Genomic DNA, 144,179 nt, shown 5'->3' with positions numbered 1-144,179 from the left:
CCTTTGAGGACAATCTTTTTTCCAGTGTGCTAGTTGATGACAAAATAAACATGGATCTTTAGACCATCATTTTGATGGTCATCCATTAGAAGTGTGAAATATGGTAGGTAGGCCCAGGTGTTATTTTAGGTGTCTAGCCTTGAAGCTCTTATAGCTGTAGAATGGTTTGACAGATTTTTTCATTTTATGACTTTGTTCCAAGGTTCTTTCAAAAAGCTCAGCACCAGCCATGAGTTCAGTCAGGCCTGTGGCCTCCTATCTTTATTATTATTATTATTATTATTATTATTATTATTGTTATTGTTATTGCTATTGTTAACCCACTAATCTCAAGGGAAAATGCATTTACAAACAGAGCAGCTAGTGTAAATTTGATGACCTTACTTATTTGTATGGTCTGGAACACCAAAGCAAGAGTACTTCCCAATGGGCTTTAAATAGTCTCTCATGGATTCATCTTTCTTTTGTTTGCAGGTTTGAATAATAAACCAATCAGTAGAGGCAGGGAAGACTCTAGGGGTGGCTTTTGAAAGACTAGTTTCTATTCTCTGAGCTCTTTCTGGTCCATAAGATTGACTATATTGGAGAATGGTGATCTCAAATATCAACCTTGGCCGTATGCCATTCTGCTTCCCACATCCATTTCTGGGCATCACAAGATCCTATTAAAACGTGGAGAAGCTGATAAAGATCTGGGAGCCTAGAGTCATAGGTCCTGATAATGATTTTAAATTATTAGGAAAGCTTGTGAGGCTCCTCCCTTGGTTTTGGAGATTCTTTAGTTATGGCCCTTAATTGAGTGTTTGTCCAAGGACTGAAAGACACCTGAGGATTGCCTATAGGGTAGTTTATTTTAAAAAGTAACTATCATCTCTAAAGAGCAGAAAGGGAATACAGACAGAAAATTACTAGACTAGGGATACTCAGGTAAAGGAAAGAGGGAGGCAGGAATCAATATTTTGGACCAATGGTTTGTAGTGTATCATGTTGATTAATGTGCAGAATTTGAACCATCCTTGCATCCCTGAAATAAGTCACACTTAATTGTAGTAATTGATTATGTAAAAGCATTGTTGAATTTGGCTTGTAATTTTTTTGTTGAGGATTTTTGCATCTATATTCATCAGGGATGTTGGTATATAATTATTTTTTTTTTTTTGCAGTGTCTTTGGTTTTGGCCTAGTGGAATGAATCTGTAGGCACTCCTTCACCTTTTTATTTCATGGATTACTTTCATTGAGAAGGATAAATGTTAACTCTTTAAATGTTTGGTAAAATTCACTGGTGAAACAGTCTGTGGACCTATTGGGTAATCTTTGATTACTGATTTAATATCATGGTTACCAATCATTTTGCTCTGATTTTCTATTTCTTCCTGACTCAGTCTTGAAAGACTGTAGGTTTCTAATTTTTCATAGTAGTCTCTCATAAGCTTTGCATTTTTGAGATATGGGTTGTAGCTTTCCTTTCCTGTCTAATTTTGAGTGTTCTTCCTGTTATTCTTGAAGTCTACCTAAACTTTGATCAGTATTCTTGATCTTTTCAAAGAATCAGCTCCTAGTTGCATGAGGTGTTCTTTTATTTCATAAGTATCCACCTCATTTATTTTAGGCTCTTTATTATTTCCTTCCTTCTACCAATTGTGGGCTTGTTCTTTCTGTACTTGATTTAGGTGTACGATTAGATTGCTTATTTGAGAGGTTTCTTGTTCTCTGACTTAGGGTAGTACTGCTATAAACTTGACTCCTAGAATAAGTTATCCTTCATCCCAAATATTTTGAACTGTTGTGTTTCCATTTGTCTCCAGGAATTTTTCATTTCCTCTGTTGCTTTGTTGGCCCCTGGGTTGTTTTATATTATTTATTTTCCATGTGGTTGTATGTTTTCTAGGTTTTTTTCCCTTATAATTGATTTCCAGCTTAATATTGTTGATATCAGAAAAGATACTTGGTATGATTTCAATTCTCATAAACGTATTGAGACTTGTTTCGTGGCCCATTGCATGACTGATCCTGGAGAATGTTCCATTCTTGAAAAGAATGGGTGCATTGACAGAATGTTTTACATATCTGTTAAGTCCATTTGGTCGTACGTGTCATTCAAAGCCACTGTTTCCTCAGTGATAGTCTGTCTCAATGATCTATACATAGAAATAAATGTGGTGCTCAATCCCCTATTGTACTATGGTTAGTTTGTTCCTTTATATCAGTTAATATTTGCTTTATATATATTAGGTGCTACACTGTTAAGTGTATCAATATTTACAATTGTAGGTCCACTTTTTGGATTGGTCCCTTTATGTAGTACCCCTCCTTGTTTCTTGTTACTGTTATGATTTTATCTAAGAGTTGTTGCCTTATTTTGTTTCCATTTGCATGGAATACCTTGTTCCATCTCTTCAATTTCCTTAGACCTGAAGTGTGTCTCTTGCAGGTAGCATACTTACGGGTCTGGTGGGTTTTTGTTTGTTTTTATCCATTCCATCACCCTGTGTCTCTTGATGAGAGCATTTTAACCATTCATATTTAAAGTAATTATTGATAGGTACATACCTACTGCCATTTCGTTTTCTGGTGGTTTTCAGTAGTTCTCTGTTTTTCCTCTTCGTGTGTTCTCTTATGATTGGTGACTTTCTTTAGTATTATGATTACTTTTAATAAAAAAATAAAGTTGTGGTTATTATGAAGTTTATAACAACATCGTCTGCATATATTAAGTTAGAACAAATTATAGTAGCACATTTGTACTGTACATTTTATGTATAGGATATTTTATATCTTCATTTTATGTTTCCCTCAACTAATTTTTGTAGCTATGAGTTATTTTGCTACTTTGGCTTTTTAACATTCCTACTACCTTTATAAGTGATTGATCCACTAGTATGACTATAGGTTCCCTTTTACCGAGAACATTCTTTCATAAGGTTCTTCTCATTAAGGCCTTGTCTTCTCTGCTCCAAGAAATCCCTCTTAACATTTCTTGTAAGGCTGACTCAGTTTCCCAACCAAATTTTAAAGGATTTTGTAATCACTCTTTCCATCAATTTTCAGTGATATCTTTGTCAGGTAGAGTGTTCTGTTATTTTTTCCCAGCACTTTGAATATACATGTCATTCTCTTCTGCTGAAAAATTAGCTGATAGCTTTATGAGGTTTCCCTTGTATGTGATTTTTTTGTTGTTGTCTCTTGCTGCTTTTAAACTTCTCTTTGTAGCTTCAACTTCTATTTTAAGGATGTGTCTTCTTTGGGACTCTCTATCAGAGGTTGTTATAATGTGAAAGTTAGTTGCTTCATGTTGTCCCAGATGCCCTACAACCTATGCTCATTTCTCTTTATTTTTTGATGTTCAGCTTGGATTATTTTCACTATCCTAACTTCATGATCACTGATAGATTTTTTTCTGCCTCTAAACTGCTGTTGATTCTCTCTGGTGTATTTTTCATTTCACTTATTGTATTCCTAAGCTATGCTTTTTTAAAGTTTTCATTGAGTTCATTTACACTTCTCTCCAGTCTGATGAGTATATTTATAATCATTAAAGTGTGTAGTAGGGAGATTGCTTACCTACTTTTTATTTCTGGGGTTTTGTCTTATATTCCTAGGAAAAAAATATTTCTCTCTCTCCTTATTTTGTTTGAACGAGAGAGTGTGTGACGGATCTACCTAACACAAAGTAGTGGCCGTATGCAGAAAGCATCTGGTGGAACACCATTTTTCCAGGTCACCAGAACCAGGCACTCTAGGGGTGTCTCTTGGTTTTACTGCATGCATTCTCCTGGGAAGACTGGGCTCCAAAGACTGTAGATATGCTGGTGGCTGGTTAAGAGGCCTGGCTCTAATAGCTGCAGGTGCACTGGTGGGCAGGTGTCAGCCCTTACCTACCACAGTCAGAAGTTGCCCTGGATGTTTGCTCACCCTCGCTGGAGCTGCTCACTAGGTGTAGTGATATAATAATTGTTTTGAGGGAATGCTGATTCCTCCTGAGGATTCCAGCAGGTGTGGTGAGGCAGGAGCTACTTTCAAGGGGCACCTGCCAGCAGGGGCATGCTGATGAGCTGGTCTGCAGGGGAAGGTAAGTGGTGCTACCACATCAGTCAAAAAGTTTCAGTTCTGAACTCAGAAGTGTCTGGCCAGCTCTGCTGAAGGAGGCAAGAAAAATGGTGCTTGGCACAATATATGGTCTTGGAGAAAGGTATTGCAGATCCCAGCACCTCTGGCACACAGGCTAAAATTAGTGAACAAATCTCCTTCACATATAACTCAGTGCTTTAAAACCCCTGCTTCTGTTCTGGGCCTCCGGCTGTGTGATATACTAGCTGGCACTTGAGGATCAGTGTCTAAGTTTTCAATAGCTCTCCTGCTCAATTTCAAAGCCACATGTTATGAAGGTTGTCTTTCCCCTGAAGGTCTGTAGGGCTTGGAGGTGCCTTCTTTTTGGGGGAAGAGCTATGAATTTGTGATATTCCTCCTGACTGTAAGGCACCATGCTGGGGGGTTTGGTTCCTGACAACATAGCTGTACCTGCTGCTCTTCTTGATGTGGTTGCTTCTTTTTCTGGGGAAGATGTGTTACGTTAATCTTCAGGTTGCTTTCTGGGGGAATTGCATTATATGCAGCCATTGCCTTGGTGTGTCCATAGTAAGAAGGTGAGTTCAAGATCTTCCAACATTGCCATCTTTCCCTGATGTCTTATCTTTTCGTTTACAGTCCATAATTCCTGAGTAAAATTTAAGGAATTTTTGCCCACCTCAAGGTCATTAACTTCTTTATTTTCAAATATTTTCTTTGTACTTTTTGCTCTTGTATTTATTTCGATCTTCTGTCTCTTTTGAGTTAGTGTGCGTTTATGATGTGAAGTCTCCAGTTCACCATTAGATAACCTTTGCACTGTTTTAGAATCAAGCTATCTTGATCTTCATTTATTGTTTTCACATTTGTTTGGCCTCTCCTTGGCTCTAGAGGTGTATATTTTTAATCAAATTTTTAAAAATATTCACCATTATTCCTTAACTACCCCTCTCTATTTGCAAATTCCAATTACAAGATCATTAATATCCTTTCAATTTTCCGAAAGCGCACAGTTTCAGGGTTCTTTTTCTTCAGGCATTTTGTGCCTTTTATTTGGGAAATTTTTTGTTATAACATCTTCAATTTCAGTAGTGTTTTCTTCCTCAGTGTGCTTTTAATCCTATCCACTGTAAATGGATAAGAGACAGCTTAATTTGCATATCTAAAAGTTGAATTGGGGACTTTGTACATCTTTGACCATCTATAAAATAAGCTGTCATTCCTCTACCTTTTTGAGAAAATAGATGTGATTCTCGTTTTTATGCTAATTATTATCTGTGTCATTTAAGTTTGTTTCTTGAGTGGTTTTTCTCTTCACTATTAGTGGAAGTGTCCTGCATCTTCCTATACCTGGTAATTATTTCATGCCAGACATTGTGAATTTTATTACTGTTAAATTTATTTGCATTTCTATAGATACTATTGACTTCTATCTGAGCCATTGTTACCTTGGAAACTATTGTCCTAAAATGTTTATTAACTATTATTTTAATACCTCTGAGGTGACTATTGGGACCCTTTTATAATTTGTGAATTTTGTTTATGTCTTGGCCAGCTGTTCCAAGGAATTTAATAATTAACCTTTTCAAATAAGTAATGTGTTTGCTAACTACTTCCAATGTTTACAGTCATTTTGCTGTTATTTTTTTTAATATTTTACTGATGGAAGTTTAATGTATCATATGTAAAAATGTTAAAAACTCATCTTCCTGGAAATTTAATACCTTCTTTTTGCTTTAAGATGAAATAATCAATCTATGGTTTCCAAGAAATAGCAAATCTGAATGTGGTCATCTTAAAACAACCTATAAAAGATAAGATGCTAAAACCTTTTTTGTTGTTGTTGTTATTTGCTTCTATAGTTAAATGCCTCAGAAGACTATTCTAAAACTATACTGGAGACATTTGTTTGAGATAAATTTTCACATCTATCCACTGATTATATATAGCTGTGTCATAACTACAGATAAATATAAAGCAATGCATAATTAAGTATTCTATGTGCTATACATTATTCCCTTTTTTTCTTCTTTTGAAACATTTCAAGAAATCACATTAAAGAAAATAAATTAACGTATTAATTATTGAGTGTTGGTTCTAGAAATAGGGTAAAATATAATTATATTAATAATAAAGCTAAATCCTTGATGGGTCAATTTCACTGTAAAAATAACTTTGGCTACCAAAATATCATCTTAAATTTTTATGCCTAGAATCACCTAAAATGAGCGACTCTAGGACTATGAAGCGTTTATTAAGCTAAATTTCATGCTATGACTAAAGAATTTTGAGTGGCTATTTTACCTCAGGTGGAACATTGGATTTAAATTGAAAAAAAATGAGGCCATAGTATTTTAAGATATATATACTTGAAAGCATAAGTATTTAATGAAATACATATAAACATTAAATGTTTTCTAAATAATAGGGAGAAAGGCCCTTAAAAACAAGGGAAAATTAAGCAGCACTATTTTAGAAATAGCTTATTTTCATTATTATTTGATCATGAACCCTAGGGTACAGTGTATAAAAATGAATAAACACATGCATTAAAATTAAATACAAGTGTGATCACAAATGTCACTTTAAAAGATGAGGTGAAGTAGATGTTAAAACTTACTTTCTCATGTTATTTTATCTTTGTTGCTTTGGTGTATAAACTTCAATCTGTAGAATGACTTTTGACTCATTTCATACTAAAAATACCAATGGACATCAGTATTTAAAAATATTACTGGAAAAAGATGGTGGCCTAAGGCTGTCAACTAAATTCCCACAAACTCACTGACTCTATGTCTCCAAAAAGAGTAATTCCTTTTAAAGAACTGAGGGCTGGTGGAACATTTTCTGCAAAGCCAAGGATGGGGGGACCACATCAAGGAAAGATGGACACAAAATAATAATGAGGACTCCACCACCAACACAGTGACCTACTGCCCAGAGGGATATCAGTGGTGGGGACGGGGTCGTCTGTGGTGGACTCAACGATCCTGGGACCCAGGAAAAAATAAGTGGTAGTTTAAAGGGTAGCTAGACTATAACTGAAGGAGATCCATTTAGTAATTCACAGCATCAGACAAAAAGGCAGGGAGCTGCTGAGGTGCCAGTATGACTGATGTTTTGCTGTCCTCCAGTTTCCTAGTGTGCATGGAAGCAGGGTCCTTAGGCTCTGGCCTGCCTGAAAATGCCACCCAGGTGCAGCACACCTGGGCTTGCCCATGTTCCCTCCAACTATCCTGCCAGAAGGACCATGTTCTGTACGTCTAGCACAGTACCCAGACCAGCTCCAGATGACCCAGTACCACATACTTTGGGGGCCCGTGGGCATGTACTTAGACACCCACCCCTCCAAGCCCTGCTTGTATTTCCACCATGGGGACCTTGGCAAAAGCTGCCCAAGGGCCTCTGCATTATTGTTCCAGTCATCATGCCAAAACAGCCACTAAAACAAAGTCTGCACAGGGAATACTCCTCTGTGGGTCCGTTACTTCAAGAATGGGAAAGGTAGCTGTTCTGCCTAATTCATAAAAGCAAACAAAATCATGAAAAACAGAGAAATACATTTTAAACTAAAGAACACGATAAAACCCCAGGAAAAAAAAATCCTAACAAAAGAGAGGTAAGTAATTTACCTGAGGTAATTGGAAGTAATACTCATAAAGATACTTTTCATCCATAATTTTCCCGAGTTTGTTTCATAACAACTTCAACAAAGAGATTAAAAATACCCTTGAGGGACTTGACAGCAGAATAGATGATATAGAAGACCCGAGCAGCAGCCTGAAAGAGCAGTAAAAACCAAGCTATCAGAATATATATATTAAAAAAAAAAATGTGACTAGGCTAATGCATCACTGGGATAATATTAACATAAAGCAGAGTAAAATTCACGTTACAGGGGTCCCAGAAGGAACAGGGAACACAACTGTCCTAATGAGGGGAAGAAAACAGACATCCAGACCAGGAGGCACAGAGAGCTGCAACCAAAATGAAGACAGGGAGATTCACCCTGACCCATATTATAATTAAAATGTCAAAAGTTGAAGACTAATAATCTTAAAAACAGCAACAAAAGAAAAAATGGTCAACTACATTGGAAAGATTGAAAACTATAAGCTGATTTCTCAACAGAAACCTTGTGGTCTAGATGGAGCAGAGGATAACTGTAAAATACTGAAAGGGAAAAACTTACAAGAATTCTTGAACAGCACGATTATTGTTCAGAATTGGAGGATAAATGGAGTTAATAATAAACTATGCACCAGGATGTTTAAAGCAGCATTATCGATAATAGCCAAATTATGGAAAGAGCCCAAATGCCCAGTGACTGATGAATGAAGAATATGTGGGGTATACATACATACATACCGTGGAATGTCACCCAGTAATCAAAAAGAACTAAATCTTGCTGTCTGCAATGATGTGGATGGAGCTAGAATGTATTATGCTAAGTGAGGTAAGTTAATCAGAGAAAGACAAATACCCTATGTTTTCACTCATATGTGGAGTTTAAGAAACAAACAAGCAAAGGGTGGGTAAAAAAGAGAGAGAAACCAGGAAACAAACTCTTAACTACAGAGAAGTAACTGATGGTTACCCGAGCGGAGATGGGGAAGGGGATGGGAATTAAGGAGTGCACTTGTTGTGATGAGCACTGGGTATGGCACAGAAGTGTGGAATAACTATAACATTTATATACCTGAAACTAATAGTACACTGTACGTTAACTAACTGGAACTTAAACCTTAAAAACCAGAGGAGGACCCCAGAAGAAAATTACAGATCAATATCACCAATGAACAGAGATGCAAAAATCCCCAACATTAGCAACAATGAAATTGGTACGTTAAAAAGATCATATACCACATGCAAATGGGATTTATTCCAGGGATGCACAGATGGTTAAACATGTGCAACAAAATGAGGGATAAAAATCATCGATCATCTCAATAGATGCAGGAAAACATTTGACAAAATCCATGCGTCAATGATAAACTTAACCAAGTGTATAAAAGGAATGGACCTCAACATGTAAAGTCCATATAATATGAACTCACAAGTACCAACAGACTCAACAGTGAAACGGTGAAAGCTTTCCCTCTAAGATCACAAGACTGGCTCCTCTCACTTCTTATATTCAAGTTGATATTGGAAGTCCGAGTCAAAGCAGTCAGGCAAGAAAAAAAAACATCATGCCATATACAGAAAACCCTGATAGCTATGATAAAGAATACTGAATTCATTTATTCTAAGAAGTAACAGGCTACAAAATGAACACAGGCATAGGTTGCATTTTTCTACACTAATAACCTATCAGAAAGAGAGAGATTAAATAAAATGCATAAGAGAAAATTTATCTGAGAAAGTAAAAGATGGGTACAATACTTTGAAAATATCAAGACATTGATGAAGAAATTGAAGATGTTATGATCATGGATTAGAAGAATTTCTGTATTCAAACATCCATCCTACCCAAAGCAATCTACCGATTCAATGCACTCTCTATTAAAACATCAATGATATTTTTCATAGAACTGAAATAATCCAGAAAATATGTACATAACCACAAAAGATTCTGAATAGCCAAAGCAATCTTGAGGAAGAAGAACAAATCTGGAGGTATCACACTTCCAGATTTCAAGCTATATTACAAAACCTAGTAAAGCAGTATCGAACTGTCGTGAAAACAGATACATAAATCAAGGAAAATAAAGAGTCCAGAAATAAACCCATCCGTATATAGTCAATTAACATGACAAAGTAGGCAAGATATTATGGGGAAAAAGTGTCTTCAAAAAATATTGGAAAATTTGGATCACTATCTTATACCATACACAAAGTAGGTTCAAAATTGAAGACTCAAATGTAACCATAAAACTCCTAGAAGAACATGTAGGCATTTAGCTCTTTGCCATGGGCCTTAGCAAACTAAGAAGCTTTAAACACAAAAAGGAAAGCATCAAAATATACAAAAAGCCACCTACTGAATGGGAGAAGATGTTTACAAATCATGCAATCAAAAGTGGATGATATTCATGTGAAAAAAATTACACAAGAGCAGAGGACTAGAAGTGACATTTTTCCATAGAAAACATACAGATGCTCAGCATGACAAATCATCAGGGAAGTGCAAATCAAAACCCACATACTGGTTAAAATGGCTAAAATCAAGAAGACTATCAGGGTTGGGGAGGATGTAAAGAAAAGGGAACACTCATATACTGATGGTGGGAATGCAAATTACTATACTCACTTGAAAAATGGTATGAAGGTTCCTCAAAAAACACAACAGAATGACCGTATAATCAGCATTGGCACTCCTGTATATTTATCTAGAGAGCAAAGAAAACAGATATATGCACCTTATGGTCACTACAGTATTATTTATAATAGCCAAGATAGGGAAGCAATGTAAATGTCCATCAATAGATGGATAAACAAATGCAGTATACACACACACACACACACACCAAGACACATACACAATGGAATATTACTCAACTTTTAAAAAGGATGAAATCGGGACACCTGGGTGGCTGAGTTGTTTAAACGTCCAACTTCAGCTCAGGTCATGATCTCAGGGTTTGTGGGTTCAAGTCCCACATCAGGCACTGAGACAACATCTCAGAGCCTAGAGCCTACTTCAGATTCTGTGTCTCCCTCTCTGCCCTTCCCCCACTTATGTGCGCACACGCACACACACTCAAAAATAAAAAAAAACTTTAAAAACGGATGAAATCTTGCCATTTCAAACAACAGTGATAGACCTACAGGGTATTATCTTAAGTGCAAAAGAATGACAGATACCCTATGATTTCGTTTCTTTGAAATCTAAAAAAATAAACATAAATACAAAAAATAAACTATTGTTTAAGGAGACGAAAGGCTTAGAGTGGAATGAAATAGGTGAAGGGGATTAGAAAGTACAAAGTTTCAGTTACACAATAAGTAAGTTATGCAGATATTATACTATTGGCATATAGTCAATAATGTAACTTTATGATGACAGTGTCTAAACTTACTATAAAGACTGCTTTTGCAATGTATAAAAATGTCAGATCGCTATAATGTTCACCTGAAACCCATAGCATATTGCGTAGCAATAATACTTTTTTAAAAAGTAATTCAGTTAATGCTTTAAAGGTCCCTAATGAAACATATCTGGGAAAAGAGAGAATGTTCAATACCGAAGCACAGCAAACAGTGAAGTCTGAGAGGCTGGCGGGGCAGTGGTTGGGCTTTCCTTATACAACAGAAAGATCAAGGACAAATGGTTTCCTTCAAATGCATTTGGTGCTCTGACCGTATAAGGCTAGATGCTTTATTTCCACATTTACCCAGAGAGTTAATCTTTGGATTTCCAGGTAACTTGTTACAGATGACTACAGACTTTTATAACTGTGAGGCACTGAAAAGGAAGATCTGGGGCACTGGATACGGAAGGACACGATACTTCATGAATCAGGCCGTAGATAATCCGTTTCCACGGTGACCCTCTGGGTTACATTAGACATTTCTTCCATGTAGTTAATTTGTCACAGTAATAAGATGAAGTTTCTGGGTATATACAACTAACATATCATCATAAGGGAAATATTACCCATTAAGCCAGTGAAGGGCCAGCCAGAAGGTTTACTTGTGGTGACAGGGCTCCTTTATAAGTTCAGAAAAGGGAATTCCTAATGCTCAGCAGTTGAGATGTTTACTGGCCCTCCATTTCCTGAAAACTTGTTGTGCTCAAATTATCATCATTAAAGTTTTTACACAGAGGGGTCACATGTCGGTTTCATTCACATTTCACCCAAAGTAAGTCCCATGATCTCACCTGATGTCAAGGATGCATGAAATGATAATCCTTGATAGGAAGGGCAGCAAATAGGAATACGACCTTCTACATGGGCCTTATTTACTTAGTTGTCTAATTTAAGAATCTAGTCCTAGCGACAATCAAAGATCCTAAGTTGTCCACTTCAATAAATTCTCTATTAGTATGTAGTTTAATAACTCGTATTGAGTGCTTCAATATAACAATTCTAACTGACTTCTGTATGTAATCAGCTTTGTTATAGTAACAACTCCAAAACAACCTAAAACATTACTGGAAAGTAAAACAGTAACTTTGAAAAAGCAATAAACCCAATGAAAACAGTTTTGTTTGGGTTTTCATACATTTTTTCTAAAACATTTTAATATATTATTAATAAAGTACCCTTGCTATAGTGATTTAAAAAAACAACAACTAATCTTTGATTAGATACATAGCTGCAGTCACCATACAAATTTTTTTGTATCCCATTACTAAATATAAAAATACATTAGGATATTCAAACAATTTCATTAGGCTTAATTGAATGTTAGATTGAGGCAACATTAGAATAATAGAGAGTCATTCAGATCATGGACTTTGATGTTGTGTTAGCTTTTCTTTGAGTTCTTGCTCTAACAATGCCCAATTTGAATAGGTTAAATATTTCAACATTCTTATTGGTAAAATAAGGATAAGAAAAACTTCTTCATTGAGTCATTGTAAGAATTAAGTATTTGCCACAATGTTTGCCACGTGATAGATGCTTAATATCATAATATATTGTTGTACATTATTAATAGAAAATAAACTAATCCCAAAGCCACTCAATGGTAAATTAGGTTAATTTGTAATGGCTACGAGAGAATCATCTGCGGTTTTTAATCTAACTGCCCATCCCTCCACAATCAAGAGTCTGATACACACCCTCTCTGGAGGGACAGACTCCCTCTTCCTTCTGAATGGTTCTAAAAGTCATGAAAGGATAGCACGTTCTATCCTTCAAGTGTGTTGGTGAAGCACAAAGTTTGACAAGCCCTGCCTAGTGAATTCTAGTGTCAGCAGTAGACCTTTCATAAAGTAGTTTCAATTGCTTTAAATCCGGATCTCCATTCACTGGTAAGAGTGTTTACTGCTCTAGCTCTTACTGTAAGCTCATAATTGGGCCAGTGCCATACGCAAATGTTATCAAAATTAAACTAGAATGGCCCGTGCATGTGGTAAAATATGTGCATAAAATACAGTATTAACTGTATTAGCCAAAAAGTCTTTAGAGATTGTCAAGATTGAATCAAGTATTTCTGAATTAAATTCTTTATCAGGTGGAGAAATTCTATGTATAATAGTGTTATGTAAGGTATTTCAATTAAAATTAAAATCTTCACCGCATGCTTTTGCGATTACATGAAAAAAGATACTATTTATACAACAAAGTAAATGCTTCCTATGGATGATATGCATCGTAACTCAAAAGCCTATATTTAAACTCACTTTTGCATAGCTTTTATCAATGTTTCATTTTACTTCTTTTGTGAAAAAACATTTTGTACTTCAATGTCCTTCCCTGCCCCCGCAAAAAAAATTTTCTGAATAAAGATTTTGAGAAATATCAGTGCCTTCCCATACAGGTTTCAGACTCTAGACAGAAATTTTAGTTTCGAATATATTGTCCCATAAGGAGGCTTGTCATGTAAACCAATGGATGCATCAAACAATGATTCTTTGCACTAATTAACTTGAGTTGACTAAAAATATTCCACAGCATATGCCATAAAAAAGTTGAGAGCTACTTGTCTTATTCACTATCAGTGCCAAGTTATACTTATCGAGGGGCTTTCTGTCTACTAAAATAACATTTTTGCTATGCCTAGAGACACTTTCTATCAGTTTTATGAGAGCACACAAACAAGAGACATCAGACGCTTAGGCAGTGGGTATTTATTCTTCACACGACACAGTTGTAGCCATCTTAATCAGCTATATCAATGTGAGAACATTCCTATAGAACATATTACTGATTATTTTGAAACATGTCTACTCAGCTCAGAAGCACTTTCTTTTTTGATGTGTTCATTTTATTACTTCCTTAAACTATTGGAATCCACTTCAATCTTTATCTCACTGTAAAATAGGAAACATCATCGCTTTGGCACTTGGTGGATACTACCAAAAAACAAAGTTTATAAATGATAGAATGTTAGAAACTTCAATAAAAGCTTTTGAAAGTTAGGTCTTAAAAACAGTATTTCAAATTACTTTGAAGGACGTTTCTTAAACAGAGGAGAATTTTCTCCCTCTAGACCTTAGGTAGGTGAAGAATCACCTGCATCAGAATTAGAGTAGAGAATGTCAACTCAGTGATAAGTACTTACTCTAGCTCCACAGTGAGAAAAATCTCTCCTGATTCAGTGATGGGGAATTAGAACAGGAAAACATAAACATTTGGAACCTACAGCAGAAACATCTACATAGGAAGCAGTTGGATTTGAAATGAAAAACAATTTATGTTTTTAAACATAGCTGACTTTTAAGGAGTATGGATACTTTTAAACTTAAGCATCTTGATGAATTTGACTATGCAAGCACAAAGTAAAATGAGTACTGAAAAAGTCATGAATTGGTCTACATAATAATAAGGAAATTAGAGTTTCAAGGGCAATCAGACATGGATGAAGGTGAGAGAAGGGAATGGAATTAGTGAAGTGGAAAAAGGCCCAGCAGTACATGAAGTCAAGGAATAGGGGGATGTTTCAGAAAGTGAGGTGGTTAAGATCATTTTTGTGAAATGCAAGCTGTTCAAGTCCCATTTTTTTCCAGTCGATTATATTGCAATAATGACTACTGTCCTAAATGATTTATTTCTATTTCTAAAAAAACATTTGGGACTTCAAAATATGAAACAAATTCAGTAATTGTAGAAAGTAGAACTAAATTCTAGTGAGGACCATGATAGAATAGGTCTCAAAGTGCTTATTAGGTATTTATCTAAGGCTTCCTGTGTCTACATGTATGGAAAAGGCTTGAACCAAACACGTCTAGATTTCAAGGGACCAACACATGGCGTTCATGATGAGTTTCATAACATGAAATGGTTTCCTTTGGTTGTTATTTTGAAAAATAGTATTCAGAGATCAAGAAACTGTGTAATAATAAGGTATCAAATTTGGAGGCATCTATATGAAACCACAAATATTAGAAAATGGGGAATTTACAGAAAGTTTATTAATGTGAGAAATGGCATAAATTCCAAATGATGATCTGATATAATTAGATCAGTTTATCAATTAAGGAAAATAGGATAGGGGGACACACAGTTGGAGCAAAAGAGAAGATCTGGGAAGATTTTTAATACAGATTTTATAGCATCTCTGAACTTCTGTAGTATTTAAGTAACATGTCTAACTGGCATTTGAATACAGGTATTTAGTCTCTTGAGGTATTTTCATGGGGTTACTAATCCTACTCCTTATTTCCTCTTGAAATGTAACAGAGCTTATGTGTTTTTTTTGGCCAAAAATAATGTGATTTTTATCTAAAAGGTGTTGCTAAAGACATTACATTTAATGAGAGCTTGTGACATTTTGCTAAATATAAGAAAAATATATTTTGTACTGTTTTATTTTCTTAATTGCCAATAATTTCCCCTGTATTGTTTGAAATGCTGTGCTCTCTTGCAGTGTGATTCATGGTGACAACATTTTTATGTTAATTAAACCTAGAAGAGGAGGAGTCCAAGCTGGTGGTATAGAAAGATCCTGAACTCACCTCCTCCCATGGACACACCTAATCTACAGCCACATATGGATCATTTCCCTCTGAAAATTAGATGATCTGTTTGCCACAACAAAGGATAAAAGAACTACACACCAAGACGGGAAGCAGAGGAAGACACAAATTAAAAAAACAACAACCCATCCCTGCTACGGTGACAAGTAATAGGGAGGACTCTCACTGGACAGATCCTTCTTTCTAGAAGAGTGAGGGATTGATGCCCTACGTCAGGCACCTTAGGCCCCTGGACCTGCACCAGAAAGATGAGCCTATGGAACAACTGGCTTACAAAGCCAATGGAGCTGTTGTAAGGAAGTCCCAAAGTGCTATAGGAAACTGGGATTCCCATTTTACAGAGGGCTCATGTGTAGTCTTACTGTTCCCAAGACCCAGTGGAAAACAAAACAGAAACAGTTTGAAGAGTACTTAGACTAAATGTGAGGGGGATTTATTTGCTGATCTAGGGGGCATCAGCTAGAAAGGCAGCAAACAGTTGAGATGATCCCCAGAGAGGAAGGTGCTGGAAGAAGCCATTGTTGCACTCTCCACATTACCTGCTAGCACAGGTGTGTAAGCTTGAACAGAGAACCCTTCCACTACCTTGATTGGAGGGGCTGGGGTGGGCTATCACTGCACTTGCTGGGGCAGGCAATTGTGAGCTATTGCAGAGTTCTCCCTAGGTAAAATCTGCTGGCATGGGGAGTTGTGACACTCCTCCTACCCCGATTCGAGATGATAAGCATCAGAATTCATGGCATTCTCCCTCTCCCAGACAAGCCAGCATCCACACACTCAAGACATTTGGTTGCTGCCTTCAAGAAACTGACAAGCATCCCCCACCCACTGCACTCCACAGTTGCCTTGCTAAAGCCAGCAGAAATGTGCAGTCCACACCAGGGACACCCCTTCATTACCAGGCCCTAGTGTCCAGTAGGCCTGGCATTTGAGAACTCCATGGGACTTTAACAATTGTAAAGAGTACTTGGCAAGCCACTGCCCATAGGACAATGCACAGACAGTAGACTGAACAAAACTCATTCTTTTATGAAAAAGGCCTATTTACTTAGCCTGATACTGAAGGCTAAAGGAAAGGCATTGTGTTTTCTACACACCTAGAAGCAAAACAGGTGCTCCCAGGGAACATCAACAGGAAAACACCTCCTTGCACACTCCCTTGGCCTAGCTACAGATCAATGAGTCTTCCCAGGAAAGTGCTTATACACTTCTGTGGAGCAATGAGTCTTACTAATGTCACATAAGGCCCATTTCCAGATCTCCTGGTCTGGAGATCAACAGATAGTATAATCATGATCTCAAAGGACTGTATATGTTTGTGTGCTTTAAAAGTTTCTGCCAGAATGTCTGGCTTCCACTTAGCCTCAACATAAGTGCTACATAAGATTCCTCTTCTTGGATTACTGACAGGTCTTGGCACATCCTTAACAATGGGAGCTTGTCCAGAATAAACCAGGTGGTTTAGATAATCACAAAGGCTGGAGAGACAACCAAGAGCTAGGGCAAGGTTGAATGAAAAGCATGAGCTACACAAGGCCACAGCTTCAAGACAAAGAGATACATGTTGCACCTAATACACTGAAACAGAGTCCTGCAAAATGAGGAAACAGATAAATATACACAAAACAAAGAACAAGATGAAACCTCAGAAAAAGACCTTAATGATGTAAAGGTAAGTAATCTACGTGATACACATATTAAGTAATGGTCCTAAAGGTAGTCACAGAAGTAGAAGAATGAAGAACACAGAGAAGTTCAAAGAGAGAGAAAACAAAGTATTTAACAGAAGTGACAGAGCTGAAGGATAAAACAGCTGAACTGAATAAACTAGATGAGTTCAATAAATTGGTGACAAGGAAGAAAAAGCAATGGAACTCACTCAAAGAGCAAAACAAGAAAAAAAAATTAAGGAACTACTCGGACTACAACAAGTGGAACAACATCTACAGTATAGGGGTCCCAGAAAAAGAAGATAGAGAAAAGGGCAAAAAGCTTATTTGAATTCACAATGGCTATAAGCTTCCCTAACAGGGAAGGCAACAAATTGAGGAATGTCAGAATCCAGGAATGTCAGAGAGGTCTAAGTAAGATGAAGCCTAAGAAAGCCACACCATGATACATCATAATTAAAATGTCACAGTTAGAGAATCTTAAAGGCAACAAGAGAAAAACAACCTTTTACATATAAGAGAAACCCAATAAGGCTATCGGATTTCTCACTAGAAATTTTGCAAACAAGAAGGGAGTGGCTTGATGTATTCAAAGTGTGGATAGGAAAAAAAAACAAAAACAAAAAACTTCTAATGAAAACCACCACCATAAAATGTAGGGGAGATTAAAATTTAGAGTTTTGAAATGTGTTCAAATTTAAAGTACACTTATCTTTATGTAGGATAATATATGAAACCTCATATAAACTATAAAGCAAAAACTTATAAATACGCAAAGAAAATGAAAAAGGAATCTAAACACTAAAGAAAGTCATCAAAGGGGAAGAGAGAAAAAAAGAAACCAAAAAGAACCACAAAAAACAAAAAAACAATTAACAAAATGGCAATAAGTATATACCTATCAAAATTACTTTAAATGTAAGAGGACTACATGTCCCAGTCAAAAGATATAGAGTTGCTGAATGGATTTTTTGAAATAAGGACACACACACTAAAAAAGATATTCCTTGCAAATGGAAGTGAAAAGAAAGCTGATGTAGCTATACTCCTATCAAACAAAATAAACTTTAAAACGAAGATTGGAATGCAATACAAAATAGGCAACTACATACTCATAAATGTTGTATCTTCTGACCAAATTGAGCCTTTTATCAATATATGCACCCAACATAGAAAGACCAAAATACATAGAGCAAATATTAACAGGCATAGAGAAAATGACAGCAATACAATAGAACTAGGGAATTTTCACACCCCATTTAATCAATGGATAAATCAACCTCATATGATACATTAGACCAGATGGGCATAACAAATATGCACAGAATATTCCATCCAAAGCAGCAGAATACAAATTCTTTTCAAAGAGCACACACAAATTCTTCAGGTAAGTTACATGTTCAGGCACAAGTCTCCATTTTCTAGACTATTAACTCCTATCAAGTATCTTTTCTCCCATGAGGGTATGAAGCTAGAAATCAATTATAAAAGGAAAACTGAAGAAGAAGAAATTATAAGAAGAAACATTAACAACTACTGAATCATAAAAAAAATTAGATAATTTTTAAAAACACCTAGAAACAAAACAGAAATAGGCCATACCAAAACCTATGGGATTTAGCAAAAGCAGTTATAACTAGGAAGTTTATAGTGATACAAGCCTACCCCCAAAAAAAGAACAGAAATCACACATAAACAAATTAAACTTTACATGTAAAGGACCTATAAAATAAGTAATGAATTCCAATGTAGTAGAAGGAAGGGGATAATAAAGATTAGGATAGAAATACATGATAAACACACTTAAAAGATAGTAAAAAAAAGATCAATGAAACTAAGAGATAACTTTTTGAAAAGAAAAATAAAATTTACAAATCTTTAGCTACATTCACCTAAATAAACTTCAAAATCAGAAATGAAAGAGAAGTTGAAACTGATACCAAAGAAATAAAAAGTTTAAGAGACTAGTATGAACAATAATATAAAATAGAAACCTTAAAAATTTACAATTTTCCAAGACTGAATAATGAAGAAATAGAAAATCTGAATAGACCCTCCCAGTAAGCCTAACTCCAGGATCACATGATTCCACTGGTAAATTCTACCAAATGTTCAAAGGAAATTTAATATCAATCCTTCTCAAACTCTTCCAAAAAAGGTGAAAACAAGTCAAAGCTTACAAACTCTTTTTAATAGTTTTTTTTTAATAGTTTTTTTTATACCAACCTGATGTTGGTTGGTATAATACCAAAACCTGATGACATTCCAAAGTAACAAGGCCAAAAAAAGCAAAAATCCCTGATGAACACAGTTGCAAAAATCCCTATTAAAGTATTAGGGAAGTGAGTTCAACAGTAAATTAAAAGAATCATAAGCCAAGATCAAGTTTAATTTTGCCAGGGATGCAAGGAAGTTTCAACATCCACAAATCAATGTGCTATACTACGTTAACAAAATTAAGGCTAAAAATCATGATCATCTCAATAGATTCAGAAAAGCATTTGACAAAACTGAACATTCTCTTATGATAAAAAGCTCAACAAAGAACTTTAGTTCAACATATTAAAGACCATATATGATAAATGCAGATAATAAACTCAACAGTGAAAATCTGAGCTTTTCATGAGATCAGGAAAAGAAAGAGATGCTTACAATTGTCACCATCATTTGAGATACTATTTGAAGTCCTAGCTGTACCAATTAGGGGAAAAAAATAGAACCCATCTAAGCTGGAAAGCAAGAGAACTGTCACTATTTCCAGAGAACATGACGCTATGTATAGAAAACCCTAAAGACTCAACAAAACTGTTCAGAATAAATGAATTCAGTAAAGTTGCAAGAAACAAAATTAGTATTTTTTCAACTTTTTATTTATTTTGAGAGAGAGCTCACACATGAGCCAGGGAGGTGCAGAGAGAGAGAGAATCCAAAGCAGGCTCTGTCATGTCAGCATGAACCGTGAGATCATGACCTAGGCCAAAATCAAGAATCAGACACCTAACTGATGAGCCAGCCAGGTGCCCCCAGAATTGATATTTTTTTATTTTTTATCTTATTTAAATCCAAGTTAGTTAACATATAATGTAATAATGGTTTCAGGAGTAGAATTTAGTGATTCATCACTGACTTATAACACCCAGTGCTGGTCCCAATAAGTGCTAGCCTTACTGTCCATCACCAATTTAACCCATCCCCCCACCCAACACCCCGCCAGCAACCCTCAGTTTGTTCTCTGTATTTAAGAGTCTCTTATGGTTTGCCTCCCTCTGTTTTTATCTTATTTTTCCTTCCCTCCCCCTATGTTCATCCGTTTGGTTTCTTAAATTCTACATTGGAGTGAAATCATATGGTATTTGTCTTTGTCTGACTAATTTTGCTTAGCATAATGCTAGGTCTGTCTACGTTGTTGCAAATGGTAGCATTTCATTCATTGTTTAAATATTTACTTATTTTGGGGACAGCACAAGTGGGGGTGGGGCGGAGAGAGAGAAGATGACAGAGGATCCAAAGTGGGCTCTGCACTGACAGCAGAGAGACAGATGTGGGACTCAAACTCATGAACCGTGAGATCATGACCTGCGCTGAAGTTGGACGCCCAACTGACTGAGCTTCCCAGGTGCCCCAGGATTTCATTCTTTTTGATCACTGAGTAATATTCCATTGTGTGTGTGTGTATATACACACACACATACCCCATCTTCTTTGTCAGTTACACATTTGGACTCTTTCCATAACTTGGCTATTGTTGATAGTGCTGCTATAAATATTGGGCTGCATGTGCCCCATTGAATCAGCAACCCCAAAATTACTATTTAAAAAAAATTTTAAATTAAAAACAAATATCTGTTATATTTCTGTATACTAACAGAAGAAATTAAGAAAACAATCCTATTTATAATTGCAGTAAAAATTACATGGCACCCAGGAATAAATTCAAGGAGGTGAAATATCTGTACACTGAAAACTATAAGACATAAATAACAGAAGTCAAGGAATACACATAAATGGAAAGATATACAGTGCTCATGGATTAGAAAGATGAATATTGTTAAAATGTCATATTATAATCTAAAGATTCAATTCAATCCCCATCCAAGTGTTTAGGACATTTTTCACAAAACTAGAACAAATAATTCAAAAATGTCTATAGAACCACAAAGGACCCTGAATAAACAAAACAATCTTGAAAAAGAATAAATCTGTAAGGTATCATGCAGTTGGGAAAAGATAGTCTTTTCAATAAATGGTATTGAGGAAACTGGACCAGTATCTTACACTATATACAAAAAACTAACTCAAAATGGATGAAACACATGAATGTAACATCTGAAACCACAAAACTCCTATGAGAAAACATAGATGGTAAGCTCCTTCACATTCAGCTTAGTGATGTTTATTTGGATATGACTCCAAAGGCCAGGGCAACAAAAACTAACAAATATAACTACATCAAAACAAAAATCTTGTGCACAGGAAACAAACCATTAACAACAAAAGTCAACTTATATTTAAAAATCTTATATTCAATAGGGGGTTAATGCCTAAAATGTATTCTAAAAGATACCTAAAACAAAAAATTAAAAAAGAATCAATTATTAGAGAGTCTGAATTGACATTTTTTCCAAAGAAGATATAGAGTTGACCAATAGACACATAAAAAAATGCTCAACATCATAAATTATCAGGGAACTAAAAACCCAAACCCCAAGGAGATAGCCTGTTATACACATCAGAATGCCTATTAAAAAATACAAGAAACAGCAAGTATTGGTGAGGATGTGGAGAAAAAGGAACCCTTATGCACTCTTAGTGGGAATGTAAGTTCGTGCAATTACTATGGAAATCAGGATGAAGTTTTCTTAAATAATTAAAATCACAGCTACCATACTATCTAACAGTTCTAGTACTGGGTATCTATCCAAAGAAAACCCAGACTAACATGAGAAGTGACATGTACCCTAGAGTCACTGCAGCATAGTTCACAATAGACAAGATATGGAAACAACCTAGGTGTCCATCAGTGGAGGAATGACCAAAGTTTTAGTATATACATACACGATGGAATCCTACTCAGCCCTAAAATGGAAGGAAATTTTGACATTTCAACAACGTGGATGGCCCTTGGGTATATCGTGCTAAGCAAAATAAGTCAGAGAAATACAAATACCACATAATTTCATTTACATGAAATCAAACAGTACCCAGACTCATGGACACAGAACAGATTCGTAGTTGCCAGAGGGTTAGATGGGGAGATGAAATGACTGAAAGGGGGTAAGATGTACAAACTTTCAGTTAGACAATAAATAAGTCATGGTAACATGTACACCATGGAGAATATGGTCAATAATATTGTATTACCTCAATTAATAAACAAGTTACATTATTGTTAAAGCAAGTTATATAAACAAGGACTCCCCTATTTTAAAAAGCACATCAGCAAATGAAATAACTGTAAATACAATTACATATAATATTAGAAGTTCCATAATAAATAAGTTTTGATTATTTTAAAAATATTTGAGGATTTGCCTGTTTAATTTTTACCTATCTTCACTTTTTGAGCTGGTTCATCTATTCTGTATGTCAGTCTATCCTCAAAATATTGTATTTTTTTTCATTTCTAGCCAATATTTTTTACTCTAGATACTTATCATTTTCTCTCATTACACAAATCGTTCCTTCTGGTTTGGGTATATTGTGATCCGCATTTGAATCTCCTTTGTTCTAAGTATCTCTATAGCTGTACTATAAGAAACCACACAACTGGAAGGGAACAAAGTTCTCAAATGATATTTGTTTTCCAACTGAGAAATGTGTAATTCACTATAATTTAATGTCTATCAAAGATTAAACTTCAAGATTTTGCCCCATTTTTGGATTCCATGTTCCCTCCTATTAGTTATAAGCTCTTCTCAATCAAAACATAAGCTTAACTACTCCAAAAAAAAAAGTAAATAACTAAATATATGGACATAAGCCTAATACTATGTAAAAGAAGTATTTATAATGAATATAACTTATATTCATACATAATGACATGTTATCAATAAAGTGATATCCATCTGAATTTTCCCAAATCCCACTTTCTTCTGGTAACTTTTTCAGGGACTATTGAAAATACCAAAAAATGGGCCTTTCAAAATAGGTAATATACTTCAAGTTCCAAAAATCCCAGCCTTCAATTTGATCACAAGCACTTACAAAACCAGTGCCTTATGCCCACCTTTGAAGGTGTGTTTCCTGTCAGTGTGTTACACTGAGTTGTAATATTATTCTGGCTCAGTCAAAACATCAAAAGCCACAGCAGTTCGAACAGGAATGCAAGGATTCATGGCGCTTGCCATCAAACAGGGGAAAATGAGATTCCGAGGGATAAGATAATGAATAGATTAGTGTCTACAGGAAACTGCTCACCACTTGGGTCTTTGGAGCAGGAGAGAATAGGTGGGATTAATGACAAGTAGAAGTGAGAAGGGCCTGTGAAGCTGGTGCTTGTTTCCTGGAGGATAAGGTTCACTGTGCAGATGCCGGAAATGAAAAAGCAAGCTGGGAACAGGAGTTAACTACCCATTTGTTGCTACTGAACTGACTCTTACATGAACAGCAATAAAAAAGAAAACAGGAAAGGAGTTCTATTCCCCGTCTTTCAACTTTCCGTTCCCCTTCAGTACCTTTGTCAAGTTGGCCATAGTAGGATATCGTGAGAAAATCCTGATGACAAGAGAGTCAGTCTTAGCCCAGGTATCAGGAAGGGAGGAGGAAGAGTGGAAGGGAACGGAGAGATCATGCAACAACTGCAGACCAGGAGACTAAAGTAGAAGTCTCAGAATAGCAGCCAGTAGTGGTAGAGGCAGAAACTCGATTTGTGAATATATCAGAAAGAATGAGAGGAGAGATCATAGACGCAGGGAGTTTAGATAACTATTTGAAATGTTTAGCTAGCATCATGAATTACCAAGATGGAGGGGTAACTGGAAGGTTATCTTTTTGTTTTAAATCATCTTTGCTAAAGTATAATTTACTAGGATCCAACGTACCACAATCAAGATATATAACATTTTCCACCTCATAAAATTTCCTCATGCTCCTTTTCAGTCAGCCCCACCCTCAGCCCAGGCACAGCTCCACAGCTGGTCCCCATTAACCAAGTGAACTTAATTGATATTTATAGAATGCTACGCCTCATGACGACAGAAAACACATTCTGTTCAAATGCTCATGGACATTCACATAGCTCATCTTCTGTGCCATGGTACAAAGAGGAGTCAATGTAAAAGGAATGAAATCGTACACAGTGTGTTCAATGACTGCAAAGGAAGTGAATTAGAAATCAAGTATAGAAAGTATTCTGGGAAATGCCCAAATATGGAGACAATTAAACCAGACACTTCATGTGGAACGTGAGTCAAAGAATAAACCACAAAGAAATTTAAAAATATCCCAACTAAACAAATAACTATATTCTCTGGGATGTATCTGAAGTAGTGTTTAAAAGAAAATTTGGTAACTTTACATACACACATGCGCACACACAGAGGAAATGGCTTAATTGAATGCTTTAGCTCCCACCTTGAGGAGTTGGTAAAAATTTGGAAAATGCAAAATAAAGGTTTTAAAAACACCACTATCAATAAATTCAATACCTGTAAGTTCTTGGTATGAGCATAATTTTTATCAGAATATTTTTTTTAAATAAACATTCTCAAAGAAAGGGGTATCCAGATGGTAGAGTAGAAAGATGCTGAGCCCACTTCCTTCCACCAACACGACAAAACCACACCTACCTGTACCAAGACTCTCTTCTGCGGATGAGCTGAAGACCAGAAGAAGAGCTCAACCAGAATTGAAGATGGAAAGTAAAAGCCACCTCGGGATGGGTAGGAGGGTTAGAGATACGGTCTAGTCAGGATCCACACCCCTGCACAGACTCACAAATGGGAGTGATGACACAAATGCAGAGGTCCTCCTTGAGGAACTAGGGTTTAAGCTCCACAGTCATCACCTTGGGGACCTGCAGTGGAAAGATGAGTCCCCACAAGGTCTGGCTTCGAACCAGTATGGCTTAAATCCGGGAGAGCCACAGGCAATAGGAAACTGAGACTTTGCCCTGAAAGAGCCCACACCCAAATTCACTTGCTCTGAGTCCCAGTCCAGAGGCAGCAGTTTGAGAAGTGCCTCAGCCCTATGTGAAGAGGACTTACTGATTGATTTGGGGTTGTATTCTTGAGGAGCAATGATCTGTAGGAACTTCTTCAGGGAATCGAAGTACTGACAGATGCCATTTATTTATTTCTTTTTATTCTCCTCCTACTTAGCTCCCCCAGCAGTGGCAAGTGCCTTTTTTGACTTTCTGCATCTGCCCTGCAGGCCAGCAATGTATGCATTTCACTTCAGCATTCCTCTGTAGACCTGACCTGCCTAACCTGCCCACCTCAGCATGTGTTCTTCCAAAGTGGCTCCTGCTTTGACATACCAGGACTTGACCTGGACTAGTGCTGCTTCAAAGCAGCTCCTGCCCCAGGGCAGGCCAGCCCCACCCACCAGCATGCTAGTAGCAGGTGCACCCTGGCCTCTTAACCAGCTATTCTAAGGGGTCAGCCCTGACCCATGAGCAACTGGGTACTGCACCTATTTGGGCTAGGGGACAGCCACACCCACCAATGCACCTCCAGCAATTGCAGCCCAGCCCCAACAGGAGGGCACAAGCAGACCTCCTAGGGGATCCCCAAGCCTGCTCGGTTCTGGTGACCAAGAGGGATTAACTTCTGGGCCTTCTACATAAGGTCAGTCTCTCAAGACCAAGACCTATAGTTGATCTACTTAATACATGGAAGGAAACGAGAGAGTCGTTCAAAATGAAGAAACAGAGAAATACATTCCAAATGAACGAGTCAGAAAAAAAAAAGAAAAAAACAACTAAACAAAATGGATAATAAGTTTAACTGATAAAGAGATCACATAATAGAAAAATATAAAAGAACCAATTGGAGCTGAAGTATTTAATGGCTAAAATGAAAACTACACTAGAGTGATTCAACAACAGATTGCATGACGCAGAACAATGGATCAGTGATCTGGACTACAGGAAAATACTCAAGCAAAACAGCAAATGAACAGATAATTTTAAAAATAAGGATAGTATAAGCAACCTCTGAGACAACATGAAGCATACCGACATTTGCATTATAGCAGTCAAAGAAGGACAAGAGGCAGAGTAAGGGGCTGAAAACATTTTGAAGGAATAAATCCAAAAAATTCCCTAATCTGGGGAAGGAAATAGACTTCTAGTTCTAGGAATCACAGAGAGACCCAAACCAGATGAATCCAAAGAAGGTCACAGCAAGACACATTACAATTAAAATGTCAAAAGTTAAAAAATTTCAAAAGCAGCAAAAGAAAACTAGTCATGTACAAAGGCATGCCCATAAGACTGTCAGCTGATTGTCCAGCCAAAACTCTGCACACCAGAAGGGAGTGAAATGATGTATTCAAAGTGCTAAAAGGAAAAAAAAAAAAAAAAAAACTACAACCAAAACTATTCTACCTGGTTATCATTCAGAAGTAAAGGAAAGCCAAAAAGTTTCCCAGAAGAAAGAAAAATTAAAGCACTTATTCACCATGAAACCAGCCTTACAAGAAATCTTAAGGAGACTTCTTTAAGTGAGGTGGGGGTGGGGGGAGTGGAAGACACAACCACAAGTAAAACAGTTATGAAAGAAATAATCTCACTGGTAAAAGCAAAATATACTAAAGTCTATGAATCAACCAGTTAGCAAGCTAGAATGAAGGCTAAAAGAAAAAAAATAACAAAAATCAATCATATAAACAATAATTATTTTAAGGAATACACAGAATAAATAAATGTAAATTATGACATCAAAAAACATAAAACCTAGAGGAGATAGTAAGAATGTAGTGCTTTTAGAATGTGTTAAAAAGTATATAACCATCATTTAAACTGCTACTTTTATGGGTTGTTATATAAGAACCTCACAACAAGCACAAATCAAAATCTATAATAGATACAAAAAAGAAAGAAAAAAAAATCCAAACATAATACTAAAAACGTGATGAAATCTCAAGGCAAGAAAGAAAAACCAAAAAAGTGAACAAATGATCTTAAGTACATACCTATTAGTAACTGCTATTGATTTGAATGAATTAAATGCTCCAATCAAAAGACATCAAGAGGCTGAATGGATAAAAATTTTTAAAAAAATCTATATCTTGCCTGCAAGAGATTCACTTCATACCTAAGGATACACACACACTGAAAGTAAAGGGATGTACGAGATACTCTATGAAAATGTAAACAAAAAGAAAGTATCAAAACGTACATCAGATGAAATGAACTTTAAAACAAAGACTGGTAACAAAAGACAATGGAAAGAATTACATAATGATAAATAAATCCAACAAGAGGATATATGAATATTAAATATCAATTCACCAATCATAGGAGTATCTAAATATATAACAGATATAAGGGGGGAAACTGACAGTAATACAGAAATAATAGGAGACTTTAAATCCCACCTACATCAATGGATAGATCATTCAGATAGAAAATCAGTAACAAAATAGTGGCCTTTAATGACATATTAGACCCAATGGACTTAAAAGATGTATATGGAACATTGTATCTACCAGCAGTAGACTACTCATTCTTTTCAAGTGCATATGGAACATTCTCTCCCAGATAGATGATATATATATATATATATATATATATATATATATGTCAATAAATTTAAAAGATTGAAATCATATCAAGCATCCTTCCGAACACAACATTATGATACTAGAAACTTAAAACAAAAGCAAACTAGCAGAAACAAATTAAAATAAGGGTCCCATTTGGGGCACCTGAGTGGCTCAGTCAGTTGACTGTCCAACTCTTGATTGTGGCTCAGATCATGATCTCACAGTTCGTGGGTTCAAGCCCTGTGTTAGTCTCTGCACTGAGAGTGAAGCCTGATTGGGATTCTCTGTTTCCTTCTCTTTGTGCCCCTCCCCTGCTCTCTCTCTCTCTCTCAAAAATAAAGAAACATTGAAAAAAATCCCATTTACACTTACAACAAAAAGAGTAAATTACTTAGAAATGAATTTAACCAAGAAGGTCTGAAAACTATGACACATTGATGAAAGAAGTTGAAGAGGAATGGTTCTTTCTGTACTCGTGGATTGTAAGAATTAATACTGGTAAAATGCTTATACTACCCAGAGAAATCTATAGATTCAGTGCAATCTCTATCAAAATACCAATTGTAATTTCACAGACTAGAATCAATAATCGTAAAACTTGTATGGAACCACAAATGACCACATATGGCCAAAGCAAACTTGAGAAAGAACAAAGCTGGTAGTGTCACGTTGCATGATTTCAAACTCGACTACAAGGGCAAAGTAACCAAAACAATACAGAAGGGACACAAACACAGACACATAGATCAAAGGAACAGAGATCCCAGGAAGGGATAGAGATCCCAGAAAGAAACACATGCTTATAGGGTCAATTAATCCATGACATATACAATAGGGGAAATATAGTCTCTTAAATACTTAAATACTTAATACTTAAATACTTAAATACTGTTGGGACAGCTGACATCCACACACAAAAGGAAGAGACTGAACTCCTTTCATACACCATATACAAAAATACACTCAAAATGGATAAAAGTCCTATAAGTAAAATCTGAAATCTTACAACTCCTAGAAGAAAACATGATTTAAGCTCTTTGACATCACTCTAGATATTATTTTGGATCTATCTCCTTAGGCAAGGACAACAAAAGCAAAAATAGATCAATGGGACTACTTCAAACTAAAGGCTTTTGAAAATCAAGGGAAACCATTAACAAAATAAAAAGATGATCTACTGAATGGGAAAAGATACTTGCAAATGATATATCCAATAAGGTGATGATATCTTAATACATAAGGAACACACACAACAAAAAGAAAAAACTCAAAACATGGGTAGAAAATTTGATTGGACATTTTTCAAAAAAAGACCTGCAGATGGTAAATAGGCATATGAAATGCTCAGCATCACTAATCATCAGGGAATTCCAAATCAATACCACAATGAGATATTACTTTACACTTATGAGAATGGCTATTATCAAAAAGATACAAAGTAGCAAGTGTTGGTGAGGATGTGGAGAAAAGAGAACCCTCATGCAATTTTTGATGGGAAAGTAAATTGGTGCAACCACTATGGAAAACAATCTGGAATATCCTCAAAATATTAAAAATACAGCCACCATACCATCCGGCAATTCCACTTCTGGGTATTTATCCAAACAAAATGAAAAATACTACTTGAAATAGATATATGCACTCCTACATTCATGCAGCAATATTTACAATAGCCCAGGTGTGCATGCAACCAAAATGTTTACTGCTAGATACATGAAGTGATAATATATATATGTATACATATGCCCTGAAAATGTTAGCTATATAAAAGGATGAAATCTTATTATTTGCAACAACACGGGTGGGCCTAGAGGGTGTTAAGCTAAGTAAAATTAGAGAAAAAAATAAGTGCTTTATGATTTAACTTAGATGTGGAATAAAAAACAAATGAATGAGCCAAACAGAAGCAGACTCCTACACAGAACTGGTGGTTGCCAGAGGAAAGGAGTTGAGGGAATGAGTCAAGGGAATGAACACATACAAACTTCCAGTTATAAGTCACTTGCATGTAAAGTACAGCATAGGGAATATAATAAATAGTATTGCAGTAACTTTGTTTGCTGATAGTAACAATTTGTCATAACGATCATTTCATAATTTATATAAACATGGAATCATTATATTGTACACCTGAAAGTAATATTGCATATCAACTACACTTCAATGAAAAATAAAAACATTTAAAAATGCATTCGTTTATAAATATAATAAATATCTGTAAATTGCACACACCTATGCATATTGTAGTCACATTGTCCTTCAATTGTTTTTGATATAATATATTCTGGATACTGATTCCTTGTAGCACATATGGATCTACACGTTAATTAAGGGCTACATGGTATGGATGTGCTACAACTGACTTAGTCACTCTCTGTTAGATTTAAATTAACTTTCAATCATTTGCTAATGCAAACAATACATTGAAAGTTATAATTCTTTTAGTAAATAAAATACACAAAATAATATAAAAACGCTAATAATATTTTTTAATTTTTTTTAATGTTTATTTATTTTTGACAGAGAGACAGAGAGAGAGTGTGAGCAGAAAAGGGACAGAGAGAGAGAGACACACAGAATCTGATGCAGGCTCCAGGATCAGACGTGTCAGCACAGAGCCTGACACAGGGCTTGAACTCACGAACTGGGAGATCATGACCTGAGTGGAAGCCGGACGCTTAACAGACTGAACCACCCAGGTGTCCCAATAATTTTTAAGCTGAAAAGATAAAGGGGTATACCTGCCTTGATGAGCAGTGTGAAATGTGTGGAATTGTTGAATCATTATGTTTTATGCCTGAGAAGGCCATAACACTGTATATTAATTATACTTCATAAAAATTAATATATTTTTTTTTATGAAAGGTAAAAGCAGGCAATAGGCAGTTGGCAAAAATCAGCCTGTCTGTGTAACTTTCTATGTTTGTAAGAAAAATATGATGAAAACTGTGTTTTGGAATATTCGGGCATACAATATCCAGATATATCTGAAATATCAAAAAGGAATTATTGACTATTAATATGAAATTAGTTATTTATGCATGGTATATATATAGTTATTTCATCATTTCATTACCCCATTCCCAAATAATGCAAAGTAATGAAATTGACTGTTGGTGATAATTTTGTCCACCTGATAGTTCTGAATTCACCCCAGAAATGTTTTAAGCATTCCTGGCCAATAGTGACAGATAGCACAGTGAAATTATTATGCACTTTTCTTAGATCTTTAATTTCTAGAGGTGAATCTATGACAATTAGTTCCATGAAAACATTTTTTAAAAATGAGTCCAAATAAAGCAATCCTTGTTTTTTTTTCTTTTTAAAAGATATACTACCAGATGAGAAACTACAAAGTTTTTCTCAAGGAGTAATAGATACACTGGTCACTAGCAAAAATCATTACATGACATGAATGCATGGGAAAATACTTTCAGAAAAAATATTTTAAATAAAAGACAATAGACAATGCATTATTTGGAGAAACTAGAAATTGTGAAGAGGTCATACAAGTTATTTACCTTTGTCAACTGAGGTTGCCCATGATTCAGCATTTGAATGAAAATAATTTTTCTGATGACTAATTTTGGGACTGAACACTCTGGTTAACATTCCAGGTGTTTAAATGTTTTAATGATCAATTTGGAAACTTCCAGTTTTGTCTCACTTTGGTGTTAAATTAGACATTGGAAATTGGCTTGGCCCTTACCTATATATTCTCCCATAATTATTAGAGTGCATACGTCAAATTTTAATGTTTCTGCCTTTGTTATTGATGGGGAATATTTTACTATCTACTGGGGGATAACATTAGTATGATGGTTTTGTGGGGGGTTGCTGTTATATGTTAGCAATGGATAGCACCTGTAATCTCCCAGCCCTTTAAAATAAACATCACACTGATTTACACCCTTCTTCTACATCCTTTGGAATATCTGATACTATCCTCATTAATATGTGGCATATTACTAAGGAAGCAGTTATATTTCTGACATTCTTTTTCCACAAGTGCTGCCTCTATTTTATGCTTTTTTAAAACATGTTATTTTATGTATGGATGTAGGTATTTATGTACTTTTATACTTAAATACTTTTCGAGTGGGACTTGAACTCATGACAGTGAGATCAAGACCTGAGTGGAGATGAAGAGTTGGACACTTAACCAACTGAGCAAGCCAGGTACTCCCCCGCCCCCCCCCCCATTTTATACTTTCTTAATTAATACATGCTCCTTGGATATAGTCTCTGATTCAGTACACACATAAATGCATATCTGTAAATACACACACATACAAGGAAGCCTATGTATATATTTGTAGTTCACCAATTAGGAAAAGTGTACATTTGAACCTATTGGTCTTGAGTCAAATTAGTACTGACAATCAGCATGTAATATAAAAAAACAAACTCATGGTCCTTAGTTTTCTTTCCCTCAGTCTTACATAAAGACAACTTAAACACATCCCCATACAATCCAACATCAAGGAGGTCTCAATTCCTTCAGAAAAGAAATAATTTTGTTTGGTCTGTTATTTCCACATTTATCCCAAGACTACTTTCCAAGTAGGGATTCACTATTTTCCTCTTGATATAATTTAATTTTCAATTATTTATTGGAAGTTTAAGAACCTGTAATCTTAATTTTCAAATAACTCACTTAAATCACTTTCATGTTAGTAAGACTGATTTCAAAACCTTTCTGAGTATTCCCATCACTCTCCTCAATTGAAATAACAATCATGAAGTATTTGGTGGTCTGACATCTTTTGGTTCTCTCAAAGTTTGAAATGTTCAGTTTGAGGCTTCAACAATAAAAATAAATATGTAAATATATACGATAACTAGGGTATCAAACCCTTTCTCCATTTTTTTTCTTGTTTCCTCATTTGAGAGAAAAAAAATGCAGTCTATCCACAATCAATAGACAGCACTTCTGTGGTTATTTGTGGATGTGTGTGGAGTGGAGAAACAAAAGGGTCACCCAATGAACGTGTTCCCAATGTATTTTTTAATACATTTAAGGTCATGATTTTTAAATCTTTGCTGTTGATTTTGTTTAAAATGGCCTCCAAGTTTAGTGCTAAAGGGCTACCTAGTATTCTAAAATGTAAAATGGCTGTGATGTGCCCTATGATAAAAATACAGTTGACCCTTGAACAACGTGGTGGTTACACTGACCCCCTGTACAGTCAAAAATCCATGTGTAAGTTTTGACTCCCCAGATTTTACCTACTACTAGCCTACTGTTGCCTGGAAGCCTTACTGATAACATAAACAGTTGATTAACACATATTTTGTATGTGATATACATTTGTGTTCTTACAATAAAGTAAGCTGAAGAAAAGAAAATCTTAAGAAAACCGTAGAGAAAATACATTTACACTACTATACTGTATTCACTGAACAAATAATCTGCATATAAACACGCCCACCTAGTTCAAAACCATATTGTTCAAGAGTCATCTGTACATGGGTCAGATAGGCTTTGTTCAGGAATTAATTTACAAATAATATGTATTATACAGGCCCTGTAAATAGAAAAAGACATAAAACAAGGTCCTGGATTGATAGGCTGATGAAAATGTGACCAGAGACTCACAGGAACCTAACTGTGTACTTGCCCTAAGAGCAATGGCTCAGTATTCATGACTTTAGTGTTCACCTAAACTTTATAGAACAACTTCAAATAATGAGCATTGACTTTGTGTATATATATCATTTATCTATCTATATTAAAGACATTTTAGGGGCGCCTGGGTGGCTCAGTCAATTAAGCGTCCGACTTCAGCTCAGGTCATGATCTCGCAGTCCGTGAGTTCGAGCCCCGCGTCGGGCTCTGTGCTGACCGCTCAGAGCCTGGAGCCTGTTTCGGATTCTGTGTCTCCCTCTCTCTCTGACCCTCCCCCATTCATGCTCTGTCTCTCTCTGTCTCAAAAATAAACAAACATAAAAAAAAAATAAAGACATTTTAAAAGTTTTGTAAAGTACATAGTATGTAAGAAAGCTGTGCACAAAGCATAAAACAAACACAAATTCATTTGATCTTCACCACAGAATTATGTCAACAAATGGTAAGATATGTCAATTAACTTTCAAAGACCATGTAGCTTCTAGATGACACAGCAGACTGGGCATCTCTTTGTCTTCAGAGTTTATATATTTTTTATTAAAGCATGCTAACAGACCGATTTGTAAATTCAGACACTTCTACGTTCCTAAGTATGAATCACATTTTTGCATATGAAATTCAAACTCAATATTCCTCCTACCTCTCTTCTAAATGGCTCTGTATGTTTTCCCCCCCCATAATAGCAACAACAAAAATCTCTAGCTATGTTTCACCTCATTATCTTTGGATTGAAATCCTGATTAAATAATCTTCTCATTTCATATTCTGATCTCTAACTTTTCAATTCTTAATACCAGTTTTTAAGTTAGTTTTCCTATTTTCTTGTTCAAAAATCAAATTCTGCAGCTGCTTATAATTCCTCTGCAGGTGCCACCGATAATTATTCCCTATGGGTTTCTAGGACAATTCCACCAGGCTCATTTATCACATGCAATTACATCTATTCTACTTTTTAAATGTTTTTTGTTTTGTTTTGTTTCTGGTAGACTTACAAGAAACACCATTATATCAATTTTCAACTAACATCTGTGGATAAAAAGCATTATAATACAAAAGACATGTCTTCAGGGTGCAGCTCAACATTGTGTTTCTTTCTTCACTACTTAAATAGCACTACATTCATTTTATTGTCTTGAAATTTTGGAGGAAAAGGAAAGAAACAAAGCTTATTTTACCATGATAAAACTCGATAGAGTATGGTTTGCGATTAAGGACTTAAGGTTGGCAAGAGAGGGAATAAAGAATAGTCATTTCTTGTACAAAGTTCTCACAATAAAAAGCAGCTGGAGTTAGCTCTTTTTTTTTTAAGTATAAAAATAAGCAACAGAAGAAATCCCCTTTTAAACTCACTTCCAGTAACTCTAGGGCTTGTTCTTTGTATACTCTTCTTGAGAATGATGGATAATGACAAATAGGAAGAGATCTTGCTTTTCTGAGTATTTATGTCAGGCCTAATGTTAAGTCTTTAAAGACAAAGTGGTAACTATTTCAGTTCCGTGTGCTTACATGAAAATCTTTCTTTATAAATTGGTTTATAAGCCTTGGTTTTGGTTTTGTTTTTGGTTTTTTTTGTATAACAAGCTAGCATATACTACTTTAATTTAATCAGAGAGGAATGTTGCTTGAAATGTAATTAATTGTAAGAATCTGTTCTGGTAACAGATTCACAATGCAGTTTTATGAGATGGTTAGCTGAATCAGCAGGACAAATTTTGCATCAAGATATCTTGAGAATCAGGATTAGAAACAGAACTCGTTTTGTTCTTAGCAGAATGGTAAAAATTGGGAGAGTTGTTAGCATAAGAGCCTAATAAAGTTGGTCTGTATGTGTAAATTCAGAATCAAAGAGATAAAATATTTTTAGAGAAATTCCAAGAATCCGAAAGGAAAGCTGGGTTTGGGACTTTGAAAATTAAGGCAGGTGTATAATATGTGAGGTTCTTCGAGAGAGAATTTTTGTTGATGAAAGTGTTTCCAACTAACTGGGGGAGATGGAGAACTTGAAGAATCAGTTTGTATAAGTTAGTTTATAAGAGACTGTTGGAGTATCTGCTGGAAGAAAATATAGGATGTATTTGTGAAGTTTCTTGAGGTACATGGGTGAGAGTCAGAGATATAAATGACTAGAAAACAACCCACCCCCAACACTGTGACATACAGTTTGAGACCAACAGAGAGTTGCTACAGGAAGAAGCTGAAGAAATCCTTACAATCAGTTCCTCCAGGAAGGCACCACAAAGGGGCAGAAACACACTCTGAATCTGAGGTGCCAGAGTATGACAATATGGAACACAAGTATTTTACTACTTGTGAACAATTTAGAGGATGGATTTATTACCTGAAATTCTGACAGAACTTGGAGACAGCAACCTTTTGAAATAACTGATATTCTGGTGGTCATCATATTATCAGTAAGAGTGATGGCACACCCTTGAGCAGATGTGAAGGAGCATCTCTGAGGGTGGCAATCTGTTTCAACAACTCATAGTACATCTTCTGTGGACAGTTCAAAGTTGGGTGCTGAGGCCTGGAGTGAGAGAACTGACACTTAAGTGGCTTTCTGCTCTAGGGGGTTGCCAGATATTTGAGGAATTATTGAAGCTTCTCTTAGATAGGACTCTAATTAATGAGAAGAAATGATCAAACACCAGTTATCTGGAACTTAATGAAAGATTAAGCAAAAGAACATGTTGCTTGAAAAGACAATTTTAAAATCCTGGTATCACAGGCAACATCTAAAGCTCTAGGAATTAAAATAATCTCCCTACTATGATCTAATCTACATTTGTAAATTTGTAAATTTACATTTGTAAATTCCACCACTCTAATTACCAGTAAAACCCATGCCAACACAGGTGAAAACCTGGACAGCTCAGAGTTCAACTTGTTTCTCATGTTGCAACAGACTATAACAACTCCTTTTTTATTGTTTGTGATATAACTTTGTGTCTAATTTAATTTTCTCTGAATTCCCAGTTATTTTTATCAAAATCATCCACATGTAGTTTTGTCTTCTTAAATACTTTTATAATGCAGAATAATGTATAAACATATTTTAATTCTTCTTATGTATTTTCAGGTTCACATTCCTCTAACAGAATGCAATATACTAATGATGCTGGGTTATATTTTAATAGGGCATATATAGTCTTGGAGTCTTAACGATTTTCTACACTATGACATTGAAATGTTATAATTAGGTACTATAAGTAATTACAACTTTGCTTTGTCACCTGGTAGCAACTTCCATGAATGTTAGTCTATGCCCACAAGGGGATTTATACACTCAATAAGGTGTGCAAAGGGCACACCCATTATTTAGCACATTGTAGCTGTTTTGATACATAAACGGTTGCCACAAAGAAAAATAGGCTAACCATTGATAAAGGTGACATTAAATTTACCAAAATTAACACTATACAGAGTCATTTTGAAAAGAAAAGCACTGACCCATTACTGTATTTTCAGCTTCTAATATACACAGAATGAAACATTTTCTATGGAGTATAATTAAGACTGTTTTCAATTTTAATAGCAGTAACATTTTTCAACATTGCTCTGATAATTCATCAAAGATAAAACAAAAATTTTTACCAAAGGGTACTTTTGCTTCCAGTTAAAATGTAGATACTTCCAACATAACATCACTCCCAAAGTAATGAGAATACCATGGGATAAGCTATGAAATCATAATGTTTAAAACTATTAAAGATTTTACATGTAAAAAGAGATAGACAAATTTAAATCCAGAAATAAACAAGATGCATGGCTGGCCTAAATCACTGAGGAATAGTGGGAGAAAGAGCAAATCTGCCATTGACTGGGATAAGGAGAAGCCAGGCACACTTTTAATGAACTTTCAATGGCTGCATGTGGATTGTCTAATGAATTAGAACCCAAGTGGAAAGACAGAAACCCTCCTCCTACCCACCAATTCTGTCCCACAGGGTCTTCACTGTATATGTGGGATAAAGTGAGGTAGAGAAGAAATGAAAGTAATCACTGAAGCCCCCTACCCAAAGGCACAAAGAATCTTCCTGAAAGCACATCAACAGCCTACTAACTACAAGGGGAGAGGGCACCTAAGTGAAGCCCAATCACTTGCATGTGTGCTAGGCCTCCACCCCCAGTGGGAGTGGAAAAAGAGCTTTCACCAAGGGCACTGCAATTCATGAAGGTGGGGCCACTCATGTTAGAGAGCGAAGAGAAATATCTAGTGATCCAGAAAGTTGGAAACAGTGCTATAAAGTACAGAGAAATCAGCTGTGGTTTGGAAAACTGATCAATGGACTCTAAAACACGAAGAGATCTCCAGTCTTGCCAATACTTAGATCCCAAGACTTGCTATAAAAAAAGTTCAAATCCTGCCTGAAAAATAGTCATAGTCAAATCTAGTTGTGAAATGAGTCTAACTAAAGCAAACAAAGTTCAATAGCACCTCACCTACTCACTGGATTCACTTAGATCCTACAGTAGCAATCTGACATTTTCTTTTCTTGTATGACTATCATTTACTTCTGTTCCTACCATTCTATCACATATACCATGGCAGGAAGGCAGTCAACAATCATTACCCATGAAGAAACAGGGAATGTGATTCATATTCAAAAGGGAAAAACAGACAATGGGAGCAAATTCTTAGATGACCTGGAAGCATGAACTAGAAGATTTAGAAGCTGGAAACTGGTAGAGTTGGAGGAACCTGAGCCTACCTCATCACACGAATACAACTGGTTAACACTGACATCAGCATAAATAACCTGAAAAATGACCTGAAAACTGGCAGAACAAACTCCACAACTGAAGGTAGACAAGAGGCCACAGAGAAGAAGGTAGAAACACAGAGATGCAGTTTGGGAGCAAAAGAGTTGTGGCCATCCACGCCGGGAGGAAGCTAGGGTCACAGAGAAAGACAAGAGCCAGATTATCACACCAGGGTGCCTACATGGGGAAGACAAATCCCCCTAACATTTGTCTTTGAAAGAAAGAGGGGCTGAATTTCTTGAGTTCTTACAACCAGTGGGACATAAAAAGCCTAGAATTAAAAAACAAACAAAACAAAAATGGTGGGCCTCCATCTAGAGCTCAGAGGGCACTAGAAAGCTGGGCCCTGCCCTTAAATAGACAGCATGATAAACAGCCAGGTTCAGTATGGAAGCAGCAGTTTGAAAACTGACTGGGCCACAAGGGAAGGAAAGTGATTTTCTCATCTCAGAGCCTGTCCTGGAAGACAGGCATCACAGGGAGACACCTCCAGGAAGAAAGGTGCTGGCACACTGCATTTTCCTCACCCATCCTTCATAAACAGTATAAACACAGCCACCTGCAGAAACCAGCACAGTGCCCACATTCACTACCTATCTTAGACCAAGCCCTGCCCCCACATGCTTCTGAGGATCTGCCCTTTCAAGTCATGCATGCCTGCCTCATGTTGGCATTGTGGGTCCCCTCCTCCAAAAAACAGTCTCAAACTTTGCCAGTACCAGATCTCCCAACCTGCACCTTTTGTGACACCTTGGTTCTGGTGGCAGTGGCATCAGGTCTCATTTTTCAATCAGACTAGTGCACATCTTGTTAAAATGCATCCCACTAAGCCAGGGACCAAACGCTGCTCACAACAGGCAAAGAGGGTTTCTGCAGACAGCGGGACTTAAGGAAAAAGAGGCGAGGACTCAACAGAGCACACACAAGACACACAGAAGACATTCCCTGAAGCACCAGGGCCTGGGAAACAGAGGACACTGCAATGCAGGACACTATAGGACCTCTTCATCAGGCCAGTACCTTTAAGAGCAGGAGATGTAGATGGCTTTCCTAACACACACAAACAGACACAGAGAACTAGCCAAAGTGAAGAGACAAAGGAATATGTCCCAAATGAAAGAACAGGACCAAACCACAGGAAGAGATCTAAATGAAAAGAATTAAATAATATGGCTGATAGAGTATTTCAAGTAATGTCCACAAAGATACTCACTAGACTTAAGAAAAGAATGCAGGGTGTCAGTGAGACCCTAGGCAAAGAGATAAAAAAGAACCAATCAGAGATGAAGAGCAAAATAAATGAGATTAAAAATACATTTGATGGAGTAAGTAACTGGCTAGAGAAAACAAAACAATGAATTAATGGCCTGGAAGACAGGGCAATGGAAAGTAACTAAGTTGAGGAAATGAGAGAAAAAAACATATATGCAAATTGAGAATAGTCTTAGGCAACTCAGTGACTTCATCAAGCATAGTAACATTGGTATTATAGGGATCTGAGAAGCAGAAGAGAGAGGAAGAAGGGCAGAAACTTTACTTGAAGAAATAAGAGGTGAAATCTTCCCTAATCTAGGGAAGGAAATAGACATCCAGATCCTGGAGACACATAGATAGCCCAACGAAATCAATCTTAGGAGGTTCACACCAAGAAACATAGTAAGTAAAATTGCGAAAACTAGTGATAAAGAAAAATAAATAAAATCAACAAGAGAAAGGACAGTTACATACAAGGGAACCCCCCATAAGACTATCAGCAGAGTTTTCAGCAGAAACTTTCCAGACCAGAAGGGAGTGGCATGATATAGTCAAAGTGCTGAAAGGGAAAAATCTGTAGCCAGGAATACTGTGTCCAGCAAATGTATCATCCAGAAAAGAAGAAATAAAGAGTTTCTCAAATGAACAAAAACTAAAGGAGTTTCATGACCACTGCAAGAATTATTAAAGGGGGCCTTTTGAATAGAAAGGAAAGGCCATAAGTGAGAGTATGAAAAGTTAAAAACACAAAAACAATAAAAAAAAAAAGTATTGCTGTAACAGTCAGTCAAGAGATTCATAAAATAAAATGATGTAAAATATGACACCATATACCTAAAACATGATGGGGGAGAGGACTAAAGAATGGGTTCACACTTAAATGACCATCAACTTCATATAGACTACTATATGCACAAAAGTTTATATACCAATCTATTGGTAACCACAAATTAAAAAAAAAAAAAATCTAAGTAATAGATATACAAAGAATAAAAATAGAATCCAAGTATATCACTACATAAAGCAAACAAACCAAAAAAAAAGAGGAAGATAAGACAGGATCAGCAAAAAAACCACAAAAGCTACCACAAAAAAAATGTAATAAAATGACAAGAAATATATGTCTATCAATATTTATTTTGGCTGTAAATGGACTAAAAGCTGCATTCCAAAGAATAGGGTGGCAGAGTGGATAAAAGAATCAAGATCCATCTATATATTGCCTACAGGAGACTCATTTCAGACCTAAAGACACCTGCAGATTGGAAGTGAGGGGACAGAGAAGCATTTGTCATGCAAGTAATAATAATAATAATAATAGCAATACTTATATCTGACAAAACAGATGTTAGAACAAAGACTATAACAAGAGACAAAGTAGGACACTATATAATAATAAAGGGCACAATCCAATGAGAAGATATAAAAATTGTAAATAAATATGCAACCAACATGGAAGAGCCCAAATACATAAAATAATAACAAACATACAGGAACTCACCAATAGTGATACAATAGTAGTAAGGGACTTTAATACTCCACTACATCAATGGACACACCATCCAAACAGAAAATCAACAAGAAAACAGTGGCTTTGAATGACACACTGGATAAGATAGATTTAACTGATATATTCAGAACATTCTACCCTAAAACAACAGAATGTACATTCTTTTCAAGTGCACATGGAACATTCTCCAGGATAGATCCCATAATAGGACACAGAGCAAGTGTCATCAAATTCAAAAAGATCAGCCATGCCATGTATTTTTATGCCCACAATGCTATGACACTAGAAATCAGTCTCAAGAAAAACTCTGAGAAGACCACAAATACAGGATAAATAACATGCTACTAAACAATGAGTGGATCAACCAAAAAATCAAAGAGGAAATCAAAAATATACAAGGATACAAATGAAAATGAAAACACAATGGTCCCAAATCTGTTCGATGCAGCAAAATCTGTTCTAAGAGGGAAGTTGATAGCAATCACAGGCCTACCTCAAAAAGCAAGAAAAAAAAAAAAAAAAAAAAACACCTAATCTTACACTACAAGGAGCAAGAAAAGAACAATAAACTAAACCCAACACCAGCAGGAGGAAAGAAAAAATAACAATTAGAACAGAAGTAAATGATATAGAATCTGAAAAACAAAAGAGCATGGCAGATCAATGAAACTAGGAGCTGGTACTTTGAAAAGACAAAAATACTGATAAACCTTCAGCCACACTCATCTAAAAGTGAGTGAGTGAGTGAATGAATGAATAAATGAATGCATAAATAAATAGAAAGGAGCAAAATAAACCAAATCAGAAATAAAAGAGGAAAATAACAACCAACACCACAGAAATATAAAAAAATTTTAAGAGAATATAATGAAAACTTATAAGCTAACAAACTGGACAACCTACAAGAAATGGATAAATTTCAAGAAAAAGATAATCTATTAAAAGTGAAGCAGGAAGAAATAGAAAATTAGGGCAGAATGATTACCAGTAATGAAATTGAATCAATAATCAAAAAACTCCCAACAAAAAAAATCCAGGACCAGAAAGCTTCACTGGTGAATTCTACCTAACATTTAAGAAGAATTAATACCTGTTCTTCTGAAACTATTCCAAAAAAGTAAAAGAGGAAAGAAAACTTTCAAATTCATTCCGTGAGGGCATCATCAACCCTAGTACCAAAACGAAATAATGACACCACAAAAAAGACAAGTACAGGCAAATGTCTCTGATGAACATAGATGCAAGAATCATCAACAAAATAGTAGCAAACTGAAACCAACAATACATTTAAAAAAAAAGCATTCATCATGATCAAGCGAGAACTATTCCTGGATACAAGGATGATTCAATATTTGCAAATCAATCAGTGTGATACATCACACCCAAGAGAGAAGGAATAAGAACCATATGATCATTTTAGTTGATGCAGGAAAAAATCATTTGACGAAGTACAACATCCATTCACGATAAAAGCCCTCAAGAAAGTAGAGATAGAGAGAACATAACTCTCTATAATAAAGGCCTTATATGAAGAACCCACCAGCAAACAACATACTGAATAGGGAAGAACTGAGAGCAGGTCAGGAACAAGCCAAGAATGTCCACTCTCAGCACTTTTATTCAACATAGTACCAGAAATCCTAGCCACAGCAATTAGACAACAAAAACAAATAAAATGCATCCAAATTGGTAAAAAGGAAGTAAAACTTTCACTCTTTGCAGATGTTATGATAAAACATGTAAAAAAACCCTAAAGACTCCACCAAAAAACTGCTAGAATGGACAAATAAATTCAACAGTCACAGGATACAAAAATCAATGTGCAGAGATCTGTTGCATTTCTATACACTATTAATGAAGCAGCAGAAAGAGAAATTAAGGAATCACATCAGGCTTGCTGTTGTCAGCCTGTCAGCATGGAGACCACTTCAGATCTGCCCTTCTCTCTCTGCCCCTTCCCCACTTGCATTCTCTCTCAAAAAGAAATCAGCATTTAAAAAAATCTTTAAGAAAATAGATTACCGTGATCTAGCAATCACACTACTGGGTATTTACCAACAAAGTGCAAAAACACTAGTTCATAAGGGATACATGCACTCCTATGTTTATAGCAGCATTATTTACAAAGTGAAATTATGGAAGAAGTCCAAGTGTCCATCGATCGATGAATGGATAAAGAAGAGTGGTATATTCATATAATATAATATTACTCAGCCATAAAAAAGAATGAAATCTTGCCACTTACAACACCATGGATAGAGCTAGAAAGTATAGTGCTAAGTGAAATAAATCAGTAAGAGAAAGACAAGTAAGTACCTTAAAAAAAACCAAACAAGTAGGAACTAGAAGATAAAGATTTTAAGCAATTAGAATAAATATGTTAGAAGAGCTAGGAAAAAAAGCCAGGTAATAAAAACATAACAGTCACATATAACACTACATATAAAAGGAAACAAATAAATGCAAATACTACAAAGATTATAATACTGCAAACAAAATTCATTTAATTTAATCCTATTCTAATTTGCAGATGATCACAAATATTATTTAAACTGAAAACATACATAAAGCACATTTTGTGAGCAGGGTTTCTAAGATTTGTAGAATTAATATATGAATAATTGGAGAACCAGCAAAAAATAGGGGATAAGGGAGAAAATTTTTGAAGAGATAATGTCATAATTACCCAAAATTGATGAGAAACATCAAGCCACAAATTTAAGAAGCTCATTGAAACTCAAAATTTAAAAGCAAAGAAAATCATACTTAGGCACATCTTAATTGAAACTTGTAAAAAAGTAAGTCAACTGAAAAAAATATGAAAAGTGTTAAGAGAATATAGATTCTGCATACAGGGGATATGTGATATAAATAATGACCATCTTCAGAAACAGAGGCCACAGGGGAAAAATGCCATTTTTAAATGATGTGAGAACAAATAAATTAGTAAACCCTTCCCAGTTTAGAATTCTATGTCTAAAAAATATATTCTTCAAAAAATGATGCGAAATAAATGTATCTTCATATCATCAAACTTGCAAACAGGTATTCCTGGAGACTAGCAGTGTAAGAAAAGGTGCGGAAGCCTAGATCTATATGAAGAAATGAAAGACACCTTTCAAGTAATATTTATGAAATAATCTTTTAAATAACAATGTTTTTTCTTATTGTAATATATAGTGTGGTAGGCAGAATAATGCCTTCCCACCATTTCCAAGTTTTAATCCTCAAAATTTGTGAATAGGTATAATTGCGTGGCAAAAGTGAATTAAGATAGATGGAATTCAATCTGCTAATGAGAAGATGTTTAAATACGATTATCCAGGAGAAACCAATGTAATCACAACAGTTCTTAGAAGTTGGCTCTTACATCAGAGTAGCCATCAGAGTCAGTGTCAAAGTGATGTGTTAGGAGAAAAACGATCAGCCATTGCTGGCTGTGAAGATTGAAACAGGGCAGGGTCACAAGCCAAGAAAAGCAGGCCCCCTCAGGAAGTTGGAAAGGTTAAGAAAATAGATCCTTTCTTAGAGCCTCGAGCAAGAACACAACCCTGTTGAAACCTTGATTCTAGCCTAGAGAACCCCATTTAGGAGGTCTGACCTCATGACAGATAATAAATTGGCATCGTTTTAAGCCCCTAGCTTTGTCCTAATTCTGCACAGAGTGGGTGGAAGAAAGATCAATCAATATGCTACTGTAAATTTCTCCCTTGTCAATGGTAAACCAGCATAATCATATCTGAAGGTTGATATTTTCATAAGTTAAAGATGCATATTGTAATTAATAAAGGGGTAGAGACAACCATAAATATAATAAGTAAACATGTCTTATCTGAGAGGGCATTAAGTGCTACTGAAAAAAAAAAATCCCAAGAGAAAGGGCTAGGAAATTCTAAGGATAAAATCTGGGATTTTCAATAAAGTTATCAGAACAGGTACTGTGGAGAAGTGACATTTAAGCAGAGCCTTAGAAAATGCTAGAATTTTAGCTCTGGGATATCTGGGCAAAAATCCTCCCAGATAAAAGGCACAGCCAGTGCAAATCTGTAAGATGTGTGGGGTCCTGGCATGTCAGATAAAGAACAAACAGCCCAGGGTGGCTGAACTGAAATGATCCAGGGAGGAGAGTAGCAGGAGTGGAGGTCAAAGGTTACTGAGAGGTCAGACAGCATAGAACTGTAGAGGCCCTTTCTTTTCCAGTGTATAAAAGGGATTATGCTCCATTAAGAACCAGAATCATGGGGCATCCAGGTGGCTCAAGTTGGTTAAGCGTCCGACTTTGGCTCAGACCATGATCTTGTCATTCATGAGTTTGAGCCCCACATAGGGCTTTCTTCTGTCAGAACAGAGCCTGCTTTAGATCCTCTGTTCCCTTCTCTCTGCCCCTCCCCAACTTTCTCTCTCTCTCCTCTCCCTTTCAAAAATAAATAAGCATTAAAAAAAAAAAAAAAGGACCAGACTTGTGCTTACATGGGCAGCTTGAAGCCTGACTCAAGCCTAGGCTGCAGCTTAGTGTTAGTTATGGGAGACAATACAGAAAGAAGGTAAGTGCCTAATTAATTGTTACTCATCTCATAAGTTACAGTCACACAGATGGGAAACCTTCCTTTTATTCGAATGAGAATATCTTTGCAGGCTTCTAATTTTTTTTTTTTTTTTACGTTTATTTATTTTTGAGACAGAGAGAGCATGAACGGGGGAGGGGCAGAGAGAGAGGGAGACACAGAATCAGAAGCAGTCTCCAGGCTCTGAGCCATCAGCCCAGAGCCCGACGCGGGGCTCGAGCTCACGGACCGCGAGATCGTGACCTGAGCTGAAGTCGGACGCTCAACCGACTGAGCCACCCAGGCGCCCCTGCAGGCTTTTGATAGAGTTATGTTAACATATAAGGATCCAATATGTTCTGAGACGGAATGTTCTTTAATATAAAGTTTCAATATTGTTCTTGTGACATGGAAACTAAGTCCTTATTAGCAAATTTTTAACAAAATATTCTATAGTAAAAGGTGAAGTGTCACAATGGTGATAAAAATTTTCATGTTAGCAGTTTCCTAATAGACCATGAGGTATTCATTGAATGTAGATAAATGCTATTTAACAACACGGCTGTTAAATAATTTAAAAAGTTTAATGTTATAGGGAAATAAATGAATATTCAGTGTCCTAATCTAGCAATATTAAATGATTTTCCTTTGATAGACATTTTTTGTACTTAAAATCAAGTATCTTAGGAATAATTGTGATCCTTACCCATAGTCTGTATGTCAGGGGTGACACTGATAAATATGCCACCAAAAATCTTTTGTGTGATAAAAAAATTTCCTTCTTCAATATGTGGTTTTTCTAACATTTTCATTTTCTAGTGAAATATCCCAGTTTGTAAGTACTGCCTTCATTCATTTGGCACTATGCTAGTTTCTAGGGGTACAACAGTGAATAAACATAGGACAGGCTCCGTACCTATCTCACTTGTACCTTAAAATCTATACTCAGATGCTATGGTTCCATAGTTCGGCATCAAGATTCTTACTCATTAGAAGAGATCACAAAATGATTACAATCTAAATCTGCTATGTAATGAGTACAATTCCACCTTTATTCTCCACTATATGAAACTGATAGCATGTCCGTTACATGGCTTTTGTCATCAGACTACACTAATCACGATCTACCATTTTACATTGTTTGTGTTCTTGTATCCCCCCCCCCCCCACCAGATTTCAGTACATCAGTAGAATGACACCTCAGTATTTTCTTGTTTCTGACAGAGAATCAGTACCTGGTCATTTGTCAGTCATCACAGGAAAGTTTTGGATCTGGAAGGACAAAGATTCCACAGAAAGACAAAGAGATTCTACTGACTAGTGCCCTGTAACCTCTAGGGAGCTCTCAGGATAGTGTTAGGTAGATGGTACATTTACCTTCTTAGGGAAAAAAAACAGTAAAAAACCTTCCACATGGAATCCTTTGGGAGGGGCTATTGTCCATAGGCATTTTGCTTTGCTGTCCATATTTATATTTCTTTGCCTCTTGATAAGATTCTGACATATGCTAAGATGGGAACAAGATGTTCAACTCATTAAGCCTATCCTACATCTAGAAAGAGACAATGTTTTTTTTTATTACATTCATGTGCTTAGGTCAAGTATTGTGGTACTTTGGAATAACAAAACACAACAGAATGCTCCAGAGAAGGGTCAAACTGATGACTGTGATATTGATGGATTAAACTATTAGATATATAAAGGTTATTTGTCATCCTACTCCTGCCATTTAAATGAGTAAGGACTGAGAGAAGAGTTTATATCAGCTAAAGGGTAAATAAACCAGAAAAGTAATTTTCAAGTCTTCATTTCATTTGCACTAGCAAAGCCAAAAGAATGTGTTATTGTGTGCTGGTAAAGATATTTACCAAATAAAATTAAGGAAGAACAGAGGAGAACCTTATAAAATAGGTGCAAATGTGCTATAACCCCACTGAGGTCAGAGTATATTTAAAATTGTTCAGATCGGTATCAGTCAAAACCAACTAGGTGATGCTGTAAGTACAAAATAATTCCGAAATCTCATGGGCTTAAAAATCACAAGTTTATCTATTCTTCATGCTATGTATCTTTAAACCAACTCTATTCTTACAGAGATTGGTTGCATATTTGTGTTTGTACAATTGCAGAGACTGAAAGAAGGCATATGGTGAACCATGTACTGAATGGTAAGGCTCTGTACATAATTAGTATAAGCCATTCCCACTTGCACTTTACCCACTAAAACAAGTGGCAAAGTCACAATTCAATGACTGCAGAGAAGTTCAGTGCCAGCATCAGCACCAAAATATCTGGTAAACACCGTTAATGACTCCTCATGACTCTGATCACCAACTTTGATTTGGAAATATCTATCTTTATCTTTAGTTTTCTTTGGAAAAATAATTACCATTATACCTCTACCAAAGCAAGGTTAATATATCAAGGTTAACATTTTAAGATGTTTCATCTATCTCTGTAAAATTATTATGCTTAAAGCATTTAACATGACACCTTCTTCACAAACATTTAAGTATACAATACATTATTGTCAACTACAGGCACAATGTGGTACAGGACACGACTAGAACTTTATTCATCTTCCCGAACTGAAATTTATGCCCATGGAACGCCCATCTCCTATTTTCCTAATGGATGGATATAATTTCAGTTTTTGAGCTAAACTTACTTATTTTTCTTTCTTACCATGATGGATGTTTTCTTTTTCTGCATTTGTGGTATTAAAGATAATATTCAATGAAGTTTTACCTACCTATCTGTTATTTCTATAGAGATATCTAGAGATAAAATTGCTAGACAATGTGTTTGTTCATTTTTATTTTTAACAGACACAGAAAATCACCTACCTAAAACTTGTTAAATTAGTTTGTCTATCAACAGTAAAAGAGTCACATGTTTCCATTTGTTTAAATTGTGGAAAATTTTATGTGGTCATCATTCACCTTGGGATTTTGAAATTTTTAAACTGGAAACAATGATCTCAGTTGTGTCAAGGTTTAAAATCAGCTTTCACCCTTTTAAATTGTTCTGTTGGAAAACTCAGGGCAAATAAATTCTATGAACAAAACAACTAACTAAAAAATATCTTTTTGGTAACAGTGAAATAGGCAAATTTAAGATTTAGAAGTAACTAGATTGGTACAAAAATATTAACATCAAAAGAGCAGTGGCTAATTTTTATTGACTAAAAATTAGTGAAAGGATTTAACCCAGACATAATTTGGATTGAGAAATTTTCACCAGCAGAAATCCTACTTGGCTGAAATAATGACATCAAGGAAACTGATGAGGTTTTGGGGGGACAGTGGGGTGTGTGGGGTCTGGAGCCGATGACCAAGAAAGAATTCTTGAAGACGTCTTTGGTGCACAAAAAGGTCATTTTATGAAAGCACTGGGACAGGACAGGTGGGCAGAAAGAGCTGCCCTGGACCATGAGGAGACTGGTTATATACTATGTAGTAGGGGGAGGTAATATCCTAGGGAAGTTTCCAGTCAGATTTTCATATGCTAAAGAAGACTCCCAGGATACTGGAGGCCTAGCTATTGTCAAGCTAAGGTTGGTTTTCCCTGTAGCAAAGCATTAACATTAAGACAGTAGGGAGTTAACTGCAGGCCTCAAGTATTTGTCAATGGGCTGCAGGGTATAAGGAATTTAGTTCTACCTGCCATTTCCTTCTGCCTTTGTTCCCTACATCACTATGGAGGGGTGATGGAGACTTAGGTCCTGGGGACTATGATCTCTATCAGTTAACCATTTGTTTTTCCCCTTTCCTTTGTTCTTGGGCAGCCAAGATTGCCCCAGGAGTATCACACATATCCCATCTGGGGCAGGGTGGGTGGGGAGACGGTTTGAAGCCAGTCAGCTTGCCTTACGTACCCTCAGGAGAAACTACAATGGCAAAAATATTATTTTGGAAAAACTAATATGCTCTGAAGAAACAATCAGGAAACCAAATATTTGAAATTTATACTAAAGGAATCCTTCCTGAGGAAAATTATTTCAATGACATCAGAATGGAATTAAGTGGGAACATATAATGGTGCTATTTAAAAAAAGAGACTAAGTGAAGTTGGCTTAATTTCACTGGGGAAATACACAGTTTCACTGAAAATGGGGTATATCAATTTTGGTATAAATCCCAACATCCGAATTCCGAAGGAAAAGGATTTCAATACACTTACTACAAATTGATCTCTACTTCTACGAAGGTGAGGTAGAAAATACTGAAATGAAAATATGGGTATGGTCATATCCAAGCAAATATACAGTTATGGAAGTTTTAATAACTTATATATTCGCTATTTAGAACCCATACACTTTAAAAAACTTTGAAACATTTTCTGTAAAGAAATAATATATTTCAGACTGATTTTGAAAGCTTAAATAATGACCACTATAGGAAATAGGTGTGTATAAATAGATTTTGGGCTTTTCTTACACTCAATGTGGTTATTACTTTTGTTCACAAGTTCTAACTCTGAGAATTCAGGCACATACAAATTGAGTTACACAGTTTGATGTTCTGAACAAAATATCAAACCTGCTTTCTAAGATAATCAAACTTTCCCAATACTAAATTCTGAAAGTAATGTGTTCCCTGGGTACTCATATGAATGACAAAGAAAAGGATAATGGACAATCTCCTCAACAGCAGCTTATCAGCAAAGCTAGAAGCATTCTTCATACCTCCATTTATTGACTCTAACCTTAATAAAAGCCAAGGGTATAACATTAAAAATCATGCAATGATGGCATTTCTGCAGAAATCCCTGCCCAAGTTCATGCCCATCAGGTAAGCATTTTTATAATCCAACTTGATGAAATGGTCAAGTTTACACTAATTTGAGATGTGATGGATAGAGGTCTTGCACTTTGGTTATCTTTCTTGAATATCAGTCTTATTCTTTACATGAAAGAAAGTAATTTCAAGTTTAACCTCTTTGACTTGAGCCAGGAGCACAGGGGTTCCAGATTGCTGAAAGAGTAGAGCAAGCATTTTACAACAGAGATTAAAGAGTATAATTTATAGTCTCCACAGAGTGTGACAGAGAGATGGACCAGCATTTTCTCAATGAGTTTTAGGTCATTTTAAAATATGTCCAACTGAGGTCACATGCTGTAGATGAAAATTTGAATTATACACAAACTTCAGAGTTGCTCCCACAAAACTTTTCTTCTATGAATAAAACTAAAAATTGTATTTTTCCAAATATTCCATGTATCATTCGTTGGAACCAGCATCCCATTAGATCCTCAAGACAGACACAGGATAGATTTAATTTAGATTTCTAAATTTCCCCCTCCTTTATTCTCTACTTGTAATCGATAATCAATTTCCAATAAGTTCATCTCTTAAGAATATGTTTATGATATTTCTTTTTCTTCCCCACTCACACAGTCCTCATTGAACCTTTGATTACAAGAGACTATCTAGGCTCCATCTTTTCCACCAGAGAGGTCTTTAAGACATAACCACTGATCAACACTCATTGACAGAAACTTTCGATGTATTTTCCCAGCCATCAGGCAAATGGCTACAATCATTGTCCTGGTATAGGAGAACTTAATGACATATGATAATATCTTCACTTTCAAACCTAACGCTATCTACTATAGAATTATGTGTTACCTCAGCTTTTCTACATTTCCTCTATTTATAGGCATAGCCTTGTCTTTCTAGAAAAGTACTAGAAATTACTTAAGATTTTTTTAACTATTTTTGAGAGAGAGAGAAAATGAGCAGGGGAGGGGCACAGAATCCTAAGGAGCAGGGGAGACACAGAATCCTAAGCAGGCTCCAGGCTCTGCGCTGTCAGCACAGAGCCCAACGCGGGGCTCAAATCCATGAACGCGAGATCATGACCTGAGCCGAAGTCAGACACCAAACCAACTGAGCCACCCAGGTGCCCTGAAAAGTCCTAGAAATTATTAAAGACAATGCTCCAATGGTTTCTGTGTGAGATTCCTTTTCTGAAACTTCACACAGAGGCAATTGTGTGTGTGGTTACAGTAACAGTAAAATAATGAATGTCACTTGTCAACAAAAATGAAGCATAGTTCATTTGAGGATTATTTTTGTAAGAAAGATTAGGAACTTTCCATAGATGGTCATATGAGGTAGGAAAAACTCAAGGAGATTAATTTAAAGTGGATTGTATTTTAGTGTGATAACAGAGATAAGATTTGGGAAAAAAAAGCCACTATAATAATATTTATCAGTTAATGGAAGTGGGGATTAAACAGATTCTACACATGGGGGAGAATTTTCAATATGGTAGACTCTGGGGTTGAGGTAGATTTTCAATAAAGCTGATGATGGTCAAGTTCCAGGACCCAGGTTATACCCAAAGCCTTCATCTTTTTATTTGCAGTGCTGTACTCTTTTACTTAAAAACAGCCCATAAAAGTGTGTAAGCTCCAGACCCTGAAAATCTTGACAAAAAATAGCATTAAACCAAACAAAAATAAAGCAGGCTTCCTTTCTATGTGTTTGCCGGTTTCCTTGAACTTTGACCATCATAGTTTTCTGTTCATGCTTAGAGGTGAGTAGCACAGAGGAAAAGATTTCTTTTTTTATAATTAAAAAATTCATTTGTGGGGCACCTGGGTGGCTCAGTCCATTAAGCATCTGACATCGGCTCAGGTCATTATCTCATGATTCATGGGTTCAAGCCCTGTGTTGGCCTCTGTGCTGGCAGCTCAGAGCCTAGAGCCTGGAGCCTGCTTTGGATTCTGTGTCTCCCTCTACCTCTGCCCCTGCCCTGCTCACACTCTCTCTCTCTTTCAAAAATGAATATTAAGAGCAAATTTTAAAAATACATAAACATAAAAATAAAAATTCATTTGCTGCTGAAGCAAACAATAAGAATCAGAGCATCAGTTTTTAGGCAACAGATGGGTTTCTGTGGGTTTCTTTTCAACTCTTTCTCTCTCTCTCGCTCGCTCTCTCTCTTGCTCTCTGTGGAATGTCATATATATGTCCCTGCCTGTATTCCTGTATGTTTGTATGTGTACACACACACACACACACGCACACACACATAAATATATATGTATAATATTCCTAAATAATCTCTTAGAAATAATTCAAGCTCTTGCCAATTTCTACTAAATTCCATGCAAAATGGAGAAGGGAAGATCTTCCTCTAAAAGATTTGCTTCATTAGAAAGTAAATAATAACAGTAATAATCTATCAATAACTATGTTATTAAATACATATTTTATGCTTCATTTATTTTTATTCTTTACAAATGTGAAATATAAAGACTAAATATTATTTTGTCTTCTGAGAGTCTAAATCCCTTCAAAGCAATTAATTTCCCACAGGCCAATAAGAACATGTGCAAAGTTAAAACCCACTTCATATTGATTCTTAAGCCTAATATCTTTCTACTAATCCACTGGACCATTCAGTCTGAAAACAATTGCAGCATTCTGGCACCAAAGGAACCCTGGACACTGATTTTGGATACTCTGCTGTTCACTTTCCAAGAAGGAATCCCCAGATCAGAACTACTTGGTTATTTATAAAAGTTACATGCTGTATTTTTTTTTTTTTCCTTTGGAAGCTGTTTACAATAGAGTTTTTCTTCCTGGAGAGAGTTTCCTTTCACTCAGGATTGTATTGTATTTATGGACCACTCCTCACAAAATCAGATGCTGCATGTTTTCAAAAGAAAGTGGGTTGTTCATGGGTAAGGAAATAATAGTGTTCCTTCCTCGGTTAAAAGCTCGTCTACTGATGTCAGCTGAGAGTTGCATTTCAATACTGGCCTTATTGTTTGCTAGCACCCTAACTATGAGTAACTAACGAGTTTCATTTTTACTGTCGGTTAAATGAGGATAATGATATTGCACACGTAACACTTAAAAAATAAGTGTATGTACTCCTGCAAGTAACAAGTTTAGAATGTTTCCTTCCGCCTTATTGTCTCCTCCCAGCTGATTTTTTTTTAACGTTTTTTTATTTATTTTTGAAGGAGAGAAAGAGAGAGACAGAGCATGAGCAGGGGAGGAGTAGAGATAGAGGGAGACACAGAATTTGGAGCAGGCTCCAGGCTCTAAGCACAGAGCCCGATGCGGGGCTCGAACTCACAAACTGTGAGATGGTGACCTGAGCCGAAGTTGGACACTTAACCAACTGAGCCACCCAGGCGCCCCCCAGCTGATTTTTAGGGGAAGATTTTACAGTCACGCTGCACTATTTAACAGATTCCTAGTACTTCACTGGGGCTGATTTTACTGTCCACAAGTTCACCTAGGAGGAAAGAAGAGAGGAAACAGGTACGTGCTACCGAAGGAGCCAAGTGATTTCTGCTTCTCTCCAGTCATTCTGCGGGTTAAGTACTTCTTTTTAATTATTTATAAGTGAGAACAAGTAATAAAGTACATGAGCTAAATATACAAACCAAAAATGGATAAAGTGATACGATTTCGATGGCGAAGAATGTGAATCCCAAGGCTAAACTCCACACGGAGGAGCGGGCAGTGCTCTCTTAGTTACAGGTACCATCAACAACTCACCTGTGGCTGCATCCTCGGCCTGGGACTCACTGTACGAGGTCTCCTTTGAAGAACCTGAATCCACACCAGAGAGAAGGCCAAAGTCTGAAACAACCTGAAGGCAGTGAACTCCCGAACATAGGAGAGTTTTCTCAATAAACATGAGAAGATTCAGCTGACCTATCTGTTGGGGACTATCTTAAACAGTCAAAGGAACAGACTCAGCATTTTAGTCACAGAACTTTCCTGATTCTTGGAGACAGATCCAAACTGTATTGTTCCGCTATTGTCATTCTTCAAAGAAGTGTACGTGGACCAACACCGAAACCAAAGATTCAAATGAGGTATTGAACTTAGGTTTCCTCTTGAAATTTGAAAAACAAAATCAAAAAACAAAGAGTGGGGAATCCAAAACTATGTGGAAAGTATGTATTTGCATTATGTAGTATAAAAAATTATAAATGTTCACAATGAAATATCTCTTTGAATAAAATGGGTGAATTTTGTTTTCTAATTTATTAAAAAATTAACATAAAAGACCTATGGCCTTATAAACAGAAAATATTATCATTATTTTACCATTGCTATTATCTACACATGTAGAGTGTTGATGTTTATTGCAATAATTATCTTAATTTTTAAAACTTCTATCAGTATGTGAGACACCGGGCACTTGAAATTCCATTTGAAACCCCTATTAATAATGTGCTACCTTTTATGACTTACCTTTAAAAATTTACAGTAGACCTATAAAGTATACATATGCCTTAATAACCATCTATTATTTCTTCTGATATGAAATAGTACTTTAATCAGAAATGTCTTCTCTTTAAATTAAGGGTATAAACCTTTCCCAAATTTTATGCTATTGTCATATAGAACCATCACATTCAATGTTTGATGAATGCTAATAACGATATACTACTTGGAATTTGATAAAAACATGAAGCTTATTTCGAATAGATGTGCTAAATAGCACTAATGCATTTTCCAATATGTTTTCACTATATGAGATTTGAGAGATTTGACAGCTAGGTGATGTGGAAAAAGGTCTTAATGCTAATCAGTAACTGCCCAGCTGAAGATGTAAAAATTCATCCATAGGATAAAGAAAATCATATGAAGTTAGGAATCCCTTGTATTTATTTCAGATGCATATTCTTATGGTCATAAGATTAAATTCACTTAAAATAGATCTCTAGTTTAATAAAAGGAAGTTTCTACATTAATTTATTCCCCAAGACAATCTGAAAATATGCTTTTTCATGAGCCTGAGAAGTGTGAGCTGGATATATCGGAACCCCCAGAAACACATCCTCATATTTTTGTCTTATAAAAAAAACAAAGCAGGCCCTTAGTGGACTGAGGTAGCTACAATTACCAAGAGGTAAGTCTTACAACACCAGCCACAGCAGGAAAGGGCCCTTTGTCAAATCCAACTTTGGTGGTCTGAACAGTCAACTGGACTAGGGCAGGGAAAAAAAAAACCCACAATTTGAAAACATTTTTATAAGTTGGAATGAGATATATGGCTTTCATATAATCATGCTCACATCAGAAGAAGAGGTTAATGACTCTCTAGGTATCTGCTACAGAGCATGATTTGAAAATTTCTTTATATTTACGCTAACAAATGTTGCATAAATTGATTTCACAAAGGTGTACATTACTTGTTTTTCGAATAAAGTGAAAATATGTGAAACTATTTTTGTTAACTTAAGTGTTTCCTAGTATTTTTATCAGACCTGAGGGTAAAGCTGAATCACAAATGAGTAGTTTATGTGCCAATGAGGTATTTTGTATGGAAGCTTTTAACTTGATATCTTCATGAGTTTAAAAATAGTTTTATAGTATTTCTATACATGTAGTTTTATGGGTTTTCTATAAACTTTCCTCTGATTAATGGAAACTCAAGGTCACTCTACTCCTCCATAATAATGAGTGCTGGTTTCATTTGTGGATAAACGTTCGTGTTTGATATTTCAGATCTCAGTACAGAAAAATCTCAAGACCTATGTTTCCTTTTAGTGTTAGCACAATCTGAAGTTGTTAAGAGAGCTGTCAATCTCTTCTTAATACATTCGAGCCCTTTAGAGAAAAGCATAAGCCAAAGGGGAAAACCCACAGTAGAAAATTTCTGAGCTGATTATAGAGCAGGCTGAGTGGTAGTCAAAGGTAAATTTCCAAAGGGATCCGATTAACATTGCTGTATCAAATAAGAACTGGAGAATAAGCCATTAATTGTATGGCATTTTGTTCTCCTACCTGGTTTTTCATAAGTTGGACTTCCTTCCAGGCTAATTAACCACTAAACATTTTACAAGCAATCCAAGTGCGGAAGCAGTAAAAGATGAATTGCACTTATGAAGTAATTGACAAACGGTATGTTGAATATTTTAAGCAATGATGGTGTGCATCCTCATACCGGAAGAAAGGCTTATGTACTGCCATTTGACAGGTCATTAGTTAATCTTAAGCCTCAGGAGCAGATAAAAGAAACTCAAGGCTAAAATGAACTTACGTACACTAGGTGGGGGGTAGCCTCGTGCAAAGATCTTCTGAGAAAACCCTTAGCGTTCTTCCCTTGGCATTATCAAAATACCCCTGGTGTTATCTCAGATGAATTCCCTAGTTATTTTATTTCCTTTTGACAGTAAAGTCAGAACTGACATACCAAGGCACTTCTCAGAGAAATTCAATTACTGAAATGTCTGACAGCTTGCTTTGCCTCTTACTAAAGTTTCCAAAGTTGCTTGAAGCATGTATAATACAGTTTGCTTTGCAAGACGTGTGCTGCATCTTATGAATAAAATAAAATACTATCAAAAGAAAGATAAAAGTTTCAGAAACAAAAATTTTCATTCAAAGTAAAAAAAAAATCAAAGTAATGATATTAGATTTAGAAATATTTATAATTTTTTATTGAGGACATATGAGCTTCCCTAGTATTGTTCCTGGCAGTCAGGAGATAGAATACTAACTTGTTTCTGTTATTAAGAAGACTGAAATCTATCAAACACTTATTGCCAGGAACTCTGAAGTCACTAAAATAGTTTGAATTCAAATGGTGCACTTCAAATTTTAAAATGTTTTTATTTCTGAATAACACTATATCCGTGTGTTGAATAACTGCAGTGAATGACGACTGAGGCATGTTTAAGGAGCGTCTGGATCATGTGACCCACTTTCAAAAATTGGAATAAATATCAGATGAGATAAAGTACTCCACATGTGTATATTTTTATGACCCAAAATCTATATAAATTGCATTATTAACATACAATTGCTATACAAAATAGGTGAGTTACAGTTATATCGTATGTTAAAGATGATTTAAAAAAAAGTATGCTCAGAAGCAAGATTTCAAGAATTACCTTGCTTCGACTGATTACTATGGTTAACTTAAATTCATATTCTCTTCATCTAATTATACCTCAAGATTGGGCTTCAAAGAAATATTAGGAAGAAGGATGGACAGACACTGTGTCTACATTCTACCACTCTTCCAACTAAGCCTAACTTCAAGGGAGTGGGCAGTAGAGAATTCATTTAAAAACTGCAATTTTTCCTGTATTCTGTCTTAGAACGTAAGAGGACATTTGCACTGACTGCCAAATGAGTCACTTATCCTCTAGTTTCTAGAAAAAAATTAATTTAAATTTAGTGGGTTTTTTTTTTCTGAGTTAGACTTAGACACGTTCATCCTATTATTCCAAAGATGGGCTTTCTGAAGCTACATGCTGTCAAAAATTTGACCTGTGTGGCACTTAATGATCATCTGGTCCCAGCCTCCTCATTGACAATATGAGGAACTCAACATTAAATAAATTATAAAATCATGCATCTGTTACGGAAAAAAAAAACAACACTTGGGTTCTGTACTAAACTACATCCTCAAACACCGCACGTACTTATAATCATATATAATAATACCTACTTGCACATATCAGCTTTCAAATACCCAGTGCCCCGTGAACACATTTTAAAAACAAAATTAGACAATGTCTTCCTTGATGTTATTGGTTGTACATTTTCTAGGGAATAAGTTATGTGGCCTACTTTCAATTGTATTTTGTAACAAAAAAAATCTAATTTTTTTAGTAATGTAATGTCAGTGTGTATTCTTTTTATTTCTAGTGCTTGGCTCCAGGCAGAATTAGCAATAATAGGTAAATGGTTATTTAAAATGCTGTTAAGCCTTTTCAACAAAGTGAATAATAAACCACTGAATGCAATATAAGATTCCAACTTCCCAGGATTTCTATCCAATTAACCCCTTTTCTATCTCTCCTTCTATCACTGCTCTCCCTGGAAAAGCTTCATCTGTATTTAAGAATCTGGCTCGCTGCTTATACCGTGATGGACATTGGGAAAAAACACAGCCATGTTGAATGGTTTCTTCTATAGTGAACGAGAGACTATATGTGAGCATTACGATGCCTTTGGATAGTGGTATGTTTTCTCAGAAAATTCTGTCTTCTACTTTTGTAGGTGAAGACTTCATAACTTCTCTTTCCCCCCCTCAAATTGTCCAATCATTCATATTCCTTCTCATTATCGGGTCATGATCCTGATTGACTCTTTCACTAGAAAAGAGAAATAATCAGAAGAGAACATCCATATTCTCTCTTGACTTCTAGGTATTAACCTATCACAACTGGACATTTATGTTCTGCTTTTTCTTATGTCATGGGTCAAACCAGCTAACAGATTCCATTTCCTTATCCTCCTTCAAGGCCCTGGCTGCTGAGGTTGTTCCCTCTGACTCCTGCAACATAAGCTATTCACCCTCCTATGACTAATTCCCCTTAAGTACACATACATAAGCATGTATCTTGATTGATACATCATAGAGATAGATCAATAGATAGATAGAAAATAGATAGATAGATAGATATGGATGGATAGATAGATGATAGACAGACAGACAGAAAGAAAGAAAGTCTACCATCTTAAAAATAGAAACTGGAAATAAAAGCTCTTATTTATATACAGATACTGCCCTGTTTTTCTTCTCTTAGAGTAAAACTTCTGAAGAGTCTCTGAACTTACTCTACTTCTCCAATTCTCCCTTAAACCTACCTTCATCTGTTTTATCTTTATCACTCCTTGGAAACGTTCCCAAAAAACTACCATTGACATATAATTCACCCAAACCAATGGTCATTTCCATCTCCATGCTACTCAACTTCTTAGCATTATTTGACACGATTGATCAGTTCCTGCTCTTGAAACACATTTCCCACCCATATTCCAGGACTTCTCTCCTTCTCCCTCTCCCTCTCTCTCTCTTTCCCCCTTGGTTTCCTTTCATTCCATTAGAAGCTTCTTATCTCTGTTTTGAGTCCTCTTAGTTTTCCTGGTTTCCTTAAGTTCTTTGTTTCTTCAGCCTACATTTAGCCACAGGCATTTTCATCCCACTCCGTGACTTTTAAATATATATTATGTGGTTGGTAATTCCATCTTAGTCCATTCAGGCTGCTATAACAAAACACTATTAGGTAGATTATCAACAATAGAAATTTTCTCACAGTTTTGGAGGCTGGAAGTCTGAGATCAGGATGTCGGTAGGGTCAGGTAAGGACCCTGTTCATAGCTGGCACCTCTTCAGCATATCCTCACATGGGGAAAGGGATGAGACAGCTCTGTGAGGTCTCTTGTAAATGAATTAATTGCGTTCATGAGACTTCCACCTTAATGATCTAAGGCTCCACCTCTCAATACCATCACCTTCGGGGTTTCAGCATATGAATGTGGCAGGGGTGGGGGTGAACATAGTGGGAAGGACACAAACACTCAGACCATAACACTCTATAAATAGTATTTATGGCTATAACATTTCCTGAATTTATATTTGTATATCCAACTGTCTCTATTATTTCCACTTGTATGTAATAAACTCTTACAGAATAACTCTTATGGAACTCTTGCATATAATAATAACTCTCACTTGTATGGAATAATGACTCTTTCATTGTTTTTTTAAAAAATTTTTTTTTAATGTTTTTTTTAATTTATTTTTGAGACAGAGAGAGACAGAGCATGAACGGGGGAGGGGCAGAGAGAGAGGGAGACACAGAATCAGAAGCAGGCTCCAGGCTCTGAGCCATCAGCCCAGAGCCCGACGCGGGGCTCAAACTCACGACCGCGAGATCGTGACCTGAGCCAAAGTCGGACGCTTAACCGACTGAGCCACCCAGGCGCCCCGACTCTTTCATTGTTTAAGAGGCACTCTACCAACTGTGTTTAGGTACATGGCCCCCAACAACACTATTATAGTACTATGATTTTTACCTTAACATATGAGGAAAATGAAGCAGAAAGAGAGTAAGAAAGTTTCTCAAAGCATCATCTGGCAAATGGCAGAGCTTGAATTTTGGCCTAGGTATTCTGGCTAGACAGCCCTGATCTTCATCATGATGTTTTACTCATATTTCATCTATCCAAACTGGAACCCTCATAATTAACTCTTTGAATATTCTGTGACTCCAGTTCCCCACCATCTCAGTAAATTTTAACTATATTCCTTCAATAGCTTCGGTAAAAGTACCAGGAATAATTTCAATTTCAATCCATTAGGCCAGCCAATCCTGTACCTTAAAATACATCCAGCCCCTGGTCATTTCTCAGATTTCCACTATTAGCATTTTATTCCAAATCAACACGTTTCTTGCTTGGATTATTATACTTTCATCCTAAGATGTTTTTCTGAGTCAGCACTTCGCTTCATCAAATCTGTTCTAAACATGTAGAGTGAGACTAAATACAATCTTTTAAAGTTTAATAGTGCAACTCCTCTGCTGACAACCCCAAAAACCTACCTCAGTCAAGAAAGTATAAAAGTCCTTAACAGAGCTTATGGTGCCAAAAGGACCCAGTCCCCAACACTTCTTTAAGCTCATCTCCTTCTACTCTCCTCTTTAGTCATGGTCTTCTATATCTTCCATATGCCAAGATGTTATGACTTTAGAACCCTGAATTTGTTCTAAAGAGATATCCTCATCAACATCCTCATTAACTGGCTTCCCTGCCTTATGCATTAGAGGCTTGAGTTGCACTCTTTCAGATAGCACTTCCTAAAAGATTATGCCCTATCATTGTCCTTTCCGATTTATAGTACCTTTCAACATTTATCACCATCATGTATACATTGTACTGGTTTATTTGTATGCTTATTGTAAGTCCCCGCCTCCCCAATTAAAACAGAAGCTCATGAGAGAAGATCACTTTACATGGTTTCAATGTTGTATCCCCCCCCCCAAATTAAAACAATGCCTACCATATAATAGATGCTTAATCAATACATGGTAGATGAATAATGTACGAACGACAGCCCATCCCATTGAAGATTCAATGGCCAAAAATTTGACGGAAGAAAAAAGGTTACCATTTGGCTTTGAATTTTACGTAGATCTTGTTTTCCAAACCAGAAGAGGCGGCACGTCTTATTTACCACATATTTCACCTTCCCATACACCAGAAACCAATTTTGAGCCCTTTGGCTCAAAATATAAGGAAAAAATAATATATAACATGATAAGCCATACACATAAAATTATATAAATCTTCTGGTAGATTCAAGAAACAAGTACAGTGGTGGCCTGTCTCTGTACAAATAAAACGGAAAGACTAAATGAATTTGAGTTCTCAATATTTATGAATTTGAGTTCTCAATATTTATAACAAAGAGACTATTATTGTGTAACATTGCACACCTTAAAAATTTGAAATCTAAACAATAAATGAGTGAAGGGATATCAGGAATACTTTTCATACAGAAAATGTACTTCTGCCAAGTGGTCATCTAACTTCTGCTACGAGAGTTTTTAGTAATAGAGAAATCACTACATTAAAGTTGAAGCCAATCCCACTATTGGACGGTTATAATGATTAGGAAACTTTTTTTCTTTTATCAAAACTAAATCTGCCTCCTGGTCACTTCATTGCTTTCAGGTTTATTTGGCTACACTAAGTCTAATTGTTTAAAAGAAATGTTTGATATATATGAATATTTTTAACATTTTCATTTAAGCAGAGCTAAATTCTTCACTTTTTTTTCGCATTATATATGGGTTTATATCCTTTTTAACTGTCTAAGTTACCCTCTTTTGAATCTACTAGAATTTGTTAACATCTCTTTAATATTAGATTTCCCAGTATTCACTGAAGTACGTTTTAACAATAGCGTCTAAATTCACTAATCCAATCTGGCACTGAAATGACCACACAACTATAAAAATAGCAAACAGCTGTACCAGTATTGCAAATTAAAGTAGCATGCCATGCACCCTTCAGAAGCTTGAATAAATTTCTTCTGAATTTAAAATAGGTGCTACTAGATAAAAAAAAAAAAAAAAAATGTTTCCACTACCTAACTTGGAAATTCTCTTTACTGAAAATGACTGCACAATGTCAAGGGACACAGGTGCTGTCAGATCACATCGTTCTACAGGAATGGAGCTGAGATAAATGCAAGATACAGAAAAGTTGGGGAGGTCATTCTTCAGGACACTGACTACTAATTCATATAAACACTATTTGAGTGGCAATACCAGAAAACCTTACAAATACACAATTGCAGGTATGTGGCAAGCATAATTACAACGCAGGACAGAACCTTTCTAAGGACCAGCTGTGGCTGTCATGCCAATGGAACTCAGTGCTTTATCAATATAGAGAAGACACCCTGTTGAATAAATTCTCACTTCTATAGACTAACCCATAATCCATTGTGTTCTCTCACCTTAGGTCAGCCTATTAGCTCATGGAACTTCTGTCAAACTTATGTCAACCGTCCTGATGGCTTAAGGTCTTAAGTCCTTTAGTAAGACAGATAAACAAATAGAAAGTGAATGGATTGAAAAAAGTCATTCCTTTCTGCTCTTGGGAGAATGGTGGAAAACATAAACATAGAAACAAATGGGTCAATCTAAAAAGCCCTTGAAATTATTTTGGAAACAAGTACTTAAAAACTACTTATAAAAATTATAATGGTTTTATAAGTAAGATGTATCAAAAGGCCAAAAGAGCCATGATTCTCTAGCTATTAAAACCATGTTAAAAGAATTAATAAGTGATAAAATAATATTCATTTGAACCATTTGAAATAACTTAATTCCCCAATCCTTCAAAGATACCTGTCAACAAAAAAATTCAGGATTAAGTCTATGCACATATGTGATAAATCTTAAACTGAGTATTAGAAAATTAAACTTGTCAAGGTATTAAATAAATAGACCATGAACAAGGATTTTTCCAGAGGTATAAAATCATCCAAAATTAAGAAATCTATTCATTTAACTCCATTAACAGGGCAAAAAGAATAACCTAGCTGCAAATATCCAAGAAACATTAAATTTCTAACATATAAGATTTTTAGTATTTATTAGTATTAAAAATTTTAACTATGAGAGGAAAAAGATAATTTCTTAAGTTTATAAGAAAATTTACATGAAATGTAAAGCCAAAATCCCACTTAAGCATGTAGGAATAAATACTTTCTTTTAAATTCAGGACAAAACATATAGTTAAATTCACTATCTCAGTTTGCACTGTTTCACATAATTGTTCCAAAAGTGACAAAATGATGCAGTAAGTAACTGAGGAAGAAACAAATATTCATTATTTTCTGACATTACTGTTCACCTGGAAAACACAAATCATCTACTTATCTGTTAAAATTACTAAGACCACTTAGTAAGATTTCTAGATACAAATCAATAGGCAGTAATCAATAATTTAAAGTTACAAAGTGTATTTAAAAAAATAGAATCCATTAACATTAGCAAAGATCAATATGATACGAAAAATCAGCTGAAATATCCACAAACAATATTTTTCAAAAAATAGTATATATCTTTATTGAAGGTCAATACAAATTTTGAGTGGATAAATTCAATGACATAAAATTACCCATTCTTTCAAAAACAATCATCAATTTGATGTGTTTTCAATGAAAATACCTATGATTTTTTGGATAGAAATTGTATAAAAATATAGATAAGTATTCAATATAGTGATAAAATTAGCGAAGAAAACTGAGAGAATATAATTGAAAGAGTAATTGCTTCCTAAAGTATTAAGAATTACATAGAATAGATAGATCATTGAAAGATAATTAAATGTCCATAAGATTTCAAGGATTTTTTTTAATTTCAAGGATTTTTAAATGTGCTAAATATAGCATTGAGAGACTAAGAGAAAAATTACCAGGTGTACTCACAACTGCAAAGAAAAGATCCCCCTCCCCACCCCCACCCCACCCCCTCGAGGTTCCCGAAACCAGCCAGGGCGTGCCTGGTTGTAGTCTGACATAAAGGCAGGAACCAATCAAGTTCTGCTGAATGGTTTAAAATAAAGGCGGGAACCAATCGAGTTCTGCTGAGCGTTCAAATTTAAATGTTAACCAACAACAGCTCTGTAACCTCTAAAAAAGGTCCCTAACTTGTTTGTGCCAGTCTATAAAAGAAGCTGTAAGATCCTTACTCGGGGCCTCTTAGCGTCACCGGTTTTGTTTTTGTTTGTCTGGCTCTCCCGCGCGGGATCTGTATCGGTGACTGACACGGCCCTGGCAGACGCGCTATAGGGCAGTCGGTCGGGTCCAGTAGGAGACGTCCACTGGCACCCACCTGGGGCACCTTTTTGGGCCCATCGGAATTTTTCTGTTCGGGTGGCAGACACCCGAAATGCGCTAGCGATCTAAGTGTTAAGTGTTGTGTTCTCTATTCTATAACCTTTAAGTGTTAAACTCCTTCTCTTTCACAGGTGACCTGGCCTGGCCCAGCCAGAAATCCTCATAACTTTACTGTTTCTCCTTTTAATCCTTTCCTCCACCTCCAGGATACAGATGGGCCAATCTCAAAGCACTCCTCTTTCTCTCCTCGTTGCTAACTTCAGGGATGTTAAAACCAGAGGACAGAATTTGAGTTTAGACATCCGGCGGGGAAAATTAATAACCCTCTGCCGCTCCGAATGGCCAACCTTCGGCGTTGGATAGCCAACCGAAGGAACTTTCTGCCTCCCTATAATTGCTAAGGTGAAATCAAAGATTTTTCTACCGGGTCGCGAGGGACACCCGGATCAAATTCCCTACATTCTTGTATGGCAGAGTTTAATGGAAAATCCACCCCCTTGGTTGGCCCCCTTCCTATCCTCGGGAACGTGTAAGGTCCTTGCCATGCAGCCTGCAGGTCCCCCAAAATCAAGGACGCCAGCCGCGCCCTTGTATCCCATATTGCCCGATAGTCAGGACCTACTATCCCTAGACCCTCCACCCTATCATCCTCCTCCCCTCGCACCCCAGGCCCTGCCCGCAGCAGCCGCCCCACCAGTCACCTTGCTAGTTGCCCCCCTAGGGGAACCAGGAGGACGGGAGGCAGCAGCCACGCCGGGCCCCATTGAAAACGAAACCAACCACGGGGGTCCCAGCCGGCCGAACCCGCAGGCACACCCAGCGTGAGCCAAACCCTCGCCTCCCCGACTCCACTGTGGCCCTACCCCTGCGGGAAATAGGGCCCCCCAATGAAACAGGCAACCCCCGACTCCAGTATTGGCCCTTTCCTTTACAGCTGGAAAACGCAGAACGCTCGATTCTCTGATAACCCTAAAGACCTAATAGCTCTTTTAGACAGTGTCATGTTCACCCACCAGCCCACGTGGGACGACTGTCAGCAGCTCCTCCGCATCCTGTTCACCACAGAGGAGCGAGAGAGGATCCAATTAGAAGCAAGAAAGCTGGTTCCCGGAGACGACGGTCGGCCGACATCTAACCCTGACCTCATTAATGCGGCTTTCCCCCTAACCAGACCTCCACAGGACGAATGGGACTACAACACGGCAGAAGGTAGGGGAAGGCTACTCATTTATCGCCAGACTCTGATGGCGGGTCTCCGGGCTGCAGCTCGCAAGCCCACCAAGTTGGCTAAGGTATATTCGGTCGTACAGGGAAAGGCAGAGAGTCCAGCTGCTTACTTAGAGAGATTAATAGAAGCCTTTAGGCAGTTTACTCCCATGGATCCAGAAGTCCCTGAGAACCAGGCTGCTGTCGTTATGTCCTTTGTAAATCAAGCAGCTCCTGACATTAAAAAAAAAAAAAAAAACTCCAAAGTCTAGAGGATTTAGAAGGTAAACAGATCCAGGATCTGCTCCGTATAGCACAACGGGTCTACAACAACAGGGACGCCCCAGAAGAGAGACAGATCAAAGCCACAGAGAAAATGACTAAAGTCCTGGCCGCTATAGTCCAGAAAGAACAGCCACCCCCAGAAGGCATTCAAACAATACGCCCTCCCAGGCGGCACTTAGATAAAGATCAATGCGCCTATTGTAAAGAAAAAGGCCATTGGATACCAGAATGCCCCAAGAGGAAACAATCCCGCCCCAGCCAGGAGCAATGGCAACCTAAAATAGCCCCCATACTGCTTACCCAAGATACAGAATAGGGAGGATGGGGTTCAGATCCCCTCCCCGAATCTAGGGTAACGTTGCAAGTGGAGGGGACCCCGGTCCAGTTCCTAGTTGATACTGGGGCACAGCACTCAGTTCTGGTCAAGCCCCATGGAAAAGTATCTGAAAACTCATCCTGGGTATAAGGGGCCACCGGAATAAAGAAGTACCCCAGGACAACTCAGAGGACTGTGGACTTAGGAACTGGGAAGGTAACCCACTCCTTCCTGGTCATTCCCGACAGCCCCTGCCCCCTGTTGGGGAGGGATTTGCTTACCAAAATGGGGGCTCAAATTCATTTCCAACCGGGGGGACCCACAGTGACTGACTTCCACAACCAACCCATATCTGTACTCACTGTGAAACTAGAAGATGAATATAGGCTCCATCAGGAGCCCACTCCTCTGGGCCAGGGCATCGAGCCCTGGCTTCAACGCTTCCCAGACGCGTGGGCAGAAACGGGTGGTATGGGGTTAGCAAAACATCACCCAGCCCTATTTATAGAGGTCAAGCCCGGGACGGACCCCGTTCGCGTGCGCCAATACCCTATGCCCGCGGAAGACAAAAATGGCATCACACCGCACATCCGCCGCCTCCTTGACTTCGGGGTCCTACACACCTGCCACTCAGCATGGAATACCCCCCTGCTGCCCATGTGCAAACCCAACAGCGGGGAATACAGACCAGTGCAGGACCTGAGAGAAGTCAATAAGCGGGTGATGGACATACATCTAACCGTTCCTAACCCCTATACTCTCCTGAGCGCCCTCAGCCCAGAAAAACAATGGTATACTGTTCTGGATCTAAAAGATGCTTTTTTCTGCCTACCACTAGTGCCTAAAAGTCAAGAGCTATTTGCATTCAAGTGGACAGATCCAGACAGGGGCATAATGGCTAGCTCACTTGGACCAGACTGCCACAAGGATTCAAGAACTCTCTGACCCTGTTCGACGAGGCTCTACACGAAGATTTGAGTACAGACAATAACACCCTAATATAACTCTCCTACAGTACGTTGATGATCTCTTAATAGCTGCCGAGACACCCGAAATCTGCATCCAGGGAACCGAAGGTCTCCTGCGAACTCTGGGAACCTTAGGCTACCGCGCCTCAGCAAAGAAGGCTCAGAGCTACAAGTCAGAGGTAACTTACCTGGGTTACTTACTGAGAGGGGGGCAACGCTGGCTAATGGATGCCTGGGAGGAGACTGTCCTTCATATTCCCAGACCGCAGACACCACGACAGGTGAGGGAATTCCTAGGGTCGGCTGGGTTCTGCGGACTATGGATACCAGGGTTTGCTGAATTAGCAAAACCTTTATACCAGGCAACAAAAGATCAACAGCCCTTTAGTTGGACAGAAGAAGCCAAACAGGCCTTCCAACAAATCAAAACTGCTCTGCTATCAGCACCTGCCCTGGGACTCCCCGATGTCTCCAAACCCTTCCACCTATATGTAGATGAAAACCGAGGCATAGCTAAGGCAGTGCTAACCCAGCATTTAGGCCCTTGGTGCAGGCCAGTAGCCTATCTGTCTAAAAAGCTAGATCCAGTGGCCGCCGGATGGCCACCCTGTCTCCGGATGATTGCAGCCACTGCCCTAATGGTAAAGGACGCTGATAAGCCGACCATGGGCCAAGAGCTACAAGTCACCACCCCGCATGCCATCGAGGGCATCCTCAAGCAGCCGCCTGACCGATGGCTGAGCAATGCCCGACTCACTCATTACCAGGGACTGCTGTTGAACCCCCTCAGGGTCATCTTCACCCCCCCAACGGCCCTGAACCCAGCATCACTGCTGCCAGACCCAGACATGGGAACCCCACTTCATGACTGCGCCGACATACTGGCTCAAGTTTATGGGGTCTGGGAAGACTTGCAGGCTCAGCCATTATCGGACACAGACGCCATCTGGTTTACCGACGGAAGCAGCTTCGTTCACCAAGGACAAAGGTATGCGGGGGCAGCCGTGACTTCAGAGTCACGAGGTGGTGTGGGCAGAAGCTCTACCCCCCGGAACCTCGGCTCAGAAGGCTGAGCTAATAGCCTTAACCCAGGCCCTAAAGTTAGGAAAAGACCGCAAGCTAACCGTGTACACTGATAGCCGATATGCCTTCGCCGCCGCTCATGTACATGGGGCGATATACAGAGAACGGGGGCTCCTCACAGCTGAAGGGAAAGACATCAGAAATGAAGAAGAGATTCTAGCCCTGTTAGCAGCCTTATGGGAACCCAAAAAGCTAGCGATTGTGCATTGCCCAGGACACCGGAAGACAACCGACCCAACTTCCCGGGGCAACAATTTGGCCAATCAGACTGCAAAAAACATAACTTGGCCCCCAGCGCAATTGCTGACCCTACAGCTGCCAGACCCCGGACCCCTGGAATTGCCCCCCAGCCCTGAGTATTCATAAAGTGACATTCAATGGATGAGTAAACTTCCTATGACCCGAATCAAAGATGGCTGGTGGAGAGACTCCAAAAGCAGCATTATACTCCCAGATAACCTAGGATGGCAAGTTCTAGAGCGGATCCATCGCAGCACCCACTTAGGTTCCCGGCGAATGTTGGACTTACTGAGACAGACTGGACTAAAAATCAGAAATGTCTCTGATAAGGTCGATCAAGTAGTCACTAAATGTACAGTGTGCCAACTCAACAATGCGAGTAGCAATCCTCAGACAACAGGGGTATGACAAAGAGGGAGCAGACCGGGGACCTATTGGGAAGTAGATTTCACTGAGGTAAAACCAGGAAAATATAGAAGTATTTGCTAGTTTTTGTAGATACCTTTTCAGGATGGACTGAAGCCTTTCCAACCAAGAATGAAACGGCGCAGATTGTAGCCAAAAAGATCCTAGAAGAAATCCTGCCCAGGTATGGTTTTCCAGTAATGATAGGGTCAGACAATGGACCTGCATTCGTCTCTAAGGTAAGTCAGGGACTGGCTTCCATACTTGGGGCTGAATGGAAATTACATTGTGCACACTGACCCCAAAGCTCAGGACAGGTAGAGAGAATGAACAGAACATTAAAGGAGACCCTAACCAAATTGACCATGGAGACTGGCGCTAATTGGGTGGTCCTTCTCCCCTACGCTCTCTGTTCAGGGTGCGTAATTCCCCATACAAACTGGGACTCACACCCTATGAAATAATACATGGTAGACCACCCCCCATCATCCCTAACCTAAAAGATAACCTTGTCAAAGCTGAGAACGATAATAGTCTTGAATTCTTGTTCTCCCTACAAGCCTTGCAGAGGTTCCATGAAGATGTATGGCCCAAATTAAAGGAACTCTATGAGACTGGACCCCTGCCTATTCCACATCAATTCCGGCCAGGGGATTGGGTCCTCGTCAAATGTCATCGGCAGGGAACTCTAGAGCCCAGGTGGAAAGGACCCTTCCAGGTCATCCTGACAATGCCTACTGCCATCAAAGTAGATGGAATCGCCACCTGGATCCATTTCGCTCATGCAAAACCAGTGGACCCGTTCTCAGACCTCATCGGACCTTCAAAGACAACCTGGACTGTTGATCGGACTAAGGACAATCCTTTAAAATTGACCCTACGCCGCCAACGGACTGAGCTGTAACTATGGTACTTGCCCTTCTCTTGATTGTTCTGCAAATTCTGTCTGTAAATTCAAACTCCCACGACCCCTATAATTTGACATGGGAAATTACTAATTTAGAGACTCATGAAGTCTACAACAAAACCCTAGGAACTTCCCCATTAAATACCTGGTGGCCAGATTTATATTTTAATTTAGAAAAAAATAGTCCATTAAAAGAAATGGAAGGAGGTAAATGGAGGCAACTGCAAAGGAGGGTATCAATAAGTAGAAATGGAGTTTATGCATGTCCGGGATTTAGGACGGGGGCAATGAGGCACACATGTGGAGGGTTTGAAAACCTCTATTGCGCAGCCTGGAGTTGTGTCACCTCCAATGATGGGGAATAGAAGTGGGAAGCAAAGCCCCAATTTATTGAAATGTCCTATGTCCAACCATGTACCCGCACCAGGTATGATGAAAACTATAACCTTATTCGTGTGAGATTTACAGAGGAGGAGAAAAAGGACAGGCAGTGGGTCTTAGGACTCACTTGGGGACTCTACTTATATCAATATCCCCTCTTTGGGACTGCCATTCAAATAAAATTAAAAGTCTCCCCTCATGTACAACCGGTGGGGCCAAATCAGGTATTAGAAAAAAAAGAAAAAAAAGAGATGAGTCTATCCCAGAAGGTATAGACTCCCTATGGAAATTGCTAACAGCAGCGTATGAGGCCTTAAACCGATCGGACCCTGAGGCAACAAGGGCCTGCTGGCTATGCTATGATATAAAACCCCCCTTCTACGAAGCCATAGGTCTAGCTGCCCCTTTTTCACAGTCAGGAGAAGAGTCGCCAGCAGCTTGCAAGTGGAATCGAAAGGGCCCCGGCCTCACACTGCAAGCGGTCACTGGCAATGGGACTTGTATAGGAAAGGTCCCCTCTAGCCATATCCAGCTCTGTGCCCAGACTAATCACCCTATGGGTGAATCTAAATGGATGATTCCAGCTCCTGACAGTTGGTGGATTTGTTCTAAGACAGGGCTCACCCCATGTGTTAGCAGGGATGTTTTTAATTTGTCACCCGAATATTGTACCATATTAATATTTCCAAGGATTATTTACCACTGAGAAAATGTATATGATCTGTGGACAGAAGGGATGGAAGCAAGACAGTCAATGAGAACAAAACGGGAACCCTTTACGACCATAACCTTGGCCACCTTATTTGGCCTCGGTACCATAGGGGCAGGAACAGGGATCTCATCACTAGCCATCCAGCACCGAGGGTTCAATAGCCTAAGGGCAGCCATTGATGAGAATACAGCAAGACTTGAGGACTCAATCTCGCGCCTCGAAAAATCTCTGACCTCCCTTTCTGAAGTGGTCCTACAGAACCGAAGGGGGCTAGATCTAGTCTTCCTCCAACAGGGAGGTTTATGTGCAGCCTTAAGAGAAGAATGTTGTTTTTATGCTGACCACACCAGAGTAGTCTGAGAGTCCATGGCTAAAGTTAGAGAAGGCCTGGCCAAACGGAGGCGGGAACGACAACAACAAGGCTGGTTTGAGTCTTGGTTCAATCAGTCCCCATGGCTAGCCACCCTGCTTCCTGCTCTAGCTGGGCCCCTTATACTCCTCCTTCTCTTCCTCACCCTCAGGCCTTATATTATTAATAAACTAGTTGCCTTTATCAAAGACCGAGTTAACACGATCCAACTGATGGTCCTTAGGACCCAATACCAACCCGTCATTACCGAAACATTTGAGTCAGACACATAAGATCCAAGATTGGCTCTTAAGGCACCAAAGAGAGGGGGGAATGAGAGACTAAGAGAAAAATTACCAGGTGTACTCATAACTGCAAAGAAAAGATCCCCCCCCCCCCCCCCCCCCCACCGTGCGGTTCCCGAAACCAGCCAGGGCGTGCCTGGTTGTAGTCTGACATAAAGGCAGGAACCAATCAAGTTCTGCTGAATGGTTTAAAATAAAGGCGGGAACCAATCAAGTTCTGCTGAGCGTTCAAATTTAAATGTTAACCAACAACAGCTCTGTAACCTCTAAAAAAGGTCCCTAAGTTGTTTGTGCCGGTCTATAAAAGAAGCTGTAAGATCCTTACTCGGGGCCTCTTAGCGTCACTGGCAATGAGTGCGCGGAGGACCGGGTTCGAACCTGCAATAAACAACCCTTGCCGCTTGGCTTTGATTCTGGACTCTGGTGGTTTGTTTTCGGGGGGGGTCTCTCGAATCGGGGCATATCAGCATCATAATTAAAAAGAAATTAAGAATTAGTAAATGGGTGGCATTGAATTACATGTTAACCATCAAGAACAAATGGTTTATAATTGGTAAGGAGTCAACACACATTTCAAAAGAATTAGGTAAGAAAAAAAAAGAATAGTGAAATAATTACAAGAAAAATATTTGGAAATATTAATATAATTTAGGATGATGAGTGATGTTTGTTCAGGTGTAAAAAGAAAGGCAAAATGTAAAACTAAAAATACACAGGATTTTCTAACAAATTAAATCTGTATAAGAAAATAATTACAAAAAATTAATTATAAAGATCAAATTAAAAAAAAATACTTTCAGCCTAAGTGACCACCAAATGTTAAAGTACAGGTGTGTAAAAAGTTAACTAATAATGTTTCTTAAAAGAAAATGAACAAAGGGAAGGAAGAGGCAGTCACCAAAATGGGAAAAAAGGAATGTATTAAAAGCATTAAAAAAGTGAATTCAGTAGCAAAGGAGTGCAAAATGATCCAACTTGGCTCAGTTTTAAGAAAATGATTAAAAACAAAAGGGAGAAAAGTAGTCATTGAGAATGAGAGTAAGTGGAAATTGATATTTGCATTTATGGCAGGGTGGTTGTACAATCTGCTTGTAAGATAACATAGACATACGTAAAATAATCTGAGTAATATGCAATTAGATTTTTTGGAGTTAATATTAAGAAAATAACTGAGATGGACATCAAAATATATTTTTGTAGTAATATTTCAAGTAGTAAAATTTTAGAATGTCACCACAACCCTTGATTTGTTGATTAACACGGAGTACCTAAAATGGAATGCATGATTCCCACATTTTGAAGAAATAATATTTCTGCACGGAGATGACAGAGTGAAGTTGTATTATTGAATCTCCTTCCATCAATATCTTATCAAACAGCAAAATAGTAACACACAGATGCACACAGATACACAAGCAGAAGAAATCATACAATAAAAATAGCACAATTTCACTTGATAAATACTGAAAGGTGATAACCAAGAAAGACAGTATCAACTCCACACCACTCTCCATGGGCAGTTTGGAAGAATAACGATAAATTAAAATATAATTAGGTATGAACAGAAATGGCCTCTAATATTTCATGGCTTTTGTGAATATCTCCCTAACTTGTATGTCCTTGTCCTACTGCAGCGAGAAATATTTGAAATCATAGATGCTCTACTAGCATGGATCCATTAGGGGCTTGTAAGGAGCAAATTACTCCCTGTTAATCTTTGATAGAGCTATAGTAGGAGCTAGCCATATATTGTTATTGGTTCTCATTTTAAGCCACTGATATTTTGATGTTATTTATTGCAAAATGATACCCAGCCTATTGTGTTTGATAACATGAATAATTCAGGCAGCAAAGGATATAAATGTTGTCTCCAAGAACCACTTTACATCTGCTGGTAACTATACATCTGTCTTGGCAATACAGGTTTCCTATACATTGTGCCTAAGCATTCAAATTACAATGCAATAAAGTAAGATAAAAACAAAAACAGAGTAGGCACTGGGAATTCTATGGTATCTGGGTAAACTGTCCAATTAAGTCCAGAGAATCAGTTGAAACAGGACTTCTTCCTAAAGATATCTCTGTCTACCAAATATCTAGTTAACTATGCCATGCACACACCCAAATGCTATGGAAAACTTGATGTTTTCACTGCTGACATAAATAAGTCATGCTGTAAACAGTGAATAATGGGGTAGATTTCTCTATCTGCCACAAAATACTGCTTTGACTATGCAGTATCTACACTATGTATCTTGTCATAATTAACTTTTTTTTAGTGTTAATTTATTTTTGAGACAGAGAGACAGAGCATGAGCAGGGGACGGGCAGAGAGAGAGGGAGACGCAGAATGCCGAGCAGGCTCCAGGCTCTGAGCTGTCAACCCAGAGCCCGACGCGGGGCTCGAACTCACGAACCGCAAGATCATGACCTAAGCCGAAGGAGGATGTCTAACTAAGCCACCCAGGCGCCCCTCAAAATTAACTTCTAAAAAGAGCAACTGCAACACTTGCTTGCAGTCATGATGCTATTACAACATTTATAAATAAAACTGGACGACTCTTTCATCCAAAGTCAATTCACTGATTTCAAATGAAGATACTTTATGTGCTTAGTTTAAATCAACTGCAGCCAGCAGACCTAGTCAATAACCTTATATGGAAAGATAAATGTTAGAAAACACTGAAAATTATTTAACATTCCTAATTGTATACAAGAGTAAGGATGGCAAGAAACTGGAAAACAAGGGATATTTCCACCATCATTCATGTTCTTCTCCATGGACTTTTTCTGGGTACTTGTGCGAATGACTGGGGGCAGATATGAACATGAAATACCTTCCTGGGGTGCATCAATGAAGAAGGAGAATCAGTTATAGCTGGAAAGGAACAAAGCCATGTTTGGGTGGTTTTCCCCTAAGTAACAAAGTCTTAAATTCCTGGATGAGGATAGCAGACCCTGTCACCTTGAAGACTTAGGGAGACCTACTAGAGTTGAAGGAAGGAAAAAGTATAGAAAAAAACAAAGTGAAACAAATCCACTATATCAGGGTAGATTCAAGAAATTTGTCTGGCCTCAGACATTTAAACACCCAAAATCTGGGAACCAATATAAGATTTCTACCAATTGGCGAATGTTTCCACTACAAGTGAACTCAAGAAATAACAACAAATGGGTACATGAGCACTTCCGGCTCAGTGTAAGAGCAGCTTGGACTCAAACTCATTCCACTTATCACCTGGACCAAATAAGCCACTCAGTGATTACAGTAAACATGGAAGCATAATTTGTCCCCCGGAAATAACATTACTTCAGACCCCTGGTTCATTAATCCACACAAGAAGTAGGTTTTCTTTTTCCCAGGTTACAATAGTTTTAATAAATGACCCAGGGGCACCTGGCTGGCTTAGTCGGTTGAGTGTCCAACGTTTGGCTCAGGTCATGATCTTACAGTTCGTGAGATCGAGCCCCACGTCAGGCTCTGTGCTGACAGCTCGGAGCCTGGAGCCTGCTTCAGATTCTGTGTCTCCCTCTTTCTGCTCCTCCCCTGCTCACACGCTGTCTGTCTCTCTCTCAAAAATAAATAGATTAAAAAAAATTTTTTTTTAATAAATAAATGACCCCAGATCATGTTGAGGAAGGCTGGGAAGAAGTTATATAGCATGAACTTGTGGTGGCAAGGAATATTAATAAACTATGTTATTTGAGAGGTACTGGCTTTGTTAAAGAATGTGGTCTGGAAAAGAGGGGGCAGCAATGATTATCTTGGTGTCTGAAGATAGACCTCTGTGCCCTAAACTTGACCTTTATTACTCATATCAAAAAGGGACGATTTGCATTCCCACCAACAGTGCAAGAGGGTTCCCTTTTCTCTGCATTCTCGCCAACATCTGTTGTTAATTTCCTACTGTTTCCCGAGTTGTTAATTTTACCTACTGTTGCATTTTAAGAGTTCTTTGTACATTTGGAATTACAGTCTTTTATCAGATGTGTCTTTTAAAAATATTTTCTCCCAATCTGTGTCTTGTCCTCATTCTCTTGATATTGTCTTTCACAGAGCAAAAGTTTTTAATTTTAAGAAAGTCCAATCAGAGCGCCTTGGTGGTTAAGCACCCAACTTCAGCTCATGTCATGATCCCATGGTCAGCAAGTTCAAGCTCCATATCGGGCTCTATGCTGACAGCTCAGAGCCTTGAGTCTGCTTCAAATTCTGTGTCTCCATCTTTCTCTCTGCCCCTCCTCCACTTACGTTGTCTCTCTCTGTCTCTCTGTCTCTGTCTCTCAAAAAATAAAAAAAAATAAACATAAAAAAAGAAAACAAACAAACAAATAAAAGGACCTGAGCAATGAGGGGCCAAGAGGGTGGAACAGCATGGAACTTGTTTTTTTTTTTGCCTCTTTTACCCCTGAAATGCAGCTAGATCAATACCAAACCATCTTGCACACCTAGAAAACTGATCTGAGGATTAACACAACAATCTGCACAACTTGAACACAGAACTCGGCAGGTACAAAGTATGGAGAGGTCAACTGGGGGAGAGAGAAGCTGCAGAGGGTAGGGAGCTGTTTTTGCCTGCAGAGAGAGGACAGAGACAAGGGGAAGGGTATGGGAAAAGCACTCTCCCCCAAAAGCAGCTGGAGAGAAACAGAAAGAGTGGACTGAACAAAAAAGGGTAGAAAGGACAAAGGAGAGGGTTTAAATTCCATTAAGACACTATAAACAAGGGAGTGCAGCTTGATACCTGGTGAAGCTCTGGTGGGAAGGGAGAACCCCCAGGAGCAGACAGCGAGGTCTGAGGGGTCCTCAGAAAACCGGGAGAGAGGTGGTTTCCCTGCTGGGAGAACATTTGGCAGAGGCTGTGCGGCCTTCCCACAGGCAAAGGTTTCAGTGGACCCCAGAGAATAGCCACACTCGCTGGAGTTGGAACAACGACGTTAAGGGTGAGTCTGGGTGCCAGATGTGTGTTCTGATTTACCATAATCCCTGAAATGCTGCTGCTACACGATTACACGAACTTTTTCTGGGGCAGGCTGGCACCTGGCCTCTGTCTCTGGGCCTCTTGTAGCAGCATAGTTGTGCGAACATTCCAGGGGCCAGGACAGCACCCAGTCATTGCTTGGTAAGACCCTCCCCTAGAGGGTCCGAGCAGGTCAAAGCCACAGGGCCCTTAGAAGTAAGGGGTTTGGAAACACAGCTCCATCTGAGGTAAAACTCAGGAGGGAGGTGTTGCCTGGCAAGCTAACGGCTTGATCACAAACGGTGTAGAAGCAGGGAGTGAATGGAAGCTGGAGACAAAGGAGGGGTGCTTGATTGCCAGTTGGGGAGAGCACAGAGTTGTGACACTAGAGCCTGGGTGAGTGGGTGATACTATTTTCACCTCTCCCACGCATGCACATACACGCCTCCACACGCCACAATGATCCACCCCAGTAAACTAAGCAGCACCATCTAGTGGAGAATGGAGCTGTTACACCAATCTCCACCAACTGGGCCAACTGTACTCTAGAAGAAGTCCACAAATCTCTCCTCCTGCTTAGTTTATAAAGTGCTTCATAGTTTGACTTCTAGGGGAACTAGATGTAATTTCAATTGTATTTCATTCTGTTCGCTGGTCCATCTATTCAATTTTTGCTTTCTTTTCTCATTCTTGAATACAGAAAGAAAAAAATTATTTTTATTTTCCATTTTTACAAAAAAAGACTAATTTTTTCTATGTATTTTTTTACTTTTTTGTAAATATTTTAAATTCTATTTTACTTTCATCATTTCATTTTATGCTATTTTATTGTATTCATTTTTTAAAAATTTTCAAACATGTTCCTTCATTTCCTTTTCTATTCTTTCCTTTTTTCTCTGTTCTATCAAGCTTCTTTCAACAACCAAACCAAAACACACTGAGAGCTAGGATCTTATTTGATTTTTTGTGTTGTTTTTAATTTTTTAATTTTTATTTAAATTTTTTTTTTAAATTCTTTTTCTTCCTTAAAAATGATGAAATGAAGGAATTCACTGCAAAAGGAAGAACAGGAAGAAATGACAGCCAGGGATTTAACACAAATACAAGCAAGAGTGTGAAACAGAATTTAGAATAATGATAATAAGAATACTAGCTAGGTTTGAAAAAAGCATAGGATCCCTTTCTGTGGAGATAAAAGAAGTAAAATATAGTCAGGATGAAATTAAAAATGCTATACCTAAGCTGTAATCTCGAATGGATGCCATGGTGGCAAGGATGGATGAAACAGAACAGTGAATCAGCAATATAGAGGATAAACTTCTGGAGAATAATGAAGCAGAAAAAAAGAGGAAAACTAATGCAAAAGAGCACAAGATAAGAATTAGAGAACACAGTGACTCATTAAAAAGGAATAATATCCAAATCATAGGGGTCCCAGCAGATGAAGAGGGAGGAAAAACAGTAGGTTTATTTGAACAAATTGTATCAGAAAACTTTCCTAACCTGGGGTAAGACACAGACATCAAAATCCAGGAAGCACAGAGAACTCCCATTAGATTCAACAAAAATGAACCATTAAAAGGTATATCATAGTAAAATTCACAAAAGGAAAGAATCATGAAAGCACCAAGGGAAGAAAAAAACAAAACAAAACTCCTAACCTACAAGGGAAGACAGATCAGGTTCATAACAGACCTATCCAGAGAAACTTAGCAGGCCAGAAAGAAGTGGCAGGATATATTCAATGTGCTGAACCAGAAATATATGCAGCCAAGGATTCTTTATCTAGCAAGGCTCTCATTCGAAATAGGAGAGATAAAACATTTCACAGACAAAAAAAAAAAAAAAAACAAAAAACTAAATGAGTTCATGACCACTAAACCAGCCCTGCAAGAAATTTTAAGGGGGACTCTCTAGGGGAGAAAAAGCGAAAAAACAAACAAACAAACAAACAAACAAAAAAAGACCAAAAGCAACAAAGACTAGAAAGGACCAGAGAACACCACCAGAAACTTCAACTCTACAGGCAACAAAATGGTAATAAATTCTTATCTTTCAATATTCACTCTAAATGTCAATGGACTAAGTGCTCTAATTAAAAGACAGAGAGTAACAAGATCCACTTATATGCTCTTTATAATAGACACATTTTAGACCTAAAGTCACCTTCAGATTGAAAGTAACAGGATGGAGAACCATCTATCATGCTACTACTCAGCAAAAGAAAGCCAGAATAACCATACTTATATCAGACAATCTATATTTTAAAATAAAGACTGTAACAAGAGATGAAGAAAGGCATTATATCACAATTAAGGGGTCTACCCACCAAGAAGGCCTAACAATTGTAAACATTTATGCGCCAAATGTGGCAGCACCCAAATATATAAATCAAGTAATCACAAACATACAGAAACTCATTGATAATAATACTGTAATAGTAGGGAACTTCAACACCACATTTACAATAAAGGACAGGTCATATAAACAGAAAATTAACAAGGAAAAAATGGGTTTGAATGACACACTTGACCAGATGGACTTAACAGATATATTTAGAACATTTCATTCTAAAGCAGGAGAGTACACATCTCTTCTCCAGTGCACATGGAACATTCTCTGGAAGAGATCACATACTGGGACACAAATCAGCCCTCAATAAGTACAAAGAGATCGAGATCATACCGTGCATATTTTTGGACTACAATGCCATGAAACTCGAAATCAACCACAAGAAAAAATTTGGAAAGATAGCAAATACTTGGAGACCAAAGAACATCCTACTAAAGAATGAATGGGCCAACCAAGAAGTTAAAGAGGAAATTAAAAAGTATATGGAAGCCAATGAAAATGATAACACCACAGCCCAAAACCTCCGGGACACAGCAAAGGCAGTCATAAGAGGGAAGTATACAGCAATCCAGGCCTTCCTAAAGAAGGAAGAAAGATCTCAGATACACAACCTAACCTTATGCCTTAAAGAGAAGGAAAAAGAACAGGAAATAAAACCCAAAACCAGCAGAAGACAGGAAATAATAAAGATCAGAGCAGAAAGACAGGAGCACCTGGTTGGCTCAGTCGGTTAAGTGTGACTTCGGCTCAGGTCATGATCTCAGTTTGTGGGTTTAAGCCCTGCGTCAGGCTCTGTGCTGACAGCTCAGAGCCCGGAGCCTACTTCAGATTCTGTGTCTCCTTCTCTCTCTGCCCCTCCCCTGCTCACTCTCTCTCACTCTCTCTCTTTCAAAAAGAAATAAACATTAAAAAAAAAAGATGAGAGCAGAAATTAATGCTATCAAAACCAAAAGAAAAAAAAATAGTAGAACAGATCAATGAAACCAGGAGCTGATTATTTGAAAGAATTAACAAAATTGATAATCCCCTAGACAGTTTGATCAAAAAGTAAAAGGAAAGGACCCAAATAAATAAAATTGAGAATTAAAGAGAAGAGATCACAACCAACACTGCAGAAATACAAACAATAATAGAGAATATTGTAAGTTGTAATACACCAATAAAATGGGCAGTCTGGAAGAAATGGACAAATTCCCAGAAACATATAAACTACCCAAACTGAAACAAGAAGAAAGAGAAAATTTGAACAGACCAATAACCAGTAAAGAAATCAAATCAGTAATCCAAAATCTCCCAACAACATGAGTCCAGGGCCAGAAGCCTTTTCAGGGGAATTCTACCATACATTCAAAGAAGAGTTAACACCTATTCTTTTGAAGCTGTTCCAAAAAATAGAAATGGAAAGAAAACTTCCAAACTCATTCTATGAAGCCAGTATTACCTTGATTCCAAAACCAAAGACCCCACTAAAAAGGAGAACTACAGACCAATTTCTCTGATGAACATGGATACAAAAATCCTCAACAAGATACTAGCCAACCAGTTAACTAGCCAACAATGCGTTAAAAAAATTATTTACCACGACCAAGTGGGATTTATACCTGGGACACAGGACTGATTCAATATCAGCAAAACCATCATGTGATACATCATATCAATAAAAGAAAGGACAAGAACCACATGATCCTCTCAATAGATGCCAAGAAAACATATGACAAAACACAGTATCCTTTCTTGATAAAAACCCTCAGGAAAATAGGGATAGAAGGATCATACCTCAAGACCATAAAAGCCATATACGAAAGACCCGCCGTGAATATCATCAACGGGGAAAAAAACTGAGAGCGTTCCCCCTAAGGTCAGAACACGACAGGGATGTCCACCCTCCCCAGTGTTATTCAACACAGTACTGGAAGTCCTAGCCTCAGCAATCCGACAACACAAAGGAATAAAAGGCATCCAATTGGCAAGGAGGAAGTCAAACTTTCACTTTTTGCAGGTGACATGATACTCGATAAGGAAAACCCAAAAGATTCCACCAAAAAACTGCTAGAATTGATCCATGAATTGAGAAATGTCCCAGGATATAAAATCAATGCATAGAAATCAGTTGCATTCCTATACAACAATAATGAAGCAAAAGAAAGAGAAACCAAGGAATTGATCCCATTTACAACTACACCAAAAATCATAAAATACCTAGGGATAAACTTAACCAAAGAGGTGAAAAATCTCTACTCTGAAAACTTTAGAAAGCCTGTGAAAGAAATTGAAGAAAACACAAAAAAATGAAAAAATATTCTATGCTCATAGATTTGAAGAACAAATATTATTAAAATGTCAATACTCCCCAATCCAATCTACATATTCAATGCAATCCCTATCAAAATAACACCAGCATTCTTCACAGAACTAGAACAATCAATCCTAAAATTTGTATGGAAACAGCAAAGACCCCAAATAGTCAAAGCAATCCTGAAATAGAAAAACAAACCTGGAGGCATCACAATCCCGAACTTCAAGATGTATGACAAAGCCCTTCTGGCACAAAAACAGACATTCAGACCAATGCAACAGAATAGAGAACCCAGAAATTGACAGTCATCTTGATGGCCAACATCCAGATGGCCAACCGACACATGAAAAAATGCTCAACCTCACTCATCATAAGGGACATAAAAAATCATAAACACAATGACATACCACCTCACACCTCTCAGAATGGCTAACATTAACAACTCAGGAAACAACAGATGTTGGGGAGGATGCGGAAAAAAAGGATCTCTTTTGCACTGCTAGTGGGAATGTAAACTGGTACAGCAACTCTGGAAAACAGTATGGATTTTCCTCAAAAAATTAAAAATAGAACTACCCTACAACCCAGCAATTGCACTACTAGGCATTTATCCAAGGGATACAGGTAGGCTATTTCAAAGGGACACAGGCACCCAATGTTTATAGCAGCACTATCAACAATAGCCAAAGTATGTAAAGAGCCCAAATGTCCACCGACAGATGAATGGATAAAAATATGGTGTGTGTATGTATGTATGTATGTGTGTATATATATATATATATATATATATATATATATAATAAAATATTACTCAGCAATCAAAAAGAATGAAATCTTGCCATTTGCAAGTATGTGGATGGAACCAGATGGGATTATGCCAAGCAAAATTAGCCAGTCAGAGAAAGAAAATATCATATGACTTCACTCATGAGGACTGTAAGAGACAAAACAGATGAACATAAGGGAAGGGAAGCAAAAATAATATAAAAACAAGGTGGGGGACAAAACATAAGAGACTCTTAAATACAGAGAACAAACTGAGGGTTGCTGGAGAGGTTGTGGGCAAGGGGATAAGCTAAACAGGTAAGGGACATTAGGGAGGACACTTGTTGGGATGAGCAATGGGTGTTATAAATAGGGGGTGAATCACTGGAATCGACTCCTGAAATCATTATAGCACTATATGCTAACTAACTTGGATGTAAGTAAGTAAGTAAGTAAGTAAATAAGTAAATAAATAAATAAATAAATAGGGGCACCTGGGTGGCTCAGTCGGTTAAGCGTCCGACTTTGGCTCAGGTCACGATCTCGCGGTCCATGGGTTCCAGCCCCGCATCGGGCTCTGTGCTGATGGCTCAGAGCCTGGAGCCTGTTTCAGATTCTGTGTCTCCCTCTCTCTCTGCCCCTCCCCCATTCATGCTCTGTCTCTCTCTGTCTCAAAATAAACGTTAAAAAAAATTAAAAAAAATAAAAATCAATCAATCAATCAATCAATCAATCAATAAATGCCTTGGCCAGCTACCTTTTTTCTTTTGGTGGGTCAAAATTACTGGTTTTTCACTCCAGTCTTGTTGTCAGTCTGATAATCATGCTTATCTTGTACATGTCAGATAAATTATGTAATTTAGCTACTATGCTCCAAATTTCATCATTTACTTGAAAGGCAAGAAGCTCATTTCAAGGCAGAATTTTCCACTTTATACCTAGGCTACTAAGCACAGCCACTAGGGAGTTCATAAGGATTCTCCCACATCATCACCACTTAGCTTTATATAACACTATGGTAAAGGAGAGTCCTTTTCAAGGGACATAGAGTGTAGGGGAATCAGCATATTTTTCAATGCACTCCAACATCCCTCTCTCCATTTATTTTTGGATTCATTTATGATTTCTTACATCTTATTTTCATTCAGCTGTTCAGATTTTAGTCCATTAACTGTGCAACCTGTTTGAAAAGCTATCAGCTGCCTGAGCTAACACATGGTCATTCTACCCATGTCAAAAGCTCGGCGTGATCTCCAATTGGATTCCCTTCTCTCACACTACCATATTTAAATTAATTCCAGCAGGTATTCTCCCTATTTTTTGCTGATACACATCAGTCAAAACCTTGTGATTCTACTGGTATGTAAGAATTTTCACCTGGGTATGACATTTTACTTGCCCCCTTAGCTGCTGGTCTCCCCTCCAGATCTGTAAGTCCAGCTTTGCATAACAATGTAGCTTCAACTCAGCACATAGCTGTCCAATTAGGCAATACTTCTCATAGCCCCTCTTGTTGCCAGCCGTACATGCAACTAAGTTATCAACCACATATCATCAGAAGTATTATGTGCAAATTTTGTGTCATTTACTTAAAAAACATTGTTTTCCTCCCAATTCTACTTCTTTGTACTTCCTTCAAACAGGATCCAAGATGCAGAGCTGAGTTAGTTTCTACCACATAGAAAATAGCTCTTGAGTTTTTAGAAAAATAAGATTAAAAGGATCGAAGGGTGTCCCTTAAAAATACACGTTGGAGCAGAAGTACCCTGCCAGCCAGTATCATTCCTGTTTAGACCTTAACTTAGAAAAAATTCAGTCTTAATTTATTTTTGTGTCTGTTGATGATGGCATCGAAGCTTACATCCTAAGTGTCACAACCCTCTGTGGCATGTAGGGACTAAAGACAATGTAAGTTAGTAGGGATAGGTCATAAAAAGGTAAGACAATAAAAGTTAGTAAGGGTACGTCATAAAAAAATGTGACATTTGGGAGGAAGAGGCTACCTCAGATGCGGTATCACAGAGCCATTAACCAAGGCAAGAATTATCACTGAGAGATAATTTCTCTTGATGTTTCTTTTCCAAAACTCCCATACAGATGTACATGTTGAGTAAGAGATGGGAACTTCGAAGAAAACAATCTTTAGCTTTCCAGCTTTGAGAATGCAGTTAAGCCATCCTCCAAAGGGAATAAAACCAAGTAGACTCAGGCCACAAATATTTCTGGCTCCCTCACCAACCTCTAAGAATAATGGAAATTGTCTTTTGCTACCCTTGCAGGAGAAAATATGACATGAAAGGAGAAAATTAAGTGTGGTGTAATACTTCTTCGCAGAAACAGTAAATGACAGAACTATTTTTAAAAAATTGAAATAGCCTGAGAGAAAAAAGAAGCCCAAGGATATTATACTCAAAAAAGATAGTGATCAAATACAGGCAAGAAGCTAGTGACTTTAAATGTGTCGATTTTAAAAAAACAATAAAGTGAGCCTACCAAGATCTGACTCAAAATAACTCAGGGACGGAAAACATATTAAAGGGATTTGTGGTCAACAGTGAATGCAATTAAGTACAAAACAAAAAAGAACATTTGTGGGATTTATGGATTAGTGTAGGGAATGGTTTTTAACTTTAATGATTATTTGAGATTTGTGGACTTTTCTAGGGTTTTCCCTTCTTTGTAGTATTGTTTGATTATTTAAAAGAATCATGTTTCTTTTTAATAAATATAATTATTCCAAGATTAAAGAAATACAGTTATTTCACAAGAATCACTAGTAGCAAGATAAATCCATGCTGGTATTGAATAATAATGGACTCTCTATAAAAATACCATGTTATCTATTTAAAAATGTGATCAAACTGGCAATTTGTATCAACAGATGCTTATAAATAAAAAGAAACCCTTACGTTTTTCTTAGCATTGATCAAGATCTCAACAATTTGAGATTTTAGGCTTTCTCATGAAACAATTCCTCATGTTTTGTATCACTCTTTTGGATTCATACCCACTTAATATGCCACCGGGGATGGGGGAGGAAGTCCTTATAAAGCTAAGAAAAGATTAATTGCTCCGTAGTGACGATAAATAACCATCAGAAACTGTGAAAACGTTTTCAGTTGATCACTGGCAACTCAGCTGTTCCAACCAATGTTAGAACTTAACTTCTAAAGTCAGCGGTAAGAAACAGAGTTATTCCATAAACACAGCCTAATGTCATTTATCACCAGCCTCTTACCTGAGTAACCACAATTGTGCAGATAACGTCCATACACTTTACCTTCAGAAAGCCTGCCAATCCCTGTCTTCAATATTCTCACAAATCTAAGATCGTCAGGCTGCTATATTCAAGGAAATAATGTCTGACTCTGCTAGACTAAGAAACAAATTCAGAATCATCTCTTTACTTCAGATGTTAAATGGTAGTTTCGTGATCATTTTGGAGACCTGACTTAAAGACACTCAGCTGACTGAATCTAGGAGGTCTCAGACCAACAGAGATACTCACCAGATTCCTTATGCCTGACCATCATTTTTCCTTGAGATCTACTGTCTCAACAATGATTTGAGCTCTAAAGAGTTTCACTGAGCCATGCTGCTGAATGTATTTTGTTAGCCTAGGATTTATAACCAAATAGATTATTATATGAGGTTACTAAACCTAGATTTTTATGTAAAATTTTCAAACTTGGGTCTGTTTACAAAGGGATTTTGGTTTGAGGGTACATCATTTGATCAATTGCACTCAGTTTTCCTGCAACATCGTTAGATTTGAAGCTGTACAATTAAGTGCACTGTCGTTTGCTCTTAACATGTTTATTCTGTTGCTTGCAATGCATTTGTTTTTGTCTGTCTACAATGTTTTGTGCAGGCTACTTCTGTTTTGTCCTTGATTTTCTTATTTCTATTACACATATAAGGGGCTTCCATTGAGAATGGATGCAGTGTTCCAATAAATTTCCATTTCAATACAAGTGGACTCTAAGCGCTAATGAAATGGAAACCAACAGACCAGGAAAGCGTCATGAACATTCACTAGCCAAGTTGGGTCCGAGGTGCCTTACACAACCTCAGGAGGACAACCTCCCTTCAGTCAGTGTGTGAAAAAAAAAAAAACTGGCACATGGTGGATCACACGACCCTTTCTGAACATGTCTTGTCTGGGGAACGAAGATAACATTCATTAAGCATATACACTGACCACAGGTAGTGGTACTGCTTTCTTAGGTGTCAGGGGTTTTTCTGTGTCAAAATCTCAACCTCTTTCTTAAAGAAAATCTGATTTCTATGTAAAGTCTCATTATAATCTTAATTCACACTTTCCTTAATGGCCCAAAACAAAGTCAGCATAGAATAGCAAATGGACCCTATGGTGGGGCTTTTGACATATAAAAACTAATGAAGGGGCGCCAGGATGGCTCGGTCAGTTAAGTCTCCGACTTCAGATCAGGTCATGATGGTTTGTGGATTCGTGCCCCGTGTTGGTGTCTGTGCTGACAGCTCAGAGCCTGGAGCCTGCTTCGGGTTCTGCGTCTCCCTCTTTCTCTGCCCCTCCCCGGCTCGTGCTCTGTCTCTCTTTCTCTCAAAAAACAAATAAACAGTAACCAAAAATAAAATTAAAAACAAAAATTAATGAACTAATAGACTAATGAGGAATTCTGTAAAAACCAAAGGACAAAACACTACATATCAAAAAATCAGAATATTTAATTGGAGTACTGAGCCTTGAAATAGTTTTAACTTCAAGAAACTCTGTCAAAGATTTGTAACTTTTCAAATTTACTCTCCTTCCACCTCACCTTTTTAAAATTTTATTTTTAATTTTTTAAAATATTTATTTATTTTTGACAGAGAGAGCAAGAGGAAGACAGATAATCTCAAGCAGCGTCCACACTGTTATCACAGAGCCTGATGCAGGGATCAAACCCACAAACCATGATATTGTGACCTGAGCCAAAATCAAGAGTCAGATGCTGAACTGACTGAACTATCCAGGCACCCCTTATTTTTAATTTTTTTCAGCTTCAAGTTTTTATTTAAATTCCAGTTAGCTAACATAATAGTGTAATATTAGTTTAGGCATAGAATTTAGTGATTCATCACTTACATAGAACACCCAGTGCTCATCCCAACATGCCACACTCTTTTTAAAACCCAGATGTACCTGATGTTCAAAAGGAACTATCTTTTCTTTTGGCTTTCTTCAGAAAAGAAGGGTCATGTTGTAAAATTGCTGAACCGGGAAGTATCGTGAGATTGCTAGGCCCTGGGCCAGAGCGAAGTTAGTTGCAAGAATTTGCTGTTATTTTACTCTAGCAGAGATAATACTAAATAGTATGTACAAAAGACATATAAATATATGCAAAAGTTAGTGCCATGAAAGGAGCCAAAAATGAAGCACATTGATTTTACTGGTCAGTGTTTTTATTTTTTTTTTCTTTTTGTGTCTCTGAAGTATCTTTTAATGTTTCTCTATAACCTTTCAATGTGATAAAACTTCTCTTCTTTTCATATTTGATCTAAATTCTATAAACATGTTTTAACTGTGTAAATCCAAAACCAGAACGAATGACAAAATGCCTTGCCATGTAAGAAAGAAGCAGCTTGCCTTCAGGTGGTTTACATTTTAGGATATTACCATTTTGGTTGTGGGCAATGCCATGCAGTTCCTCTAAAGAAAGGTAAAATTTTACATCTCACATTCCCATCTCAACATTGTTTTTGTTGTTGTCGTTTTTAATGTTTATTATGCTTGAAGGAGAGACAGAGCACGAGCAGAGGAGGAACAGAAAGAGAGGGAGACACAAAATCCGAAACAGGATCCAGGCTCTGAGCTGTCAGCACCGAGCCCAACTGGGGACTTGAACCCACCGTGAAGTCATGACCTGAGCCGAAGTCAAACTGACTGAGCCACCCAGGCATCCCCCCATCTCTATGTTTTAAAAAAACCTAAGCTGTTTGACTAATGCAAAGTAACAATGTAAAGGAAGAACTAAAAGTTGATTTAATGAAAAATTCTGAAAGTTTGGGGTATTTTTAAGGCATCAAAGAAATGTTTACATCAGCATTCTTTCCTATCCTACCTAGAAGTTAGGAGCATTAAATACACAGAGGTATCAGCATTTCCAAAACCACTATCATGTACTATCCCAGAAGAAGTGGGCACGAAATTATTCCAGACCTAGTCCTAAAAGGATGCACAGGCATCACAGGACTTGTGTCCCCAATGTTTCTCCAGCTCTTCATTGTGACAAATGGCCCTTTGGTGCTCATACTGTGTTTTGGGGGAAAACATCAAGAGAAACGTAAATGTATCCTACTATGTTCTATCACCAACGACCCAGAAGGATCCCACTTCCTCCTTTGCTTAACTTGATCTTTCCTTCCTGTAAGGGGGATGTAAATTCATATCACCAATTTGCATCCAATTAACTTGTACCGAGGAGAAAACCATCATAACAGAAAATGAGGCAACTGACTGAAAATCACAATTGGTTCTGCTTATCTTCATATCTTTCCCTGATTGACTGTGGGCATGAAAAGCAAGATCATTACAGTTTTTAAAAAGGAGAAAAACTGACCTCAGTTTCATTATGAAGAGGGAAGCTTTGCAAGGATGTGTACCTAAGAGCATATCATTTTTAGATAAGAAGAAAGATGTAGTGCAAAACAAGAGCATGTAATTTTTGTTAAATTTTGAAACAGCTTGACATTCTAAAGAAACATATTTCAATGGAAGCATTTATTGAATTATAATCATGTTCTCCCTCAAACAATGGGGGAAAAAATAGAGCAAAATTACCATGTCAGGGCCCTACACCACTGTCATTAGTTAATATGTGAGGGATCCAAAGAAAGACCTAAAATTCTGTTCTAGTATGTGTACTCTATGATCTGTTCCTTTTCAATTCTTTTGTCATCAGTATTACCTTTGCCTTTCCCTTATTATGTGTGAAGAAAACCTCACTACAAAGCGGCTCTCCGTCTTTGTTACGGGCGTCTACACCCTTCTTCATTACCTTCAATTTCATGAGGAGAAACATATTAAAGCCACCTGAGCCTGTGGGTTTGATGGATAGTTTCTCACAGAATCTTAGAATTTGCCAATTTAAAAGAAGTCTCTACCAGGCATTCTAGTTTCTCTCTCGACACACAGCTATTTATTTTATGATCTCTTTTAATGATTTCTAAAAGAAACGCAAGTTGTAATTCTGCAACTTTCTTTTGCCACTGATTTCCTCTGCTTGTTCAGATACAGACTTTGTGTTACGTGTTTTCACGTCATGTTAACATGCTTTGGGCTCTATGTTAACTCACCAAGATAAAAAGAACCCATTTTATCAGACATCTACAATTATTTGGGTTCTACTGCCATTTAGTAGTGCTTATTCTTATAAGTTTTATACTTTTTACCTAGATGGTATTTTCCCTCTATATTTTTGTTAAATATCATATTCATAACTTACAACCCTATGATCACACAGTACTGAAAGACAGATGTTCATATGCATGTGATATACAACTAAAATATTTTAACATATCATAATGAAAAGGAATTATTAAGTTAAAAACAAATTAAAATATCCACAAACGGAATACTATAGTGTAAGTCTTACAACTTACAAGATTTCAAACTAACTGCCTAGTTCACAGACAGTGCTGTAAACATTACAGAATTATACTCTGGGAATCACAAATTTTTTTTTAAGAAATGGTATAATTTTTGATAAGTAGGCTTAGAGAAAGGTTGTGTGTGAAGAGAGGAGCAGAAACACAAGGAGAGACAAAGAAAGATGGTAAGACAGATGGAGAAGATTAGTGGGTTATAACAATGAGAACTGACAGTGAGAGGAAATGCACAAGAAAAGATGAAAAAAATCAAGAAAAAAGAAAACAATACTTGAGAAAAGTTGATATCCCAAATAGCCTATACAAATAGCTTGTTCAAGCTCATTTAAAATCTGTTAAACATAAAATGAAACCAAAATGAAATACAAGACACACAAACTTGAGTAGCTCAAATTAAATGAATGGATACTTGGGTTCCAGCCCCATGTCGGGCTATTGCTGACAGCTCAGAGCCTGGAGCCTGCTTCAGATTCTGTGTCTCCGTCTCTCTCTGCCTCTTCCCTGTTCGTGCTCTGTCTCTCTCTCTCTCTCAAAAATAAACGTGAAAAACATTTTTAATGGATGGATACTGTCAGGTTTTGTTGAGGATGTGCAGCACTGTAGCTTAAACTGATGCTATTATGTCTTTAGAAATATGGGTGCCATTCTTTAAGGTTATCTAAGCACAAATAAGAACTCAGCAATTTCATATGTAGAAGAAATACACACATCTGTGCATCAACAGGTGTGTACAAAATCCTCTCAGCAGCCTTGTTCCAAGTAGTCAAAGTTGGAAAAAATCCAAATGTCCACAAATATTAAAATGGGTAAATAGAATTATGCTATTGTTGTAACAGAACACTAAGGAGTAATAGGTAAGCATGAAAAAAACCAAAACCACCTCAGTTATCCACAACAGAGGGAGCGAATTCCAGAAACAATATGTTGAGCAAAAGAAGCAATACTCAAAACTACTTAAAAATAATACTGGGGACACCTGGGAGGCTCAGTCAGTCGAGCGTCCAACTCTTCATTTTTGCTCGGGTCAGTGTTGTGGGATCAAGCCCTTCATCAGGCTCCTACTTGAGTCCCTCTCTCTTTCCCTCTGCTCTTTGTCTATTCATGCCCTTTCTCCCTCTCTCTAAAAAAATAACAAAAAACAAAGAACAAATAATACTGTATGATTCTATATGTACAATTTTCAAAGAGACAAGAAACTAATCTATGGTGTTAGAAGTCAGGATAGAATAATCTCTGGAGAAGGAGGGGTTAATGTTTGGAAGGGTAATTAGGGGAAGCTGAGGTTTGTTAATATTCTATTTCTTGAGCTCATAGAGGTCATGTGGACGGATGTGCCCTATGCTCATTCACTGATTTTCATTTTATGCTTTTGGCAATTTACATGTGAGTATATTTCAGCCAAATACTTTACAAAGTAAAACAAACAAACAAAAAGTACACACACACACACACACACACACACACACAGGAGTGTGTATCAGAAGGGAACGTGTATGTATAGAAATTCAAATGTATAGAAATTCAACAATAAACCTCCTGAGATAGAATATGTTTGAATAATTAAATCAGGAAAGTTGAAAAAGAGGGATTTGGTTGATATATTTTTGAATATACTAGAAAGACACATTTCAAAAAATTCTCTCTTTCACATACAAACACTAGGTGAACACAAGACAGATTTTTAAAAATAAATAAATGTGGGGCAACTGGGTGGCTCAGTCAGTTAAGCGTCCGACTGCAGCTGGGGTCATGTTCTCGCAGGTTGTGAGTTCAAGCCCGGCATTGGGCTCTCTGCTGACCGTGCAGAGCCTGCTCTAGTTCCTCTGTCCCCCTTTCTCTGCCCCTCCTCTGCTGATTCTCTCTCTCTCCCTAATAAACTATAAAATAAAAAAAAATAAATGCTCTATGTTTCAGATGAAAAGATCTCTGGTTTTATAAAATGTAGATTTAAAATGAAAGACACATTTTACTGTTCTAGTAAATACTAAAAGGACTCCCAGGTAGTTCAAAGAAAATGTGAAACAGGAGTTTAAAATGAAAATGAGGTTAAGGCACTGAATGATTATTTGTTAAAAAAAAAAAAAAAAGAGGAAGTTACACAAAACAGGAAGCCAGAATGTGTCTCCTAGGAATTTAAAATAATTGGAGGAGTTCTTAGTAGAGCAAGTGGGGACTGAAAATTGGGGAGATATCTTTTTGAGAAAGTCAGTTAGGAGCAAACATTGCAGTAAGATACTCACTTAGGAGAAAACACTGCAGTGAGATACTCACTTAGGAGCAAACATTGCTCAATGAAGCACGTGTTGTTCACGTAATAATGCAGGGTTTTTTTCTGTCCTACACATTCCGCTCTCCGGTGACACAGGAAAGATGTGTGTAAGGATCAGAAGGTCTTGTGCCTAAAAGAACTAAGTAAGAAAGCCATCGCTTTCAGGATGTCTGTTTCCCCTTTCTGTGACCCTTTTCCCTCCTTGAAATTCAATCTCAATTCAATCACTGAATAAGTCTTTTTGTTTTTTTTAAATCACAGCAAGGGGCTCTGACTTAATGTGTCACCACTTACTTGAGAGTTTGAATTTTTAAATATGACAGTAATTATGGCAGGCTTGGGAGTTATTAAAATAAATAAGTTATGCTCCCTATCCTTGAAAAGCTCATGACCTACTCAGTTTGGAAAAACCAGAGACAGATTTTTAAATATCTAGAGCAAGAAAGCCTGTTGTACTAAGGAATGGATTGTAAGACCAAACAAGAAGTATTTCCGGGCAGGACTATAAGCTCAAATCACATCACATTGTCTACAGAAATAAAAAGTCATGCTTGGGATAAACAGTTCTGTGCAACTGGGGACCCTTGGGTATGATCCTCAAAAATTAGGAGTTCATAAACATGAACAGTTATGGCATAATATTTTAGGCAGCGATGGATCTCTTGGCTTGGTAATAGGAATGTTTACAGTTGTTCATGTTTAGTAGTCTGCTTTGGCATATTTCTTGGGGGTATCATTTTTAAATTTCCTCTCCTGGACCCGTTCTTGGCAGGCACTTTAGAAAACTGCCTTTAGCTACTTTCCCCGTGGTAAGAGGCCTCCATTTAAGAAAGAAGTTCTCATCCGAGACACGTATACCTGTCTCTTCTAGGAAAAGCAGGCTCCTCTAGGAAAAGCAGCCCCCTGACTCACTTATACCTGAGCCCAGTTCCCCAGGGATCTACCCGCAGGCTTGGTGGCAGCTGGAGAGACTGATTTGTCCAAACTAACTTCCCTTCCGGACTTCTAAGATGTTGCCTGCAGCCACTCCAAACAACTGGCCAATGGAACTCTGCTTCCTGCAAACACCAACACCTAATTGCAGTGAACTTTAAACTTCTTTAGAAAGGACTCTAGACCAACACAAATGATTAAAAATTAAATGTGCTCCATATATTAAATAATAATAATAATAATAATAATAATTAAATGTGCTCCAAAGAGTCCCCCCAAATATGTCTACTCTCGTGTTAAAATAGGCTAATAGGGCTCAAAATGGGAATCACTTCTCTAAATGAGATCAAGTATACATAAAAATAATTCCATCAATTGCACAATACTGATTTTAGTAAAGAAAATAGCCAGGTATGTGGGTTTAATAATTAACCGGGATTGAAACAAATTCAACACACAGTTATTCCCTTTATATTTTGGTTTAATTAAATGCAAACCAAGATTAAACTGTATCCCCAAAATACGCACTTACAGTCATAGCAAAGGAAAATATTACTTAAGAGAAACGCTTACGCTTGATGGATAGCATCTAATTGTTTCTCTAAAATATCACATGCTAATGAAACTTTTTTCTATCACTATTTTACATCCGTGATCTATTCGGGCAGTATTGAAAAATCACATCTGTCCTGCTTGATTTACAGTAGCTCGTTTGATCTTCCCCTAAGCTCAAGTTACAGAAGATGGAGTAAAATAAGCTAAATACATAAATTAAGTAAAAGACATCCAAATGTATCTCAAAATGGTTATATTGCCTTTGTTAAGGCTATTGAAAGGAAACTTTTTAAGTTTGAGCATCATTACTAAATCCTATATACAATGGCATTCAGTGAAACTCCACTATTACACAAAGAGAAACAAAAACCATCTTATCCAATTAACAGCTCATTCATTGTTAAAACCCCAAGCTTCCACGACTTAATACAAAGCAAATACCAACTTCCTCCCAGTTTTGCAGTGCAGTTAGCATTGCACGACTATTGAAGAAAGCAAGAGAGAAAGCCTGATTCAAGCAAGGGTCAGAGGATTTAAAGTCAAGAATATTTAGAAGAAATGGAAAACCATAGCGCTCTAGATCTTGCCTTTTAACTCAATGTGAACTGCCAAGAATTACATTGCTTTCTTCTCAGAACATTCAAAAACCAATTGCATGTCTCTACTGTGTATCTGGGAACCTTGTTTCATTGCCTTTCAAAGGGTGAGCATTATGAGGGAAAAAATGATGCCAAAGTGTCACAAAACACATTGCCCTCCCCTCATTTTTTATCCAATCAGCAGAGAGCCCATCTATGTGTAAAATCGCAGATTTCTAGAAAGATGGTGAAAGCAAGGGTAGAAAATGGAAAGTTCCATTGTTGGGACAAGTGGGAGTTATTCTCAAGGGAAAGGATAAAACTAAATATTAATAAAAGAAGCCACATGAGAAATCCATTATTAAAGGATTTAAATAATTTGGACTTTTTTCATTTTTAAAAATCATATGGTCAAAGCTTTTCTTTCTTTCTTTTTTAATGTTATTTTGAGAGAGAGCGAGCTCATGAGTGCACCCTTGCATGGGGGGAGGGGCAGAGAGTGAGGAGCAAGAAAATCAATCCTAAGCAGGCTCCATGCTGTCAGTGCAGAGCTAGATGTGAGCCTTGAACTCATGAACCGTGTGATCATGACCTGAGCTGAAATCAAGACTTGGTAGCTTAACCAACTGAGTCACCCAGGTTCCCCAAGGTCAAAGCTTTTTTTTTCCCCCAGAAGAGAATTTCTCCCCAACTCCAGTCAGTAACATATGTATGTGTGTGTATATGTCTGTATACACACACAAACTGGCATGATATTCGTGAAAACAATAGCAATTTACAGAATTACATAATATTGAAGCTCATGTTCAAATATACTTAGAGTATATTTAATCTAGCAACCCATGACTATAGGAAGAATCCTTTCAGTAGACACCAAAAAAGTAGTCTCTATCCTCTGTCTTCATTGGATCTGTCTCAATGCTACAGGGACCTTAACACAGCAATAAATATCTTGGTTTAGCTTCTTCTAACAAGCCTGTGCTTTGCCCTAAAAGTTCAAAGTTTCTTAATAATGAGTTATGATTTGCTATACAATGTATTCTCTAGCATCCTGTAATTTCCAAGTTTAAAATAGACAATCATCTAAAACCTTATTTATCAGTTACTTGTAACTACAGATTTTTCCATAAAATAACGACACGTGGTATGACAACAGGCTCACTTTAAATCCTCACAAGTACGGGCACCTGGGTGGCTCTGTCAGTTGAGCGTCCGACTTCTGCTCAGGTCATGATCTCATGGTTCATGGGTTCAAGCCCCACATCAGGATCTGTGCTTACAGCTCAGAGCCTGCAACCTGCTTTGGATTCTGTGTTTCCTTCTCCCACTGCCCCTCCCCTGCCTGCGCTCTACCTCTCTCTCTCAAAAATAAACAAACACTAAAAAAAAAATCCCCATAAATCAATGCATATCTACCTACCTACATAGACATGCATATATATACAATAATAAATGAATAAAACTATGCCTAGAGTTTAGTTCTGTAGAGTTGGAACATGTATCTATTCATTGACCAGGTATTTCAGGTTTTTTCTTCACATGCAAGGCACAATATCAATAAATGTACCAATTTCTTCTATAAATATCAATATCAATAAAGATAGGATCAATAAAGATAGTATCAATAAAATTCACAAATCTCCTCTGAAAGAAAAATGCATATAGCCATTATATTGTAGGTCTTATTTATTATATGCGTATTATTTATACTCTCTTATAGATAGCATTCCACTCTGGGAAAATACACTTGATAATTAAATTCTGGATGCTAGAATAATCTCCTACAGAAAAGTGCCTGATATCAAAGTAAACCATGAGAAGTACTGCAAATTTCATTTTAAGATATAAGAATGGTGGCACTGGGCAGCGTGTCCGGATGGCTCAGTCGGTTAAGCATCCAGCTTCAGCTCAGGTCATGATCTCATGATGGTCTGTGAGTTCGAGCCACACATCGGGCTCTGTGCTGGCAACTCAGAGCCTGGAGCCTGCCTCAGATTCTCTATCTCCCTCTCTCTCTGCCCCACTTTCTCTCAAAAAATGGATAACTGTTAAAAAAAAGAAAAAAGGAAAAAGAATACTTATGCTGGGCAACTCCTTGAAGAAGCAGTCTATGTGAATGGCAGAGCTGGTGGTTGTAGGTGTGCAACCGGTTGGACCCTGAGGCTTATACCAAAGGATCACTCAGAAAGGAGAGTATCTAAAGATAATGTTCCCCTGAGGAAGCAGCAGAGGCTGTGGAATTTGACGTGCCTTTGTTTCAATCTTGGCGAAAGTACTTACCAACTAATGCAACCAAACGAGTTGATTAACAGTTCAAAAGTTCTTACCTTTAAATTAGGGATACAAGAAAACCTCCCCAGAGAAATGTGTCAAATGAATCATCTGCCTAGCCCTAGTCCTCCTCCAGTGGCCAGTGGATGTTGGAAAAGGTCGCTGAGAGGAAATGACCACTGATGGACCCTCTAGCTGGACCAAAGCAATCAGAGGCTCGTTACCCATTCTCCTCTCCTCGGAAGGAATGTTCTGCCCACTGTTCCCGCAATGGGCACCATTTTCAAGGACGAAGCCTTAAGAGACCAATGTTTTGTTGTGACCATCTGGACAGTATAAGCTGAATGAACCCAGGTAAGACCTAACGATATAAACTTTTAAGATTCTGACAGGCACATGTGGAGATCTCATGGGGCTGCTCATATATAAGTGTCCTTGCTTATTAAACATGCCATCTACCAATCTGGAAAGGTCTGCCTCTTTGCTCGCTCTCTTCTTGCCCTGTGTGTTTGGGGCCAATTTGCAACCGACACTGGATGAGGAAGGTAAATGTGTGCTCCAAGAAGCAGAAGACTGAACATGCATATTCACAGCAGAAGGGAACCACCGAGAAGTAGAGGGTTGACCACAGTGAACAAGTTGATTAGTGCATACATCCAAACAAGGATGGCTCTGCATTTCCACAAACGAATGAGGTGGTGCCGGGAATTCCTTTCTGCAGGGATCTGGCGTGACTGATGTGCAGTTCTATAAATGCACCTGTTTGTCTCATGATCCTTACACCTAGTTCATGGAAGTATTACTATAACTTTGATAAATATTTTGGGTTATAAACTCATTTCTCATCTTCATGTAATGAAAAAACAAAAACAGAATTTGAAGAAGCCAAATAAAAGGCTGTATATTTGGAGATTATATAAAATAAATTATGCATATTCTAAATAGAACCCCTTTAATCAAACTACAGGATCTCAGGGCAATATTCAATTTGACTTTATAATACTTCAAGAAACAGAATCCGCTGGTTATAAGAATTTTAGATGCTTTATATTCAACATCAGTGACTCATAACATTTTAGCTACCTAATTCTCTGCTCTGTAAATCCATCAAATATTTTTAAAATGTTTTCCAAAAAATTTAAGTGTACTAGCGCAATTCTTTTTTTCAAGGATTAAGTTAAAAAATGTTTTTTGTTAATTCAAGTCAATGCATCTGAACTTAACCTTCTAGGAAATTTGTTTTTTTTTAATTGGGTTATTTTATGACGGGTACACTTGTAATTAGTAACAGCTGTGACTCTCCATTTTGTAAAGCTGGGGAGGATAAGTTATCAAATCAATCGCATTTGGATAAATCTCAAGTTTTTATAAGAGCGATTTGAGTAGAATTTTTGGCAACGTTTTGAAAATACTTAAAGAAAAGTACAAATATTTTAGCTAACCTTGTTATAAAGGCAAAATATGAATTATCTTTCTTCCCAACCCCAAGTTAATTATGCCATTCACCTCTTTACCTCCTACAGAGATCCCTCATTCTCTGGAAAGATTCTAAACGTTTATTTTATCACCTCTGTATGTCTTTAGATACATCCCCACTGTTGCAAGGGAAACTCTAACTAGATCACCCATTGTCTGCCGAGAGCTGGGATTTCAGATGAGCCTTGGAAAATCATCTTACCATTAGGCTATAAGCAATTTTGAAAATGGAAAGTGGAACATATTTACTACACCTGGTGAGTCTCTAATTACAATGGTCTATGTTCATCATTTACACACATTTGTCATTTTAATTAATTACTCAGGGCTCAATTCAATCCCTTTGCTGCATTCTAAAATTCCCATTGATTTAAAAGGTGTAATTGTTGCCATAGAGTAATAGACTTTTTGGAATCATTGGTTTTTATACAATCAAGAGCTATTCGATATCATTCACTCCCTGTGTGGAGTTCAGGTTCCTGTCACTTAAAGTCATTTTGCCTTTCTTTTTCCTGTGACTAGGAATACCAAAAAACCTATTTTGGGTATTTTAGAAAATCATCTAAAAAATTCTGTGTTCAGTCTTCCAACTCCAATGTTTAACATCATTATAAATATGCATAGGAATTATTATATTATCTTTTATTAATAACTGCTTTATGTAAATATTAAAGGCTTGTTAAGTAGGCAACATGTTTGCTTGTGGGTAAATTCATTCATAGGAATATCAATTTTAGCACTCAAATGTAATGCAAACATTCTCAATTATTTATAACACCTTTCATTCCTGAACTCCATTTTTTTTTCAATTCTAAGTATATTTGTTGCTTTTTAGTGTATTCAATAACTTTAAAATAGAGATTTAAACAATGTCATGAAAAAAAGTCATTCACAATCACATGATGGAATTTTTTTGGTTTTAGTAGTATGAAATTCTGGGGAAAAAGTGAATCTTTATTGGTTTTAATTAACTAACTTAGTATCTATGGTGTAATCAAATTGATTTAAATTGGTAATATGTAGGCTTCCTTCATGTATTATCTACAGGTGTAAGCCAGTTGACGAAAGCTTGTAGATTGCCATGGATAATTTCCAACAGTAACTTGTTGTTATTGTTTTTGTTTACTTAGACTAAAGCAGGTGCTCTTTGCAGTGTTTTATGTGGAGAAACTTTTGTTATCATCACAAGAAACTTGCCAATAAACCATTTTTACCTCCATTTCATGGTTATGTAATTTCCAAAGTTCACAAAGTAACAGATTAGAACTGATCTCAGACTCTGTACGTCTGGAGACTGCACTCCTAACCATCATGCTCCACTGTCACCACGCCTTTATGTTTCATTTTATTATAAAATGTTTGAGACCTAGTCATAGGCATATTTTCTCTCTCCCGCAAGATCCTTTTAAAAATAACTACTGGGTATTTTTGGCTTTCACTGACACAACACATCTAATTAAAACCCAACTCCGTGGCAAATTCAATATATGAACTGGGTCTCTAGGTCCACAACTTGGTTTGTTTATTTAGGGTATTAAATATATTTATGTACTAATGACCACAATCAAGATATTAAATCTTACTAATATATCAAAAACTCCCCTGAGCCCCTCTATCATATAAATAAAGTCCTGCAATACGCATTTATGTTTGAATTCTTGCACTCAGCATGATATTTTGCAATTAGATTGCTACATGTGCCAAACGCTCTTGTTTATTCAGTGTGTATTCCACATGATGAACACACCAAACTCTCATTAGCACGAGTTGATGCACATTTGCATTATTTGGAACAGTTCTAAGTTTTGGCTACTATCATCAATGCTCCTACCAACATTTGTGTATAGGTCATCGTGTGAATATGTATGTTCACTGCTCCTGGGTAAATCTCTAGGGTTCCTGGTTCAGGCATAACTTTGGACTTCACTTTATCTCTACTGCTAATCTGTTTTCTAAAATCCAATTGTACAGTTCTGCATTCCCACCCCCAAAATATGAGACTGCCAGTTACTCCACATCCTCATCAACACATCCTTCTAATTTTAACCAAAATGGATGCACAGTGATATGTCATTGGAGTGTTTATTCCTATCTCTCTGATGACTGCTGATTCTGAGTATCTTTTCATCTGCCTCTTAATCATTCATTTATCTTCTTGTGTAAAGTAACCGTTAAAAATGTTTACCCATTTTGGGTTGTCGTATTATTGAGTTGGCAAAGCCTTCCAGATATTTGAAAAACAAATCCTGTAAAGTTTTATGAAATCGACCAGGGAACCCACTTCTTCTTCCCTGCGTTATTTTTTCCCTAAGGACGTTAATTATGACCTTGATCACTTTTATTGATAAAGGGTTGTTTATATTATCTATTTCTTCTTGGATATAGTATAGAAGTTCGAGCCTTTTAAAGATAAGGTTTACCTTGGCATGATGTTCCTCATAATAATCCTTTGTTCTCCCTTTAATGTCTGGAGGATCTCACTTAACATTCCCTCTTTCATTATTGATACTGTTCATCTGTGTCTTTTCTACTTTTATTAGTCTCAGTTTTATCAATTTGATTGCATTTTTCAAAGAATCAGCTTTTGATTTTATTGTGTTTTGTACTTTTTCTATTATTGATTTTTGTTCTTATCTATACTATTTCTTCTTTTTTTACTTTTTGGATCATTACCTCTTTTTCTCTGCATTTATGAAGGAGACACTTAGATAAATGAGCTTTCATCTTCGCTAACATAATCATTTAAAATCAGAAATTACCTTTAAGAACTGTGTTAGCTGCATCCCATATATTTTGTTAAGCTGTGTTTACATTTCCATTCAGTTCAGACTAAGTTCTCATTTGTTGTGCTTCCTTTATATGAAGGTTTTTGTTTAACTTTGAAGTCTATGCAAATACTTTAAATGCTTGTTTTTTGTTTTTTTTAATGTAATTTTCAACGTAATTGGGAATTTCAATGTATTTTAATTTATTGATAATTAATTTATGTCCCAGCCTATGGTCTATCTTGGTGAACATATCATGAGCAGTTGAAAAGAAGATATTCCTATTGAGTGTGGTGTCTGTGTCACGTAGGTCAAAGTGATTAAGAGTGTCACTCCGTACTTCTATGTTTTTAATTATGTTTTAAACTAATTATTTTATCAACCATGGAAATAGGTATGTTAAAATGCTTCAGGTGCCATTGTGCGCTTGTGTCATCTGTCCTTTATTTATGTCAGTGTTTCAATATGTATTTTGAAACGCTGTTATTCGGTACATAGACATTTATAATTGTTATGACCTCAAGATGACTAAACTATCCTTAGGAATTGTTCCACTTTTATAGTGGTAATAATATGTACGATCTATACCTATTTTGTCTGGTACTAATAGATTCATAAAAGGCATGCTACCTTTCTTATCTTTACTGATTGCATAGTAAACATTCCAGTCATTTGTTTTCAACCTATGTCTACAGTTGTACTGAGACATGACTTCTTTTTTACCCATGAGGACAATCACTGCCTTCTAATTAAAGAGAGTCTATTAAAGGCAGTTTAATGTAATTGTTAATATTGTACCATCAGAGCATAATTCTGCATTATTTGTTTCCTCTTTGGCACCTCTGCTTATGATGACTCTGACATTTCCTCACCTTTTTGATTGAAATATTGTAATTTTCACCCATAGGTATTTTCATTATGTTTTCACTAGTTGTTCAATGATTCCACAGTCTATGTCAAGTTTATTTTATATCACTTTACATAAAATGTGGAAAACTTTAAATCATAAAACTAAACTTAACCTCGGGCTGTATACCATCATAGAAATCTATAAATTCATGTCTTTAGTTTTTGAAAAAATAAGCCATTATTTTTTCCAATATTTTTTCTGCCCTATTTTCTGCGTGCTTCCTGTATTAGTTTGCTAGGTTACCATAGCAAGGTACCATAAACTGAGGAACATAAGTAACAAATTTAGTGTCTCATAGTTTGGGAGGCAGTAAGTAAGATCAAGGTAGGAGCTGGGCTGTTCTCTACAGAGAGCTATGAGGAAGAATCTGTTCCATGCCTCTCTCCTAGTTCTTGGCAGTTTGCTGGTAATCATTGATGTTCCCTAATTAGCAGAAGCATCACCCTTGCCTCAGCCTTTATCTTCATGTGTGTTCTCCTTGTGTGCAGATCAGTGACCAAATTTCCCCCGTTTTTTTAATTTAGTGTGTATTTTATTTCTCAGGGGGGGGGGGGAGAGAGAGAGAGAGAGAGAGCGCACGCGCATGAGTGGGGAGGGGAAGAGAGAGAGGGAGACACAGAATCCGAAGCAGGCTCCAGGTTCCTAGCTGTGAACAAGGAATCGGACGCAGGGCTCCAACTCACAAACCGTGAGATCATGACCTGAGCTAAAGTGGGACCCTTAACCAACTAAGCCACCCAGGCGCCCCTCCCCTTTTGATAAATAAATGAGTCATATGGGATTAGAAGTCCACCTAACTCCAGCATGATCATCTGCTTTACTCTAAATAAATGCTTGTTAAGTATGCTCACAAATGCAATATTAAATGATCAATGGCCTCATCGGTTTAAACAGTTTTGAGGACCTGATTTATATTGATTTCTGTTATTAGATATTAATAAAATAGATTACTTATGGAAGTTTCAGAAATTCATCTACCAGATATATTTCATGAATGATAGAAAATAATCAACACATTAATGTAATTTCATACTTTTTAAACTTTCTACTACCATGAAAAAAAAAGAAACACAACAACAAATGCAAATTTCCAACTTTCCAGCCGGGTCAAATAAGGGCAAATGTGCAAAAAGGAGTAACAGTTCAGAATGTTCTATCCAACTTCTTAGGATGAAGTATAAATGTCCTTAGGGTTGAGAAGAATCAGCAATAGCAGTCAAGACAAAGGGGAAAAAATGAGACACCTGTCAAATGAAACATTAACCCTCAGGCTAAAAATATCTTAAATGGTGGCCTGAAAGGTATTATATCTGTTGAATCCAAATGTTCCCTCAGGATTAAGATTTCTTTTCCACAAACTTTAACAGTACTATAAACACCAGTTATTCACAACACTGAGGACAATTGTGATCCTGAGGAAACAGTCAAGTTTTAAACTATGTTTAAAGTATGTTTTCTTCTCTTTAGCAAAGAAATAAATATGTGAAGAGTATATGTCCAAGATGACAAATGAAGTTCCTTGGAGAAATAGAATTCTAAACTTTATGTGCTCTGTACCATTTACAGACACACACACTCTCTCAGAAAAAGCTTTAAGCATAGTTCTATAAGAATCTGGACATACAAACACCTCAACTAATTGTCTCTAGATTTCGTATCATAATAACCCAAATTCATTCTTGAAACCACACACTTAAAGGTGTCCAATCAATGGTCAGGATCCTGTGGCAGACAGGCATTAAGGTGGCTCCAATGGTCCTGTGTATTGGTGTGCAGGGTTTTTGTCAGCCTTTCCTCTCGAGTGTGGCAGATGTGACTTGCCCGAACCAATAAAATATGGCAAAGGTAACAGGATGTCATACCCATGATTTGTTGGCGTCAATGAGATGTTTTCTCACTATCAACTCACTTTCCTGCTTTCTTGCTGACCTTGAAGAAGCAAGGAGACATGGGACAAATTCCTTGTAGAGAAAACCACAAATGAGGCAAGTGTGGGTGGCTGTTAGGAGCTGAGAGCAGTTTCCAGATGACAGGTAGCAAAAATCTGCAGCTCCCAGTCCCACAACCAGGAAGAAATGAATTCTACCAACAACCTGAGTTTCGGGGTAGATTGTCCCTCCAGTTAAGACTGCAGCCCAGCCATTCCCTTGCAGGAAACCTTCCAAGACCCTGAGTATGGGAAAGAGTTAAGCCAGGCAGAGATTCTGAACCAGGAGACAAAAGTGAGGTAATAAACCTGTGTTTTCTAAAGTCACTAAGTTTGTGGTACATTTTATACAGAACAGCTAACTAATATAACATTGTAAAATCATATTTTCTTCTTAAAAAGGCATTCTTTTGGTGGTGCCTGGGTGGTTCAGCTGGTTGAGCACCCGATTCTTGATTTCAGGTTGGGTCATGATCCTAGGGTCATGGGATCAAGCCTTACATCAGGCCCAATGCTGAGCATGGAGCCTGCTTAAGATTCTCTCTCTCCCACTACTCCTCTCCTCTGCTCATGTTCCCTCCCTCTCTCTCTCTCTCTCTCAAAAATATAAATAATAAATAAATAAAAATAATGTCATTCTTTTTAACTCACTCACTTCTAATTGCCAAGCTATTGAGAGAGTACATTAATTTTTTACTGAGCTGTTTGCCCTGAGATGATTGGTAATCATTATTGAATTAAAGTTATTTTAAAATTTATTACTTATCTGTGGCTTGGTGTCTACTTGGATTTAACATCTTACCTTGATACAGTATGGTCTATGATGCCAAAGAAATATTATTATTTGAATGCACATTTGTGCATTAATACACAACTATATACCTATATCTGTATTTTTATATATAGATATGTTTTTTCTAATTAAAAGTTACACGTACTTTTGATGTCATATATATGCATAAGCATATGCATATGTCATATATATGTGTGCATATTCATATGCATATATATATATATACATATATATACAGACACATGCATACAATATTCATTCTGATAATTTAACCCACCCCTAAAATATTCACCAGTATCTGAAATTTATAAAATACATGTGAAATATTTTAAAATCACCTAAACAGATTATAACTCACCTCAAAACCTGTATTACATTTTGGATCTGTAAATGAGCTACTCATATATGTAGGTTTATTTGTATTCAAACTGTGGAAGATTTTTAAAAAGCTAAGAAGCAAGCTTCTCTCAAGTGTGGTAGATCAGGGGTAGACAAATGCTTTGTCAACAACTAGTGAAGCAAGACAAATTATAAAGTTACAAAATCAAATTTTATTCAAGTTTGGTCATATATTCCTTCACTTATTTTAAAGTAAGCTCTGCTGGGATGAGCACTGGGTGTTTTATGGAAACCAATTTGACAATAAATTTCGTATATTGAAAAAAAAGAAATATTATAACTTAGGCATATTAAAAACATTTCCAGGTTAGAAAAATAAATAAATAAAGTAAGCTCTGCACTCAAGGTGGGGCTTGAACTCATGACCTCAAGATCATGAGGTGATCTTGACCTTTACTGACTGAGCCAGCCAGGCACCCTCAAAATCACGTTTCTAAAGTAATCAGTGAGTGAGCTTTCAAACCAACAAGCACTTGGATGGACTCCATTTATACAGAGGGAAAATTGTATAGGTGTAAACTAAGTATTCACAGCTACTTTTTTTTAATTTCCTAGTTGCATGTACCCATTCAGCATGTGCACCTAGAGTATGCAGAGGACCTCATGGGGAGAATGAGAAATGCTTTTAGCACTTGTATAGGGACGCTTACACAAAATGTGGGTCTTGATGGGTCTCCAACTCAGGACTGTTTTCCCCAAAAGCATTTTACTGCACGTTGAGGATGTTAAAGAAAATACAGGATTAAAAGGAGAGCATCTTAAAAGCAAAGAGCAGATCTTCTCTGTGCTGTGCTGTATAGTGGACAGACTCCTGCTGGAACAAGGGATTCTTAGAAATTGAAAACTTGAACAGAAGGCTGAATTGGCCATGACAACTTTTATCTGCCTTTTATCAACAGTTTGCAAACACAAGTATAATGAGACCCATGATAAGAGTCCTGGTTCCTAGCAGAGGGCCACTACTAAAGGACAGAGTCATCAGTGGAGATTGTGGTAGAGTTTCTAAATTGAAAACGTCAGAGTCTTTGAAGACAGTCTTCCCTTGAAGATATATGACAAATTTTTGAATCAAGACAGCTAGGCTGAAAGGAAGATACAAAATTCTCTGAAAGGCAGAAATAAATTGCCAACAACCTTTCAGGATGCTAAGTCCAAGAAAGCTACCTACTGAAAGTTTTTGAGGGTCACATTCTGGTAATACGAGTGAACCACAGGTATGTTTAGACTGACAAATACTGAAACTCAGCCCTGATTCAACTCAGTCCCTAGCTGAATTATGGTGATACATCCTAGGATCTGTGTGATAATAGATGTATAAACCCTCTCCTGTGAAAGGTAATGTGATCTGAAACCTCTAAACTTCTTTTATACAGAGAGATCAGCATACATTGAAAATATAAATGAAAGAAGCAAAAGTATGTAATTAATAAACAAAACAAACATTAGACAATAGAAGTGAACCAAAAGGTGACCCAGACAGGAAAGAAAGCAGGCAACGATTATAATGAATTTGTTACAGAAAATAAAGTAAGGATGGATAAAATAAATTGGTGAAAGGATGGAAAATTCTGAAAAAAACTTTAATTATAGGAAATTAAATAATGTGCCAGAATAAATGTTTATTATGACTGAAATTAAATGCTCAAAGGGTGGACACAGCAAAACACAGTTTAGCAAATGGAAATTGCATCAGAAAATAAATCAGTATAAATCACAGAGAAAAACAAGAGTAGAAATTTGGATACTAGTTTAAAACATTAATGGAACATTAATGTACCAAAATCCTAACATATATGTAATTGAAATTAACAGAAGGAGAAAGCAATGCATGGGGAAAAAAATCAAAATTTGATGACACGATATCTGAAAACTTTGCCAAATTAATGGAAGATATCAATTCAAAAGGCTAACAGGAAGAAAACAACCCTTAAATACCTCATTGCAAACCAAAACAAAGAAAACATCTTAAAAACATTAAATACAGACACGGATACTATTACCGGCTGTACTGTGTTCCTCCCAAATTTGTATGTCGAAATCCTAACCCATAGTACTTTAGAATGTGACTGTATTTGGAGACAGTTACTTCAAAGAAGAGATTAAGCTAAAATGGTGCCAATAGCACAGGGCCTAACCCAATCTGGCTGTTGTCCTTGTAAGAGAAAGAAATACATGTAGACACACACACACAAGAGATACCAGGAATGTAGAATCCCAGAAGAAAGATGTGTGAGGGCAGAGCAAGGATGCCATGTCTCCAAGCCACCAAGAGAGGCCTCAGAAGAAACCAATCCTGCTGATCTTGATCTTGGATTTCCAACTGTGAGGAAATGAATTTCTGATATTTTGTTACGGCAGTCCTAACAAATGACGACACATGCCTTCAAAGAAACAACAGTAAGACTGACTGCTGACTTCTCCAAAGAAAAGTTAAAAGCTTTTTTTAATGGCTGGTAAAAATAAGACTGACAACTAAAGAAAAATCATTTAAATGAAGTGTATGCCAAAATATTCATACATTTCAAATATGCAGTCTCTTGCAAAAAAAGTCACAAATAAGTACTGAATACTTCCAGTTACAAACACTACAAATTAGGCAAAACTAAGGCCCAGTTAGAGCACTCAGTTTGGAGGTTATTTTTACTGGGTTTTGGTTACATAGTAATGATGTCTTTTGTGTCTATATATATTTAATTAGAAACTACTTAAACTATGGAGAGAAGTAGTTAAAATTAAAGAGGAACTGAACTAGTTGCTAACCTGCAATATTGAATTGAGAGAAGAAATTTTAAAACTAAACAGAGCAACAGCAAAAACCTCACAGATACAGAAATGAAATGGAAGAGGGAATGATGAATACCAGAAAGGGGATTAAGTCTAAAAGTGCATGTGTTTTATGTGGTTTAACATATCTCTAGACAAGAAAAACATGACAGTAGTAAGACAGAAGGTAATGCACCTGAAGGGAGATATTGCATTCACCTGTTCTAGAGTTATTAAGTAAGTATTGCATTTAATTGAGAACATATGATACCCTCTTTAGAATAAACTATTAGAAATAAAAGAAAGCTATATTGTTAAATGGAAATAAAAAGTTTAAAATGAAACTTTTAATAAATATGTTTTATTTATTTGTTTATTTATAATAAATAAAATGACTGAAAGCAAATGCAGCTTAGCCACAAAAAAAAATTAATTGAAAGAAGACAAAATAGGATTTTAAAGTAAATGAGTTTAATAGAAAATACAGTAACATCATAATAGCAGTTATTACAGTGAATATGGGTTAAATTCTCCAAGTTAGATGCTAATAAAATTCGACTAAATTTGAGTCAAAGCCTAAGCCTAGTCTACTCTAAACAGCTATCTTGTAAAAATAAAGATACAGGATGGCTGAAAGAAAAGTTTAGGGAAATAGATCTCATGTAACATCTCAACAACAAAAACATCCATTAAGCACAGATTTGAAGGTAAGAAGCTATACTAGATATAAAGATGGAAACTTCATAATGATGGATTAATTACAAATATTTCAAATTCCGAACTTCTATGTACTCAGTAACATAGCTTAAAATATATACAGCAAAAATTGAGTGAATTATAACAAGAAAACAATTCATCATCTTCATGGGGGACATTAAGAAACCTTTTGCAATTGGTGCTAAATGAAATGGAAAATGAGGATGAAATGAAATATCTTTTAACATTATTAAAAAAATGTAGGGGGAAGACGGCAGAGTAAGAGTATCCTTGGCTTACACCAAGGTGTATCCTTGGATACACCAAATATTACACCCATATCAGTGTGAATGACCCAGAAAAAAGCCCCAAGACTAGCAGAACAGACTCTCCACAGCTAATCATAGAAAAGAAAATAGCAGGAAGAATGGAGAAATGGTTAGGAGTCAAATGGACCCATGAGACTGCTTGCAGAGTGGGGAAGGATGCAGCGGGTGTGGAGAGGGCAAAGGAGCAGAGTCCACACCAACCATCTCAAGCATGTGAACCTCCACTAGAAAGACAAATACCCATAACATTTGGCTTTGAAAATGAGAGGGGTTTAACTTCATGTGTTTTTTTTCACTAAGTTATTTTGAGAGATACAGAGTTTGAGCAGGGGATGGGCAGAGAAAGAGGGAGAATCTCAAGCAGGCCCTGCTGTCAGCACAGAGCCTGACAAGGGGCTTAAACCCTCAAACTGTGAGATCATGACCCGAGCAGAAGTCAAGAGTTGGAAGCCCAACCAACTGAGCCACTCAGGTGCCCCTTGTACATTCTTTTAATCGGCAGGACTTAACACCTGGAACTTGAAAAATTAGTAGGCTTAGTTCTAGAACTGGATGGCATAGGAAAACAAGTTCCCACCCTTAACTTAAAGAGAAGTACAACAAACACCCCTGTTGAGATAAAGCATATAAGCAGCAGTTTGAAAAACACCTGAGGTATATGGGAAGGTATATTCACTAATCTCACAGCACGTGCTGGAGGGGTCAGAATCTGTGGAAGAATTCTTTAAGAACAAGGGAGTAGACAGGTGCCATTTCCTTTCCTCAACCCCCAGCCTAGATACACAGACACCTGTGGGAACCAGCTCAACCAGAACACTCTCCACCTAACTTGCAAACAGTGTGCCCTAAACCCACCCTGTGCTGTGGACCTGCATCCTCTAATTTGCCCTCAGCAAGACTGTTCCAAAGTGGCTATAGGACAGGAATTTAACACAAAATGTGCTAACACCGTGCACTCTGCCCATGCACTCTCCTGTGCACCTCCCCCCTTCCACATGTACTCTCCAGGAGCCCATTCAAAGCAGTGTCACAAGCCTGGCACTGTGAAAGCAGCCACAACAGGGGTCAGCACCACCATAAAGTGACTCCTGCCACAGGGAGAGGGGAAGAAAATCATACAGACAAGTTCCACCCCTGCCCCAGCAGTGAGCTGAGGACACACATCTGATCTGATCTGATCCCACCCATCAACAAACACCTGTCAGGTGACAACACAGAGAAAACACCCTGTAATTTCCTTTGACTACAGCTCCTGCAAATGCTTAGTCTAACAATTCAAGCCCAAGGTAGGCCCAGACTGGTCCACTAACAACACAGGGACAAAACCCTGCCCACAACAGGCAAAGAGAGCCATTGCAGATGACTGGACTGAAAGCAAATGCAGCTTAGCCACAAGAGTAAGGTGCACAAAACATGCACAGCAGACACTCTTGAAATGCCAAGTTTCAGTAAATAAAGAACACTGCATTGCATGGCATTATGGGACCTCTTTTTCTAAGGCCACTACTTTCAGGACCAAGAGACATAGCTGACTTTCCTACCATATAATAACAGACACAGAAAGTCAGATGAAATGAGGAGACAGAAGAATATGTTCCAAATGAAAGAATGGGACAAAATCAAAGCAAGGGAGCTAAAAGAAATGAAGATGAGTAATATGCCTGATGGAAGATTTAAAATGGTCATAAAGATACTCCCTGGACTCGAGAAAAGTGTGGAGGGCTTCAGTAAGACCTTCACGAAAGAGACAGAAACATTAAAAAAAAAAAATTGGAAATGAAGAACTCAGTAAGTGAAATTAAAAATACACTAGATGGAATAAATAGTAGAATAGAGGAAGCAGAAGAATGGATCAGAAAAATGGAAAGCAATCAAGCTGAGCAGGAGAGAGAAAAAATAATAATATAAATGACAGAGAATAAGGGAATTCATAGAACAACAAAAAGCATGTTAACATTCACATTATAGGGATCCCAGAAGGAGAACAGAGGAAAAAATGGGCAGAAAATTTATTTGAAGCTGAAATCTTCCTGAATTTGAGGAGTAACCAGAAAGTGAAATCCAGGAAGCACAGAAAGCCCCTAACAAAATCAAGCCAAGGAGATCCACCTTGGGTTGGATATAAAGTAATTAAAATGACAAAAAGCAGTAATAAAATAGAATTTTAAAAGCACAATAGAAAACAGTTACAGAGAAGAGAAACTTCATAAGGCTACCAGAAGATTTTTTAGCAGAAATTTTGCAGACCAGAAGGGAGAGGCATACTATATTCAAAGTGCTAAAAGGAAAAAACCTCAACCAAGAGCATTTTATCCAGCAAGTCTGTCATTCAGAACAGAAGGAGAAAGTTTCCCAAACACAAGTCAAAGGATTTAAGAACCTCTAAGCCAGTCTTAAAATAAATGTTAAAGGGGATTCTTTCAGTGGAAAGGGAAGACCATAAACAGGACTTAGAAAAGTAGTAATCACAAAATCGGTAACAAAGAATATCTATACAGGGATGCCTGTGTGGCTCAGTTGTTTAAGCCTCTGACTTAGGCTCAGGTCGTGAGCTCATGGCTTGTGAATTTGAGCCCCGTGCCAGGCTCCAGGCTGACAGCTCAGAGCTTGGAGTCTACTTTGGATTCTGTGTCTCCTTCCCTCTCTGCTCTCTCCCACTCATGCTCTATCTTGCTTTGTCTCAAAAATAAACATTAAAAAAAAAGAATAGCTATACAAATCAGTCACAGTATCCACAAAATAAAAATATGTAAAGTATGACACCATATACTTAAAATCTGGGGGAGAGAGGAATAAAAATTTAGTCCTTTTAGAAAGGATTCAAACTTAAGTCACACTAATTCATATAAACTGCTATAAGCTTAAGATGTTATATACAAACTAATGGCAACCAAAACCCAAAAAACAGTAATAGATACACTTAGATCATGTTCTCCTTAATTTTTACCTATCACTAATGAAAGCCAGCAAACTGTGAGAAAAGAGAGCAAGAGAAAAGAGGAAGAGAGGAAAATGCAAAAAACCATAAAACAATTAACAAAATACCAATAAATACATATATACCACTAATTACTTTGAATACAAATTGACTAAGTGCATCAATCAAAACACAGTGTGACAGAATGATAAAAAAGTAAGACCCATCTATATGCCGCCTACAAGAGACTCCCTTTAAACTGAAAGACACATACAGATTGAAAGTGAAGGGATGGAAAAGCATTTATTATGCAAGTGAATATCAAGAGAAAGTCAAAAGAATACTACTTATATTGAACGAAATAGTCATTAAAGTCTGTAACGCGAGACAAAGATACTATATAATCATAAAGAGAACAATCCCACAAAAAGATATAATGAATATATGTATATGTGCACCCAACATAGGAGTACCCATATACATAAAGCTATTAGTAACAAACACAAATGAAACAATCAATAGTAATACAATAATAGTAGGAGAATTTAACACCCCACTTGCATCAATGGATCAAACATCCAAATAGAATATAAAAAAGGAAACAGTGCCTTTGAATGATACATTGGGCTGTATGGATTTAACAAATATGTACAAAACATTCCATCCTAATAGCAGACTATACACTCTTTTCAAGTGAACATGGAACATTCCTTGGAAGAGTCCACATGTTCAGCTGCCAAACAGTCTCAACAAATTTTAAAAAATTCAGTCTTATCATGCATCTTTTTCAATCACAACACTATGAAGCTAGAAGTCAACCACAAGAAAAAAATTGGAAAGAGCACAAATCCACGGAGTTTCAATAACATGCTACTAAACAATGAATGTACCAAACAGAAATCAAAAAGTAAATCACAGACTGCATGAAGAAAACAACAACAACAAGAAAATAACACAAAGATCCAGAATCTTTGGGATGCAGCAAAAGCTGTTCTAAGAGGGAAGTTTATAGTAATGCAGGTCTACCTCAAGAAGCAAAACATTTCTCAAATAACCACCTACCCTTAAACCTATATATGCTAGAAGAAGCAGCAGCACACACACACACACACACACAAAACAAAACCCAAACACAAAATTGGTAGAAGTAAAGAAATAATAAAAATTAGATCAGAAATAAAAGAGAAACTAAAAAAACAATAGAACGGATCAATGAAACCAGGAGCTGTTTCTTTGAAAAGATCAACAAAAATGATTAAAAAGAGACAGAGAGAGAGAGAGAGAGAGGACTCAAATCAACAAAATCAAAAGTGAAAAAGGAGAAATAACGATCCACACCACAGAAATAAAAAGGATTTTAAGAAAGGGTGCTGGGTGGCTCAGTCAGTTGAGTACCAGACTCTTGATTTTGGCTCAGATCATGATCTCACAATTGTGAGATTGAGCCCTGCATCAAGCTCTGTACTGACAGCATGGAGCTAGCTTGGGATTTTTCTCACTCTCTCTCTCTCTCCCTCTGCCTCTCCCCTGCTTGCTCTCACTCTCTCTCTAAACAAATAAAAATAAAAACAATAAAAATTAAAAAAAAAAAACAGGGTGCCTAGGTGGCTCAGTCAATAATCATTAAGCATTAAGCATTTGACTTCGGCTCATGAATCTCACAATTCATGAGTTTGAGTCCCACACCAAGTGGGCCCAAACCCTGCTTTGGGTGAGCATAAGCCCCACTTTGGGTGATCCCCGTTTTTCTCTCTCTCTCTCCCACTCTGTCTCTCTCTCTCTCTCCCTCATTCACTTGCTCTCTTTCTCTCTCAAAATACAAACAAAACAACAACCACCACCACCAATGGAGCAAAGTTTATTTAAAAAAAGGATTATAAAAGGTTATGAATAATTATATGCTAACAGACTGGACAACCTAGAAGAAATGGATAAATTCCTACAAACATATAATCCCCCAGAACTGAATCAATAAGAAACAGACAACTTGAACAGACTGATTACCAGCAATAAAATTGAATCAGTAAAGAAAAAGAAAAACCCAACAAACAGAAGTTCAGAACGCAGAAACTTCATAGGTGAGTTCTATCAAACATTGAAAGAAGAGTTAATACCTATTCTTCTCAATCTACTCCAAAAAACTGAAGTGGAAGGAAAGCTTCCAAATTATTTCTAGGAGACTAGCATTACCCTGATACCCAAACCAGATGAAGTCACTACAAAAAAAGAGAACTAGAGGCCAATACTTCTGATGAACATAAATGCAAAAATCCTCAACAGAACATTAGCAAACCAAATCCAAGAATATATTAAAAACCCATTCACCACAATCCAGTGGGATTTATTCCCAAGATACAAGAATGTTCCCGTCAACAACAGAAAGGATACAAACCACATGATCATTTTCAATAGATGTAGAAAAAGCATTTGACAAAGTACAACATCCATTTTTATAAAAACCCTCAACAAACTAGGTTTAGAGGGAACATACATCAATATGATAAAGGCCTTAGAAGAACAAACCTACAGCAAACACCATCCTCAACGGGGAAAAACTAAGAGCTTTTCCTCTATGGTTAGTAGTAAGACAGGAATGTCTTACCACTGTTATTTAACATAGTACTGGAAGTTCTAGGCACAGAAATCAGACAACAACATGAAATCAAAAGTAATGAAATTGGCAAGGAAGAAGTAAAAGTTTCACTATTTGCAGATGACATGATACTCTATATAGAAAACCTTCAAGATTCCACTGGAAAACTACCAGAACTGATAAAGGAATTCAGTAAAATCCAAGGATAAAAACTCAATATGCAGAGCACGTGCACCCCAATGTTTCTAGCAGCACTATCAACAACAGCCAAAGTATGGAAAGAGCCCAAATGTCCATCGATGGATGAATGGATAGACAAGATGTGTTTATCCAATGGAGTATTGGAGTAACACAATGGAGTATTACTTGGCAATCAAAAAGAATGAAATCTTGCCATTTGCTACTACGTGGATAGAACTAGAGGGTATTATGCTAAGCGAAATTAGTCAGAGAAAGACAAATATCATATGACTTCACTCATAGGAGGACTTTAAGATACAAAACAGATGAATTTAAGGGAAGGGAAGCAAAAATAATATAAAAACAGGGAGGGGGACAAAAAACATAAGAGCCTCTTAAATATGGAGAACAATCAGAGAGTTACTGGAGGGGTTGTGGGAGGGGGGATGGACTGTATGGGTAAGAGGCACTAAGGAATCTACTCCTGAAATCATTGTTGCACTATATGCTAACTAACTTGGATGTAAATTTAAAAAAATAAAATAAATAAAAATTTAAAATTTAAAAATTTAAGAAATTAAAAAGGAAAAAAATCAATATACAGAATTCCACTGCATGTCCATACAACAATAATGAAGTAGCAGAAAAAAGAAGTTAAGAAGACAGTCTTATATGTAGGTGTAGCAAAAATACTATACCTAGGAATAAACTTAACCAAAGAGGTGAAAGATTTGTACTCTGAAAACTCTGAAACACTGATGAAAGAAATCGAAGATGACAAACGTAAAGATAGCCCATGCTCACAAATGGGAGAACAACATTGTTAAAATGTCCATTCTACCCAAAGCAGTCTACAGATTTAATGCAATCTCTACCAAAATACCACCACCATTTCCCAAAGAACTATAACAAATGATCTTAAAATTTGTATGGAATGACAAAAGACCCAAAATACCCAAAGCATTCCTGAAACAGGAGAACAAAACTGGAGGTATCACATTCCCATATTTCAAGACATAATGCAAATCTGTAATAATCTATGCAGAACGGTGATGGCACTAAATAGACACATCAATCAATACAACAGGGAGCCCAGAAATAAACCCACAATTATATGGTCAATTAAAATTTTTTAAAAAAGGAGGCAATAATATGCAATGGGAAAAAATCTCTTCATCAAATAATGTTGGAAAAAATAGACAGCTATAAGAGTAAAACGACCAGTTTTTTACACCAAACACAAAAATTAACTCAAAGCTGATTAAAGGCCTAAATACGAGACTTGAAACCATTAAAATCCCAGAAGAGAACACAGGCAGTAATGTTTCTGACATTGGCCATACCAACATTTTTCTAGATATATTTCCTGAGGCAAGGGAAATAAACGCAAACATAAACTATTGGGACTGCATCAAAGTAAAAAACCTCGGCAAAGCAAAGGAAATAGTCAAGAAATCAGAAAGATAACCTACTGAATGGGAGAAGATATTTCTGAATTACATCTCTGATAAAGGGCTAGTATCCAGAATAAAGAACTTTTACCACTTGACCAAAAAACAAATACTCCAAATAAAAAAATAGAAGACATCAACAGATATTTCTCCAATGAAGACAAGGGTCCAACAGAAGCATGAAAAGATGCTACGACTCATCATCAGGAAAATGCAAATCAAAATCTTGACAAGATACCACCTTACACCTGCCAGATGGCTTAAACAACAACAACAAATATAAGGAACAACAAGTGTTAATGAAGAGGTCAAGAAGGAATCCTGCTACATTGTTGTTGGAAATGCACACTGGTACAGCCACCGTGGAAAACCGTATGGAGGTTCCTGAAAAAATTAAAAATAGAATTACCATATGATCCAGTAATTCCACTACTGTATTTCACCAAAAATTAAAAACAAACTAATTCAAAACATATATGCCTCCCTATATGAATTGCATTATTTGCAGTAGCCAAGCTATGGAAGTAGCCCAAGCGTCCACTGATAGATGAATGGATAGAGTTGGTATATATATATGTGTGTGTGTGTGTCTGTATATGTATATATACAGACACACACACACACATATATATATATACACATACATATATGTGTATATATATATGTATGTATATATATACACATATATATGTGTATATATATACATATATATGTGTGTGTATATATATGTATATGTATATATACATATATATATATATACACATATACATATGTATATGTATATATACATATATATATATATATATATATATATATATATATATATATATATACATACATGATGGAATGTTACTCAGCCATAAAAAAGAATGCAATCTCACCATTTACAGCAACATGGAACAACTTAGAGGATATAATGCTAAGTGAAACCAGATAAATCAAGATGAATACCGTATGATTTCATTCCTGCATGGAATTTGAGAAACAAAGTAAAAAGAGAAACCAAAAAACAGACTCTTAACAATACAGAACAAACTGGTGGTTATGAGAGGAGAGGTAGGTGGGTGGTGGGTGAAATGGGTGAAGGAGATTAAGACCACACTTAGCATCATGAGCGGTGAGTACTGTAAATAATCAGTGAATCAGTGTATTGCACATTCGTCACTATATAACACTGTATATTAATTATACAAACAAAAAACTTAGCTTCATTTCCATATATAGAACCAGGCACCACAAAACTACAAAAGCCACCTTTTTTTTTCCCAGCTGGTAGAAAATATTTGCCAAATTTTACAGTTTGGCATAAAAAATCCTAAAATATTAAAATGTTTTAATTTCCTGACCATCACGTAATTTAGGTATCTGTTTTAAAAAAGATAACTACAGTATTTCCCAGGTCCCTAGATATTAAACCATGCCCATGTGATTATGCTATAATTCAAACATGAAATCCAACAAAATTTAGAAAACATGTAACTGAATAATTTATGAATTCTTGCAGGATGTAATTAAAACAGGGTGCAATGAAATGTATTGCCTGAGAGGAGTATTTAAGAAGAAAATATAAAGTATCATATATCTGTATTTGAAATTTCTTCTAATTCAACTAAGAGAGGAATAGAAAAGCAAAATATAGATATACGTAATCAAAAGTAGAAGCCTAAATTTTAAAAATAGAGAATTCAGACAAAGCCAAGAGTTGATTCTTTGAATAAATTAATAGGAGATGATGATCTCCTATTACTATTCAGTTTAAATAACAAAAAACATTTTTAAACGTCAGAAGTTAAAAAGGGACATTACAACATACACCACAGATATTAATAACGAAAGTATATTACAAACTATGTTAAGCAATATGACAATAAGATGAAAATATTAAAGCTAATAGAATCAAAAATAGAAAATTTGCCTATCTTGTGGTCTATCAAAGAAATTTAATCCATTAGGAAACATCTTCACAAAAAGAGACACTCTGGTTCAAACGCTTTCTCCTTCCACCAGAGGGAAAGAAGTACTCTTGTTGCTAAAAACAGTTTCCAAGCCTTCCTTAAAGTTAACAAAGCAGTTCTACGATGCACCTTGTCATTTTCCCAATGAACCTTTATTTTTGAAAAGGCTAGAAACCTTGAGTTTGTGCAGGTTAACATAAAATAAATTAGATAGTGGTGGCATATAATAACAAGGTTTTAGCCTAGAGCCACGGTGGAGAATTTGGGATGGGGGATATGGAGGGGATATTCAAGGAAGATACTCAGAGACACAGAGTATCTCTGTAAGGAGAGATACTCCTGTTCCCTGGTTGGATGTGAGCCCAGTTAAATCAAGTGTTAGGTACAGCCTGATACACTAAATAAAAATGTCTTGAGAGATTTTATGAAAGGGTTGAGACTTTTTTCTCCGGACACTAACAGTAACACACACAGTCTTAGAAATCGATGGCTGCTGCTTTATGGGAACTTCCGGAGGTAACAAAGTATCCAGAAGAAGCAGGGGCATATGTGTGGGAGAATGGATACTATGGAAGACAGCATGAAGGGTCTTCAAAATAACGAGCCAGGAGGGCTACCTTGTGGACCAAGAAAATCTCAGTAATTATTTTCTTTAAAAGCAGGATTTGCAGGGCAATGAAACAGTTCAATGAAGGAGCAAAAAGACATCCTAGGGGAGGTGAAGTCTGTGAATGTTTGCTCCAGAGAAGTTAGTAACAGCACAATCTTAACAGTCCTTTAAGTGCCTGACTCTAGATTTCAGCTTAGGTCATGATCTCATGGTTCCTGGGATGGAGTCCCATGTGCAGCATGGAGCCTGCTTGGGATTCTCTCTCTCCCTTTCTCTCTCTCTCTCTGCCCCTCCCCCAGTTGGTGCTGTGTCTCTCCCTCAAAATAAATAAATAAACATTAAAAAAAAAGGACAAGCATATGGCCCCTTTCTTCTTTCCCTCTACCCCAATTTACCCTATACTCATCCTGGAGACTCTCCACCAACAGGACACAGAGGTGGTACAAGAGTAAGTGACCACAACCCCGTGTCCTAGTTCAAGTCCCTGAGCTGAGGAGAGGAAAATATGGTAATCTGACATGATATTGACAGTTTAAATTAGATATTAAACTTTTTAATCTAATTTTGATACTTCGACTATCTTAATTACCAAAGTGAGACACTTTTTACTATTGAAACCTACTGGAAGGCTTTGGGCTATCCTTGAGATTTCTAGAAAAGGCAGGGTAGGGAGATCCTAAAGAGCTTATTGGAAGCCCATAGCTGGAAAAAAATGATCCATTTCCTCTCTGCACTCAAAAAATTCAGATTTTGAGGCAGAGTGGTTATAAAGTGATAAAAATATACATGCGTACCTTATTTTGTTTCAACTTTCCATATATTTTAAATGAAATTTTTATCATAGCATAAAATTTATTTAAGCCCAATAGTGTTAATTTTGTCTAAACAAAATGAGCTTTCCATTTCATTTATGTTATTTTGGCTTATTGCACCGAAACAATATAATTATATATGTAATATATATGGATAATATATATGCAATTATATATGTATATATATGTAATATATATGTAATATAGTATGCAGAACATGTAACATTTTGTATCAGACCTTACTTATTATAAATCATGTAATATTCATATATTGTAGGGTACATATTCTATGTTATATATGGTATAGCATATACTGCCTATTGTATAATATAAACTTTAGAAATTTAACATTGAAAATATAAAAAGCATATAAAACATTTTCATATTTGCTGTGGTTTTGCCTAAGAAAAACTATATATTGGTTTTTTTATTTTACATGTACATATGTATCTTATATTTATGAATGTAGAGAACTCTACCACAACCATACATTTATAGGTGTAAAAACTCATAACCAGAGAATGTTAGTTGAGATTATAAAATCAACATACGACCTCCAAAAAAAACACAGTCCACTATTTACAAATGTAAGAATGAACAAAAGTAAGTTTACTAGGAGTATTTTTAAATTTGCCAAGTTGTTTCCTTTTGTCCCCTGGGGAAGTCTTTGTTTCTCTGTGTTTGTTTGAATAAATAAATGTTTTATTGCTGAATAGTGTAGTTGATACCTATGTGGAATACATTCCCGTACCTTATAAATTACCCTGACCATCTGTAAATGCATTTGAAAATTTCTATAGTTTCACATATTTCAGTAATACCAATATCAGAGACAGCCATAGTAACACAACATTGAAAATCTGTTTGGATATTTAATCACATTTTTTACAACTTTGAAGGATCAAGTAAAGCTTATAGTCTTTGCATTTTTGTTGTTATGGTTGTTTTTTAATTAACCAGGATCACCTTGAAAACAGTACAAAGGTGGAATAATTTTCTTCTTGGACACATTAAATTAGTTGGTTTAAGCTTTCTTACTCATTTATATTGATCAACAACAGTCTTGCCAAGCATAGGACTTGAACTTGTTTTTGTTGTTGTTTTTTTGGTTTTTTTAAAGTGTGGATTACTTTATTCCTTTAAAACAATTTTGAGAAAAGTCAAAGCCAGGGTCATTTCAATTTGATGTGATGAAAACTAACATAAAAACTGGGTAGACATGATTTGCCTTGATTTAACTTGCAGAATAAGTGTTTCACAAATGTGATTTTATGAAGATTAAGAGTAACAGAATATAGCTGGGCTAGAGACATTTTCTTAAAAACCATACCTCTTTGTCCCCTAAATCCAATTTTAAAACATATGCTGGTATAGTTTTAGGTCATTCAATAATTTTTTCATATAATTTTCCTTTCTCAGTTTTGTTTTTGTTTGTTTTTCTAATTCAAATCTAAGATTAGGCCAGGGCACTAGACTTTGGGCTCCAAAAAAATTTAGCAGGAGTATAAAACAAACAAACAAACAAACAAACAAAAAAAAAAAAAAAAACAAGGGCTAGCATAGCCTGACTACATCAAGCCTGGGAATCTCATGAAACTCAGAGCGTATTTTCCCCATTTGATATAATGCTGGGTTTTACAGCTACATCACAGAGGAGAGTCCACTCATGTAAGAATAAATTGACTCCCCTTAGACAGTGTGAATTTCTCTTGTCAGCAACACAACCACACAATCTAACCAGTTACCAAGAACGATATTCCCGTGTGGCAGAAACTTTAATGTAAATTATCTAAATTAAGAAATTATCAACCAATTCTTGTAATTTTTCTCAATATCTAAGAACCATTTATTACTAGCAATTTTTGCAGGTTGTCAAGATGTCATATTGGAACTAAATTATGTACCTTCAATTTTACTCTTACTATTTTAAAATCCGTATTAATACTGCACTCGCCCTGCTAATTATGAAGTTTAATTCACACAAGTTATAATTAACTTTTACAATACTAGAAAGTTCTGACCAATCAAGAATGAACAATTTTTCTATTTTTATGACCTCTATATTAAAATATCAAGTATGACTTCATTCTATGGAGAGACAACACACACTTTTTAAAGCATCACGGATTTTACGTTTTTGTATTATGCTCATGAAATTTCAATTCGATGGGTACCATTATTCTTTTAGAAAAAAAAAGAATAGATTTAAGTAGAGTTTTGAGTCGAAGGAAGTCAGAGATATCTTCCTAAAATCCAACTCGTATCAAATCATATTGAATGGATGCTCTTTGCATATGGGACTGAGAATTCAAAGCGGGAGACAGTTTGTCTCAGTTCTTAACTTTGCTTTTTATGGTATCTCTCCATAAACTCTCTTCTCCCACCATCTCACACTCAGGTCGAATTGCCCCAACACAATATTCACTTTCATTGCTCTGATATTTAACTCATGCTACTGTGTCCTTTCCAAATGCAACATCCTCTTCTTCAGTCTTGGGAGACCTACCACCTATCACACTTCAGTGAGATTTACCACCTTTCCAGCCACACTTTCTTCTCCCCTAAGTTATTTAGACCTTTTTCTGTCCCGTTGGTACAACCATTATAGCATGGAATGCTCCTTTCTTACAAGGCAAGGAAAATCCACCATGTCAGTAAAATGTTTATTAAGTGGAGAACAGATCTTCACTGGATTTAGAAAACAACAACAACAACAACAACAACAACTCAACAAATGTTTATTCACCTGAAACTTGTGTAATTAGTAATCATCATGCCAAAGCTGGTATTGGCTATTGCCATCACCCGCAAAGATCACAATACCATTTCTGGAATTGCTACTTTGTAACAAGCCCCCTACACTGAGTTAACTGCGGGTGGTACCTCACTGTTGCTTCTAATTCCAGCACAGCCTAAGGACCCCAGGCATTCTCAAGGTGTGGCTGGCAGTCACTCAAGTCAGTTTGGCTTTAGTGCCTCCTCTCTAAACTCCACTAGGCTTACCTGGGGGTGGCGGGGTTCTAGAAGAAAACATCTGCATTAGGTTCTGCAAGTGTCAACTCGGAAATACTGAGTTTGTGATCAACTCAGAAACAGAACCATGGATCTCAAGGGTTAAGTCATTATGTGTCCTAAGTTTTTAAGTTAACGTTAGTAATTTAGAAAGTGATTTAGATACAAAAATAGCGTTCTTTTTCCTTCATAATGACCTTTATTTTTTAACTAACTTTTATTTCACAAAACAGGAGATCATGACCTGAGCTGCAATCAGGAGTCAGAAACTTAACCAACTGAGCCACCGAGGTGCCCCAATAAATAAACTAATTTTTAGAACAGTTCTCATATACCATTCACGCAGTTTCTCCTAATGGTAACATCTTAGATTACTAGGTATATTTGTCACAATTAGTGAGCCAATAGTGATACATATTTCTTAGCTAAAGCCCAGACTTTTCAGATCTCAGTAGTTTTTATGTAATGTCCTTTTTCTATTAAAGGATCCCATCCAAGATACATTTATTTCCTTATTTCCTTATTTTTAATTTATTTTTAATGTTTATTTATTTGAGAGAGAGAGAGAGAGAGAGAGCACACACGCGAGCATGAGCAGGGAGGCACAGAGAAAGAGGGTGACAAAGAATCTGAAGCAGGCTCCAGGCTCTGAGCAAGTGTTCAGCACAGAGCCTGATGTGGGGCTTGAACCCATGAACTGTGAGATCATGACCTGAGCCAAAGTTGGATGCTCAAGTCACTGAGCCATCCCAGCATGCTGCAGGATACTACATTTAGGAGACATCTCTCATCCTATCTCGTCTTTGCAATGTCAGTTTCTCAGTCTTTTCCTGTTTGTTTGTTTGTTTGTTTGTTTTTATAAGGAGTAATAGTCAAGTATTTTGTAAGCTGCCCCTCTACTGGACTTTTTTTTGTCATGATTGGATTGGGGTTATAGACTTAGGGGAGGAAGATAAGAAAAATAAAATGTCATCTTCATCTCATCATATCAAGAGTACAAACTAGCAACATGATTTATAACTGTTAATGTTGACCTTTACCATCTGGCTGAGGAAGTGTCTGTCATATTTCTTCACTGTAATGTTGTTTTTCTTAATCTGGTTTCTGTAGTGTTCTCTTTTAGAAGGAATGTGCTGTGTAGCCCACACTAAAGAATATGGATTGTGCTTTTCCTCCTTGAGAATGGAGTATCTCTATCAGTAGACTTCTTCTCCTGCAGGGGAGATTTTCTCTGCTCCACAATTTATCAACTTATTCACTTATTTCCGTATAATCATATGGACTCATGAATATCTGTTTTATGTTTTGGGTTATAATTCAATATTATTCCATTTGATTCCTCAAATTGTTTTAACACTAGCCATTATGAACCAATTGGATCCTCTTTCTGACATAACCTAGTCGGTGTGCTTGCGGAAGGGTGCTTAGTTCTTTCTTGCCTTCTGAAACTACAGATGCCCCAGACACATCGGGTATATTTGCTATCCCGGCCCTGTATCTAGGTGTTGCTCTAGGTGACATAATTCATTTTACTGGAGAACTAGAAACATCTGGGTGCGAGTCGGGCTCATTGCCACTGGTGTCTCATTTCCCTCAGGTTCTCTCAACTCACAAAAGAAAAAAAATCTGTGTATACTGACTTGTGTATCTGTAAATATTTCTGTACGTAACCACCTTTAGTAGGCTAGACCAGTTCTTACTTACATCTCTGAATCAATCTCAGTGCCGCATGGCTTATTCTAGCCTTCTTCTCCTTGCTTGTCTATAAACTCACATTCCACAGTGAGATAGATTCCTGGCTCCCACCATCTGCCCTACAGAGATTTTGATTTTTCTTTTCTTTTCCTCTTTTCTCTCTTTCTTTTCTTTCTTTCTTCCTCCCTCCCTTCCCTTCCCTTCCCTCCCTTCCTCCCTTCCTCCCTTCCCTTATCACTGAGCTTTAAGAGTTCTTTGGATATTTGGAATGTACAAAATATATGCTTTTAAGTTGTAGGAATAAAGTCATCCTCCACTTAAAATCATAGTCCAGGGAGATGTTACTGCTTGTTCAGAATCTTTTGATGGAATAATAATTCAATCTATTCACTATATTAGTATCTTTTCAACTGTTTTTGTAAAATATGGTGTGTTTTTTTCTCCCACACATCATCTTTTATTGTTTTTTCCTAACAGATTGATATTAGAAAAACAACCATGTAACTAACTAGATAGGATTTCTTCTCTCTTTCCCAGGAATAAAAGTGTTGCATTCTCTGTTGAGTTTCCTTTACTATTTGTATTGCCCAGTTCATCTCCTATTTTTACCTCTTCGGAAAATAGAATCTATTCCTAAGGCCTTTTTAAATTCTATTGTTTCTTCAAAAAGTAGTAAGATGGATATAGTGCTTCAAGGTTATATATAAATACAAACACACATGTATTTAAAACCTAAAAATAACAACTAACATATAAAATAGAAAGACATTTCATTATAGCCTCAAAGAGCTATATATATATATATATATATATATATATATATATATATACACACACACACACACACACACATACAGTTTTGGAAAAAATATATATATAGTTTTGGAAAATTCTGGAATCTGTATGTGTTAAATACATCCTATTTTTGTCATGCTTTAATATTTACTCTATATGCCCACCATTTTTCTGAACATTATAGATAAAGCACAAAACAGGACTGAAAATGTCTAAAATCTCATAGCTCTGTTTTCTAAAAGGAGATATCATGAGAAGATTAAGAAAATATTAATTAGGGACAAGTAGTATGATAAAAGCAAAAAAATGGTAGCAATTAGTATTTCCAAATCATTCCAATTTGTAATTACTTTTATAACTAAATGTATAGACAAAAAATAGCTCTTTGTTTTAATGTTAGAGGTTTGTCCTCTTTTAGCTATATTTGTTTATGCTAAACCTTAATATATAAGATGCATCCAACATATATTTAAACCTATTTCTTCTGTATAAAGACATGGAATTTGGATGTAATGCTGTGTGTCAATATCAGCGTTCTTTTTACAATTTACAGAGTTTTTCAGAGAGGGTTAGAATATTATTAAGTATTAATATGTAAATATGTATGTCCGATTTTATTATTTTGGAGGCAAAGCATACAAAGATAAACATTTCTGGGTACACACGGGATTTGAAATCAACATTCTCTGATCTGAAGGCTCTTCTCTGTATTGCCTTTGAAATAGGATGTAATGTGACAATGATTCTATGTATTTATACCTCTAAAACTAATGATTTAAAGTGTCATCTATGGAGCTGTGCAGTACAGCCCTGTGGCTTCTATCAAGAACACTCTCGGGGCTGAGTGTGTGCTTGAATGCACTTATAACTGAATCATGTCCCTTGACATAGCCGAATGCATGTGTGTGGCCCGCCAACGTGCTGGTTTGTCACCAGTCACATCAATCACATGAATGCCTGCTTGATTTTAAAAACTAGGGATGAAAATACTTGTAAGAAAAAGAGCTACACTAGGAAATTCTTCAGGAATAAAACTATAAACAATATATACAGTAAAACTATAAACAAACGCTGCGTGTGCACGATGTAGAGGGGGGCATGTATGCGTGACTAATATGGAGAAGTACACGTATGGAGAAAGAGAGATCACAAAACAAGTGTCATCACGACATAACACAAAAATGTGCTACATAAATTGGGAGGAACGGAACTGCAACATCAACGGGGGCTTGGCAGTGAAAGGGGAAATGATTTCTTGAGAAGCATGTTTCTTTCTAGAATCGGTGATAAAGGCCTAATATTTTCAGTAGGAGCCATTAAAATGCATGAAAGTTTTATTCGTTCTAAGGAGATACTTCTTGTATTGAAGTCAGAAAATCCTAACAATTTTGCCACAGGCCCTGAACCAAGTTTAAAAAACATACCTTATGAGGTAATAAGTTGCAACTTAAAATGTTTTGGTAGAAGCTCAAATTTCAAAGGTCATCTGTCATGACCTAATATGGAAAGTTGATTGCAAAGCAGTGATAAATTTTAATACGGAAAAATTTTAATTTTATAGAAAAATTTTAATATGGATAAATTTTAATATGGATAAATTTCCTAATATGGAAAGTTTATTGCAAAGCAGTGATAAATTTTGGGGACTCCCAATGATTTGGTTAGTTTACACTTTAGCTCTAAAATGCTTGAACAGTGGTGTATCACTCGCCTAAAAGTGGATATTTGGAAAAAAAATTGCTCTCCTGGATTGTGTATCCCATCGCTTTAGGTATTTCCATCAGGGGGCAGGAATCTGAGTCCCTTATATAGTGGAAGGTAGGGTAACATTCAAGTGTCATATTACTGCTCAGGAGATAATGCCAATGATTAATTAGACTAGGTATTTTGATGTTCTCTGATTTCTCCCTTTTTCTCAAAACCATACATTTATACAATATTTTATAAATATAATTTAACTGCAGTTTTCACAGGTAGGTGAGGAAATGACCATCGCCTCACTGTATATGTAAGTAAACTGGTCTCAAAGAGGTTAAGTGCCTGGCCTCGGATCAAATATCCAATAAATGAATACCAGATATACAGATAGGCTATCTGTCCCCATCCTCTGTCAGTTTCACACCATGGATGCCAACTTATGGGAGGAAGGATGGAGGTCCAGGCATCCGGTGCCCAGGCATTGTACATTAACCAGAGAACATGATTAGGATTTTAATTGAATTATATATGAACTAAGACAACGAGAAAGTTATTTTTTATTAGTGACATTTTAAGGATCTTCTTTAATATGATCCACCTCTTACACTTTGCTTTTACTTTTAAGTGATACAACCTACTACAGCAGGAGGAATGTTAGATTGGGTCTGAAAACAACTCTAGCTAGGCCAGTAATATGCTAAATATTCTTGGGACATTTCTCAATTGATTTAGCTTCAACGAAAGAGATTTAGAAAAAGATACGCTCCCAGATACACTTTGGCTATTAAGGGGTTTGATTCAAAAACGGAGGAATTATTCACTTACAGAATTCTTCTAAAACTACAAACCCAAAGTGTTAAGGTAAATTCTCCAATTCATTATTATTATTTTTTTAATTCACAAAGATTTCACTCTTCCAGTCTTCACTATTCATGAGGACGCTACAAAGCTTGAACATCATGCTTTATAGAAATACATCCATGCTACGAATGTGGATGATACAAACCCTCTTGGGCTACACTAAGCACGGTGACTGGAGCGCCCTGGACTGATCGCCCTTTCTCAGTGAGCTTCCACACAAAACCACACCCAGAGCCCTCCTTGGCATCATCACGTGACCAAGAAGGCAGCACACTAACTTCGTGTGACTTAACTTCACAGTTTGAGACAGTGGCAACTTCTGCAGCAGGGGTGATGAAAGAGGGAAAATTACTCAGCTGTTTGCTCTTAGAACTCTCGTTTAAAATTCCCTGGAGAACGGCAGTATTGCTTGTCTAAGTAGCTGTTCATGAGAAATTAAGTACATTTTCTCCGTGAGAGGGTAGCAGTGGAGGGAGAGAAGACATTGGAATCAGAGTGTTGCCTGAAGCAGGTCGCAGATCCTGCCTTGGGCCTTGAGTTCCAGATCTCATATCTGTAAACATCCATGCAAAATCCAAGGAATAGCAAAGCCCGCGCTTTTAAGTGGGGAAAGTCTTAATTAAGTCTAAGTAAGGTAAATATTCAATTAAAACCTCCTACATGTTCTGACTTTTAAAAAAAAATTAAGTCCTGAAGCCTTCAAACTAAGAGAAAAAAATGTTGGTCAAAGACCAAATCTGTAGATGGACAAAGGTCATTTTTCCTAAACACTTACACAATCTTAATATTCTTCCTACTAGGTAGATCTATTTCAGTGGCACTCCACCTAACAACTTTTATTTGAAAATCCTTTTAGAAAATTCAGTCATTTTTGTTTTGCACACCTCATGCTAGACTTTCGAAGACATGTTTTGTGTCACGAAGAGCTCCAGACTCACAATGACTTTTTATTTAATGAGAGATATGTGTGATTTTCTCCTGCCCCTTAAAGAGACGTGTTCCAACACCCCTTGATGGTGACCAAAAGTCAACTCGGGCTTATTCTTAAGGCTAAAAAAAAATCCCTTATAAAAGACCAAACTTTCGAATTAGTGAACTAATCTATCTCACACGAGCATGGCTTGAGTCACTGCACTGCTCACATCCCTGGGAAGTATGAAGAGCTATATTGTGCACAAGGAATTCTGGAAGGAAAACAAAGCAAAGCAAAGCAAAGCAAAACAAACAAACAAACAAAAACACAAAACAACAACAACAACAACAACAAAAAAAAACCAAGGAGAACAATTCCAGCAAACACAAATCAAGGGAACTAGAACTTTTCCAAATAACACAGATTTTATGGAAAACACTCATTTCATGTTCTATATAGATACACACACACACACACACACACACACACATATATATATATATATAAACTGACATGAGACCTGAGGACAAAATAGATGCTTTTAAGTATCATCTGACTAAGAAATGAAAGTTCTTTGTATTATTGGGACTTATTTTTGTTTTAAGATATAGTGGCTTTAATGATTTCTCTGGGTCCGCATTTAAGAGATCCTACATCTGTTAGTCATGTATTTATTTAGAGGCAACTCACATAGATTTATACAAGCTAATGACAAGTAGTACTTTATAATGAAAGCATCTTGTGACAAATATTAAATGCATAAAGAAAAAGTTTGCTATACCTGTGTGTGTGCATATGCATGTGTGTGTTAATGTAGATATGAATGCATATAGTATTTTTATTTTGTTGGATTTTATTAATGGGGAAAAATAATGATCATCTATTTGTGAAATACAGGTCAGACAGGTCCAAAATTTACTTGAAAAAAGTTATAGAGCTCTTTAATATTTATTATAGGTTCATTACAGTGGGGCAAAACAAAATGGAGATACGAAGGAAAATGTCCTGCTCATAAATTGACTCTTTCCCAGACCCAATCAGTATCAGCAAACAATAATCAAATTTCATGAAAAACCCTATTTTCAGTTCACTTTATAACTCTCTAGTGTTGTTCTGCCTTTCAATAATGGGTAATTGGAAAAGGCACTATGCATTTTACAAATGTTTTCCCTTGGATTTCCGAAAAGGTGACTTTTTCAAAAAGTAAAAGCCAAAGCATTTGTAAGTCAGAGAAATCTCATATAATTAAAGGCTCCAGCTGCATGCATTTTTAACACTACAGACAACATAGTAATTGACACGTGTGATTCTGGATCACACTTCAGATTTTAAATTATTTTAGTCTCCTGAAATGTGTTTAAGTGCACTCACCAGATATACTTTCAGTAATTCGGCTTTTAATGACTATCCTTCACTTCAGAGCTACCTTTGATGTTAAAATAGTCTAAGAAATAATGTAATTTTCCCACATGCTGGTTGGGTTATAGTCAGATGTTTCTTAAATATTTCATGTAAGAACTCTCCCTGACCCCTACCACTGTGAAAATGTGAGGAGATTTTACTTAACAATAATTTTATATCTTGTAGTTCACTAAATTAACTGGCATGATCAGGACCTTACCCAAAATTGATTGCTGAGCCAAAAATAAGATCAAAGCAATAAATCAAAAGGATCTAGCAGATGTAAAAATACAAATTACAAGAATAAGTTCAGAATAATTAATATTTGCAAAATTGCACTGAAAAAGACCTTCGAAGGTGTAAAGCTCATAGTACATTAAGATCTAAAATTTTAAATAGGCCTCTGAACCCGGAAAAGGCTACTAATTCCTACTTACTTGCTGTAAAGCCAACAGGCATGGTACAACAGAGCTCTATTAGTAATTACACTAATTTGTCTGCTTAGTTTCTCACCTTCCTTCAACTTCTTGGGACCAGACTATTCAGAAATATGAGCGCATTCAAAAGATTTCAGTCACCTTTCTTATGTACCAGTCAAGGCCATCATTTCTGTACTCTTCTTCCTACATTGTTCAGGCAAAATATAAATATGTATAGAAGAAAATTATAGAAGCTATTATTTAATAAATTAAATTTGATAAGCATTCATTGGGCTTTCGTTATTAAGGAGCTGTCAAATTGGGGCTGGACATAAAGAGCTGAAATCAAGTCAATCATCCCCAGGGAGTTTCAATCTACTGCCTCAGAACGTTTTAAGATAAGGGCGTAAAAAGATGCAGTTTGTGAAGAAGAAGATAAATGCCAGAAAGCAAGTAAATATTATTATGAAGAGTTTGAAGAGTCTGGGTTTTACATAGTTGAGACAGTGAGGAAGCATTTCATGGCAGTAGCAGCTTATGAGATGCGTTTTATTTTATTTAATTAATTAATTTATTTTTAGGAGATGGATTTCACAGGATCAGAGAAGTCTTTCCAGCCAAAGAATTAGTGTTGATAAAACACAGAATCACCAAATGTGGGGCACACACATAGATCAACAAGCAGCCCAGCCTGACCACGACCCAGCTGATGCTTATAGAAACAGTGGCAATATGATTGGAGAGGTAGAGATGCCTGAGGTCTTGTTGTGCAGCCATGACCTGCACAACTCAAGGCCTCTGGTTCTTCTGACTAAATCACATCACGTCTTCATAGTGGTACACCGAAACTAGCCTGGGGGAGATGGTAATGAAGAGGCGAGAGCAATAGACTTTTTTTTTTTTTAATCTGAATAATGGGAGAGAGAGAGAGAAAAATGAAAAAAAAAAAAAATACAAACAACAATATGTTAACACTAGGTCCTAAAAGCATTTCCCAGTATGAATAACTAAGATGAATTAATAAAAGCTTAAAATAGTTTGATAATCCAACCACACCAAAATGATCAATAAAAACTATACTTGTATCATCGGGAAAGTTAGGCTGTCAAGCACATTTGTAAGACGTCTGGAGGATTAAATGAGATGTTTTTAAAGTTATTTTCAATTTGGTGAAAAAATAGCAGAAAAACAATGCTGAATTATAAAATGAAACAAGTAAAACCCCTAAAACCAAAAATAAAAACAAACACTGAGCATGTGTAACATGCCAGAAACTAGGTTAAATTATTTATTGTATAGCATAGCAGTGAGATTATCATCATAATTTGATAATGATGATAATATTACTTTAACAATAATTATTATTATTTCCACTTACTATGTGTAGGAAATGAGACTAAATACATTAAATTACTAGTCCAAGTTTGCACGGTTAGTGTTTTACAGGTTAAGACTTCAAGCTGTTTTTCCAATCATACAACACAAAGTGAATGTGCATGGCATCTGGGAAGAAAAGTAGGAAAAAAATCAGAAAAGTAGTTTTACTAATGCCAAAGAATCTCTAACAAGAGTCAAAATGAAGAACCATGAAAGTATGACCTAATGGTAATTGTAAATAAATGCAAGAATCAGAAAATATTTTGGACAATTAATTATATGAGCATTACTAATCAATATAATAATGGAGAAGAAGAAGAAGAATGATGCAAAACTTATTTGGTTATTTGGGTTAAAATTGTGAGACATGAACTGAATGGTTATTGATGTTAACAGAAAAGTTCAGGAAATTCAAAGGAGGACATCATGAGATATTTGGATATTTAGGACCTCATAAAACTGTAGGCTCCAATTAAGAGGATTTTTCTACTTTTGATTTCCAGGCAAAATTTAAATTCTTAGTCTTGAAAAATTTTAGTTGGTCATTAAATACTGGTATTAAAAGATGGGGATTGGGATGCCGAAAGCTTATTGGTTTGTTGCCTCAGGATAAAAACCTGTTGGGAATTCATATGGAATCTTAAGGGACCCTACACAGACAAAACTATCTTGATGAAGAGGAAAGTTGAAGGACTCATACCTCCCGATGTCAAAACTCACAATAAAGCTACAGTAATCAAAAGAGCATAGTCAGACACAGAGACAGACATACAGACAAATGAAATAGAATAAAGAGCCCACAAACAGACTCTTGCATGTGTAATCAAATGATTTTCAACAAGTGTGCCAAGACAGTTTAACTGGGCCAAGGAAAGTTTTTGCAGTAAATGGTACTGGTAAAAATAGACATTCACGTGCACAAGAATGAAGTTAGACCTTCACCTTTTCCCTTATACAAACAGTAACTCAGAATGGATCAAAGACCTAAATGTGAACATTAAAACCACAGGGAAAGAAGGAAACACAGGGAAAAAGTTTCATGACATTGATTTTGGCAATGATACATTTGATGTGACAGCAAGACACAGACAATAAAAAGATACAATGAACTACATCAAAATTTAAAACTTTTGTGCACCAAAGGACACTATCAAGGAAGTGAAAGGGCAACAAAAGAACAGAAGAAAAAAATTACAAATCATTTATCTGATAAGAAATTTATAGCCAGGGCCACGTGGGTGGCTCTGTCAGTTAAGCACCAGACTCTTGATTTAGGCTCAGGTCGTGATCTCACATTTCGTGAGATCAAGCCCCATGTCAGACTCTGTGCTAACAGCACAGAGCCTGCTGGGGATTCACTCTCTCTTCTCCACTCACTCTCTCTCAAAGTAAATAGATACACGAAAGAAGGAAAGAAAGAAAGAAGGAAAGAAAGAAAGAAAGAAAGAAAGAAACAAACAAACAAACAAACAAACTTGTACCCAGAATATTCACACAACTGCTATGATTCACAACAGCAAAGCTCAATTTTAAAGAGGTCAAAGATTTAAATAGACATTTCTCAACAAAGATACTCAGATGGCGAGTAAGGATATGAAAGATACTCTACATTACCAGTCATCAAGGAAAAGCAAACCAATACAATGACAACATATCTATTACAGTGGCTGTTAATCAAGTGAAGAAAATGGGTTGGTGAGGATGGGGAGAAATTAGAACCCATTGTATCTTGCTGGGGGTGGGGGGGATATAAAATCTTGTAGCCCCCATGAAAAACAGGCAGCTTCTCAAAAAATCAAACGTGAAATTACCATGGGGTTGCATAATGCCGCTTCTAGGTATATGCCTAAAAGAACTGAAAGCAAGGACAAAGATACTTGTATACAAATAACATCATTATTCACAAAGACTAAGAAGTGGAAGCAACTCAAATCTCCATCAAAAGATATATATTTAAATAAAATGTTGCTTATACATACAATGGAGTATTATTTAGCCTTGAAAAAGGAAGGAAACTCTTGCTTATGCTGTACAACAGGTGAATCTTGAAAACATTTTGCTAAGTGAAATAAGCCTGACATAAAAGAAGAAAATAGTGCATAATTGTACAAATATGAGGAGTGCTCACACAGGTAGGTTTATAGACAAAGAATAGGCTAGTGCTTGCCAGGGACATGGGCAAGGAGGAGGTACATAGGCCTTGTTGAATGAGTACACAGGTTCACTTTGGGATGACCAAAGACTTCTGGAGATGGACTGTGGTGATGTTTGCGTAATAATGTGAGTGTATTAAATGCTACTGAACTGTGTGTGTACAAATGGTTAAAATGGAAAATTTTAGGTTATGTGATTTCACCATCATAAAACAAAAAGATTTTTACCACCATTTTACAATAAAACAAAAATATTTTAAAAATAATCTGTTGGGGAATAAGAGAGAGAAGTGTGCTTGGCAGAAGAGGTTTTGAACTGCAGTGCAATTAAACAGAGGCCTCCGCCAACTCCAGAGGGAGCTCTGGACCTAGGACATCCCTCCAGACTTGACCTGTCCTGAGGACAAGGGCAGGAATCCTTACAGCATCCACATTCTAACAGACTTTGGGTTGAGGTGCTTCCCAAGAGGTAGGTCATTCCTGAATGAGGCTGGTCTGACCTTCAAAGATTGCAAGGGAGGGCTGTAACCCAGAGTTATCATTCCTAGCAGCTGGGGGACAAGGGCCTCGGTCCTTCAGGGAAGATGGGGCATAAGCCACACCAGCCATTACAGCTCACTCTAGCGGACCCCTTATTTATCCCGCTACGGCAACAATGGAGCTACTCTTCCTATACTGTTGGCTCTCTACCCACGCTCTCAGAGCCATGCTGGGTACCTGGTGGTCGGGAGTCTTGTGTCACAGGTGAATGCTTCCACAGTAGTAACAGACCTGATATTTCACCTTTCTTGACCGAGCCCCCTCAGAATCCTACTCTTTTCCTATTCCCCTGTTCCTCTTGTTACCCGTTGGATAAATCCTGCAGGTTCTTCAACATCAACTGTAATATTACTCCCTAGCTTGAATTAATAACACTTATAATATTTCTGACAACTTTTATAATTTTTACCTATTTATTTCTTTAAGAAACACTCCTGATTACGTAACTTCCGATGAGTAAAAATTGTAGCTTGTGTGAAATGAGAGAATGGAAGCAATATTTTTTATAGCCTTATATTTTACACTATAAATATTGTCTTAATAATTGTGGGGCAAAATGTATCTCAATTTTAGAGAAAAGGAACAAGAGACCGAGGGAAGTTAACTGACTTGAGAAGAATAAATAGCTAGCAAGTAGTAGAACAATTTGGCTACAAAATCTTTATCAACTACTTAATTACTGGTCATATTTATGAAAGCTACCATTTTCTGAGCATGTACTGTGTGACGTATGTTATAAAAGTCACTCATAATTTAACACTTAAAATCACCCTGTAGGAAATAAGAAAAAGTAATACTCCAAAGGAACATTATTCCTGTATTACAAGTGAGAAACTTGAACCTCACACAGAGGCAAAACTCCTTGACACAAGCTCATGCTGCCTACCACCTTTGTCCCAATTTGCTCCATTTTATGCAGGTGCCATACCCAAAATGACTCTTAGGACCTGAGGAGTATTCAAAAGTATCAAAGGAATACATCCATACTACATGCACATACATACAGGCATATCCTATTTATGAATATGGAGAAAGAGACAGAGATAAGAGAGAGAGAGAGACAGAGACAAATACGGAATTACAGGGGTCTACCATATTCTTTTTGTGGATGTATAGCGCCAATACCATGGGAAATATTTCAATTCAGCAAAAAAAGGTCACAACAGAATAACCAGCTGGCAAATTTAAATGCTACATTCTCTACCACAAGATAGTTGAAATGTATCATTTTCTATTTAAACTGAAATAGAAACCAAATCAAACAATGTGTATTGTTTAGAAATTATTATACCATATAGGGTACACGGCAGTGATTTTAGGCTACTCAGGAAAAAAAAATCAGAATCTCCTTTGATAGGGTATACTAAATATATTATTTCTTTTCTCAAAAATCCCTCAAGTTGGGTTAGAAATAAATGGAAATTTACTACTATTTCAATAAGGCTTGGATGATTTAAATTGGTAAGCCCAAATCACTTTATTAAAGCAAGTACTAAAACAGCATTTAATTATCTGTAGTAAATAGTACAATCAAATGGACTAAGCTATTATGCTCAAGGTTCCCAGAAGTAGATGGAGAACTCAACTGGTCCATAAGATTCAGGATTAGTAGACAGTACAAGGGCACTACCTATGGATTGCCTGCATATGGAATGTCTTAATATTGTACTCATTTGCAAATGATAAAACAAAACCTAAACAATCACCAACACTGAAATAAAATCTGAACAAATTACCTAAGGAAGATATGCCAGTATTTCAAATAACAACTAGAAAGCCTTAGAGAAGTTCAAGGCACTGTGCAGTGTCAATGCACTTGATTTGCGAAGTTTTAAATGTAAAGTGATGAGCTGGACGTATATAAAGAAGAGCACATCCTAAGTTCACTCCTACGTTAGAAATATAGGAAAGAGACACTCTATCTTCTCTAGCAAAGGTTCAACTGCAAAATGGGCTCATTTTACAAAGTTCATCGTAAATGGGTCAATAATGCTTACCTGTGTAATCTTGCTTTATTTAGTCTGCAAATATTTATTTGAAGATAACAAGTGGTGACAGCCAAGAATTACATTTAGTCCTTTTCCATCTTGAAGATAAATAGAAATTCTAGAAGTACAATTCAACGTAGCAGAATAATCAATGAAGTTATTCACTGAGAGTACGGGACACTGAGTTACCCACACTTGGAAAGTGATTTTAGAGCAACTGTTTCTTATCTGGATAATTAGAACTCATTCATCTTAATAAAATAGCAAGAACAAGAGTCCTAAACAGAACACGTGACTTTGTAGAATTGACAATACAACGGTAGAATCTGAGGAAATAAAATCCTTTCTTAAGTGGCCTGTTAATATTTTACTTTGTTTTGTTTTTTTTTTGTTTTTAATATGACTTATTATACAAATGAAACCAATCGGCAAAGAAAGTAGCAAAACAGAATGCATGTATCCTTCCCAATGAAGACTGAAGTTGAATATTGACATTGATAGAAAGAAGTAAACTGTTCAAAAAAAAAAAAAAAAAAAGAAGTAAACTGATCAGTGAGACCTGTTCACATTTCTGCTTTCACACTGCAAAGACGAATCTTTTCCTAATCTTAGATTGCTCTCAAAAAAAAAAGAAAAAAAAAAAAAAAGAAACAACCTCAAGGCACTATTAAAAGTCAAAGTCATGTTGAAAAACGGAGCCAACGTTCTCTTCACATTACAAATATACATGTTTCAGTTGCTAATTGTATCACTAACGGAAAATTCAAGTCACTTACATGGAAAAAGGAAAATTAATCCACACGAGAGTTGATTTTATAACAAATAACTTTCTAAGTGTGGCTAATGTTCCCGACAAGAAAGGACGGGCATGTGCAGAGAACCTTGAGAAAAAGTAGGGCAGGCATCCACTTGATCATGCTGCATGTGTATAGTTCCACCAAGCAACAGACAAGCTATTATAACTTTATTGTTTCAGGATATAAGCCTATTATACTCTGCAAATGAAGACACTGACATTTTGCTGTACTGGCTGAAATGATTAACAGTTCACAGAGAACAGTACCAACTGTGCCAAATTAAATATATTAAAATTTGAAGGTTTTACATTCAAGATGCCCTCCACTGTAGATGCACATACAGTATAGTTTAAATGGCCTCAGTGGCTCCATTAATAATGTAATGGCATGTCAGTTTTGGAGATGCAATTTAAGTCCTTGCTATTTTGTAATAAAATATGGCAGGGTGTGTTTTTCTAAACCATTAATAAGTATGTCTAGTGTTGGTGGAACAGTAAAGCAGGGTATGTCTACGAGCCTACTCATATATGTTCATCTGTAATATGGAGAACATAGAGATTCATGCATATAGAAGTCTATTAATATATATGTGTACATGTATGTGTGCATATATATGATCACTTGTGCCCTGGCATACCTCAACAGACTTAGGAAGCAACACTCAGAATACTTAGATAGCTAATATATTTGTTAATCTATCTTGAGTCTTGATAGCTTTTTTCTAGTCCTTTTAGTTCGTTTCCTATCATTTAGTCATACATTTCCCTTTACTCAAAAGAATTCATCTCCTTTTATATGAATGCAGATTCCATGGCATCCTAAGTTATCTTACCTGTTTCTACTTCATTTACCTTCTATGTAAACTATTGATATTTATATGAAACCCACAGGTTTGTAGTGAGGATTAAAACAGTATAATATTTTAGAGTTTATCACAGGGACTAGCATATAGGGAGACTACAAAACTTGTTAAATAAAAGTATTAGTGTTAATAATTATCTCTATCTCATATACGTTGCATATTCATCTGGAACTTAGATAAAATGACCTTGGAGAATCGGGAGCATTTCCTCAACTATGGAAAATATACCCTAACTTGGCCAACCCTTCTGCTTCTGGTGCCCCAGTGATGACACTCTGTCATCCTAAATGACCTCCATGTTTTCTCTCCAGATGCTGTGTATCTGGGTGTTCATTTCTACTTGTATTCAAGACTTGTTTCATTTTTAAATATAAGAATGTACTTAGCCCAGTGCTTATATGCACACAGATATCAAGGGTCACATTTGTGTATTTATTCAACATGACAACTTATCTTAGTAAAACTTCATAGTTGGTATTTTCAGAGTCATGATGTTAACTAGTTTTGAATGTGTTACTCATGAAGGTTAGGAATTAATTTAACAACAAAAAAAAGGAAGTAACTCTACAACACACTTGGTAAAACATGTAGACCCAAACCTCTTGCAACCACTAATGTAACCAACAAGATAAAAAATAAGAATGTGAAAGAGGCCAAAGATTGTGGTTATCAATTGGAAGGAACTTTGTTGTTACCTCCCCAGGCTGGCGACATATCCTATCATGGATCAGGTAATTTCTTCAACTCCCCACAAAAAAACACACAAGCTATTAGTGTCTCAAGCCATGTTTTCTTGGTTTTTACATTTTCAATTTATGACTATTGTAGATGTCCCCGAGAAAAGGCAATTATACATTAAGAACTGTATAATCAACATGCTGACTTTCTGTTCTCTATTTAGAGAGGAAGGAGAGGAGAGAAACAATATAAAAACAAAAAAAAGTTAAATCGTGATATTCATTCTTGGGGTGTTAGGACAAGCATCATAAGTTCGAGTTGCTTGTATGTTCTCTGCCTGATATCCTCAATATATGCACAGATATACAGATATAGATATACAAATATAAATGTAGATGTTTGTATACATCTACATATATATATACACACATCTACTACAGTTCACCTTTGAAAAACACAGTTTTGAAATGCACAGGTCCACTTATATTGGCCTTTTTTTTTTTTTTTCAGGAAATCAGTACTATGAATGTATTTTCTCCTCACAATTTCTTAACATTTTCTTTTGTCTAGCTTGCTTTATCGTAAGAATGCAGTAAATACTATATATAACATATGAAATATGTGTTAATCATTGTTTCATGTTATCGTTGAGGCTTCCAGTCAACAGTAGGATATGAGCAGTGAAGTTTTTGAAGAGTCACAAATTTTATGTGATTGTTCAACTGGGTGGCGGGTTAAGCACCCCTAACCCCTGTGTTTGAGAGACTAAGAGAAAAATTACCAGGTGTACTCACAACTGCAAAGAAAAGACCTCCCCCCCCCCCCCCACCGCCCCGTTCCCGGAACCAGCCAGGGTGTGCCCAGTTGTGGTCTGACCTAAAGGCGGGAACCAATCAAGTTCTGCTGAGTGTTCAAATTTAAATGTCAACCAATAACAGCTCTGTAACCACAAAAAATCCCTAACTTTTTTGTGCCTGTCTATAAAAGAAGCTGTAAGATCCTCGCTCGGGGCCTCTTAGCGTCACCGGCAACGAGTGTGCAGAGGACCGGGTTCGAACCTGCAATAAACGACCCTTGCCCCTTGGCTTTGACTCTGGTGGTTTGTTTTCGGGGGGTCTTTCGAATCGGGGTATGTCATGTTATTCAAAGGTCTACTGTAGAATTCAAGGGTCTAATGCAGAATTAATTCCTTAAAGGAAGTGAGTCACATTTTTAAAGAGTGGTTTGTATTTTTAAAATGAAACCATGAAACTAAATGTAACTCAAGTGCTAAGAGAGGCATATTATAAAAGTTTTATGTTAGAAAGAATTAAAAGAGGAGGTAATGAAAATGAGCAAGTCATGGTTTCGAGCCAACTGGTGACAAGGGAATAATACCCATATTTTGATATACTTCATGCATGTACTCAACTGTAACTATTCATAAGTAAGCATACAAAATATTCCTACTGAGTATGTTGGCCACAATCATAGGTATTCTGGAAAAGGCAGAAGAAAAAAAAGAGAGAGAGAGGGAGGAAGACTTGACATTACAAATTTCTCATTGTGTGGAATACGTAGGAAAGCAAGTTTCACCCAGTTGACAATACTTTAAATTCTTCTCATTATCATTATGCTCATTAATGATTTCATTTAAAAATATTGTTAAAATACAACTGATGAATGCCAAAGAGCTAGACTTAAAAATGAGACAATTCATGTAAAAAGCCAGATCATGGATGACAACCACATCTTTAAAGGACTCTGAAACGTCGCTGCTTACTATGGGAGATTATTTTAAAAATTATCTGCTTGAGGGCACCGGGGTGGCTCAGTCAGTTAAGCGTCTGACTCTGAAATCAGCTCTGAACATGATCTCTGATCTAGTCCCATGTGGGGCTCCGCACTGAGCACGGAGCCTGCTTGGGAGTCTCTTGGCCCCTGTCTCTCTGCCCCTCCCCTGATCACATGCTCTCAAAATAAAATAAAATAAAACAAAACAAAATAAAATAAATCTGCTTCATGTCAATTTATTATTATGAAGCATTGAAAGGATTATAAACTGAAGACATTATGTTGGTGAACTTCTAAATATACACCTCTCAGCATTATTAAGTAATCTTTAAGCTTGATACTTAATATTTACTTTGCATATTGTATATAAAGGAAGTTACTGATATATTAACATTTAGAAGAGACTGTGCTATTTTACTTTATTTTTCATATGTGATACATTTTAACATTGTTTTTGAAAAACACTATAGAACTGAATCGTTTCAATAGATTTCACTGTGAGAGATAAAAATGACTTCTCTTCCTTTCAAAGATATAAGATAGTGCTGGGTCTTTTATGACTTCCTTATTTTCAGCCATAATCAGGAGCATAAAGAAATATAAAGGATATACATATATACATATATGTCTGTTGTTTATAAATTTTACCTTCTAAATTAGATTTTTAATAGACTCACAAATATGAATTTTAAATTAAATGTTAGCGATTTTATACATATAGGAAACCTGTTTTTAGACAAATGTGAGTTTCTCTTTACAAAGGTACTTGAATCACTAGAAGTCTTGCCAAAACAATCTTCTTATTGCCTTTAGCTTGATGACTCATAATTTCATCATATAAGCAAGAACTATTTACAGGAGGTATTATGTTGGTATTATACATTCTTTCCAGTAAGGCCAATGCCCATGATAAAACCTGAAAATTTGGAAGATCAGCCCTAGGAAATCCATCTATGAGATCCAGTTCAGGGATCATACATATCCTAACTCGAATTTTATTTGAGGACAAACAAAATATAATGAGAGGGGCATTCTGTACCCCCTGTAAGAATTTATTTACATAAAAATAATCTGGAGGGAGTAATTAAAATTAGAACAAAATAGAGATGATAAAATCAGTGCTTTGAAAATTAATTTTTCTTAATGTTTTATTTGTTTATTTTTGAGACAGAGAGAGACAGCATGAGCAGGGGAGGGTCAGGGAGAGAGGCAGACACAGAATCCGAAGCAGGCTCCAGGCTCTGAACTGTCAGCAGAGAGGCTGACGCGGGGCTTGAACTCACAGACCGCGAGATCATGACCTGAGGGGAAGTCCGACGCTTAACCGACTGAGCCACCCAGGCGCCCCGAAAATTAAATTTTAATTGGTAAGCTGATAGAATCTATTGGTAAATAATACATCTGTGCTGGGTTAGACCTTAATTTCACCCTTATTTCACTCACTGAAAATCAGACAGGTATGAATTATTACCATTACTTAGCTGTTTCAGATATTACAATCTGGAGAGCGATACCTGTTATATATTTTTATGGATTAATCCATTATGCTTTAAGCAGAAGATCTGAATACACTTCATTCCACCACTTAGCAAATCTGCCTCTTCAACCTTGTACAAAGGAGACAGGGAAGGAAAACCAAACTAAACAATGTTTTGACTATCTTTAAAAATGTTACCAGAATTATCAGATTTATTTTCACTAAGTTAACATTATCATACTTTAAATATTTTACGGTTTAGAAAATCTTTCACAGGATACCATGAATATCTTTTAATACATCTCAAAACCATATGAAATAAAATTTGAATCGCCTCTTTGGAAAAACTATAGCACTTCTTTTCCTAAAGTGGAAGAGGTCACTTGTCCTGATGTTCACATCGTCCTGCAATAACCAGTGTCTCAAAGAAAGTCTACCTGCTATTAGGTCATAGGACTTGGTCACTCTCAGGCGAAGCAAGAGACACATTCTCTCTAGATTCAACCTCTAATTTCTACAAATTAATATCGAGCAGTATTCTTATCCAGCAAAGCAATTATTCAAGGCTGAAGGAGAAAAAAATGCACTTGTAGATAAGCTACACTGAGTTCTTACCACCACAAACCCCATTTTTTGGAAGGAGCCTTTAAAGACAGAACTTCAGAGAAGCAAAAGGATATCAAAAGTAGAGGGAGATACAAGGGGGTAGGTTAAAGAAACTGGTGAGCACAGTCAATCGGAAATACGTTCTGTGTGTCACAATCACAACTGTTATCTTACACAGAATTAAGGACAAGACAAAACTAAAACACAAATTCACAACAGCTTAAGTCCACGCACTGGCCCCAGGCACTTAATGCAAAACAGGCTGCAGAATTAAAAGGAATTTAAAAAAACTCCAAAAAACAATAGTTGTGATCTACACATGGAAGAGAAAGTTCAAATGCCTACTTTAGAGAAAAACAAATGTAACCATTCCTCAAGACCCACACAAGCTTCACAGGCATATTTTCTCCGTTTCGTATTCTCCAGAGTAAACTAGACAGAAGAGATTTTTTTTCTTTTCATTTGTTTGTTGCACTCAGTCTTGCCGACCACCCTTTCAGTAACCCTCCTGCGATTCCTGCAGAATCTGAAGAGAATGTTTTTCATGATGCCCTTTCCTACCTTTACGAATTACTTTTCTCTGCGAAGGAGATCATAGGTCCTACAAACACAATGTCTCATTCCAGCTAGCCCGGACCCTGCAGTGAAATATCAGTTTTATCTCCAGATCAGCAGGATGAATATGAACAGAACGAGCAGCGTATTGTCTGACCAATAGTGCTAGGTAGCTTTGCATTGCCAAAATAATTCCATCTAAAATAGTTTTCTTGGATTTGTCTTATCACCAGTTACCGTATATTCCACACCAAAATTGAAACTGGCACAATTAAAAATCATTTAACTGTGGAAAGCACTCTATATACATATTAAGATGGGTAAAATAGTACTGGAAATTACAAAATGATCCTTCCTTTGGTTCCTCTATGGGGTAAATTTAAAAACATGGATTTTTGTCCTCCCCATTGCTTTATTTGAAGTATCACACAATTATGTGGGCAAAAACATAATCTTCGAGGTAAATAAATTCCTGTCATGACATGTGCAGTGTTCACCTTTTTTAATTACCAGGAAGACTCATGAATAAAATGATATTCGCATGGTTTTGCTTATCATTTTGACCCAATATTATGAAATTTTGGGCCACGAGCAAATTATGCTTTAAATTCTTCTGGTCATCGGAAGTGGTAACTTAGAAGTTTTAACTCAGTCTGTTATTGACGCAAAATGGAGGTTAACCAAGTAAATGCTGAGCCCAGATTTTCCAAGCAGCTAGACAAATCAGTGACTGAGAATCCCCTCACTCCCTGCTAAATTTGCACAACGGGGTAAGCGCTATGTTCTCCTGAAGTCAAGGACCACTCTTAACATGGTGTGCGTCTCACAGAGATCAGAAGGTGAGTCACACTCCTGTCTTTATTCCCCTTCAGGAAGCTGAAAAGGCAAAAAGGATGTAGGGCGAAAATTCTTTGGTAGTAAACTCAGCATAGATTGTCAAGGTAAATAACAGGTGGTGTTTCCTTCAGACCAGATATTTTTTCATGCGGGAGGAGAAAGAGTCAGCCTGGAGTCAGTGTGACTTTTGCTTACGAGTATTATTGGTCCACATAATAAAAACCAAGTAAAAGGTCTTCCAGTGGTGGTGGGGAGGGAGCTCCTCTAAAACCAGAACCTGGCAGAGACAAATACTCAAGGGAAGTGTACCCGTAGCCTGCGTCAGGGCAGAGTCCAAGCAGAGGAACCCCAAAGACATCATGACAACTTAGCCTAGATCATGAGAGCTTAGATGAGAGTACTAACTAGTGAAAATCAGCTAGAACCCCCTGCCAGATGTAAAGAACACAAAATCATCTTAAAGAAGTACCAGTAGAGTAAAAACTTTGGGTAAAACTCACCCCTTCACTACTTCCCGTTTTCCAACTTAGG

The sequence above is a fragment of the Panthera tigris genome, chromosome B1, assembly GCF_018350195.1.
Source record: "Panthera tigris isolate Pti1 chromosome B1, P.tigris_Pti1_mat1.1, whole genome shotgun sequence".
In the NCBI taxonomy this organism is placed as follows: Eukaryota; Metazoa; Chordata; class Mammalia; order Carnivora; family Felidae; genus Panthera; species Panthera tigris.
Note: the sequence above shows the minus strand (reverse complement) of the source record.